We start from the raw sequence: 144,179 nt of genomic DNA on the forward strand, positions 1-144,179 counted from the left end.
GCGTGCGTGCGTGCGTGCGTGTGTGTGAGAGAGATAATGGTTAGTGTTGTTTATTATAGGTGTTGGTAGCATGTTTTGAGACCTTCAGCACAGGGGTTGGTGGCTCCCACTTGAAACACTGTGGTTCCAGGTAGGGCTGTAGTCAAGTCCACCATTGTCGAGTCCAAGACAAGTCCAAGACCAGGACTAGTCGAGACCGAGTCAAGTCCGAGTCCAAAGAGGTTCGAGTCCAAGTCGAGTCCGAGTCCAAAGAGGTTCGAGTCCAAGTCAAGTCCAAGTCCAGAGAGGTTCGAGTCCAAGTCAAGACCGAGTCCAATTGAGACAGTCAAGACAGAGACAGAAAAAAATCATGACTACAAGACCACATACTTAACTATTGTTCCCTTTCTGTCGGTCTCTCGACGTTGTGTCGAACCGACAGATGGGGTTCGTCCTTGAGAACCAATTGCTTCCGACTTCTCTAGAAAAGGCCAATGAAAATTGGCGAATGAAATTTGCATGCCGGACTCCGCCCCCGGATATCCAGGTATAAAAGGGAGACGGCGTGCCTCATTCATTCACCTTTTGTTCTTCGGAGCCTTCGCTCGTGATCAACAGACTTCGCTACAAGACTGCCGGCTCTATGACGTGGTGCAGCGGACTGTCCCTTCCTGCAGCGACTTCCCCTGGGCGTCTCGGCGGTTCCAGAAGTGTTCGAGTTTTTTCTCTAAAAGAGCAAATTTCTCCAGCGTGGCATGTCCTGCTGTTCTCTTGGGTGCAACACACTCATCGAGGAGGGGGACGGACACGATGTCTGCTTCCAGTACGCTGGGGCAGATGTTGTGGATACGTCCTGCCCGCACTGCGGGCGGCTGACGATTCAGACGTTGCGTCACGGGTGGCTGTGTTCCCACGGGACTCAGCCACCACCTTGTCTGCTTCCCGTTCCGTGACGGCAGGACTACGGCCCTGCCGCCCGCTACGGCGAGCAGCGAGGGTGATATGAGGATTACTGTGAGCGCTAATCCGTCAGCCACTGGCTCGCGGACCGTTCGCACCTCGCCTTGCTCGTCTGACCGTTCCCCATAAGACGGTCCGCCGTCTTATTCCTCAATCACGTATCGGACACGGTACGTGATGATGAGATGTCTGTTGCAGCATCGGAGGGTGACTTACTGGCATCAGACTCCGACGATTCCTTGAAGCTCCCTCCCTCGGGGGGTCGAGATCAGGAAGAAGCGGATGTCGAAATGTCAGCCATGCTTTCCCGGGCCGCCGGCATTGGGTTGCGGTGCACCGCACTGCCTCTCCCAACGCTCGCGGCTGGATACACGGTACATCGGGCTTGAGAGCGGCTCCAAGCCGCACTCGCCCTCAGTGCCGTGTTCCCCCGGAAGTGCATGAGGAACCTAGTACGACCTGGAACGCCCCCTTCGGCGCGTACACGTCAACTAGTTCCATCACCCTTTCTTCCCTCGATGGTGGGGCAGCTAGAGGATACGTCGATGTCCCCCCGGGGCTCGACCTAGACTCCCGTCCAAAGCACGTAGGCTTTTCGGCATCTGAGGTGTCGAGAGCTTACTCTGCTGCGGGCCAAGCTGTCCCCTCTCTCCATGCTATGGCCTTCCTGCAGGCCAATGCGCGGAGAGAGCTCCACGAGGGTAAGACCGACCCAGCGCTTATGCAGGAACTCCGCGGCTTCACCGACCTCGCTCTCAGGCGAACAAGGTGATCGCGCGGGCCCTGGCACAGGTGAGTAACACTGAGAAAGTCCGCTTTCTCGATGCACCCATCTCGCAAGGGGGGGCTGTTTGGTGATACTGTCGAGTTCGACAGTTAGGGAGCAGACAGAGGATATCAAGTATGTCCTCCCCAGCCGCGACTCGACCGCCCTCTGGCCGCCGAGATCCCGTGCACCGTCTGCTTCCCAGCAGCCCTGGTCCTCTTCGAGACATCGAAGAGGAGACCACCACCCCATCAGCAGCCGCGGTGAAAGCCAATGCGGCCCTCATGGGAAGACCCCAGGGAGTTCGAGAATACCTTTCTAAAAGTTTTCTCCCTCTCTGGGCGTTTATACAGCCGCTCTCACCCTCTACACGACGGTGTTCGGCAACTTCGACGTTGCGTCACGGCGAGACCCAATGTCGAGGATAATCAGCAGCCTAAGCACTCTCAATCGACGGTGCTTTGTGCCACATCATCGTCTGGGTATTATCACAGCCGCTCTCACCCTCTGCACGACGGTGTTCGGCAACTCGACGTTGCGGCGAGACCCAATGTCGAGGATAATCATCAGCCCAAGCACTCTCATTCGATGGTGCGTTGTGCTACATCTTCGCCAGACAGGTAAAACTGCAGAGCCGATCTCCTCCCCGGGGGTCCCCCCCACGGCGAGGGATCCGTACTGCCAGCCATCAAACCACCCCCGGGAGGTCGATGAAGCAGAACGTACCCCTAGCCTCCCTGTCGGTCCCTGGGAGCCTGACAAGAGCTTCCCAAACCGTCACGGTGACTACGGGATACGGTCCGTCTCGGCTACGCGATCCACTCCCCGGACGCCCGCCCAAGTTTCGGGGCATCCTCTTAACCTCAGCAGAGGCAGGGATGCCCCGTGCTTCGGGCCGAGGTCGCCACCCCTCTGGTGAGGAAGCGATCGTGCTCGTCCCTCTAGCCGAATGTTCAACGGGTTTTACAACCCGTACTTCATCGTCCCCAAAAGAGCGGGGGTCGCTAGATCTGCGTACCTGAACAGGCACCTACTCAAGCTGCCGTTCAGGATGCTCACGCGAAGCCATCCTGGCATCTGTCAGATGTCAAGATGGATTCATGGCAATCGACCTGAAGGAGCTTACTCTCATGTCTCTTTCTCCCTCGTCATCGCCCGTTCCTACGGTTCGCTTTCGAGGGTCAGGCATATTAGTACAGAGTCCTCCCCTTCGGTCTGTCCCTGTCCCCACGAGTCTTCACGAAGATCGTGGAAGCCGCCCTCACTCCCCTCAGGGAGAGAGGTGTGCGGGTACTAAACTATCTCGACGACTGGCTCATTTGACACACTCGTGAGATCTGTTATGTACACACAGGGACCTAGTGCTTCGGCACCTAGATCGATTGGGACCACAGGTCAACCGAAAAGGAGCAAGCTCTCCTCTGTGCAGAGCATACTCTTTTTTGGTATGGAACTCAACTCTGTCTCCATTACAGCGCGACTGGCTCAGTCAGTGTTGAACTGCCTGGAATTTTTCAAGCAGTCAGCGGTAGGAGGCTCCTGGGTCATGGCATCCTCGACGGTGGTGATACCCCTCAGGTTGATGCACATGAGACCGCTCCAACACTGGCTACAGAGTCGAGTTCCCTGGAGAGCGTGGCACACCGGCAGCAGGCGGATGGTGATTACGCTTTTCTGCCGACGCACCCTAACCCCTTGGTCTTCAATGACTTTTATACGGACGGGGGTCCCTCTCGGGCAGGCGAGACGCGTCAGGGTCGACAGACGCCTCCCTGCAGGGTTGGGGTGCCGTGTGCAACGGGCACGCAGTGTCAGGGCGATGGACGGGCCCCCGCCTGCGCAGGCATTCAATTGCTAGAGTTGTTGGATGTGCTACCCGCACTGAAGGGGTTACAACCTCTGTGCAGAACAAGCACGTGCTGGTCCGGTCGGACTGCACAACTGCCTAGCGTTTTTAACCGCCAGGGTGGCGTTCGCTTATGGCAGCTAACACGACTCGCCCGACGCCTCCTCCTGTGGAGTCCGCAGGGCCACACATATCCCAGGTGACCTGAACCAGACAGCCGATGTGCTCTCTCGTCAGTTACGCCTCGCGGAGAGTGGCGACTCCACCCCCGCGTAGCCAGCTCATTGGGGACAGTCAGGGCGGGCTCAGGTAGACCCCTTCGCCTCCCTGGACACCACCCATTGCCGCTAAGGTACTCCCTGCCTCGGCACGGAGGCTCTAGCGCACAGCTGGCCGTGGACAAGCGGAAGTACGTCTTCCCCCAGTGAGCCTCATTGCACAGACCCTGTGCAAGGTCAGGGAAGAGGAGCATCAAGTGTACTAGTTGCGCCATACTGGCCCAACCGGACTTGGTTCTCGGAGCTAATGCTCTTGACGACAGCTCCCCCCTGGCCGATTCCCTGACGAAGGACCTGCTTTCCCAGGGGAAGGGCACGTTATGGCATCACGGGCTAGACCTCTGGAACCTCCATGTCTGGCCCCTGGACGGAACGAGAGATCCTGAGTGGCCTAACCCCTGCGGCGGTTTAGACCACTACTCAGGCTAGGGCCCTGCCACTAGGTGACGATACGCCTTAGTGGTGCCTCTTCTCATCCTGGTGCTCTTCTCGAAGAGAAGACCCGGGAGTTGCTTGATCAAGTGGTGCGGTCCTTCCAGAGACTCGAGAATAATCTCTCCCCTTCCACACTGAAGTGTATGTAGCCGCTGTTGCCGCTCATCACGACCCAGTTGCTGGTAGTCTCTAGGACAGCACAACCTGATCATTTGGTTCCTAGGGGCGCGGGAAGGACATCACCCGCGTTCCGTACCCTCTTACGACCTTGATGCGGTCCTGGAGCCCCTCGGAGATGCCGCTCTTTCTCACTTCACGATGAAGACGGCTCTCGGGAGGACGCTCAAGAGGGTAGCGGACCTACAAGCATTCTCCGTGTCCACAGATTGCCTAGAACTCGGGCCCGGTTATTCTCACGCTATCCTGAGACCCCGGCCCGGCTACGTGCCCAAAGTTCCCACCACTCCCCCGAGACACCAGGTGGTAACTTACAGGCACTCCCCACCGGGGAGGAAGACCCAACCTCATCCGTGTTGTGTCCAGTACGCGCATTGCGCCTCTGCTTGGACCGCACGCAGAGCCACAGTAGCTCTGAGCAGCTCTTTGTCTGTTTTGGAGATCAGCAGGGAGGGCTGTCTCAAACAGAGATTGACGCACTGGATCATGGGCGTCGTCGATGGCGTACCTGTCCTAAGATCGCCTACGCCCACTGGGTGAGAGCTCTCTCCACACGGAGTACAGCCTCCTCGTGGGCACTGGCTTGAGGCGCCTCTCTGGCAGAAATTTGCAGAGCTGCAGGTTGGGCTACACCCATCACCTTCGCGAGGTCCTACAGCCTCCGTGTAAAACCAGTCAGCTCGAGTCTTGCGGGCATCAGGCAAGACCGGCGACCGGTAGGGCGTACGCCTGTGTCAGTACCTTCCCCCCCCCTTCTCCTAAGGGGGTCAGCGTACTAACTAGCCTCCCTTCTTCCCCCACTAGGTGAAGAACAGGCACTCCATCCATCACTAGTAAGCACCTCCTGTGGGCGGGCTGGGCAGAGCAGCCCTGCCCCTTAGGCCGGGTATCACCTGAGTTATTCACAACATGCTCTAACCGGACCTAGTGCTACCAGACGTTGCAACCCCCCAGCAGGGCGGTTCCGTCTGATGTATCTGATATCTCCTCCCTGAGGAAGTGGTCTCTGTAGCGCATCCCCCACTTGAGGAAGTAGCGCTTACCCAGTGGCCTTACGGTTCCGGGCGGCTTCTCACTGTTAGAGAAACAAGGCCGCCGCCTGTGAGGCCGAAGGTAGGGGCCTTCCCACCTTTCTAGAAAGCTCTGGGACCCCCTACCTACCCACTTGTAGGTTACAATTTCGCGTTAGCGTTCACGGCTGACACGCCCAGGCCAGTCACCGTCGCTTCGTTGAGATTGTGACAGGGCACCGTGTTATGGCGTTTTCCATTGGAACCCCATCTGTCGGTTCGACACAACGTCGAGAGACCGACAGAAAGAGAACGTCTCGGTTACGTTTGTAACCTCGGTTCCCTGATGGAGGTAACGAGACGTTGTGTCCTCTTGCCACAACACATGCTGTCCACTGCAGCAGTCGTGAGAGGTCTCAGGCTCCTCAGAACTAAGGTGAATGAATGAGGCACGCCGTCTCCCTTTTATACCCGGATATCCGGGGGCGGAGTCCGGCATGCAAATTTCATTCGCCAATTTTCATTGGCCTTTTCTAGAGAAGTCGGAAGCGATTGGTTCTCAAGGACGAACCCCATCTGTCGGTTCGACACAACGTCTCGTTCCCTCCATCAGGGAACCGAGGTTACAAACGTAACCGAGACGATAATTTATGTGACGCAAGAGACAGCATATCTTCTATTCTAAGATAATCATTTTCATTATTGTTTGTAATAATCAAAAAGCAGATAAAATAAGGTCATTTTAATTTTACTACCTAACAGCAAGGTTGTGCAGCAATGAACACTTTTGTGCGTGTGTGTGTGCGTGCGTGTGCGCGCCTGCCCGTGCATGTGCGTGTTCGATAGAGGAGCAGCTAGAAAGAGCAGAGGCTCCACGGCTCGTTTATAAGCACGTCGGTGCCCATCCTTAAATAACATGTTCATCACAATTACAATAAAAATACGATCAATCTTATCTTTAAGCCCTACTTTCCAAATTTTCTAAAATACTCAAATGCAATGCTAACTCTGAAACATGGCATTAACTTACCTCTCTTTGTGATGCCTTTGCAGGTGTCTTACGAAATTGGATGTTGTCCCACATGTTTCGGGGAAAGTTTTGGTGCAAAAAGTTTCCTTCTAAGCGCACTGTCGATACATTTATTAAGGTTTGTAAAACCAATCTGTATTATGCCGCTGCTCGCTGACATCGTGCTTGATGAATGATTGATGCTGGTTCGCGCCGCGGACGAATCATTCATTCGAACCGGTTCTTTCTTTTTAGTGAACCGGTCGAACCAGTTCAGCTGAATCGTTCCCGTTTAGCGTCTCCCGTAAACACTTAATATTATCCACAAATTAATTCAGTTATTCACTTTCTGGCGTGCATGACAGTCCCGCGGACTTGAACCAATATACCGGAGTTATTTAATTACAACAACAGCACACACTGAACTGAACTGCTGTGTGAAAAGAGAACTTATGAGCACGCGCAGCTCTCGTTCTAGAGTCGAGAGTCGGCAACAGTTTTCGGATAATTAGTTTTCGGATCACAAGAATATTGCTCTATCAATGTTTTGTTTTGAAGGAGAAAATAAAACATATATCGCTGGACTCGGACGAGACCGACTAGAACATTTGCGAGTCCAAGACAAGTCCGAGACTATTAAAAAACGTCTCGAGACCGGACTCGAGTACTACAGCACTAGTTCCAGGCCAGCCATTTTCACTGTCATGATGGATGACAGAGTTCCATCCAGTGCCAAGCTGTTCCTGGTTTTGGTTTTATTTAGTCCAACCATGGAGAAAACCCTCTCAGCGTCTGCATTTGAATGAGGGAGTACTAACAATAATGCAGCCATTTTAGAAAGCCTCCCAAACTGGCTGCCAACATGCCTGCTTATGTCCCTCACGCCTTGATGGGCACAGGAGTTCTCTTGTCTACAGACTGAGCACCAGTAGAAGGAGCTGGTGGTTCCCATTGTGATGTATGGCCATCGGGTTGACCACTCCTTAAAGAAACACCTATAGGTAGCTGCTCTACTTAATCCTCTCTTTTTCCCTGTTTCCAGTGGGTTCTCCACTGTCTCCTCTATGGTGTCCTCCACAGTCTCTTCCATGGACTCATCCTCTACTGACACCCTAGCTGTCTCCTCCACTGCCTCATCTACTGTCTTCTCCACAGTCTCCTTCTCTGACCTGGCCACCCTTTTAGGGAGCTGATCCTTTAGAGCGAAGCATGAAAGAATGCTCATTTGCCTCTTCCCTGACATCTTTGAAATAGACAAATGTAATATTTAATACTATACACTGTCTGGATAAAATATAATGAAATAGCCTAGGCCAAAGGTTTTCACAATGTGAAATGTGTATAATAGTTTTTTCTTTCCTTTTCTTTCGTTTTTCTTTCCTTCTGAATCAGAACTAATACTAAACAAGTGTCAGAATAGCTGCTGAAATTAGCAGGGATGAACACATGGTGTAGTTGCAGCTAGCAAAGGGATTCACTGTTAAAGCTGACTGTATACTGTTTAAGATATATATTTTCAATTACTGAAAAGTTTTTATGTTAATTAAAATGTCACTATGACAATGTGGACATGTTAAGCTTGACAACATTTAACTACAAACACATTATGTTGAAAACTAGGAAAAATTAGTGCAGATACTTACTGTGTGTGCTGCAGATGTTTTAACCTCTCCACTGAGGAAAGGCAGAATGGGGGATTGGATGTCACTGAGGACATCAGACAATTTCTTAAAGGGGCGTTTACCCCAAAATGACAGGGTAGACAGCAATTACAGGGACGCATGCAAAAAGCTTAATATTATTATGAAAATAGAATATAAATTATCCAAATTATTTGTTTTATTAAATACATTGTTGAGGACAATAAGAACATTCAAAACATATTTTAATTTTGTGCAATGTTTCCACTTTTTACACTCACTGAAGTTATTTTAGCAGTGTGAGGGACATGCCAAAATTACATACATCGAATCAAAGAAAATGGTATAAAATGATAAAACACATTTTAAGAATCTTCTTATTGCAGTTGTATGTATGTAAATAGGACATTTATAATAAAACCTCAAAATGTCATTATTTTACATTATGTTCACGATGGCTCAGTGTTTCTGATGAGGACACCAAAAGGCACTTTATAGTGATAATGATCCATCTGAATTAATGTCGTGTTGAGCGATACTGTGAATCACAGATTGTGTCGTTGGAATCAGAATGTAAACGTTGTTGTTGCGGGAATATCTAAATCTTACCCGGATACAGCAATGCTATTTTCTGATTGGCTGTTCGGTAGCTATTTTTTTATTTGATTAGCTGGTGCGTGGCAGGGCCTTCTGAACTCTATGGGGAACTCACTTGATTCTTCTAATAGCGGCGCAACTTGGTGGGCGTTATCCTGGAAATTTCTCTACGTGAAATACAAGGTGTGGCGTGTGAGCGTGTGAACGGGTTGAAATGCGTGTGTCTCACGCTCAATGCGTGAGACTTAAGAGCCCTGTAACCATTATAGCTCGCAGCCCCCTCTGCTGGTGAAAATATTCACAGTATATGACCTTCCATATATGGTGGTGCGTGACGTCAGACTAATACCAAGAGGCGAAACTCAATAGAATGTTCCATTGCAACACCAGCACCCTGCGATTTCCGCCATTTTGGGGTGAAAGCGACTCGGCTTTTTGCAGTCGTGATGACAATATCAGCTGCTTTGTTAAAAAAACATTAAAGCTGAAATTCAACCTGAATGATGATAATACACGATGGCAAAAAAGCCTTGGCTCGTTAGAAACCATGTCAGTTATAAAGCATTGTCACCCCAAAATGGCGGCCGCGCTTGTTTATCAAACAACACGAGAGTTTCGCCTCTTGGTATCTATACTCTTTCATACCCTCTTCCGGTTCTGATCGGGCAACACTGCATGCTTGTCACTACGCGTGTGTGGACATACAGAAACTGGACTGCAGCACGAGTAAACATGGATTGGAATGACATTCTATATTACATATGACATTACGGTATACATCTTCTCATCATGTTTACATGTAACTTATGTAAAAAAAATGCGAAAATCCCTCCAATGACATGACATATGAACTTTTTTATTTAAACTTGACATTCCATGTAATCATTTTTTTAAATGTCACACAATACGATAAAGTATCATACAATATAAAAATCATTAGAGAAAATGCATGTTCTGTAAAGGGGTGCAAACGACCTTTGGCGCTGTAAACTCACAAATACTTACTGTGTCAAAGGTAGCATTTCGTCATTAGATGTATAAGTTACATTGAGATTTGTTCGGATATCCTGAACTTCTAACGACCATCAAGATATCGCGTTTATATCCGCACACCCTATTAAATATCATAAAGGTAAGCTTTCAATTAGATTTTGGTTATTTAGTATTTTATATTCCCAGTTCGGCCCGTAATAACCATATGGACCAGTTTTACAAATATGATTTTGTTGTTTATTGCTATTAATTCTGGACATTCTACTCTAACAGCATTTATGCCTGCAGCTGAAGCCTGATAAAAATCATCACTAAAGAAACATCTGATCTGATCGGACTTCATCATGTTGATTCCTGCAAGGTATGGTTATTTTATGGGCAAGACTCCCCTACAAAATTACTTTGGTCACCATATAGTTTCCACAAATACTGTATTTTACTGATAAGACAACACTGCAAGTGGTCACCTTCTTCTGGAAATATCTTGCGTGCCCGTCCAATTAAAAGAAGGTTTCACCCAAAAATGAATATTCTCTTATAATTTACTCACCTCATGCATGTAACGTTATTAACATCTTTATTCAGTGGAACAAATTGCCGTCATGTTGTTACTCCAGCGGTACTGAAAATTGATTAAGCTCCAAACAGAACATATTCATCCATCATTAAAGTCCCAGTGAAATTAAAAATGACAATATTTTTTTTCATGAAATATTGCAGCCTTTATAGTAAATAGCTTATCAATGTGGGTCATTTTCTTTTTAAAATTCATGTACCCTAAAATCTGAAAATAACTTCTCATTACGCAAGCCACGCCCACTAATTTTCTCCTTTGAAATTCATTTTCACTCGGAAATGTGTCAGAATATGAAAGTAAAAAACGATCGCAACTTCCGGTTCACAGGGACTTTAAAAGTAATCCAAACCACTCTAGTGGATTAGTAAATGTCTTCTGAAAACGGCTAATATTTAGAGCATATTTAGCTAAATTAAAATGTATAAATAAATAAACGGATCCAAGTGCTAAATTCAAATATGCTGCTGGCACGTCATTGGTTCTCACATGTCTTATTAAAAGTTGTCATATGCGTGTTTTGTCAAAACTAGCTGCAAAGGTGTGTAATGAAGTCTTTAAACGCTGCCTGAGGTCTTTAAACATAGACAGTTATTTTTTTATTAAAAACATGCACAATTATTATAATATATATAGGCCTGTTGTAATTCAATGAAAAAAAAAAAAAAACACGAGACTTCACTCTGCTGCGAGAAACATGTTAGCTTTTTACTTGTGATACTTCATCCTTGTGCAGCGTCAGCCTTCCAATTACAGTTCAACTTTTAAACATGTGACTAAAACAAAGAAGGAAACATATAGCGCCATCTAGTGGTCATTTTACGAAACAGCAACAGAAAATAAAGCCACTGGCTCATTTACACTGACACACAAAGACTATAACAATAATCATTATAGGAAAGAGTGTTTCCTTTTCCTTTACCATCAAGGCCTATATATTTTTTATAAAATGCATATTTTAAGTTTATTGTATAGTCACATATATAGCCTCCAAATAGTTTGAGAATGTAGGGAGACAAACCAAGGACGGCATCAAAACCAAGGATGGCATCAATCATCGCACTGGTTCATAGAAGTTAACAGTCATGTCAGAGCACTTTTGCTCCTGTCTTAATGGCAGCCTTGGTCAAGAGTCTGCACATTGGTGATGTAATGTTGCATAGACTTTCAGGTTAAAGTTTACCGTAAAGTTTACTTTAGTGAAGGTGGAGCGATAGGGTACATTGAAGACTCATAGCAGCAACATAAAATAACAAATCAGGCACTCTTTTATGAACTTCACGGACACATGCAGGCTGTACTCAATGCAAGGCTGCACATCCTGACCCCTCAAAATATAGTTAATAAAACAGTGATAAAAAAGTTCAACGAAATAGTTCACCTGAAACACATAATTAGTCATAAATTTCTCACCTGCATATTGCACTAAACACTTGTGAGGTTTTTCCCCCCTAGAAAAATTGTATGCATCTTCATACAGTTCACCAGTAAAATCATTAGAAAATGTCTAAAAACTTGCTAACACTTTTTTGATCTCTTAATAATAACTATAGGACTGTGAACATTGAGATGGGGAAAAGTCCGTTGCTGTCTGTTCAGCCCAGTCGAGGTCTGGTGGACGAGAGGTTTCAGATTGTCATAGAGAATTTATTGCCAAACCAGGCGGTAACGCTGCACTCTTTACATCAATCTGAGGACAAGGACTTCTGGGAGGCGTTTGGACATTACATCAGTGATGAACATGGAACATTGACAGGTGCATAGTACAATCGGATGAATGACCCACACTAACTGTAAAATAATTTGATATGAGAAGAAGAATACCTTTATTGAAGGTATAAGAAACTTTACAGTATATAAGAATATAAGGTATGAGAAGAATAAGGAACGTTTTTGGTGTTGTGTACAATACAAAGAAATTTAGTGTAAAGCAACGGTAAAAAGTAATCAAAAAGATCTATATTAAGATAAAGTTGAATGAAACTAATGGATAACGACGCATTTTAAAAAAAAGTATAATTCCATAACTTTGAATGCAAACTGCAGTCGCTCATTCTGTTGTGTAACTTTATATAACAGTTAAGAATTTTCCAGACATCTAATGTTAAGTATGAAATTTAGTGGCCCAAGATGAATGTTTGGGGGGGACTTATGAAGGGACAGAGCCGATGGGTTTGCTTTGGAGCATGAGACCTGTACCGGGAAGTCGAAGTGGACTCAGGTAAGACTTCCAAAATGTAAAGTGTGAAGATTCTCACACAGTTCAAATCTATTCCCTTAGAAACATGAACTATAAAACTATAAAGATGAGACCTGATTGTTGTTGCCTGCATTTGTCTTCATTTTTCTCTATCCTTACATAATCTTACTTTGCAATCTCTTTGTTCAAGGTTACGCAAGAGGGATGTACTTTCCCCGATGGTAGTTCAGATTTCAGTATATAGCGGTCATTTGTCTGAAGGCTTCAGCAAGCAAACAGCGTTGGCAACCAGTGTCACAGAGCGCTGGTACATGGCACCAGGTGTGCATAGGGTGGATGTCAAAGAAAAAGGAGTACGAGGAACATTATTCCTTCCTCCAGGTAAAGACACACACATTTGAACTCTATGTACGTCCACACAATGTGTGACCAGGAAACATGAAGTGTTTATTAGCCAAGACCTCGTGTCACAGCATTTGGTAAGGATTTGTTTGAATATTTTATGTATGCACATTGCACAATGTTACATACCGTTTAGGTGTTTTAAGCACTAAAATAAATTTTGGATAATCCCAAAACGAAACAAGCCCAAACTCAATTTAACACAATACAACACGGACATATCATAATTTCAATTAATAAAAACATGACATGAAAGTGTTGCCTAACAACACTGTATGTCTCTAAGGGATTTTACACTTTGCATAGATCTAGAAATAATGCTTACACTAGGGATGCACCGATATGTACATTTTGAACCAAAACATTCAAAGCCGATATCCGATATACAGTACTTAAATAATAACATACATTTTTCTGAGCCTGAAACAAAGCAGGTGCTTTTATTTTAACATTAATTACAGTAAACATGATAACATTTAGTTTAAAATCATTTACCAAGCCTACTTTACACTTTACACAAGATTCTTTAACTTTTAAACTTTTCTGGTATAGTGTAATAAACAAATTATAGATGTTCTTCCAGTGAAACCCAGAAAAGTGTTCTCAATAGCCACAAGTCTAACAGTCTGATTCAAACAAAATCCTTTTGTTCCTATAATTTACACATTCATACATATGTACCTACATCAACAATGTTTTGCTAAATGAATGATCATGACAGAAAGACAGTACTTCACTGTATTTAAACTGTGAGTACTGTGCACCAGAAGTGGTTCAACAAGAGGAAATGATTTATAATTCATCAGATTTAATATGTTGGCCTGATTTTATTATAGGGCCGATTCGGTAACATTAAAAATCACAATTTATCGGCCAAAACCGATATGGGCGATGATATATATAGTGCATCCCTAGCTCACACATGGATCATTTGCCTCTGAGGGTTAACACACAGCTGTTCAGTTTATCTTAAAGGGTCAGTTTGTGCAAAAATGTGACTGTGTCTGTAAAAGCAGGCTAAAAACAAGCTAAAATTGAATCTATTATTTGATGAAAGTCTTGACCCTGTGACTCTGAACTGTGATGTTTACGCAGTTTTAGGAAGTTTGCTTTTAAATAATGTATAAGGGCCAAAATAAATTGATATCAACAACACAAAAGTACAAAAAACACATTTTTGAGTTAAGGTTCCCAAGAACAAAGCTATAGGGGGTGTTAACGGCATGAGAGTGAATAAATACGATTTTTTTTATTTTCGGGTAAACTACTGCGAATTAAATAAATGCATTAGTTGTGTTACAATTCTAGCTGAAACCTAGTTAAACCAAATATATAGATGTCTGTGGAAAAAATGACAGACTGCGTAGGTATTTAACAGGATTAAAAACAAGGGGAAAACCAACACATGAGACGAGTTAACTTCTGGTCTGTGTCTGTAACAATGTTGATTGGTTTGGCTAGTAGCTAATAATATAACTTTATATTCTAATCGAGTTATATTGATATTAATTGACATTCATATTTTATTGTGTAACAATTGTATTAAATATAGGGCTGTCAACGTTAACGCGTTAACGCATGCGATTAATTTTTTCAAATTAACGCGTGAGAAAATATTTATCGCAATTAACGCAGCATCCGTTTGTTTTGACATCCTTTGTCTAGCGTTACATTATGTAATCACGCTCTTATTCGTGTACAGGCTTTTAAACCACTTAAGCGCGATTTGAAACAGTTGCTTTGAGGCGTTCAATGAAGATAGATAGCTTCTAAACTGTGGGACGTGGCAAAACGCAACGAGAGGTCCAGTCTGGTGTAAACAGTCACGGCTGCGTCGGTGAATCTCTGTCAGACAGCGCATCCGTGTTAAGTTCTCTTTCGTGCTTGAATGGATAAAACCACACAAGATTATGTCAGAAAGCCCGTTTTGTCTAGCATTTTCTTAAGCACAGACTTCAAAGTGTAAAATAAAATCTTAAATGAATGCAAAGAGTTGTGAAAATGGGAGTGCGGTGACGGTCAGATGCGTACTAAGACAGCTCTTAAAGGGGCCGCGTTCTTAAACGTGCTGCTGTGACTCCTGTCACTAATGTTAATCAAAGAACAAAATAAAAGAAGAAATCAATGTGATTTTATAGCTTTAATGAGAATTATTCTGCATTTAATTTATAATTTAGCATTAAAGACTGTAAAGTGTCCTTCAGTTTCCTACATGAGCTCTCAAATACTGTTGAATGGCTATAATTAATGTTAAAATAATAAATTTAATAGAGACATCAGTTACAATACTAATATCAAAATGTTAGCTTTCATAAAATGATGCTGTTAAAGAAATATGTTGTTTCTACATCAATTTGAAGATTAAATGTGAAATTATTAAAATGTAAAAGTATATTTTAATATATAATTGTTGTGTGCGATTAATCGTAATTAATCACAGAAAAAATGTGTGATTAATCCGATTAATTTTTTTAATCGATTGACAGCACTAATTAAATACAATTTGTTGAATGGGTCGTTTAACTTTGTCGCATTTAGGTAACAGTTCTTCTACTGGTAACCCAAAATAATACTGGCTAGACATACTATTAACTTGCTAGCTAATGTAATTTACTTGTTACTTCTTTTGCTTGTTATCAGAAATAATCTGCAGGCACTAGGGATGTAAGGATTCACCATGAGCTGGTTGAAAATCGGTTATTCAAGTCGGTTGAGATGTTAAATGAATCGCAATACATGAACAGCAGGGGCCGCTGTGTTTACTGCAAACTTAAACGTGGAAATACTGACCTTTCTTAAATGTAAAAGAAAATCATAGAAAAGCACAGACAAAGTCTTAGTTTGTTTATATAAAAGAGAATTTGTATTATTCCGTTTTTTATTTGATTTGGAATTTGTTTCAAAATTGCAGTTTAGTTTTGTTTATTTGACATAAAATATGCAGCAGCATTTGATAAATAATACGAGGGCAGTTGTTCGTTTCTAATTTCTCAACTCATTTTGTGAGATAAGTGACTCATTATATCCCTATAGCAGGCATTCTCTATTCTTTGCGGATGTGTACCGGAAGTTAAGTTTTTACCACAAAAGCGAGCGCGCACAGTAACGTTTATGTATGTTGTTGCTTTGAAACTGTCTATATACCCTATTTTTTTATTTACCTATTTTTACCCAGTTTAAATAATGCACCATGTGTTCAGATATTTATTTTGTATTTCATTGCAATACGATTTATATGCATGTTATAAATGTATATATAAATGTAATTCTGATTCAAACCAGAATGACCTTGTCATCGTGCTTGTACTATGATCCCTTTTCTTTGCTTGAAACATACTTTTTCATGTCTACCCATATTCATTAGGACCAGGACCTTACCCAGGAGTGCTGGACTTGTGGGGAGGAGGTGGTGGTTTAGTTGAGTATCGCTCAGCTCTGCTTGCATCTCATGGCTTTGCCTCACTGGCACTAGAGTACTTGGCTCCCAACGAGCTGAGCACCGCAGATGTTGACTTCTCATACTTTGAGGTAATTCAGATCTTCGACAGTCTCCCAGCATAGACTTTAGATCTTTGAAGATGTGGCCTTGTTATCATCTGCATTTGTCTTGTGTGATTTTTGTAGAAAGCATATCAAGTCCTGCAGAATCATCCAAAGGTACAAAGAGACCGACTGGCTATGTTTGGACTATCATTTGGAGCTGCAGTCACACTCAGTATGGCGGCCTACTCGAAAATCATCAAGGTTTTTCTTTTTACCGATATAAACATGCATGTATTTATATTTTTGATGCAGCTTTTTGGCAGTCTTGTGTTTTTATTTCTCTTGTAGCCCCAGTGCTGTATATGTATCAGTGGAAGTCATGGGATTCCTGTCGATAAATCTCTGTTTGAAATATTTGAGGAGTTAAAAAAGTAAGATGCTTAATAACTTTATACATATACAGTCAGTCTGAACCACATCTAAAGCAATATTAAAACCTTTTAAACTTAGATTTTCAGAATGTTTTAGGACTATTAAATAACCATATTATTGATTAGGTCTGTACATTGACCTTATTTATAGGTTTTTAAATATCTTTCTATAAACTGTTTGAAAACAGTCTCGGCATTGTGTCATTTGGCCAAATTATTTCCAAAGTACATAAATCCCTTGTATAAAGCCCCACCTTTGAAAAGAATGTGTTTCCAAATAATGAACACTAATGGAAAATATCAATTGCAGGAATGTATTTAAGATACGTGTGAATGAGGATAACCAGGTAATCTACAGAGACTTAATCTTACCGATTCCCTCAGACATGACTCTCAAAGTAGACGTGAGTAGACCGTCAACGTGGGTTTATTAGTCTGTTTTTGTGCTTCAGTGTAAAATGTCCGTTTGTTATAATGTACACAGGTTGGGAGAATAAAGTGTCCACTTCTGTTGGTGAACGCTGGTGATGATCAGAACTGGCCTTCGGTTGAATCTGCTGAAGATGTGAGTCGTAATTATATATTTACAGAATGTATTTATTCTGTTCTTTTTAAATTTTATTTTATTATGTGGACATTTGGAAATTTATTCTGAAAAAATAATGATGCACAAGAACAATATAGAGTGAAACAGTTCTCAATCACAGTGGTGGGAATATTATTAACATTTTATTACTAACATTACAGTAATATCGACTAACATCGCAAAGATGTACATTTGCACAACGTGGCCTTATTTATTAATAACTGTAAATGTTGTGATCTTACCCATGATCTATAAACCAAGATGAAAGAGATGATGACAAAAGCAGGAAATCTTCACTTGTTGGAAGTCCAGACATATCCTGGTGCGGGTCATCTGATTGAACCTCCTTACACACCTCACTTCCGTGCCAGTAACTTCATCTCTCAAGGCACTGAGAAAAGTATGCATGCATGATGTGCTGTCCTGTTTGGTTTTCATATTGTTCATACTGTGTATAGCTGCTAACATCAGTGAATGGGTGTTCTTTAGTGGCATATTATTTTTAGTCTCTGTTTGATTGTGAACAGTGCGTTTACATCTGTTTGTGTTTTTCTTATTGCAGTTGTCATGCTGTGGGGTGGACAGACGAAACCGCATGCAGACGCACAAGAGGATGCATGGAAAAGAATTTTAGCATTTTTGCGTCAACACCTCTATTCCAGCATAAATCATGCAGTTAAAGCCAGACTTTAGTTGTGTCATTAAAACACAAACAGATGTCTCTAAATGAACATATTCATGTTAATTGTGATTTTCAGAACTATGATTTTAAGAAAATATGTTATTATTAGGGCTCTCAAAATCAACACATCAATGCACACGACAAGCACTTATCTTTTACTGCCGTTAATGCATTTTTATATATTTATAGAGGTAATTGGAATTGATTTAAGCATTGTGCACACACACAAAGAATATGTATAGCATATTGCAGGACACATTTCTGAGTAAATAGTAAAAGAAATTTAATGCAGATGGATTATGAAACTTAGACAGTCATTTGCAGTCTTTGCATGATGAAATTGCATTATAATTGAAGCTCAACAAGCAATTTAATATGTTTAAAAAAACATTGGTCAGAAAAAAATGAATGCAGACATACAGTATGAAGGTACATCCATAAACTGTGGTGAAAGGCAGTGTTTACTTTGCATTTCCTGCAGTAAGTGACAGTGTATTGATTTTGTTTGACAAATACAGTGTCTGTCTGTATTTCTGTTTTTACTTCGTAATAATTATGTGTAACTGTGAGTTACAGTAATAACACTAATGAAAGAAGGCTGTGTAAGGTCCCTTGAGGCACAAAATCTGTATGATGCAAAAAATTAAGAAGAGGTATTTTGAAACATAGTGCCAATGTAATAATTAAATCTTATTTGTCACTTTTTACAGCTGTGCAATATTTTTAATGTATTGACGTTGCAGAGTGCCTGAAACCTTTATTGTATATATACAATAACCGAGACCCATTTCATATTTTTTTATTGATAGTAAACTGCCAACTATCTGTAATGTATAAATAGATATGAACGGCATGATATAAACAGAGCCGTTGAAAAAGAGAGTTACGACACTCACGTAGACGTCCATTGGAAGAATGGAATGCGGAAGTAACTCGTGTCATGGAGCGACCAATAGAGGGTATGCACGTGTCGTCACTTTCACACGTGAACGCGCCTGCTTGAGTGGTAAAACACTGGGCAAAATGAATGGTTACAATATCAGGAAACGCAATTCCACGCAACATTTGAGTGTCTAAGAACACCTGATTCCTTTGTAAGTCATAAGGTAGTCGTAAGGATCACCGTCGAGTCCAGCTGCTTGTAGTTTCAGCAAATAATTGCGTGTTTTAGTCCCGGTTTTTGTTCCTCCTATTGAATGCAGCCATTTTGCCTTAGTTTTACCACTCAAGGGAGCGTGGCAAAACACCCAGCAAATTGGCTGAGGAGAATAGGAGAAACAAAGAAACCGGGATTAAAACACGCAATTATTTGCTGAAATAACAAGCAGCTGGACTCGACGGTGATCCTTACGACGTCTCTACGACTTACATAGGAATCCGTTTTTCCTGGACACTGAAATGTTGCGCGGAATTGCATTTCCTGAAATTGTAAGCAGTCATTTTGCAGTGTTTTGCCACCCAGGAGGGAACGCTCTGGCGTGTTCACGTGGTAAAGTGACGACACATACCCTCTATAGTTCCACTCACTGCACTGAAGGTATCTTATGAATGTTTTATGAATATCCGTCAATGTCCCGTTCTATTTAAAGAATTTAATTCTATTATAAAGGCAATTCCTGATGGTTTAATATGTCTGATTAAAGCTGCCCTTACCCATGAGTCATGCTCCAAACAACTTTCACAGTTATGTTTGTGTCAAAGATTGGCAGAAGAACCCAAGCGCAGGCAGGCAGTGAAGGGGTTAACAGATATATTTATTATACAAAAAACAAAAACGGAACAAAAACACCCACAATGGGGGAAAACAGAACTAAGAAATATAAAACAAAAGACTTCCCACGGGGGGGCAAAATGAAAACAAGAACAATAAACTAAACTAAAGGACACGACCAAACGTCTTAAATAATACAAGGCACAAAACTCACAAACCACAAACAGGGCAAGGAACAGGAACACGGGTGAGAGCACGAACATGAACACAAACACAAACACAAACACAAACACAAACACAAACACAATGCAGAACAACGCACGCAGTACACGAACACAGGACAAAGAAACAAGAGGGTATATATAGGGAAGACAAACGAGGGATAACGACATGGGGCAGGTGTGAGACATTAACTAATCAACAAGCAATAACGAGGGAACGAGAGGAATGGGGCCAATGACAAGACACTGGAGAGAACGTATATTATTGTCAAACGGACAACAATATGTTTCTCTCCACACATAACCAAAGACTTTGTCATGGCTCTGCTACAGGACCAAGAAAAACATGACTAAGGAAGCAGAGCCATGACATGTTTGGGAGGCGTTTCGCTTTTAAATAAAGAATGTAATAATAAATTTATTCGTCAACTATCTCAATCTCGAAATTCAATTTCTCCAAGAGGGAATTTTTTTGGGGCTTCTAAAATAGATAACATTCAATGGAGGAAAACATGGCTATTACCATATAAATACTGTATATCCAATAAAGTGAAAGAAGTACATTATAAAATTTTGCATAATATATACCCTTGTAATGCTATTGTTTCGAAATTTTGTGATGTAGCTTATATATGCACCTTCTGTAAAATGGAAAGTGAAGATATTTGTCATTTATTTTTCTCATGTAATGTTTCATCACTTTTCTGGAAAGAGTTGAGTTTCTTTTGTTTTTCTAAAGTTAATATGGACTGTAATTTACACATTAAGGATATTATTTGCTTTTTTGAAAACCAGAACAAATCTTTAGAATCTACAGTTAACTTTCTTATCCTTGTGGCAAAATTCTATTTTCACAAACAAAGGTTTCTTAAAAAAATACCTACGTTTATAGACTTCTTATGTGAAGTAGAACATTTAATTAAATCACTAAGAGTAATTAATAACAAAAAAGTGTGTTTCTTTTTTGAAGAGATATGACGAGATCTTTCATGTACTATGATTAATACTTGTTTTTTTATTTTATTTAGATATTTTACTTTATTATTTGTTTTCTCTTTTTCTTCTTCGTTATCTTTGCTTCTATGTGTTCAGATGACTTTGAATGTATTGTTGGTATATTTTATGTAGTGTATGCAAAGCTGTATTTCATTATTGTTATCTCCGAATTGGTTAAATAAAAAATAAAAAAACACTGCACTGAAGGCGGCCCATTCATTTCAATGTCTCCCAAACGCATTTGCTGTACAGTTGGTGAAATAACGGCATGTTTATATATTTTAACGAGTTGGCGGGTATATAGAACTTATATTCATAGATAAATTCCTCCCCAGACAAAATGCTGCTATAAATGTAGTCAACGTAGTATTCAGTGTACACCATGTGCTAATACATTTAGCAAAAATTATGCAAATATAGTTGCTGTTATCTGTCTGCTAAAATCCATTTAAATAGGTTGGCAGCACGGATTTGTTTGGAACTATTGAGGGCTCCAGGAACCACGTGACTGACCACACGGCTGTGCGATAGAGTGTCGAGCATATTCAACGGCTCTGGATATAACTAATAATGTTTTTCAGGATAAACCTTTTGTGAAATAGGCTATCAGGTGCTTGATTTTGCCATGTCCCCACACAATTTTGGATAATTAACATCCCAGCTAACACAGTACGTTCTGACGACATCGCCAGTTCGTCTTCATTTGGTCACCGTGACATTACTTTGTGACCACGTTCTGAGGACGTCTTGGCAACGTTCTATTTCTTAGAATTTTTGCTTACGTTCCAGAAACGTCCTAGCCGATAATTCGATACCACAATTACAACTATTTATGATATGTGCGTGCGCGTCTCCAGCACGCACGCGCCTTCTTTGTTCTGCAGAGCCGCGCGCTCTCATCATTTAAACGTTAACGGTCATTTCTCTTGACCTCACTGCCTGATTGTATTTAGCGGTTTATTAATATTCTTTCTTTACTTTATACCTTACAGATGTGAGAGTAAACACATATTTTAGTGATTTTCGATCGATTTGGCGCATTTAAATGAACGGACCCTGATGTTTGTGAGTGTGACTAAAGAAGCTTTTGATTATTCTAAAAACGGACAACCTGCTAAAGTTACGTGGTAAGACAAGAATATGTTAAGCCTAAACATAATGTTTATTCATCTCCGTCAATAATCCGTCTCTAATCAAAATATCTGCTTTAAATCCTCTATATTGTGTTTAAGTCTTTGATATTTATGTCATGTACTACAGTGTCACGGTCCTGCCCTCTTGTTTCTGAATTTCTAGTCGTGTGGCAGGATCGGGACAGAGCCCTTAGGTTTTATGTGAGAAAGCCATGAGTTGTTTACGTTTTTACATCTCATGTGCTTTCTCGTGTCTTGTCATTGGCCCCGCCCCTCTCGTTTCCTGTATTACTTCCATGCCCTGTCTTATGTTTCTCACCTGCCCCTCGTCCTTTGTTTGTTCCCCTATAAATGCCCTCATGTTTCATTGTCCTGTGCTCGTTCGTTGTCACTGGTGTGTGTTTTGTGCTATCGCCACATTCAAGTACGTGTCTGGTTTACAGGCTACCCTGTCTTGTTATAGTTATTTACCGTGTTGGAGTTTTGCCTTGTTTGGATGTCGTGTCATAGTTTAGTCTTGTCTTTATCTTTTGATTTATAAGTCTAGTTATTCTCTTTTCTTGTTTTGCCCCATCGTGGGAAGTCTTTTGTTTCATGTTTATATTTTATTACGTTCCAGTCTTTTTCCCCATCGTGGGTTTTTAGTTTTGCATTTAAATAAAGCTGTTCTCTGTTAATCCCTTCAATCCCGCTGCCTGCACTTGGGTTCTTCCGTCACTGAGCCGTGACACTACAGTATAAATAAAATATCTGATTGTGATGTACAGTGCTGTGTTGAGTTTTATAATCGTTATACTGTGCTTTATACATATTTGAATAGAAAATGACTCCAATTATGCATAACATGTCATCTTTAACAGATTAAATCACAAACTATTGTGCTCATCACGTCCCAGAAACGTTATTTGGTACGTCGCTGCGACGAATATGCTACGTCCCAGGTATGTCTTCAGGAGGTAATCACCATGTCCCAACAACGTCCAATGTTACGTCGTCAGGACGAATATGGGAATCACAAAGTTACTCGCTGGAACGTTTTTATGGTACGTCGTGGCAACGAATATGGTCCGGTCCAGGTACGTCGTCACAACGTAACTGTGTTAGCTGGGATCTCACATCAACCCATCTGATTACCAGTAGATTAAATTAATTGCATAAAATAAAAAAAGCATGCAAGGAATTTGTGGAATATTAAGATTAAACCTCTACGAAACCCTTGAACTAAAAGTAACAGTTTTTAGTTGAGGGGCGTTCTGAAATTCAAGACTAACGGGAAAACGCTTTTAAAAGTTATAATTAATAAAAAGTGAGCATGCTGTGACTAAAAACTAGGACACAAAAGACGTCACTGGCTCTTGTTTTCTCTTTTTTAGAAATGAACCCATTCGTCATAATTTAGACGCAGCAAGGGGTCCTCGGACTAATCAGTTCTCATCCACTCTCCAGCTGTTTCTCACGCAAGTTCTCGTCTTTGATGCTCAGACATACTTTCTAGGTAGGCTTAGTTTTGAGACACGCCCATAATGTTTGCGTGAGTTTGGAGCAGCACTACAGTGCATGCGTACATCAGTGTTGTTTAATATTCTGGGCGGGAGCTCTGCTTCTCCCACACACAGTATTCCAGCTCTGGAAAACACTGCTGGAAAAACAGAGCAATAATGTGGACATTCAGGATTGCAGCTCTGACCACATGTAAGTTGTTTATGAATATTTTTGTACTCAAACTTCTTAGTTGCTCTAGTGTTTGTCATATCTATATGTTTTAAACACTGCTCAATGCATTGAAAAAATGTTTGTGTTTATAATTAATAAGATATGTTATAGCGTTTATTTTCTGCTCAAAACTGTTTTTAGCATTTTAGAGTTGTAATATGCTTTTTGTGTTATTGGCTGTTGCTGGAATGTTGCTAAAAGAATATAGGCAGGCCTATGTTTACTGTTCATAGTTAAAATAAAATACTGTACAGAATGTGATGCAAAACCAGCATCCATGTGGTGGTTCATATATTCATTTGGTGTTATAGTGAAAATAACAGTTTTCCAGATGTTGATAAGTGTTCCCATGTGATATTCCTTTCATTAATTGACAACAGACTCTACTGTAAGCAGAAGCCAAATCATTTAAGCACATAGCTCACACATTGTATAAATTATAACAGTTTACAGAAGTAAACAATGTGCTGTAGGCCTATTGTGCGAGTTACATATCTTTGAATTTGTAGAAACAATTGTAGAACTTGAAGAAACATGCAGCTAATGTAAATCTAATAAATCGTCAATCTAATAAAATATGACAATTGGCCCCAGCTTGTTTTTACATTTTAGTCCAGCACCTTATATTGTGTCTCACAGTTATTGGTTTGCACGCCCTGGCACAATTTCCCAATCACAATGATAAGTGTACTGAGGGGAGCTGTTACCCCGCTACGGGTGATCTGCTGATCGGGAGAGCACATCTACTTACAGCCTCATCCACCTGTGGACTGAATGAGCCAGAGACATTCTGCATCGTGAGCCATTTGCAGGTAATGCGACTTGAGGTGATACTTCACCTTCGAATTGTTCCAAATTTGTATGCAATTTCTTTGTTCTGATGAACACAGAGAAAGATATTTGGAAGAATGCTTATAACCAAATAGACCTTGCCCCCCATTGACTCCCATAGTAGGAAAAATTACTTTTTTTTTCTGTTGAACACAAAAGACATTTTGAAACATGTAGGACAGCAAACAGTTCCGGGGCACTTTTGACTACCATTGTTTTTTTCCTACTATGGGAGTCAATGGGGGGCAAAATCTGTCTGGTTATATGCATTCTTTCAAATATCTTTCTCTGTGTTCATCAGAACAAAGACATTCATACAGATTTGGAACAGGTCGAAGGTGAGTACATGATGACAGAATTTTCATTTTTGGCTGAAGTATCCCTTAAACAACAGTCTTGTAAACTGTTTTTTATTCCATTAAGAATGACTATCAAATATATCCAAGATGCAGCGAGTCTAATGGTGATATTTTGTCACCTCTATTATTAATGTGTAGAGTGTTAAAGGTTTAATAAAGAACACCAAAAATCTGACATGCTGACTTAAAATGAAGGGATGAATGATCTAGGGTCGACATGATGAAAAATGTATGTTCGAAATGGCAGAAATCTAACCATAAATACCAATATATGCATTATATAAGGCAAGGCAGAGAATTGATAAAGAGATTAGAATAGAAATACATTATACAGTTAAAAAATTACAAGTATGTATTTTACTACCAGGAATGCTGAAATATTCCCTGATAATCATACCATTTGTAATGTCTTTCCTTTGATTGTGGTGTGAAATGTAACTCAGACATGATCTGTGATTCGGTTTTGATTTAAAAGTACTACAGTATAGCAATAGATATAAAATATGTTTTGTAGTTATTTTTCTCACCTCTTGTATATAATGCACGCAAACTAAAGACAGTGATTTGATCATATTCCTTGTTGGATGGGAAAAACAATGTTCTCTTTTTACACCCACATTCATGGTCACTGTCTAAAAACAATCATATGTCTGTGTGGAGAACATGTGGTGGGAGGAGGACGGATGAAGGCCCCTCAGGCCACTGTTTTGCCCTTTACTGTCTGAGTTGCCCATCCTTTCATTTTTTTCTGAAAGAGAATCTGCCTGGGATCTATCTCTATGTTGCCCTAACACATTAACACATCCAAGCTAATCTACTTTTTTCCAATGTGTAAATATGAGATGCTATCAAAATTGGACCACAAAACATGTTTTGAAGAATGTTGGATGACAGCTTTGGCAGTTTGAACAGAGCTTGTTTGAGTTTCGAAGGGTATTTTTTCTTAATCTTCTCATATATTGGCTAGTTTAGTTTCTTTTTTATTTATTTTAAAGTTGCCATACAGTTCATTTGTGAGTTTTAATGTTTGTTTATGTTAGTAAGAAAACCAGTGTGAGAAAAACAGGTGCATATCCAGAACATCTGGCATCCTGCTGCATGAATGTACTTTGCCAATCCCCAAAAGATTGTGCATTTCTCACAGACTCGTCTAACATGGGCATCCTTCTCTTTCTGTCTATCATCAGGACGATAAGAAATGTTTCGAATGCGATTCTCGACAGATGTACAATGAGTTCACCAATCCCAACAGCCACACTATTGAGAAAGTGGTTACAGGGTTTGCTCCTAACCGTCTTAAAACCTGGTGGCAGTCCCAGAACGGTATGTGAAACCCAGCAATACACATGCAAAACACATGTCCAGAGCAAAGAATAATTACAAATAAGCTCTCTTTAAGAAATTTTCGAAGTAAATTGATATTGAATTTCAATGAAAGTTTAAATGAGTCTATACCTATAGATGAGAAACCGATGAATGTTTACCTAGGCTGCCACATTCGTTATAAATCATTTTACAATTATGAAAACGGATTAAATACAATTTACTGTCTCCAAAAATGCACATTAATTCTCATGTCATCAGTTTCCATTGGACAAACACTGGAATCTTGTATTTGAGAGAAATAGGGAGAGAGATACTAGTAATTTATGAGACGAGCTAACAGGAAGTATTGGGAACAAGTGAGAGTGGAGATGAGTACAGCAGCTGGGCGTGGGAAACAGCTGGCCCGCTCTCTCCCTAGTGACCAGTCTCTGTAGTAGTCATGCTAATGGTCTGAATGCAGGAGTGTGCCATACCATCACCACATCTGGGAATTTCTGACTTGGATGCTTTGTTTGGCATTGTGTCAAACTCCAATTGCATGCTTTTCCTTAGTAAATATGTAACAAAATGTGCAATTTTAACATATTTTTAAAAGACACGTATATTTACACCAACAAAAATCATTAGGATATTAAGTAAAGATCATGTTCCATGAACATATTTTGTTAATTTCCTACCGTAAATATATCAAAACTATTTATGTGAGTGGACGCAGCAAAATCCCAAACAAAAATGGCCGGAAACACGCCTACAAACATTGCTCGCTGCTGCCCGCTTTTTGGGAATTACCCACTCAAGTTTGGAATCTATGTTAAGCTTTCGGGTTCATCTCCATAATGCCATTATAGCGGTGAGTCAATAGAGAGTGTTATAACAAACCTGTTTCTTCTTAGCAGCGGCCTGCTCCTCTGATGGACAACTTCACAGGCGATTTTCTCAATATTTTTATTTTGCACACCCTCAGATTAAAGAGTTTTAAATAGTTGTATCTCATCTTCAGATGATGTACAATTCTCAATTTCGATTTGTAATTTTGGTTTTGTTGTCCTGGGTCACATTTACGTTTAGCATAAAGCCAAATTCTCATCAGACTTGTTAAATTCACATATAACCTTCCTATTATTTCTTTTTTAATACTATAATGTAAATACTAAAAAGTAACAATCCTATTCCTAACACTTATATTTAGAGAGTTACATGGTTAAAATACAAGCTATTAGTAACTGTTTTTTATTTAAAAAAATATTTTTATGTTACCAAATTCTTGCAGAGAATCTCCACAATAACTCTCCCATCCATGAATTTCCAACATAATCTCATGGGAATTCGTAACTATTTCACGAGGTGGCTAATTTGCACACTACAACAATAATGTGGACAAATCACAGTTCATAAATCCCAAGGTTTTAGAATAAGCCAGTTTTGCCAATTGAAAGAAAATGTTTTGGTACTTGGGAGAAAGTTTAGATTAATAAAAGTCAAAGTATATTTACAAAGTACATTGAAATCTTTCATTTCGAAAGATCGAGGAACATTTGATTTCCCATGATATGACTTCAATATATCTGGGTTGGGAAACTGTCCATGCCAGATATTTCTAGTAAACAAATATGAACACATTTTAACACATGATTAAATGTTTAACCCCCGCCCATAATGCACATTTTCTATAAAAGAAAAATAGTTTGTTATAGCTACTAAATTTAAGTTCAGTAAATCTTATCCCTGTTTTCTTGTCTCTCTGTCTCTCTCTATCAGGAGTTGAAAATGTGACCATTCAGCTGGATTTGGTGGCCGAATTCCACTTCACACACATCATCATGACCTTTAAGGTGAGACAGACACATTAAACATGAAAACAGAACATTCTCTTGTGGAATGTCGAACATACGTGTTGCCATGATTGAAGTGCTTCTTTTTAAGTCCAGCATCTTTCAGAATCTGAACCTGATGTGTCAAAAATCAATAAACGAAGCATCAGTTGTAAATAATATGAAGCATTTTTTTTTACTTTGGGGTGTTTTTATAAATAATTTACTTTGTCTATTTATATTGTTTGTCAGACCTTTCGGCCTGCCGCTATGGTGATTGAGCGTTCGGCAGATTTTGGCGTGAGCTGGCAGGTATACCGGTACTATGCATACGACTGCGCGGACTCATTTCCGCACATCCCTCAGGCGCCAATCAGAAAAGTGGATGATGTCATTTGTGACAGCCGTTACTCTGACATTGAGCCGTCGACGGAAGGAGAGGTGACAAGACTTTATACAGTACTTGATAGCGTGAATTTCCATTTATTTGAAAATACATATTTAAGTAAATATAAAAATGTCTGTTACCGTTTGTATGCGCTTGTGTGTAGGTTATTTTCAGGGCACTTGATCCTGCATTTGTGATTCCCGACCCTTATAGCCCACATATCCAGAGTAAGTTATTATCATAACTTTGACAACGCTTCTGTCTTCTTTGTTTAATTTAATTTCTTCTTTGTTTAATTTAATCTTTTGTTTGACATTGTGCATTGTTGCAAACCATCTTTACAGTAAACACATATAAATACAAGCAGAAGAGACATGCACTAAAATGTGTACCTTTCGTTACACGTTACAAAATCAAATGTATTAAATATTGACATCGTGGAACACAAATGGCAAAGCAAATTAACCGATATGCATAATGCATTTTACTGGACCATTATTATGGCCCTTGCTAGAATCTGCGAGAATTTTTATTAGGTTACTTATTGTGTTTTTTGTGTTTTTGTTAAATGTAGATCTATTAAAGATCACAAACCTGCGCATACGGATGACAAAGTTACACACTCTTGGTGATAATCTGTTCGATGATCGAGAGGAGGTGCGAGAGAAATATTATTATGCTATCTACGACATGGTCGTCCGTGGCAACTGTTTCTGTTACGGTCATGCCTCTGAGTGTGCGCCAGTTGGCAATGAGGCAGGAGTCGAGGGTATGGTGAGTAAACACAATGGCAATGTCCGTCAGCCAGGTTCTCCTTCACTGTTAACGCCCCGTTCAGACCGCCAGCGACACCCAGTGACAAAGCGAGGCAATGTCATTCATTTCAATGGAGGGCCGGCAACACGAGCGACAGTGATCGATGGCGACAGGAAGTGGGCGTGTCTAACGATGCGACAAAATATATTTGCTTGACTTTATGCAAGTGATGAGCGACTTTCAGGAGCGACTACCTACCAATAGGAGTAAAGCAGCGGAGCTTACGTCATCCGTCTCTCGTCAGTTACGGCAGCAACCAAAGCTTGGAACGCCTTATAACAACCTCGTAGCAAGAGACTAGCGACACACAGCGACACAGTCGCTGGCGGTCTGAACGTACCTTTACTGTGTGTGTGTGTGTGTGTGTGTGTGTGCGTGTGTGTGTGTGTGCGTGTGTGTGTGTGCGTGCGTGCGTGCGTGCGTGCGTGCGTGTGTGTGTGTGTGCGTGTGTGTACTTGGTTTTTATATGTTAGTGGGGACCTAAACCTGAATGCACACCAACTCATGGGGACCCGTGTCACTGTGTCTGTGTGTATGTGTAAGAGTCTTAAACCCTACAATGTGGAGACCAAATGTCCCCACAAACATAGTAATACTGGTCATTTTTACTATGACATTTTTTGGTCCTAGTGAGGAAAACAGAGAGAAATCAAACTAAATTATGTTTATTTGAAAATGTAAAATTCAGAAAAGTTTGTGTGAGGGTTTGGTTTAGGGGTAGGGTTAGGAGATATAAAATACAATTTGTGTAGTATACAAATTATTTTGTCTATGGAAAGTCCCCAAAAAACATGAAAACCCAAAATGTGTGTGTGTTTTTGTGTGCAGGTTCATGGTAATTGTGTGTGTAAACACCACACTTCTGGACTGAACTGTGAGGAGTGTGAGGACTTTTATCAAGATCTGCCCTGGAGACCAGCAGTGGGCCGCAAAACAAACGCATGCAAGAGTATGACACACACAGATGCAACTTTATTAGTAAAATAGTTGAAATTATATTATATTATTATCATTTTTATTTCAAAAGGAGTTTATTATTTGTTTTTAATTATTATTTATTTTTGATTACTTTTTATTTGTATTTTTCTAATAATGTATATATAATAATTAATTATTATCATTTTTATTTAAAAAACGGTTTTATTATTTATTTATTATTTATTTATTTTTGATTACTTTTTATAGACATTATTTTCAATAATGTTTGACAAACACGCTTACATCGTTAAAAATAAATAAACATTTCATTTTCAATACCTCTCACACATCTTTTCCATTGATGACATTTGTCAAACAAATAGATTCATTTAAATCCCACTCTTCATTTCCCACTGAAAATAGTTTCTGTCAGATATTCTTGACATTAATCCTGCTTTATGTTGTATGTAGAGCCATTGTAATACTGTATATCTGGCCTCTTTCTCTCCCTCTCTCTCTCTCTCTCTCTCTGACAGAATGTGAGTGTAACCATCACTCGTATTCCTGTCACTTTGACATGGCAGTGTATCATTCATCTGGTAACATAAGTGGAGGTGTGTGTGATGATTGTCAACACAACACAGAAGGCCAATGGTGTCAGACCTGCAAACCATTCTATTTCCAGCACCCTGACAGAGACATCAGAGACCCCAACATCTGTAAACGTAAGTCTGTTTGTGTATTACAGTAGTTGTATTTGACCATACAGAAGCGTTCTATTGATCTGTATAACTTGTGAATTTTAAACATTAAAATAAAGCTCTACTGGCAGCATCTGCTGACATTACAAAATATTTTAGACTCATCTCTCAGTCTGAGAGTCCGAGAACAAATGAAACTTTTTTCTTCAGCAGAACACAAAAGAAGATACATGGAATTATGTTGGTAACCGAACTATGGCGATATGCATTGACTTGCATTGGATTTTGTGTCCATAGAATAAAAGTGAATAGATACTGCGATTGTTTGGTTACCAGCATTTTTCAAAATATCTTCTTCTGTGTTCTGCTGAAGAAAGAAAGTCATACAGGTTTGAAACGATAAGAGGGTGACTATGACAGAATTTTCATTTTTGGGTGAACCGTCCCTTTAATGTTTGTGTTTAGCTTGTGACTGTGACCCCAGGGGCTCTCTAAACGGAGGCATATGTGACAGCGCTACAGATGTACTGGAAGATATGATTGCTGGACAGTGTCACTGCAAACCTAATGTTGAAGGAGAACGCTGTGACCACTGTAAAAAGGGACATTACGGCCTCAGTGATGACCCACTGGGATGTCTGCGTCAGTAAACATACACACATCTGATTTATCTGAACAGTCTCTCAGAACTTTAAAACACTTCCTGTTAGTTAATTTTTTTTCTTTCATTTTTGTGTTTATGGCCACAGCGTGCAGCTGTAATCCTCTGGGCACACTCTCAGCAGGAGGTCCCTGTGATACAGAGACAGGAAGCTGTTATTGCAAACGTCTTGTCACCGGACGAAACTGTGACCAGTGTTTGGTAAGAGAGCATTAGTCAATAGCCTGGGATCATACTGGGAATAAATCATTCCCAGTATTTTTGGTACATTTAGTAGTTCACTAGTCCATTTATGTATAAAATTACAATATATGACTATATAAGGTATACATGTTGTATAGTACAGAAATAAGAAGAATGCGGAAGAATATCCAAATACAGCCTTTGTGTTTGAGAGTAACTCTATTTTCGCTTTCAGCCTCAGCACTGGGGTCTCAGTAACGATATGGATGGCTGCAGACCATGTGACTGTGATGTGGGCGGGGCTTTGAATAATAAGTAAGAATCAGCTTTTACAGTTTTTCTCGATTGCTAAAACACTAAAACCCATTGGCTGAACAAAGTTCTCAGTTGCCTGAACTCATTTAGCTAATTGTGCAGTCTGTTGTCAATAACTTACACCATTTCACATGGCAAAACACAATTTGCAGATCTCACTTAGACTTTTCAGCAAAACTCAAAACACATTCTCATTCTCAAAACACATTCTGCACTCTAATGCACATGTCATCCATGCTGGTAAACACAAGTGGCAACAATCAAATACAAATAGAGAACACGTGTCATTGATAGAACACATCCACTCAAAATTGATTTAACCCGTTTCAAATGATGTGACGCAACCAATATAAGCCAGTTCAGAGAGCAAACAGGTTGTTGAAGGTGGGAAGGAGAAAGTCTGAGAATCGATAGAAGAAACAATGTGAGAAGGTGGGGTGGGCGACGAGGAGGAGGAGGGCAAGAAAGAGGAAGAGGAGGACGAAGAGGAAGAGGAAGACAAAGAGTGGAAATATCTGATGAAATTCGAGCAACAGTCATAGACCATGTTCTTGTCCATGGACTGACAATGAGGGAAGCAGGACATAGAGTGCATCCCAATTTGAGCCGATTTTCTGTGTCCACAATAGTAAGGACATTCAGAGAAGAGAACAGGTACAGTGTACTACTGTATTTTTGTAATTGCAAATTTATTTACTGTACTACACTATATGCAGCTGTTTCAATAGACATTTGTAAAGTTTATCACTGCATGTATAGTACTGCATGAATATTTTTTGTAACTGCACATCCACTTTTTGTAGAATTGCAAGGCTGCCACATGCAGGTGGAAGGACAGCTATATTCACTCGGGAGCAAGAGGCCGTTATAGTGGGCATGGTCCTTCAAGATAATGTAATACGACTCAGAGGAATCCAGGAACGAGTGATACAAGACAACACACACTTCCAGGGAATCGACAGTGTGAGCATTTCCACAATTGACCCGTGTCCTCCATCGTAACAGGATGCGAATGAAACAAGTATACAGAGTACCTTTTGAGCGCAACTTGCCCAGGGTGAAAAAACTGCGAGCTCAGTATGTGCAAGTAAGTGTACATTCAGAAACATTTACTGTAATCCAGATTGTCTACAGTACTAACACATACTATGTGAATGACATTACTCTTCAGTACATACGATGTATGCGAATCAGAAGTGCATACGGTAGGCCTAATTGTACTCTACAGTATAGCACTGTCTCTGTACGACTTACAAAATTCTAAATACAGTATATTGTATTTCTACACAGACAATATTTGACTTGGAATCCTTGGACAGACCCCATGACTTCATCTTTGTCGATGATCAATCTAACAAAGAGGAGAAGGAGAGGCCGAAACATGATTGGACATTTGTTAACATTACTGACTGCTCAATAGATTTTGACTGGTTGGAGGTTCATATCAACAAAGAACAAGAATTACAGTATCACAGAGACAAAGGACAAGTTTGTGAGATGCAGGGTACAGTATTGTAAAAATAGGGTTACAAGGAGGAGGAAGAACAACATTTTTTTGCAAAGAGCGAAGCAGAGTAGTCATTTCTGATCAATTTTGAGCTACTATGATAGAACATGTTTTCGTTCATCAAAAGACAATGACGAAAAAATATGGAATTTGTTTTGAGATTAAAAATTTACTTCTCCCAGAAAGCTATATGTTTTGAACAAAGCGTTTTCTATTTTTTTGGTGTATTGTTTACTGACGGCTTGATAGTGTATATCATTTTGATCACTTTGTTTATGATTTGAGAGCAGTGTTTGATTTTGAACACAGGTAAAACTGTTTTGAGGCGAACAGAGGTCAGAGGTTTTGTAAATAGTGCTTGAAGATGAGGTTTTGTGTTTAATGTTTTCATAAAATGGAGCAAGTTTTCAGAAATTGTGTTTTAGCAATCGAGAAAAACTGTAAACCAAATAATGTTTTATATATATATATATATAATGTAATAATTAGAGCACATTTCTACCATTTCTAGTTGTTTTCCAGAGACAGGACAGTGCGTATGTAAGGAACACATGTTTGGCAGGCGTTGTGACCAGGTGCACTCTGGGTACTATTTCGCAGGACTGGACCACTACACTTTTGAAGCTGAGGATGCATCTTTCGGACCGGTATTTGAGTTCTACACACTATATTAGCCCAAGTCAATACATTATAATGTATTAAACCAGTAACTTCATTAACACAGCAACAGGCGCACATTAGTTTATATAAGAATGTGTTTATTGCACACAGGGCGTGAGATTGGTTGAAAGACCTTTACCTGTGGATCGTAAGCCCACCTGGACAGGTCCAGGATTTGTAAAAGTACCAGAGGGCGAAACGCTGAGGTTCAACATTTACAATTTGCCACAGTCTATGGAATACAATTTCATGATCCGCTATGAACCACAGGTAATACACAAACGCAATATTCAACATATAACTTAATTATCTACTTATCTACTATAGAGTACATACATTGACACAAACATGACAAGCAAGTTTGGTTTCTCCGTTGTAGTTGCCTGATGAATGGGAGCAAGTATTGATGATGGTGGAGCGGCCCGACGCTGGTTACCCATCAGCTCTCTGCACTTCTACTTACAGTGATAAGCAAAGCATTTCACTGCATCCTGGATCCAGGTGAGATGGTATTTAGTGTATAGGGATGTACAAATATAAGTATTTGCAAAATTCACTTGGTGGGTTGCCTTAGTAAACTAGCTTTAAAGCAACACTTAGTTTTTTGTAGTTTTTTCGACCTTAAAATAATGTCTCTAAAATTATTTCAGTGGTAGAACAACTCTTAACCGGACGAATTATACTCCTGCTGCTATCTGAGCAGCCTCATAGTGGCTGCAACCACACTCTGTAAGTTCTGTGTTCGGGTCGGTAAACACAGCCCTGCCCATCCATGTTACTTTAAAGACTCCATGAAATCAGAATGAGTTTTGTGGCTTTTAGTTCATATGTGTTAGCTTTAAGGTCAGCTTTAAACTAGTGAACTCTCAAACGTTGAAGCATTTTACATTTTCATTATTTTTTGGGCGGGGGAAAACAGACTCAAAATATTGTCCAATCATTTTAATTCAGATGCTCTCTTAAATAAAAACGCCCCTTCCTCTACTACGAGTCGTATCAATTAGCAAGTAGCAAATCAGGTTAAACGTAAAAGCCGGTTGGCTATTAAAAAAAGGTGGACTAAGCATTACCTAGGCTGTGTCCAAATACCCCCATATCCTAATATGGGCCACTATTTGAGGGGACGGCCATTTTTAAACTCATAGTGGACATTAGTGCACTTACTCATTCCCATGATGCATAACAAAAACAAGTGTGCCACCATGTATAGAGGGTATGCATGTGACATCACATTCCCATGTGAACACGCCAAAACACGCTCCTTTGAGTGGCAAAACACTCCGCAAAATGGCAGCTTACAATATCAGGAAACGCAAAATTCCGTGAAACACATCAGTGTCCAAGGACACCTGGTTCCTTTGGAAGTCGTAAGGCTCACCGTCGAATCCAACTGCTTTTAATTTCAGCAAATAATTGCGTGTTTCAGTCCCGGGTTTCTTTGTTTCTCCTGTATTGAAAGCAGACATTTTGCTGCGTGTTTTACCACTCAAGGAAACGTGACCTTGTACTCAAGGGGGTGTGTCCCGGAGTGTTCACGTGGGAAAGTGATGTCAATGCATACCCACCCAATGCAAATTCACCCACTCGTTTTCATTTACTCTTTCAAGTATACTGTGAAGATATGTAGAGATAGTGAACGGGGTTTAGAAACAGCCCTCAACTTCATGTTTTAAAAGAAAATACTGTTTTTGGAATACGTTGACTATAAACAACCAGTGTGACTCATTTGTAATTGATAGTGCTTTTGTGTGTTGTGTTTATGTTCCAGATATGCGGTTCTTTCTAGTCCAGTGTGTTTGGAGAAGGGTCAGAACTACACTGTGAAATTTAACTTTCCACAGTACTCATCATACAGTTATCACTCCTCTCCTCACACACTTATTGATTCAGTAAGTACTGTACATATAATGATACACATTAACTAAACCTACCAGGGGCTCCCAAACCTTCATTCCAGGTATAATCTATCTCAAGACCCACAAAAATAGGAATCTATTAATAGAGACCTCATGGTACACCTACAATGTCAAAAACATTGCCAGTCTTTCATTGGACTCAAGTGTTTAGTGTTATTCCCTGCAACAGCCTTTACTGTACAGGAAACCCAATCCTAGGAAAATTCTTGAAATTATTGTAGAATTAAAAACAGTTTTTGATTTATTTATGAATTGAATTCATTTTCCCCCTTAAAACACTTCTAAATGCCATTGAAGCAGTTTTTTTAGATTTAAATTACTTTTGTAACTTTTTGTCTCTACAAGGTCTATTTGTCATGTTATGGTTTCCATATGATGACTTTCTTGAAAATATCTGCCCTGTAAGTTAGCAAAACTACTTATATACACATGATGAATCTTGACTCACAACACAACGGTGTGACCTCTGACCTCTATAGATAGTGCTGCTGCCAGTGGTGCAAGATCTGGATCTGTTTTCTGGAGGAGTCCAGCAGCAAGAGAACTGGGAAATGTTTCAGAAGTACCGATGTTTGGAACGCAGCCAAAGTGTTGTTCAAATCCCCATGACGGATATTTGTAGAGACTACATCTACAGCATATCTGCGCTAATGCACAATAAAGCTCTGGGTAAGACCATCAGATGAAGAATCAAAATCAAGTTCTATTTATTTAGTCTAGGCAAAAAAGCCTTTTTTTAATTCATCAATTATTATTTTTAGAAATTTTTAATTTAGAAAATACTTTTTTATTAGGAAAATCTTTTTCCATTATAAGTGGGAAAATGTAAATGATAAAAGTAGATTTGGTCTAATCTGTTTCTTTCCATCTCCTCTCATATATCCATTTATCTGCCAACAATTTATAATTTTTTGGTAAGTATGTGTGACCTGTGTGGTTCTCCACAGTTTTTCCTCTGGTCTTAGTGTGTCTTGTTAAGCAGCTCCACCTCTGGGCTCAGTGACCCCATGATGCAGCTCAGTTTCTGGGAAAATTACATTAAAATTCTATGGGGCAAATTCATTTCAGTAAAAAATGAACACAGTGGAGCACTGTTTTTTGGTTTCCCTTCCTCTCAATCCTTTTTCATTTTACTGGCAGAATGTAAATGTGACCCACGTGGTTCTCTGAGCTCTGTTTGCGACCCCAGCAGTGGCCAGTGCCAGTGTCGACCCAATGTTTCAGGCAGGAACTGTGACACCTGTGCTCCTGCGACCTTCTTGTTTGGACCTTCAGGATGCAGACGTTAGTGAACTCCACACATACACAAAAATATATGACTGAAATTTTTTTCATGAAAATCGTTTGATCTGAAGGCATATCTGAAAGTAACTGAAACTAGTTATGTGGAGAAAATATACTGTCCCATCATTTGTTTCTTTACAAAACAAAAAATAAATAAATAAATAAAAATGTTTAAATGAATGACTTGAACCAAATGACAATGTAACAAATTTGTTAAAAAGTTGCGTTTCGCTTAAATTTTTACTATTTCTTTATGAAGTTTAACCACGCTGAATACAAAAATCACGTAACTTTTTTTACCATCGACTGTACTCACAAAAAAACCCGAAAAAATATTTTCACACAAAAGTCTTTTATGACTAATACTGTACTCATGAACCAAGTTCCAGACGTTGTCACCTATCATCGCTTCATCCCACCTTCCCTGTGCAACACACATATCTAGACATTTTTGACAGTGACAATTGGAAAATATATTTTTTAAATGTGTGAAAATTTGTACAGCTCTTGTTTATTTGCAATATACTGATATATCGTAATTAATGATATAAGCTCAAAATTTACTTGCGCTAAATATACACTGAAATATTGATGCTACATGAAAATGAATATTACCACAATAATTAGCACCACGGAATTGTACAAGAACTATTGAAAGATCAGGCGAAATTTTTTACACTGTAAATAAAAAGCCCAGAATAGATGGAGACTATGTTTGAAAGACATCTCAGGCCTTGATGGTAACAAGAACTTGGTTGATAAAATGCCAGTAAGGGACTACACTGAACATGCAAAAATATAACATTGTTTTGATTTCTTTTGGTTTTTAGTCTAAACATAATTTCCAGTCAGATTATCACTGAACCACAGTTAATAGGTGTCTTTCCAATCCTTCCTCTGCAGCATGTGAATGTGACCCGCTGGGTTCTCAGAACCCATTCTGCCACCCCACCACTGGGCAGTGTTTGTGTGTGCCAGGGGCATATGGGCGCCAGTGTGCCAACTGTAAACCCAACCACTGGGGTTTCCCTCAGTGCCAACCCTGCTTCTGTAACGGGCACAGCGAGCAGTGCCACCCGCGTACAGGCGAGTGTCTGGACTGTAGGGGCTACACCACTGGCATTCATTGTGAGAGGTGAGAAAGGATAGCACAATGTTGACTTAAGAACCACTATCGCATGTCTCATCCATTTAAAGGCACAATATGTAATATTTTTGCAAAATATACAATCCAAGTCCCGTCAGGTTGATTTTCATTGGCAGTGGAATACAACTCCCATCATTTCACGTTCCTTCACAGCATCATCAAGCTACGCCTAAGTTTATTGTTTTGCGACCTCTAGTAGCGAAAAATACATATTGTGCCAATAAAGCACAATAAATACATAAAATTGTCTCCTTACCTTACCATGATTTCCACTTATAATAATCTATAAGGACTCGTTTTTTCATAAAATGTAAGTTTGACATGATTTGATTTTAACTCATGTAAAGATAAGAATGTAAAGTAACCTGCAATTTAAGATTCAAACAGAGGGGGCGATAGAGAGGCAGCAGTGACCATTTGCAGCTTTAAATAACTATACAACTCAAACACAACATGTCATTTACTTCCCAAAACCCTTTCCTCCAGATGTGCGAGTGGTTACCACGGCAGTGCTTTGCTTGGCTCATCTGAGCCATGTCGGCCCTGTTTGTGCCCTGACGGACCAGGCAGTGGCAGGCAGTTTGCTGAGAGCTGTTACCAAAATCGCAACTCTCTTCAAATGATCTGTGTATGTAGCTCAGGCTACAAAGGTAAATGCTTCTTCTGGGCAAATCAACAATGTGAACATACTATAATTCATGTAAAACAAATCCCACTTTTGCTCCTGGTCATTAGGGTCTAGGTGTGACGAATGCGCTCCTGGTTACTATGGTAACCCTCAGGTGCCAGGTGGCCAGTGCAGTCCATGTGAATGTAACAGTAATATTAACATGGAGGACCCAGAATCTTGTGATGCCCGCACTGGTGTCTGTCTCAAATGCCTGTTTCACACTGACGGTGATGTGTGCCAGTATTGTAGTCATGGTTACTATGGAGACGCCCATACACAGAACTGCAGAAGTGAGTGGCGTGTTTTTTGTTTGTGAGATTTTAAGCCTCTGTCTGTTTTTTAACCAGTTTTTTTTTTGGTATAATCTTGAATTTAGAGTGTATGTGCAACCCCATGGGCACTTCGAGACATAGCTGTGCCGACGGTCTGTGCGATTGTGACAGGATCAACGGGCAGTGCCAGTGCTTACCTGGCGTAGAGGGTCAGCAGTGTGACCGCTGTGTACCAGACACATGGAACATCAACAGTGGAAAAGGATGCCAACCCTGCCAGTGCCACCCCGAACACTCCTATAGTACATCCTGTGACCTGGTGTGAACACGCTTGCATAAAACTCCATGTACACCCGTTTTAAACATTTTAACATGTCAGATGCCATTCTGAGGCATGTAATGTAATTGTTTATGTGCCCCGAGACAGATCAACCACCAGTTGGCTCTACAAACTTTACAAATCATTACAAACTTAACACTATTTTCTATGTTTGTCTCTTCTCGTAAGCTGTCTGGTCGGTGTTCGTGTAAGCCCGGTTTTGGAGGCAGGACATGTGATGAGTGTAGAGACCTATTTTGGGGCGATCCTGAGGTCAAATGCTACGGTAAGTCTAGAATACACAAATAAACAGCACACTTCCATAGGGAAATGTCTTAAAACATGATGACATTGTTTGGGAATATTCTGTGAAGACTTGGTTGTTCTTGGACCTCTTTATGGATATTTACAGGAGGCCTTGGTTAGCTTATGACTGCTTTTGTTGCCCGTTTTAGCCATTTGCTTGCATTTTGTGTAAGAAATTCTTAGCATTACTGTAAACTGAGAGCAAAGGTTTGGTTGGAGGATTTTATAACTGTATATCATCTGGGGAAGACCCCACTCGGAGACCCCTCTTTTAATGACCCAAAACAGAGGGCAAACAGACTCTATATCAAGCCAAGAATCAACCATGAACGTCCCAAAACATGGAGAATATATACACATGTGTGAATGAGGGCACTAAATGAGACACAGGTGGTAATAATCAGTAACTATGGAAACCAATGAGAACACAATCTGTAACCAAGGCAACTCAATGAAATTAAATTACATTAACACTAAACATGACCATTTCTCTGCCTTTCCCTGCATACATTTTTTGTCTTGAAGTCCTGTCCACTCACAATTTCTACTCAATAAAATATTCTAGAGCTTGGCATAAATAAATCTGTTTAGATATGTGTGCTCCTTTTAACTCAACTTGTGTTGTCCCTTCTCTTTACTCACTTCTATTTACTTACTTTCCACGTAATTTACACAAAATGACACATAGTGTATATATATAAATATATTTTTGTTAAACACATACCCACTGGATGAGAAACACTGACGTAGAATGATCACATTCAAACAGTACTGTAAAAATACTTCAATATTATCCAGATAACCTTTTTTGTGGTGATGCGAATGTTTCCCGTGTGAAACTGGGCTGGTACAAACACACATGGGCCCGGTTTCACAGACAAGGCTTAAGGCTAGTCCCAGACTAAAATGAATGTGTGACCTGTCTTAACTGAATATGACTTGCCCAGAAATAACTTATAATATATCAGTGCCATTGTTTTGTCTCAAGATGCACACCAGTAATGCATTCTTCTAAGGCATTTTTATTAAAGCGACATAAATATCTTAATTCAACTAAGGTATAGTCCTGGCTTAAGCTAAACTGTGTCTGTGAAACCGGGCCATGGTCACAGTAAATAAACTCTTAGAAATGTTAATGTGTAAATGTTTGATGCAGTTTATTTAGTCTGTTGTAACTTTAAGCATAAATGTGCATTAGTGTTCAATTCAATTCAATTTTATTTATATAGCGCTTTTCACAATGTGCATTGTTCCAAAGCAGCTTTACAGGAGAAAATAAGAAAAAACTGAAAAACACAAAAAAGGTTAAACACAGCACAGTGCATGGTGTTTATAGAACAATAAAGATTATTCTAGTAAATATAATATCTAATAAATGCAGTCTCACGGTGGTTTATGTGAATGCTTGGCTGAAAAGATGTGTCTTTAATCTAGATTTAAATTGGGAGAGTGTGTCTGACCCTCGAATAGTATCGGGAAGGCTATTCTGGAGTTTAGGTGCTACGTATGAGAAAGCTCTGCCCCCTTTGGTGGATTTAGTTATTCTAGGTGTTATCAAAAGTCTGGAGTTTTGAGATCTTAGAGAGCGTGATGGGTTGTAGTGTGGTATAAGCTCTGTTATGTAGGTAGGGGCTAAACCGTTTAAGGCTTTATAAGTAATTAAAAGAACTTTAAAGTCAATACGATACTTAATGGGTAACCAGTGAAGGGTTGATAACATTGGGGTTATGTGATCGTATTTTCTGGACCTGGTTAGAACTCTGGCAGCTGCATTCTGAACTAACTAGTTTATTTATTGATGATGCAGGACAACCACTAAGCAGTGCATTACAGTAGTCAAGTCTTGAGGTTACAAATGCATGAATAAACTTCTCTGCATCAGCAACACATAGAATATTTCGTAATTTGGCAACATTTCTAAGGTGGAAGAAGGTTGTTTTTGTGACATTTGAGATGTGATTTTTAAATGACAGGTTGCTGTCTAATATAAAGCCTAGGTCTTTAACTGTATTTGTTTTAGTAACAGTGCAGCCTTGAATTTGCAGGTTATAATCTGAAATATTCTGATTACGTGTCTTTGGTCGGATAAGTAATATTTCTGTTTTATTAGAATTTAAAAAAAGGAAATTACAAGTCATCTAATGTTTTATATCTTCGATTCACTCTGCCAATTTGGATAGCTGGAAGGAATCATCTGGTCTTGATGAGATATATAGCTGAGTATCATCTGCATAACAGTGGAAGCTAATTCCATGTTTTCTAATAATGTTTCCAAGGGGCAGCATGTAAATGGAGAATAGCAAGGGTCCCTGAGGTAATCCATAATTTACTTGCGTTAGATTTGATGATTCCCCAATTAAATGGACAAATTGATGTCTGTCCGATAAGTAAGATCTGAACCATTGTAGTGCCTGTCCCTGAATACCGGTATAATTGTGTAAGCGATCTAGAAGTATTTTATGGTCTACAGCAGTGGTCACCAACCCTGCTCCTGGAGATCGACCGTCCTGCAGACAGCAGCTCCAACCCCGCTTCAGCACACCTGTCTGTAATTATCAAGCAAACCTGAACACCTTGATTAGATAGATCAGGTGTGTTTGATTGGGGTTAGAGCTGAAATCTTCAGGACGGTCGATCTCCAGGAGCAAGGTTGGTGACCACTGGTCTACAGTATCGAACGCAACACTAAGGTCAAGCAGGACTAGGAGTGAGATGTTACCTTTACCTGATGCTATAAGCAGGTCGTTTGTAATTTTAACGAGCGCAGTTTCAGTACTATGATGCGGTCTAAAGCCTGACTGAATTTTTTCGTGTATGTCATTATTTTGTAAGAAAGAGCACAACTGAGTGGACACTACTTTTTCTAGTATTTTAGACAGGTAAGGGAAATTTGAAATCGGTCTATAGTTTCCTAGTTCATTGGGGTCTAAGTTTGGTTTCTTGATAAGAGGCTTAATGACGGCCAGTTTAAAGGGTCCTGGGACATGGCCTAGATTAATTGACGAGTTGATAATGTTATAAATGGGCTCAATTGCAACGGGTAATAACTCTTTTAATAATTTAGTTGGTATGGGGTCTAATAAGCAAGTTGTAGGTTTAGATGTTGCAATAAGTTTAATTAAATCTTCCTGTTTTATAGGTGAAAAACACTGTAGGCTTTCTTTTGGGGCGATGGTTGGTACTAATTCATAGGACAGACTTGGAGGTTGAGTTTTTACTATTTTGTCTCGTATGTTTCCGATTTTCTCTAAAAACATTCATGAATTCTTTGCTACCAAGGTGCGGCGGAATACCCAGGTCAGGTGATGTCTGTTTATTTGTTAGTTTAGCAACTGTATTAAATATAAACCTTGGATTGTTTTTGTTAGTTTCTATGAGGTTACGGAGGTGCTCAGCTTTTGCTGCTTTTAGTGCCTTTTTATAACAGTTTGCACTCTCTTTACACGTAATTTTAAAGACCTCTAATTGGGTTTGTTTCCATTTGCGCTCCAGTTTACTTGTTTCTCTTTTAAGGGCGCGAGTGGTGCTATTGTACCATGGTGCTACGTTTTTCTCATTAATCTTTTTTGACTTCATAGGTGCGACAGCTTCTAATGTATTAGAGAAAAAAGTGCCCAATTTGCTGGTCATGTCATCGAGTGATTCTGTATTTATTGGTATGGTTATTAAAGGAGTCAGATCTGGCAAGCTCTTTGCGAAACTATCTTTAGTAGCCGAGGTAATTGTTCTACCCTGTCGATAACGAGTTAAACGGCTGATTTCTGCAGTGCGCAGTGTACATGTTATAAGATAGTGATCAGTGGCATCGTCACTTTGAGGTATAATATCTATATTGTTAGATCGGCTCCGTGAGATATAATCAAGTCTAGTGTATGATTAAATCGATGAGTGGGTCCAGTGATGTGTTGTGTTACTCCAAAAGAGTGTAGTAGCTCTGTAAACGCCACTGCTAATGCATCGTTAGCACTATCTACGTGGATATTAAAATCTCCGACAATTAGTACTTTATCAACATTAACCAATAGGTCTGATAAGAAGTCCGCGAACTCTTTCAGAAAATCAGTGTAGGGGGGTCTATACACAGTAGCCAATGTTGGTGTTCTAGTTGAATACAACCAAACACACAATGTCTTTTTCTCATTTCCTGTCTTATCTTTCTGGCAGAAACGCACTAATGCACATAACAGTATTGCAAAACATCTTATATTTAATGTGCTTGATTTAGTCAAGCAGTGGCATAGCGTCTGGGTATGCAGGGTATGAAGGTGCATATGGGCCCAGGGGATTGGGGGCCCGCAAGTTTTATTCATGCCGTTTAATATTGTAGAAAATTACTAGATGACTGATCTCAGATCTGGTCTACCCATGGGCACATGTGAGTGCGTCCTCCCCCAGAAAAAAATGTTGAATGTAAAAACGAAGTTTCTTCATGAAAAGCTTTAGTGGCGTAGTGAGTAAGACGCGTGACCAGAAGTTCTGACGCTAAATATTAACGAAAGATCGAATCCGCCTTTAGCCGAACTACATTTTTATATCACATATCAGATCATACAGGCATTTCTTTTCAACAAAATGAAAATATTTGAAATTGGCTAACAGGTGTTTAATAATAAATTACATGGTAAGGTTAGGGGTAGTAGAAAGGTCTTTATTGTCCCAATTAGTTGGAATCTATTTAATACATATAATCATTAACACTATTATTATTGTATAATGTACAACATTACTTTGTTTACCTTGCTGGGTCGAAACAGAATGAAGTTTAATTTATATAGACTCTGAATGAGTTCGTCAATGTCAATCTGGGGTGCGTTTCCTGAACAACCACATAACTCGCTGGTTAACCACCATAGTACAATGCATACTAGCTACTCACGACAACATCTGTCATTTGAACAACGTTGGTTCAACAACATAGTTGATGACGTCACATAGGTGGCGGAGAAATACTGTCTTCTAATTAATCCATTTAGATCGATTTAATCTTATATTATTGCTGTAAATAATGTACACTGCATCTGAAAACTATTTTTGTGATCGTATTTTTGCTCTCTGTTGTTTTATTTCACAATATTTAACTCATTCATAAGTTTCCTCCTACGTACTCCACCCAGGGATTTCTCAGGGTCCTAGAGCACATAGGTCCAGGTGCATGCACACTTTAAAAAAACAACGCTTCTATTTTCTTGACAAACTAAAAGATTTAAAATTGAATTTGTATATTTAGAATGATGGATATAGAATGCACTGCATGTTGCTTGCTTACCTTGCTCAAAAGCATGATGCCTGTAGTTCCAACCACGCAACTTTGCGATGATGCTTGCGATTGATTGTTGGAAGTATTTCAGGAAATGCTTGAATCGTTGAACTATGCTGAAACGACGGAACTTGCGACCATAGTTGGCTAACTATGCTTTTGGGAAACGCACCCCTGATTGAGTTGGCCAAACATATGAAGGAAGGCGAGGATTACTGTCCAATCAAATGAAAGAAGGCGGGATTTTCTATAGTGTCAGAAGCCGAGGTTGGAAGAGTGAAATAGCCAGATGTAAGTAGCTAAATGTTTAATGTTTGACAACTGTATAATCATATAAATGTTAGGGCCGTTCACATGTCGCGTGTAAAAACATGTGCAAAACGCTGGCTGCATCGCTTTTTCCCTCTTTTTGGCACTTGGGAGTTTGCGTTCCCTTGGGGTCTGCCGTTACGTAACATTTAAATAACATTTTAAGTAAGTAAACAACCGATGTCCAGTATTGCGCAACGCAGTCGTGAACAGACGGAGGGGGCCCGTTAAAAGTTTTTGCATATGGTCCCAGGCCTGACTTGCTACGCCACTGTAGTCAAGTAAACAACTTAAAGCGTTTTCTCTCAGGAGAAAGACCTGACGTCTCTCTGCACTCTGGGCCACCAAAACCTCCTCTGGACCAGTTCGCAGGTTCTAGTAGCCCCTGGGTGTCCTGACGAGGGGTTAAGCATGTGCCCACTGTAACACCTTGGGACGCATACGCTCGGGAACAAAGAGGCATCCCCTAGGGCCATTACCTGGGTCAGGCTGGTGCAGTTGGGCTTAGATCCCGGCCGTTATATTAAGGGGTTCCTGAAGGTTTTCCGACGGGATAGCTAAGACTGGGCCATCTTAAAATCCATGAAGCATCCGGAAGCTCCAGAGTCCACAAAAACCTGAACATGAAAGTCTCGTTTATCTAGGGTGATGGTGGCTTGGATCGTTAGACCAGAGGCCGTCGTGCAGGACGTAACTCCGATTCTCGCCCTGGTGTCCCTGCTCCAGGATGAGAGTTGGCTTTTCCCGACAGTTCGGGACAGGCTGTGCGAAAGTGGCCTGCTTTGCCACAGTAAAGACAACACCTCTCTCTGAATCTTCGGCTGCGTTCGACCTGGGATATCGGGTACCTCCCAGCTGCATGGGTTCATGCATGAGTCATTATGGGTAGAAGAGAAATTGTCCAGAGCAGCTTGAGCTTGACTGTTCTCTCGGGACCGTTCCAGCTGGTGTTCTGTGAGGCGATGGTCTACCCGGATAGCCATGTCAATGATGGACTCGAGATTGGGCACCGGGTCTCGGAAGGCCAACTTGTCCTTAAGCTTGGGTGACAGGGCATGGTGGAAGATCGCCTTAAGGGCGGGTTGATCCCAGCCACTCTCTGCTGCCAGTGTGCGAAACTCGATGGCGAGTTCAGCTGCGCTTCGTGTCCCTTGAGAAAGGCTTAACAGGCGACGATCAACGTCACGACTACTGCTTGGATGAAGAAACACTCTTCTCATTTCCTTGATGAAGAGCTGGCTATTAATGGTCAATGGGGACTTCTGATCCCACAATGCCGAAGCCCAGTCAAGCGCCTTGCCAGTGAGAAGGGTAATTATGTAAGCCACCTTGCTTGCTGATCTCAGTAGAGAAGCTGTTTGGTTGGAGCTCGAAAGTCAAGGTACACTGGGTGAGAAATCCTCTGCATCTCTCGGGGTTGCCATCATACCGTTCTGGTGCTGGTAATCTGGGCTCAGAAGATGTCCGAATGGGTCTGGATTGAGGTCCAGGAGGTTGCTGAAGCTCCTGAGGTGATGTGCCTTGAGACTGCAGGTGAAGGAGCAGGAGAATCTCAGGGAGAGCCTGATCGTGTCGTTGGATGGTCGTAGCTTGCTCAGAGAGTGCTGAGAGAATGTTTTCGATGCCTGGTGCTTGTTGGGATGCTTCTGCTGGGTTGGTTTCCATGGTTCAGTCTTGCTGTAACGGGTTGTGTGTAGTGAGTTTCGACCCGGGTCTCTGGTGTACTAAATGTGAGAGATAACACAGTGAGCTATTTTCAAAGGGAAGTAAACCCAATTGCAGAAGCTCAGAGATACAGGAGACTTGAGTTATCCAGCATGAATCTTTACTTAAAGTTAACACAAAATACAAAACAATATGGAAAGCCATGCTTCCAAAAACAGTGTAACAAAGAGTAGACACGAGGGTCTAAAAAACCATAACAAACTAGACTTAGCTTGAGAAGACCAACAGCTTGGATCACAGGAGTAATGGCTCAAGACTGAACACAGAGTCCACGAACAAACAGAGTAATAAAGGGTGTGACACAGGTGTGGGCGATCAGCACGTAATCAGGTGAAGAGATGTGACAGCAGCGACCCCTGCAGTCACGGAGCGACCAGAACTGAAATGAGTGTCCCTTTGGTGATGCCTGATAGGAGGCTCCCGAAGGTACCCCCTGCTGTAAGACAAAAGTCCTGGGCAGAAACAGGATCGTTATAATATTTGGCTGTACATGCTGTTATGGTATACCAGTACCACTGTTGTTTTATTGCAAAATAAAAAACGAATAGAACACGGTGCTTTAAGTTATCACAAAATTTTGCATTATATTACTATCTAAATTAAAGCATACACCCTTTTACCACCATTAAAATGTATATAATATAAATATTATACTATATTGTATAGTAATACTGTCAGGAACGTTCACGGAGAGAACTCAAATGCAGGCAGCGGTACACAAATAAACGAAAACTTTATTATACAAAAACAAAAGCCCACGATGAGGAGAAAAACGAGAACATGACAAATATAAACTGAAACAAAAGACACCCCAAGAGGCGGCAAAAAAACAAAACTAAAACTTACTTTTTTCAAACGACAGGACTAGGTAAATAACAGGCATCAAGACACAAGGTAAGCATATGGACATGGCAAGTTACGAAGCACAACGAAACAAAACCCCACAGGACAGCAAACACAAGGACATTAAATATGGGAACTAACAAGAGATAATTACACTAGGCAGGTGTGGGTAATGAAAACACTGGTGGAAACCAAAACGAGGGGGCGGGGTCAAGGGACGAGACAGGAGAATGCATGGCCATCATATACAAACAATTACCATGTGTCTCCACACAAAACACGTGGCTAGAATAGCTAGAATATCAAGACAAGAAGAGGCAGGATCATGACAAATATTGTATTTTATTTTATTTTAATTGTAATTTTCTAAAATGTATATTGTATTATATATAGTGTATTTTAATTGTTTTAGAATATTGTGAAATATATATAATTTTTTTAATTAATCATACCGTGTCTACACCAGATGCGACCGGCGTGACACGGCTTGTTCTAATGGGATTGTCGCCTCGCACCGCGTCGCATCCAGTGTGGACAAAATGTAAAATGAAAAGGTTCTAATGTGTTCTTTTGTCGCATTGCGCTGCATCCGGTGTAGACACGGTGTCAGCATTAATAAAGGCAGTAGCCCCATGATGTACAAAAACCATTCAAATTATATACTATTTGCTTTATGGATAATCTCCATAGTATAATTTCTTTTGATAACTGTGGCATGAAATATGTTCTTGACAGTCATAATCACCCAGATACATATTATTCCCTGTTCTAATATATTATGCATGTTAAAAAACAGATGTGCTCTCACACATTTGAGCAAGTTCTCTCTCTTTCACACACACACACACACACACACACATAGGAATTCACTCTTCCTTCCAGTACATTCAGGTTCCCATCCAAGACTTTAAATCATTTAAACGATTTTGACATTTTTATTTGTTATTTACGTGAGCATATGTTTGCGTTCCAGTATGTGACTGTGACCCACGAGGCATTGCCACTCAACAGTGTGATAAGATGTCTGGAGAATGCGTGTGCATAGAGGGAGTGTCCGGGCGAATGTGTGACTCCTGTGGGCGTGGCTACGTGGGGACCTTCCCTCAGTGTGAGCCGTGTCACAAGTGTTTTCGTGACTGGGACACTAACGTGGGAGAACTGACCAATCAAACACAGAGGCTGATGGACTCGGTAGAGGAGCTGAAAGACACGGGCTTGACGTCGCCTTATAAAGATACAATATCAAGTCTGGATGATGGGATAAAACAGCTCAGACAGATACTGGACGATGATAAGATTCATCAAACTCTGAAACACACGCAGAGTCTACGTCAGCAAGCTAAGTATGTATGAAACATCCACACACAACACAAACTTCTACTGTCCCCACTCACTGTTACATTAGATTTCACTTTATTTTACAGTATGTGCACATATGGCTTCTCTTACAAGATTTGTTTTTACTCCTTATGTCAGTGAGATGGCACCACTTTTGCGAGGATCCATGGACCGATCCGTATTAGATCTGGAGCAGATATCTGCCAATCAACAGAAGGCCATGGAGAATCTGAACAGTCTTACTGAGGAGGCCCAGAACCTACAGGAGACCTCCAGAGACAAAGAGCAGCAGGTTCTGAACATAAAACATTCAGACCCCAGAGGTGAACAGGGCACTCATACATACAGATGAAACCCACACGCAAATACACATTTACAGCTACAGGAAATCTTGAACACATTGTTAATTTTGTCTGCAGGTGCGATGGACAGCATCAGAGAATATTACAGGGAATCTTCAGGGGCGAATTTTATTGCCAGTCAAGCTGCATCTGATCCAGACAGTATAGTGCAACAGTCTGCTCAGCTACGGGGTGCCGCAAATGCAAGACTGGATGCAACCAAGAAAGAGTTTAACCTGAAACATCAGCTGCATGTACAGAGGATGGACAAAATAACATCTGATCTGGACTCCAAAGATCTTTCAGAACTCAGCCAGCAGGTAAGTCAATATGATTTTTTACAGTTGATGTTTTTGAGTACTATATAAGTCTCTAAATTTACACTGTAAAAAAAACTGACGTTTTCTGACAGCTGGGGCCCCAGAAATAAACCGTAAACTTTTTTTCCCTGTAAAATTACATGGTCTCGCCGTTTATTTGCAATCTTTTTATTTTTATCTTTCAAAAATTCCCTAAAATTACAGTTTTTTGACATTATGGTTTAAAAAAGGACAGAAAATGTATGTGAAATTACCCCTAAATCTATTAACTTTTTTAAACAAAGTAAAAAATAGGCCTGAATTTGTGGAAAAACTTAAATGAAAATCATAAATGTTAGCAATAAACTGGAAGAAGGCTAAACCAGAAATTAAATAAAAATTAGTTAAGCATATAGAACATGGCAAAATAAAAATAAATAATGAAATGAGAAAGACAAATAGCAAAATTGCTAAAACTAAGAATATAATTTAAAAAATCTACTTCAAAATATAAATAAAACAACAACAAAACTATAACTCAAAGGTGTAGGTTCCTGTTTAAAAGCTTGCGCTGCATGTTCATGCAGTTTATAAACAGTTTAAGAAATATTTAGGAAGAAAATATTTAGTATTTTTAGTATTTTCTAAAAATATTTAGTATTTTCTTCTTTTTAATTTGTACATTTTTGCAGTTGTTTTTTCCTGTTAGTTTAGTGGCAGTGGTTATTCGTTTCTGTTTAGTTTTATTGTTGATTAAACAGCGTTACATTTCTTAGGTCCATCTTGAAATATTGCTTTTTCCAGTGTATTGAAAAAGGATTGAAACATTTCCCATTTTTATTCTTGTATCAAAATCTAAAATTAATTTGTAATTCATTTTTATTGCTTTTAGTTAGTTTTGAAGGAAACATTTAAATTCAGTTTTTTTCATGCTAACTTTTTTATTTCTTTCTCAATTCAATGTTTTCATCTGATTTTCAAGTTCATATTATGTATGTGTTTTTTTAGGTGTGCGGAGGTCCACCAGGTCCGGACGGTTGCGCTGACTGTGGTGGTCTGGGGTGTGTTAACGAGGAAGGTGCGTCCCAGTGTGGGGGGACAGAATGTGAGACATTAGTGACCCAATCCCAAGAGGCCTTGAAAAGAGTCAAAAACCTTGACCAAGAGATCCTTCACAATTTAAGAGAAGTAGACAAGCTAAACAAGAAGGTAGGAATTCAAATTTACTCAAGGTTTCATTCATTTCTCATGCTTTGCTTTCCTTTGCTTGATTGAAAAATAGCATTAAAGATAATGTTTATACATTTAAAGATATAATTTCTAAAGAAAATAGCATGTGTGAGAATTTATGTAAGCACATACAGTATATGCATGTTTTTTAGGTGTCAGATGCTCGAGGTCGTGCGGATGAGGCCAAAATCAGCTCTCAGAATGTGTCACTGAGAGCCAATCAGAGTAAAGCACGAGTGGAACAGACTAATAATGAGCTCAGAGACCTCATTCAGCAAATTCGAGACTTCCTTACAAGTACGATTTGTTACATAAAACACACTGTGGAGTAACCCAAACCTGTTCAGCCTTATCATGTTTATTTAGCATTCATTTCTCACACATTTCTCTCATTTATAATGTTTGCTGCACCCCTGACTATTGACTATGACTATTATAACCTGAGATGTATCACAAATTCATTGGAAACTCTGCATGTGTGTGTAGAGACAACAGATCTGAAGCGTATAGAGGAAGTAGTTGATGAAGTGATGAAACTGAGTTTGCCGGTGTCATCCGGAGCACTGAAAGATCTGACCACAGAGATCCGTGACCATGTGGCCAGACTGACCCAGGTGGATGATATCCTGACCGAGACTGCAGAACACGCCCGCACTGCTGAGACTCTCCTGAAACAAGCACAGGCTGCCAAGTGAGCAAAACATACAGACATACAATATTTGGGTGCCCACAAGGCACTTTATATATTACATTTTTTTAAATCATTTCCAGCAAACAATATGTGATCATTTAAGAAATGATGGAAATTACATTTGTTTTCATTTCTAAATATCAGAGTGCTTTGTCTTGATAAAGCGAATTGCATTGTAATTTATAATAATAACATCATGTTTCACACACACACATTACAGCTTGATTAGAAATCATTATAAATTACTATTATATTATTTATAGTATATAAATTCATTAATAAATTATCATATTTATTACAAATAAAAAAACACATTTTGGTCACAAGCGATACTTTCCACATCACGTCTCATATCAAGTTTTTTAAGTTCACAATTGTGGCTCGTACAGTTTAAAGTATACCGTAAAAGTTAGTAAAATAGAACATTATAATATAGTTAAGATAGTTTAAGATTGCACGTCTGGGACAAGGATCAAACTAAGTGTTCATAAACATAAAAGCCATTTGTATACTTTAGATACATACAAATAAATTGAAATTAAAAATAAAATAAAAAAATCTGATATAATTAAATATGCTCTTGTCATATATACCAATATGCTGCATTTATAAACATTTAAATGTGTGTTGTGTTGTATATCACAGTGAGACAACCACAGCTCTGAAACAGGCCGCTGATGAAATAAAGGAAACTCTAGATGATACTGCACATGCACAGTTGGCAGCCAATGAAAGAATGAAGGAAGTTGAGAGCGATATGAACGTCACAAGACATCAAATCAATGCTGTAAGTGTGTATATGATGCATTTAAGTGAAGCCTTATTTTGATCACGCAGGTATACAGGCTCAAATGCTCATAGCTATAAAATTTCGCATGGCACTGTTATAAAATGAACATTCATAAAATTCATAAAAACATCACTATTTTTTAATTCCTAAGTTGACAAGTGGGGCAAACTTCTACAGCCTTTTTCTACGGGTATATCGTTTTTCTTCCCTTCAGTTAAACTACAGTCGTGGCTTTTAACTACTGTAAACACTTTTAGGATCATTTAGGTAAAGTTTTGGCTTATAAACAGTTAGTAACCTGATGTATGGCACATGCAGTTTGAGGTATTCATACCTGTCTCTGCGTAGCCTACATACCGTAAAGACTATTGATTATTACATGAACATTTAAAAAAATAGATAAATGCCAAAACATCACATAATGTCTGTGAAAGACATGTAAAAGGAATTCAATGTGTGGGTCTCAAGTGAATATTTCTTGTTTTAAGCATGTTTAGAAAAAGGCAACAAAAAATACCTTGTTTTCTTCAATGCAGTTTTAGTATCTTGTTATATTATACCCATAATCAGCTTGCGTTTCTGTGATATCTTACCTTGACCTGTGCATTTGCAGGTACAATCTATAACTGAAACGAGCGAGTTCAAATTGAGCACCAGCACACAAAGATTCTTGGATCTTGAAAGAGGAGTGGCTGAACTTCGAAAGAAAACTCAAGAGACGTCCAACAACGCAGAGCACATCCAGAAACAGGCTGAAGACATCAGCGAAGACGTTGAGAGAACTGAACGGGTAATAAAGTCTACATCTTCCTTTTAAAGGAATGGTTCACCCAGACTACTCGTGTAAATTTCCCATGAATGGATTTGGTATCACTATATCTGAAAATAAGCCTGTATATTTGTTTTGCATCATTTTTAGGACTTTGACTCACTTGTTCAACCTAAGTATGCACTGGTGAGTGGTCTGATCGAGCAGAACGGTGCGGTTGTGTATGATGCACGTCAGAGGTCTGAGAAACTCAGACAGGAGGCACAAGATTTACTAATAGATGCCACCAACAAACTACAGAGACTAAGAGGTAAATGCAGCTCACACATACACTTCTTTTATTCATGAAGTGGCTTAAATGATGACTGATTTGCTTTCACATGTTTCTATGACTCACTGTGATCTAGAGCTGGAGAGATCATTCGAAGGAAACCAGCAAACCCTCGTGATAAAAGCAGAGGAACTCGACAGACTGGAGAGTGAAGCCAGAAATGTTCTTCAGGAACTCAATCAGAAGGTTGCCATCTTTAGCACCTGCGCCTAAGAATCACTACAAAGACCTCGGCTGTGTCTCAATCAGCTCCCTTGTTCAGTAGTCAGGGCACTATTTTAAGGGCTATCTCATTCGTTCCAGTGCACTGAAACGTTCGTTCCCTAAAAATTCCCACAATGCACCGCAAAAACCAGGGAGCATCGACGCTCCCTATGTTCCCTTACCGGAAATCACGTGACAAGTTTTGAAGACGTTTAACCGAAATCGCACGAGTCAACTCGATGAACTTCATGAAACGCGAACTTTTGAAAAGACAAACGCTTATTTTATGTCATGTATAAACAAACGTTGCTAGACAGGCAGGCAACACAATCTACTAAACAGTTAAATCTAATAATCGACCAAATTTGTGCACTGATATGTTACAGAATAATGAAAGTGTTTCACATATGCACTTCAACAAGTATTTAAAAAATAAAGTCAGAGAGATGTCGGTTTTGCCGGTTGTTGATTAATACCCACTGTGAAGTATCACAACGCGCTTAAGCAGTCACGTTACAGGAAAATAAGTGAACAGTGTCCCAATGTGAAGTGAGCCAGGGTCCTTACCAGTGCCCCCATGTACAGTACACGATATACTGATTCAGGACCTAGGAACAAGAAGTAGCTGTGTTAACCACCACGCAAATGCGTAGGGCCCCGCTAGCTTGGGGGCCCCTCAGTGGCCAAAAGCGGTTAAATCATTTGATTCTTTTGACACCTGATCGGCCTGCGTGCGCTGCACCGAATAAGTCAAACGCACCTAATAACAGGCAGGTCTGACTCGGTGGAAAAACCAATCAAAACTTCTAATACAGCTAGGAGGTGGGATACCTGCGCTTTCTTTTTTTTTGTCTGAAGTAGAGTAAAGTAACACAGCAAAATATAATTCACAATATCAGACAGGAGTAATTTTAAGACGTCTTAAAAATCACATGTTGACATTCCGTTGTTATTAGATGCGTCTGCTAAAATTGTATGATAATTAGACCCTGGCTCCATATAGCGTTAAAAGCAAACTGCATATAGTATGTTTTTATACAAATGAGCAGATTTGAGACCAGTGCCTTGAACTCTGATTTCCCTGGAAACAGACAGGTTGCCTGTAGGGTTAGTTTTAAAACCATCTAGCAATGAATGTCAATCTGTTTACATTTGCCTGTTTCTAAAGCAGATCAATAACTTGTAGATATGTGTTTTGCTTGAAATTACATTAATAGGACTAATGCAATTGTTGTAATTGCCTAGTTGAAGTCGGTTTTTAGTTAGTTAGATCACAGCATCCATCATATATTTTTTTAGGGAGGAAAAGATATTTGATACACTTAAATATGTCTTTTGTATTCTTAAATATCTCCAGCAATAAAATTTTTAAGTGGGTTCACCATAGTCTAGAAAGCAAGCACTGTAATCTTTAGGGTTCTTAACTATTTAATAAAAATAATTTCAGTAATATTTGTGTTCATGCTACTGCATTTAGTTTAAATTATTATTGACGGCTCAAATTTTATAACATTTTTAAAGTATCAAAATTTGCCCCACAATTTTTGGAGTAGTGGTGCCCCTGGCATAGAAACACAATCATGAAGCACACATATCAAATATTTGATTCCAAAACAAAGAAGGTTTATTTTTTACCAAACTGTAAACAATTTTGTGTACTGTTATGCTGTTCAAAGTAAAATAAATCCAGCTTATATATATATATATATTTCATACAATTCCATATAGGCTTGCTCAATATTACTGTTTATATACACTGCATGTGTGGGGGGCCTCAGGTCTTGACTTTGTTTAGGGCCCCTGAAATGATAAAACACCCCTGGGAACAAGGGAGCTGATCGAGACACAGGGCTCATCCTGTGGTCAACTGCAAGTTTGATGCAATTGTGTATCGTTTAAAATAAGCTACTAAATGCCCTTGTGCCATTTATTTACTGCATATTTTACTCAATGTATTTTTGAATTAATGTATGAATTGTGAAAAATGTTCTGTATCACTGCAATAATTACATCTTTGAAGTTGACAAAGACACCCAGTATTATGATTAAAATGATAACTATTAAAGGCCAATTTCATCAACCTCACCATGAAAGTTTTTTATCAAAGGCTTTCAATATACTGGTGGCTCAGATGTAAACATTTGGTGGTTTAACTATATTTAATACCTCTCTTAGTTTTTAAAGGATTTTTTGTTTTCTATAATCATGCACTCTTTTCAGAATTGTCACATCCATAAGAGTCAACGTTCCTCATAAAGGGGCACATGAAAATTAAAATGTAACCATTTTATGTATATGAAGTGTGATTTCTTCTCCATTTGTTGGGTATTATTGCTTCTGTGAATTTTAATTCACAGAATTCCTACAAAGTATTTAGTCTTTCAAAAACATGTGTCCTCACATCCATAACACATGTTTCTATCCTACATCCAAAATAGAAAACGTGTTTAGCATGATTGATGTTTTTCTGACGTCTGAACTCTATTAACAGGGATTTGGCTATATAAACAGATAATTCAATATATTGTTAATAAATACATTCGCTAAAAGTTTCGGCTACACAAGTTATACGTTTTGACTGCAAGGTCACATTTATGTCTGAAATTTCCCAAAATAAAAAACAAACAAATTAAAACAAGCTCAGAATAAAATCAGGCACAGACAAAAACCAACGTGGCGGGGGGACCCCGCCTTTTGGTCTCACAATTTTGTGAGACCAAAAGTATAACAAAATTGATTACTAGGCTTAAATTACACCAAACTCGGCAGTACCAACGACAAATAACCAGCTCGTAGTAGCAAACACAAGGGCATTACATAGGAAAAGAACTGAGGTGAGTAATGATGGAAACAGGTGCAGGACATATACTGATAATTGATCTAATTGGCTATTTATCAAGAAAACAAGGGGTTTGATTATGACAGGTAAGCAACATTGTGTAGCTACGCACAAAATGGGCATTGCTATGTTTTATAAGCACTGCTTAACCTTTAATTATGACTGATGCATTTAGTATTTAAAATAAAAAATATATATTTTAGCAATAAAAACAGAATTGTTAGGTATTCGATGAGAATGAGTTAATTCACAGGCATAAATTAAACACTTAACCACAAGAGGGCGACAAACATCTAACGTCACTAAACAACGTTAATAGCCTGTGAACAAAATGTGGTAAATACCAGCTATAGTAAAACAGGACAAATACACAATATAACAAGCACATAAATTAAGACCACCCATTGTCCGACCCCGCTTGTTCTCTGCAGTGTTACAAAAGGGCTGGGGTCTATTCCAGCATCTCGGGTCATAAACAGGAAACACCCTGGAGAGATAGGGCTAGTGTGGAAATATTTTTCAATTAAAAGTATGATTTAATTATCAATATAATCAATAAGTGTTTTCTTTCATTAAATCATTAAGCTGTGTGCTTTTATCATGTGCTTGCTATTTTACTCAGTGAAAAGTTACTGTGGCGGGCGGAGTGAGACAGGATAAGTGGGGGTTGGAACCATAAATTTAACTAAGTCAACACACACACACACACACACACACACACACAAAGAGTCACACAGAAAAGAAATGTTATGAATCAATCCACTGCATTTGTTTTAAGTATAATCATGAGTTGTGATGTGTTTTAATGAATCATAGGATTAAGAAACAACGCTACATAATTAAAAGCATTAGATGATTGAGTGTTGACAACCCAAAGCTTTGTTACCTTTTTACATCTGATAATAAACTTCTGTTAAATTTTGGAGAACGTCTCCGTGCAAATTTTTGAGCATGCAGGACTGCCTTTTAAGTCCAACACTAGTTACGTAAAAACAAAATATACTGTATATAAATTTAGAGAAAGGAAGCTTTACCATAAAAGACCAAAGTTCTGTTAAACGCCACACGCATGAAATGTTCGAAAAAAACAATGAACAACTAGAGAAAAATCAGGCAATTTATTTCTCAGTTCAGAGAATGTCAGAGTTTCCTATTAGATAAACAATGGAGCATGTCTATAAAAAAATGTCCTGTTGTTAGATCATAACATTCAGACAGTATTCACAGAAAATTGCCGAGATAATAACAGTCTTTCTGTCAGTCAAACATGGGCATAAAAAGGTATTTTAAAATAATTTCTAAACAAAGCAGTAGTTCAAGGACATGGGTGAATTCAGATTTTGTGGCTTATGCAATTTTCAGTCAAACCACAGGCAGGCAAACACTCAAAACTGTCAGCGGTAATATAAGTGTAAGACTTTGCATTGTGGGAGTCGCTGAAGCATAGATTAAACAAAGCCATTCAACACAAATTGTCATTCTAACTAAAACAGAACACAGTCCAAATGGTGTCGCATATACTTAAACATGAAACAGGAGCGTTTGTTTTTGTTTCAATGAAGGCATTTCTATTATAAAACAAAAAATTAAATGATCAGCACAACTTCTCAAACTACAGAAAACGTCAACCACATTTAAATATTTCACAAATTTGGGCCCTGCGTGTAAAGTGCCGGTAAAAGGAACTTCAGGCCATCTGAACAGTACAAATAATGCTTTACGTTAGTAAACAGAAGAATCCCACAGTCATGTATCAATACCAAAATGAAAAGGACAAAAAAGCATATATTAATCGTGATTACTGTATTTAATTGTGATTACTAAAACCTTTTTTTTCATGACAATTACACATGAACTACACATAATAATGTAGGGGTGCTGTTCAATTGTTATAAATATAAAGTAGCATAGCAAAAAAAGTCAAAATAAATAAAAACAACACTTTAAAAATGTTCCTTACAAATTTTGTATTGTTTTTATTTTTATTTTGGAATAAAATATGACAGAGATTCAACTAAACAATTATCACCTACCTACTATAAAATTCTAAAATAAACCTGTTAAAAAGTCAATCTTAGCTTTTAAGACAGAAGACAAATGGAAACGTGTTAATTTAATACAATACAGTCACAAAGATGGACCCGTTTCTGCTACAGTACATCATGAACACTCTCTCACAGTCTTAATGCCATCGTCCTGGGCCAGTCACATTGAGAAGGGAGCACTTTATCCAACGAGAACATCCCTCATCTGGGCACCAGCATTCGCTCTACGGCACACGTCAAATGCTCCCAGTTACTCCAGCCGAACGCCAGTAGACACACACATAAGAAAGTCCCGAACACGTGTAGACGACTCCGCATCAGCGGTGCAGAAAATTTGGCGGCCGTGGAGACGCACACCAAGATGACGGTGACAATGGCCAGCATGATGTTGATGCATTTTCCCAGCAACACTTTGGCATCAGTGCCTTCCAACTGCAAGGCCTGCTGCTGCTGTTGCTGTAACTCTAACTTGCCCATTCGCGTCTGACAGGCCTCCAGCGCTTCCTGCAGAAAGACAGAATGCAGAATTATATTACAGAATCATACCCGAGTCATCCAACCAGATGAAAGAATATAAAAGATGTTTGCACTGGATATAAGATAAGGAAATTTTATAAAAGCTCAGCACATACAAAGAACCAAAAGTACATCAACGTCACTGTTCCTGTTCCTCTGGTAGAGCGTTGCATCAGAAGCACAAAAGTCATGTGTTCAATTCCAGGGAACACATGATAAAAAACCTTTATGAATACCTTACATGCACTGCAAATTTCTTTGGATAAAAGTTTCCACCAAAGGCATGAATGTAACTTTAATCTCTGATCTTGTTTTTGCTAAATAAAGTGGAATTTTGGACCAATGGGATTTTACGAGGGGCAGGTGAACATGACACGGGAGAGATAAAAACAGTGCTTTAGGGTAAAACTATGACTGACAAGAGATGTTCTTGTTTCTTTATCATGCCGAGTCTGGTTGAGACAAGAGTTTAACAAAATGTAATTTGCAAGCAAGTGTTTTTTTAAGTTGCCAGGTGCGTGTCAGCATCTTCGATCGTAATTCCCCAATCTTTCATAGTCCCTAAAGTATTTTGTTGTATGAATATGTCAATATTTAATATATCAAAAGAAAGAACAGAGCGTTTGCTTTAAAAAAATAATAATTCCAGCTTCATTATTTTTTATCCACACTTAAATGTGTTTTTTGGTTAAAAATGATTTTTTTTACAGAACATTTGTTGTTTATCCAATTCAAAACCATGATCAAAACAGATTTTCGCCCATTTCTGAAGTTGTAGATCAGAGGTTCTCAAAGTGGGGTCCGCAGTCCATAGCTAGGAGGTCCGTGGAATAATTTGTGACCTGTGCTAGCATAATGAAAGTTGGGGGGGAAGAGTCAAATGTTTAAACTAGGGTTCACTCTTGTCTGCAGTGGTTTTTCATCTACTTAAAGCCCACATAATTCCTAATGAAATAAATATTTAAATATATATATATATATATATATACTGTATATATTTGAAAATGTTTTTCAAAAAATAGAAACTAAACAAAATCCTATAATTTGCTATTCCAAATAAAAATACAATATTTTTGAAAACGTTTTTTAGAAAACAGAAACAAAACAAAATCCTAAGATTTGCATCATGCTTGATTAGACCAAAAAGAAAATAATTCTTCTAAAAGCAACAATATTGAGATACACTGTGTATCTTCAAAATCTGAAAAGATCTTAGGATTTATCCCCCAGCCCTATATGTACCTGTATATCTCGTGCTCTGTCATAAACCTGATAGGTCATCTTCTCCTCGATGCTGGCTAGCTCCTGTTTGAGGTTAGCCGTTTCATTCTGATGGAGCTCAGTGAGATCATTCAGCTGGTCCTCCAACTGTTCACACCTTACATAGGAAACATTCAGTGTTAGTGTGTCACAGAGAGATTATAGATAGCAAATGTGTCTCCCAAGACCACCATGATGTGTTTGGGATGTTAGTGTTGCCACACATCACAACTGATAATGAGATATCAACTGAAAGAGATCCGAGCACTACAATACAAGCATGAGCAGATTTTCTAAAAATGAAAAAGTTTATAAACTGTATATTAACCTGTACCGCTCTTCCTGTAGTGTTTGTGTTATACTCTCAAAGTCACATTTAAACTGGGTCTTCAAGGACTCGATGTCTTCGGCTAACAGATTTTGAGCCTCCCTCAACTCCCTGATCTCCTCCCAGGCCTCCGCCAGGCGACTGTTGTCCTCTTGGCCCCCTTCCTTCCCAAACCCGCTGTTGTGTCCCATAACACCCGATCCAGACACATGACCATTACTCTCTACCGATAATGAAGTCTCCGTGGAGCATTCATCATCGCTGGGGTATTTGTGTTTGGAGGTTAGCGTGGCGCTGCCGCTCAGAACTCGGCCTCCTCCTTCCGCCTGCAGACCGCCACCCGTCTCCATGGAGCTCTTGAGATGGGCGATGTTATCCGCACTGCCGAACTTGTTCCGAATGAGGTTGGCTATCTCGCGGGACTTGCTAAAGAAGAACGGCGGTGACAGCGAGACACCTGGGCCTATGGTTTTGACTTTGTCCAAATGCGGGTGCCGCCCGCTTCCCGTGACCACGGTTTCCTTGAGGTTGTCTTTGGGAAACTCGTGGAGGTCTTTGGAGGGTGGGGGCGTGTGTTTGGTCCCGTTCAAGACGTCGCACTCTTTCATCTTCCACTGATACTGCTCGAGCTTCTTTTGAAGTTGAACGATGTTGTGCGCCGTTTTCTGGTTCTTTTTCTCGAACACTTGTTTGATGCGGCTGCTCTGCTGCTTGTCGGCGCTGCCGATGAGTTTGAGGTACTCGGCCACGTTTTCATCCTGTAGATTTTGCTCGATTCGCAGCTGCTCCTTGACCTTCAGTATTTTCTGTTGCAAGCTGTCCAGTGCAGGATGCGATCGTGAGACGTCTCGTCCCGCCAGGTCTGTCGTGTCCAGGTCTAAACAGTTCTCTGAGCCACCTCTACGCATGACCGTCGGCACGCTGAGGGTGTTCCCGTCGCCGAACCTCTCCGCCTGAAAAAACATTAAATATATACAATTAATAATCAAATACAGATAACACCCCATTTTTTTAAGATGTGGAGACAAAACATGCATAATTTTTGTAGTGATAACTACTATGTTACGTAAACTATTATCTAACATAAGATTAATGCAGCATGAAATTCCAAGGTTGTTTTAAATGCACCAATTCTTGATCAAGTTTGTAATCCTGTTACCCTACCCTTCATGGCATAGTTTGTAAATATCATTATAATTATTTATATAAGAAACTAAATTATTTGAATTTGTCCCTTTTCAAAGTGCCACACAGTGACTATCAATAAATCAATAAAATAAATGAATAAAAAAAATTAAACCTGGCCTCACTAAGAACTACATCAGTACCTCAGCATGTACAAACACACTAACAAAAGATGGATGGAGGATGCAATTTTGTCATTTTCATCATTATTAGTCAACCACCACTACGACTAAGCAAAGCACTTTTCACAGAACACCTATTGTTATCTATTCTTAGGCTTGTATTATGCGTCTATGAAACTTTCAAATGTCAGAAATTTGCGTTGATATCAAGTTCGGCTGTTACTATGGCAACCTGCCATCAAGCAGTAACAGGTCTTCGGAGATCAGGGACAACGGCTTTTATGACTCAACTGGAGAGAAGATGCAGACCACAGGGAGAGAGTACACAGCCAACTGATTCACATCGTTCATGAATCTGAACAAATATGGTGAAATCCATATAATCGTTTGGAATCGATCAGATGTTTTTCTTAACACATTTTAACACACAAGTTTTAGAAGCTTTACTGATTTATGTTAAAGTCCCCGTGAACAGGAAGTTGCAATCGTTTTTACTTCCGTATTCTGACGCATTTCCGAGTGAAAAGGAATTTCAAAGTAGAAAATTAGTGGGCGTGGCTTGCATTTTTCACTGTGAATTGATTGGATGTATAAAAACAGGTGTTGCCTTTTGAAATGGAACTGGCAGCAGACTGACAGTTGAAGGGGAGGAGTTAACGGATGCCCCGCCCAAGCCATCTAATTTAGATCATTTAAGATGGATCGTCATTTCAGGGCAGAAGTGCATTTTCAGATTTTAACTGAAGATTATGAGGGTACTTGAATTTTAAAAAGAAAATGACACACATTGATAAGCCATTTACAATAAACGCTGCAATGTTTCATGAAAAAATAACAATTGCAATTTTTAATTTCACTGGGACTTTAAAGGAAATTTACTTAAAGATATTTCGAATTTGAACAATTTATTTTAAAAAACGCTGAAATTAACATTGTATTTTATTCAATATTTACTTAAAATTAGGGCTGTCAAACAGTAAATCGGAAATAATCGCATCCAGAATAAAGGTTTGTGTTTACATAATATAAGTTTATAAAACGTAATAAACAGTTATATATAATTTTAATTATAGATACATGTAAATATATACATGTAAATATTTCCTAAATATGTATACATGTATGTGTATGTGTTTATAAATACAAAATGAATATGCACAGTGCACAGACATATATTATGTAACCACAAACTTTTATTTTGGATGCGATTAATAGTGATTAATCGTTTGACAGCCCTACTTAAAACTAAACACAAACACCAGACTATCATTAAACTGAAAGATGGGTGGGTGCTGTCCGAAATAAAGTTACTATATGCTAAATGTAGTGAGTATAATATTCATTTTCAAGTGCATTTCCCACTGGCCTGTGAATTGAGTTTAATGATTAAAGCTTCTAATGATGTGTGCTTATCTGTCATTGAAGCACATTTGACCAGACCCTATTGATGTCTTAAGGGCAGAAATAGTCCTGTGGAGAACTAGGTCAAGCGAATCAAACATGTAAGAGTCTGTCGCGTCTAACCTTTCTTACTTTCCCCTTCCTGTGACATCCACACATCTGGTGTCTGACATGCATGACCAGATATATATATGTGTCGTGTATATATTTAAATGATAAGGTTTTATACATCAGTGGTTTTTCTTGTACTGCCCTAATCTGATCATTGTATCATCTTTATAACAGCACTTGTGTAGTTGCATAATATACACACACTATGTAACTGTTTGCTCATAACAGTACAGTACAATCCATTCCAGAATCCAGGCCTCACAATGACTGTGGTTTTAAACCCACTACAAATTGAACAGAAAAACGTGTGTACTGAGATTATAATCTGGACCAGGATTATTACTCAACAATGAAAGGGAAAAACAAAAGATTAGAGTTTGCATGTGGTCAGGGGAAGTGACCTCACAGCGGGCCGGTCATGTGAAGAACATTCCTTAACACACACACTGAACTCATAAAACCCTTCTCTGTGTGTGTGTGTGTGTGTGTGTGTGTGTGTGTGTGTGTGTGTGTGTGTGAGACTCATTGTTGTCCATGTGCTTTACTTAACGCTGAGGGCTGCAAACAACAGCCATTTATTTTTCCCTATGTGCACAGTAAACACACACACAGGCAAGCAGACCATATAAAGCACAATGCAAGCACAGTCTGCATTCAAATGTGAAGTGTGTATGTGCCAGATGTGGAGAATGAGGAAATGAAAGGCGACAGAAGAAACAGACTAAAGAACAAGTAGCTGAGATAGCAGTTTTTAACACAACTACTTTAGAATAGATGCCGTTCTTCACACTTCACACACACACACACACACACACGCACACACACACACGCACACACACGCACACACACACACGCACACACACACACACGCACGCACACAAGCACACACGCACACAAGCACACAAGCACACACGCACACACACACACACACACACACAGGGTAGATTTAAAGAACCAAAACACATCCTAGCAAAATTGCTGATCCAAGATCAGTTTTTTTCATGTTCTCTTACAAAAGAGTTAATCTGAACTCAAATCTACTCCTGAAATCAAGGGCTCTGTCATAATGAAACAGGTTTTTCTGCTGGCACCTTAAAACGATTTAACAGGTTAAACTGCACACACAACTCATGACTATGCATACTTGACAGGATTTCCAACAGAATTCAGTTTATTCCATCCCCCAGTACACATTAAACAAAATAATACCATTTCTAATGTATTTTAGCAAAAACTCTTTGATTGAAAATAACCCAAAAACTGTAGTCGAGTCACACACTCTTAAAAAGTTTAACTGTGATTTACTCCGCTTTTATTGGTGAAACAATTTACACTAAAAAAATCTGTACATTTTAAAACTGTGAAATCAATTAAATATACTGTTTAAATTGAGTAAATGCAAGTAAAAAAAATTGGTAAATCTGAGTGTCTCGGATATTTCTGTTAGAATTCATAAATACTTCAAGAGTATATAAAAAGTATAATTTCTTAATGTAATACTTATTTCTTTTAATTACATAAACTCAAATTTTAGAAAAAATGAATAGGGCCCTATGAAATCCATTTAATTTTTTCCCAAATTCCATTTTGTTTTTTCACAAATTCAGTTTTTACGGTTTTTATTTTTTTGGATTCCATGTTTTCCATCTTTTACTGTACAATAGTAAGTAATATCAACGCCAAGGTCATGGGTTCGATCCCAGGGGATTGCACATACTCAGATACAATGTATAGTATAATGCAATGTAAGACGCTTCGGAAACAAGAGTCTGCCAAAATGCGTACATGTAAATGTAATATATTTGCCCACATAAAAAATGAACTATAGTATTCACTTATAAACTATATTAAAAACCTACAATGGATACTTTTAACCATAAAGGGGAAAAATCTGAAATAAATTGGGTATAATGTTAACTATATTAATAAACCATCTAACCAGTACATTTTCTTTTTTCTTTTGTTTTCAGGTCTACTTAAATTTAAGTACTATTTTTAATGTAGTAATATTTTAAAAAAGTACTATTTTTATAAATTTTACTAGCAAATTAACTTCCATTTATTAAAGTAAATAATATTCTCAGTGGTCGAATTGTAAAAAAATTCAAGAGGGATGGTGTGGTAAAATGTGGGTGTGTTATAACTTATTCAAGTAAACCGGACTTTTATTTTAATGGGTCACCGCAAAGGGTGTTTGACAATAGCTTCAATGCATCTGAAAGCGCCACACAAGCATTACGCGTGCAGTACATGCAACCGAACCACTTTTAATACAGACACTTAAAACAAGCTGATTACTTTAACATAAATAATTATAATGTTATTTATAGCACAATTTGCACTTCCTGGTTAAGAAGTATTACATTTGCCAGATTCCGTGTTATATAGCAAATTTCGTCTTTATGTCTGGATTCCCCGATTCCGTATGCGTTTTTTGCATCACAGAAATCATAGGGCCCTAAATTAACTATTGGATTTTTAATAAATTTTTATATGTCCCACTCAAAAAAAATCACAAATGATTTTAAAAGATTTTATTAAACTAATATAGCTATTTATTTTTTTGTGAAATTTACTGAGCCAGTGGATTCTTTTTTACAGTGTATGTGCGATTTTGTGGGAAATGTCAGTTTGAGGTCATTTGACTTTAGTATGTAAATTGAAGTATGTAAATTAAACCTGCCATTTAATGTTTCAAACAGAGATGGTGATATTGAAGCAAGTACTTCAGCTTTAAATGTCAAAAAGTAAAAGGGCATCTGGGGATGTAACGATTCACCATGAGCCTGTTGAATCATCAATTAGAATCGATTTTCAAGTCCGTTGAGATGTTAAATGAATCGCAATACATGTTTTGAACAGCAGGGGCCGCTGTGCTTACAGCAAACTTGGTAAACGTAAATATGCTGAAATTTCTTTTTAAAAAATTATAATAAAGTTAGGAAAAGCACAGACAGTCTTTGCTTACATTAAAGAGTCTTTTGTATTACTCATTTTTTATTTGATTTAGATTTTTTAAATTGCAAGTTAGTTTTGTTATTTGACATCAAATATTTTTATTTTACAAAGAAATGTGCACCTAATGAACACTTGTGGTCTGTTGTAGCCAGCAAATACAACATGATAGAAAGAAACATTTTGTTCATAGTTTCACAGTACCTAGTCTTTTTATGTCATCACAGACTGCAACCTCACAATTTGGCACCATGTATTTAGTAATACAGGAAACATACAGTACTGTACATCTGCAGTACCCGTAGCTAAACTGCATTGTGCTAACAAGATTATTCATTCGAAATTCTTAAACATACACTGTCGCTTTGGATAGAAGTGTCCACCAAACAAATAAGCATAAGATGAATAAACATGACATAATCAAGCAGACTGACATAAGATGGTTGTGTGTTGGCAGCAGTGTATTTATGCATGTTTGTCAGCTAAAGCCTAATCCAGTCAAAAAAAGCCTCGTCTCAGAGGTAAGTGAATAAAGCAACACCAAACCCGCACAGACAAACAACTTAAATCCTATTTAAAAGGCCAAAACCTTATTATATATGCTTCTGCTTGTATTAAAGTATTACAAAGTGTCAAACACAAACAGTTTCCAAATGAAATGTTTGACTGTATGGCTGACTGCATATCTTAGCTTCTCCTGTCTTAAAGCAGCGTGTCTGCAATGAACCGCAGGAAACTGTTATGCTGTAATGAGGAAACTACAAAATAACAATGCTGTTCTTTAGAAGATCACTTGGTAAACAACTGATCTCATTTTTTTTATTATATATTATATCACAGTTGACATGCAGTAGAGCTCAAGTACAATTATTTAAAAGGGTCATTTGATTTTCTTTTTCACTGTAATGACCTAGAATTCATTTCCAATTTCTCACTGTTAGAATAAAACGGGACAAAATGTGTGCCTTTAAAGGAATAGTTCACCCAAAAATGAACATTTTGTCATCATTTACTCACCCTCAGATTGTTCCAACCAACCCTGTATAAATTTCTTTGTTCTGCTGAAAAAAGGAAGAAATTTGGAAGAAAACAAATCCGAGTGCGCGCTTATCTGTCATTACGGTAATAGAGAAGCTGCGCCATAAAAGCTTTTCATCAAGTTGCCTAGCATTTCAGGCTTTCAGGTTATTTTAAACTGTTTATAGGTGAGAATACTGTGTTGGTATGTTTATCAATTGTATCTTTCTTTAAAGTCTGTAGATGTCAGGCAAAAAAATCTTTCTAATGGCCATTATGAATTATGAATTTGTTATATACACAAGTTACTTGAATGCATTAATATTATTTAGGAAGTTTAACTTTTGCATTTGATGTAAAACTTAACAAAACAAATAAACCACTATAATTTACCTATGGTATTAGTTGTAAAAATGTCTCACTATAGTATAGGTTAACCATGAAATCTGTAATAATTTTAAAATAAAAATCCTAAATATTACCTTACCTAAATTAACTTTTTTTTGTCAGAACCTCTAGTAATGGATGTATTACTTTTAGTCGTCATTCAGAATCGTAAAAGAATCGCAATCTCTATTTGAAACAAAAGAATTGTGATTCTAAATTTAACCAGAAACGTGCAGCTCTAACGGACATTCTTCCAAATATATTCCTTTTGTGTTCAGCAGAAGAAAGAAATTTATACATGTTTGGAACAAATCTAAATGATGAAACAATATTCATTTTGGGGTGAACTATCCCTTTAAATCTTCTATTGAAGCCTCAAGTATTCTTATTGGCAAAACACTTTGTCTGGGAAAGAAGTAAAAAAGTGCTAACTCGGAGTTTAGTGTCAAAACAGTATAGTCTGGCAAAGCCACAGAATCAAAAATAATTTGTGCTAAATGAAGTCAGGAAAAAGTTCAGACACTCAGTTTTTTTGAACAATGTAAGCAGGGAACAGCCCTATGTTCGATAACCTTTTTCCATATCCCACCCTTAATGGTTATATGCCAACAGCAACAATTTCTAGGAATTTACTTAGTTCCTCATTACAAGTCCCCTGTGACTCGACAGGCTAAGTTTCTAAACAAAAAAAAACAAACATCAGTGACGCGTAAACGTGTTAAGTTTCTTTTTCCGGAATCCAACAATTTCAGAACAAGTCGCCTTCGCTTTCATTAAACAGTCATTTTGGACACAAGGTTTTCGGGTCTGAAATGTACAAAATGTTTTAGTAGTACAACTCAACCTAAACAAAAAAAACATTGCTTTGTAACTAGTTGTGACAGCAGTACATAATGAAACTGTTTCACTTTATAAAAAATAAAAGCTGTTTCCTACACTCGTGCTTGGCTACATACAGTACATGACATGAAATGTCTAATGCACTATACAGTATGAAGCCCTCTCGTCTATATTATTTTAAATATTCACAGTGTGGCCTGTTTATCTCATTAAAATCAGGTGCCAATACCACAGACAAACAAGAGAACTACATCCTCATTTGATAGAGATCATTTTACCCGCGTCAAACTATGTCTGCAGTCACCAAGTAAAAAAAGAGCCACATGACAAACTGGATGAACTGTAAATACACGCCACTAAGGTATTCTGGGACAACTGTGCTCACTGTCATTCTTCCTGTAAACAAAACCACGTCATGAGAAATCCGTTATCACACTGTTGTTACTTCAGAAACTGTATCTGCAGACACAAGACTCGGGTGTGTCCAGCTGGTGGGTCATGCATAAACTTGCCCGTCTTGCAAGTCATGTGACTAAGTTCAGAGAAACACTGCAGGGAAAGGCATATAATGTAGATGTTGTGTGTGAATTACAAAGGCCATTGTTGATGTTTAATCACGCTCAACAATCTCTGAAACATGCATTCAAATGCATTATGCTGCTGACCAATGACTGTATCAGCATTCGTACAGACATCAGAGATGATGGTGATGAGAACAGATCGACTTCCTGTACTTTATCTGTGCCCAATGAAGGACTGAAACCTGTCTATACATGCACAGCATGTAACAAAGCAGTTGTTACATGCCGTGCAAATTTTTGTTATTACGTCAATAGAATTAAAGGACAGTTCTGAGTTTAACACGCGCGGTATGCAGTCAATTACAACATTTAGACTTAAAGGTACAGTTCACTCAAAAATGAAAATTCTGTCATCATTTACTCACCCTCAAGTTGTTCCAAATCTGTATACATTTCTTTGTTCTGATGAACACAGAGAAAGATATTTGGAAGAATGCTTGTAACCAAACCGTTCTTGGCCACCATAGTAGGAAAAAATGCTTTATACATTTTTTTGTTCTGTTACACACAAAAGAAGATGTTTTGAAGAATGCAGGAACGCAAACAGTTCTGGGGCACTTTTAACTACAATTGTAATTTTTCCTACTATGGTAGTCAATAGTGGCCAAGAACTGTTTGGTTTTAAGCATTCTTCCAAATATCTTTCTCTGTGTTCATCAGAACAAAGAAATTTATATGAAAAAATGATGACAGAATTTTTATTTTTGGGTGAACTGTTCCTTTAAATTTAGAAATTTAAGTTTGTCCAAAATGTTAACAGAAGTATTTTACAGTGATGCACTTAGGGCTGGGCGATGTGTTACATTTTTTTTATCGATAATCGACTTAATATAATATCGGATGTGTTTGACTTCATGCAATGTTGCGCAGATGATCAATCTGAGGATACGGACCGGGAGGGAATTCGTTCCGGACCTGCCAAGTGCCAAACAAACACGCACACAGGGACGCGTGCACACACACACACACGCAGGCGCGCCACGCGCACAAACCAGTGTTGCAGTGACTTCTTTCATCAGGTAAAGCGCGTAGAAAAATGTTGCAGATCTCCTGAAATTTCATCCTACCCGTCAGATTGTCCTACCAGGCATGCGCACATCAATGTTACGTCATTTTTTTGCACTATAAAATCATCCTACCTGTTTATTTGATACTGTTACGGAATATGATCGTGTATTTTCGTTGTTAAATCATTCTACATATTATTTAATACCTGTAGTACAATTTGATTGGGTGTTGCATTGTAAATTAATCCTACATGTTTATTTTAAGATGGTCTATCTGACAGGGTATTTTGCATTGTAAAGTCATCCTACCTGTTTATTTTGTCGATGTGGTTTAGATTATATTAAGTTTTGCCCTGCGGTAGGAAAACCTGACAGGGTAGGACAATTCGAACACCGGTACAGCCCCGCGAGCGTGAGGTTTTGCTTTGCCGACGCAGCTCGTCCTTCTCTTGGTCTATCTGTGCAGCGACCGGCAGAAAACAACAGCACATTCAACACATTACCGAATAAAACAGCGTTTCCAAAATTCTGTCACTGTTACGGACTGCCTGGGCATATGAACAGTAACGTTCACACTAAAGCCTACATCGCATGATAATGTTATAACGCATATTTTCCATTATTATCAATTATCGTCTGGTATCTGTCTGTTGTAATCGACATCAGGATATTTGCGAGACATCGGCGATATACGATAACATCGCCCAGCCCTAATGCACTTACAACGGAAGTGTGGAAACTATTGTTCGCATTAAATGTGCATAGTAACTCTTCTTTTCTCTACAAAAAAACAATGCGTTTGTGGAGGGATTACTTTTCCAAGCAGAAGAACATCGGATTTCTAAAGTAATACATTGATACGTTAATTTTTCTTCATGTAAGCAGTCCGTTAAGGATAGCTTATGCTAATGAGGGAGGAGTCGAAATAAATGTAAAACATGTCAAAAATGAATTTGATAAAGCTTCACCTGTATTAAATCCAAATATTTCTCTCATTTGCATTCCAGAACACATAAGACCATTACCAAACTCATCCACAAGCTTTCTGTTGTTGAATATTCTGGGGCCTAGTCAGTTCCACAATCTTATTTATCACACACTAACTATAAGTTATGTTCACACAGGACACAATGTCACCACAGGAACCGAAACGCTAATAATTCATCGCAAGGAAGAGATTAAACGTGTCCTGCTCCCCCAGTGCACAACATGTAGACACCAAAAATGTTGACCATATCAAGAGTACACAGGTTATCCTCAACAAGAGAAATGCTACACCATTGTCTTAAGGAGAACTTAAGACAATAACTACTGTATAACTTGAAAACTTATATTGTATAAGCAGTAGGGCTGCACAATACATCAGAATTATCGAAATATTGAAAATGTGCATATCGCAATGGTTTGCAATAACTAAATAATTTAAAAAATACCAAAAGTTATGTTTAATTAAAGTTTCAAGCTGATGCAGATAGCAGAGCAACTGTGCCAAATTTTATCATTATTATTAGAAAAATGTGAAACATTTAGTTGTATAGTTTTAAGATTTAAAATATATTTTAATATAGTTTAAATTGATTTTACAGACTCAAAGCATTCTTGTAATGTGTATCCCGTATTGCTTTATATAGCAACTTATCATATATGGCATTTTTCTTCAATATCACACAGCCCTAATAAACAGCTATAAAGTTGGTTTAGAAATTATAAATATAACTAAAATGATAAATAACTACAAAAATAATGTGCAAGAAACTGTAAAACTATTTGCGCTACAAACCGGTATGTTTATAATTATAACAATACATAAAAAATAATATGGTAAGATCCTTGAAGTCTGCAACTTCAAGGAGCACAAAAAACTTTTTTTACAGCTGAAAATACTTAAAGTGGATGACACCAGAAGCCAGACGCATTAATGAAAAAAATGCCTGGCCCACTGTTAGTTAAAAATTAGGTGTATATTGTGTTTTGGGTGGTTTCTTAGTGCTCCAAAGTCCAACATCATGTCTTAAAGGAATAGTTCGCCTTCCAAATGAAAATTCTGTCATCATTTACTCACCCTGTTGTCATTTTAAACCTGTCTTACTTCCTTTCTTCTGCAGAACACAAAGGAAGATATTTTGAAAAATGTCGGTAACCAAAAACCAACTTTTTTCTATTTACCAACACTTTTCTAAACATCTTCTTTTGTGTTCTGCAGAAGAAAGAAAGTCATACAGGTTTGAAATGACAAGAGGGTGTGTAAATAATGACAGAATTCATTTTGAAGTTGAACTACTCCTTTAATGATAATCTTGTCCATTCATATGGCTTGGGTCTCCTGCCCAGTTTATTTTTTTATTGCCCAAGACAAAACCCGTAAATCTGATCACTTGAAAAAGTAACAGCACAGCACACCTCTCCTTGCTAAAGCCATGCGATTTACCGTATTATACAAATATATTTCTAGCACAAACAATGCGGGGCAAACGACATGCCAATGTTATGAATACCTAACCAAAGGTATGAGCAGTTATGCTGATGTTTGCCTTGGCAAACACAACTAATTATCTTTCTTTTAAAACAACAGTAGATATATTAAACGTGTAAACGTGTGCATGTGATCAGTTATCTATATACATGAAAGGATTATCAGACACTCACATGCTTGCTCTTTATAATTTTACAGTATAGTATATAGAGTACATTCTCCATCGCTTCACCAATGTAGTCATCTATACAGACAGACACAACGTGTTTATAAAACATCAAGCTGTACACGAAAAGCAATGCTACAATGGAGCTTTCTCTCCATTAACTCCTGAATTAATAATGCATGAATTGCTGGACACATTAACACATTCAATTAAGCTCTCAATTTACTCAAAGTGCAAATGTGTTTGACAGCCTCTGTTAATACACTCACTCAGTTTAAAAAGACACGCTTTCTGAGATCTTTAAAACAGTGATGATGTGGGTGCAGGAGGAGAGTGGCACACACGCAGTCTCAGTGCCAGGGGTCGAGGGCACATACACAACACACTGGAGCATTTGTTCGGCTTGCAACAGCCCGTCTCAAGACCCGAGCACATGTCCCAGCACGCCACCCATCACCCCGGTGTTATCAATGCATTTAGGCGTGTGTGAAACAGATACTTGGAATAGGGATTTTCATGACTGTTAACTATCTCATATGGGGAAACACCAGTGTAACCGGTCCAACTAGAACCAAGTATCACCATTGTCCGATCTGATTGCCTTTGAAAATGCTCTGTTGTGCAACACCGTTAGTAAACACTTTCACAGTAATTTGAGTTGTAGTGAACTAGTAGGTTTTTTTCTGATGTTTTCTGTTGTTTATACTATAGTCATAAAATCCTAATTGAATGGAATGGAATTAGGAAAGAAATTTAGAATGCTGTCAAAAAGACTTTTCTGTATATACCGACAATGAAACAATAAACTGTAATATAATTATAGCATAATTTTAATGTTACTGATAAAGACATTACTAGATCATTTTTAGTTGGACGTTTTTGGGGTTGATTTAATTTAGAAAAGTGTAATATCTAACCGAGTCAAACTTTATATAGTATATATATGGTAATACTTTAAAATACGGTGGCATTTTACATTAGTTAACATGAATAGACAATGAACAAAACTCATTCATCTTAATATTATGGACACTCGTAACACTATGCACAACAAAAATAAACAGATGCATTTGTATAACTTAACATTACCATTAACAAAGACTAATAAAAGATGTAAATAAAATATGTAGCTCATTGTTGTAATTGTAGTAAAACCAATACAAGCAGGAAAAGTGTAGTAACAAAGTCATGATAGCAGTACCGTGGTACCATGTCATACGTGAACTATAGCACCAAAACCACGGTTTTCAACGCAAAATATGGTGACTCAAGTATCAATGAAGTAAAACAATGGTCATTTTTCGCAAGCTAAGCACGATATTCGTAAACAGAAGCGGACGCAGATCAATTATTAACCATACAGAGCACAAAAACATTTGACATGCATCTCGAGCGCATAGGCTTAGACAGAAAACATACTGCACGGATTAAAACAGACTCGAACGTAATTTACCATGTCGCCGTGTAAGAAGGAGTTCCTCTCGAGTTCGGCTGAGGTTCGGTCGGCGCTGGGCATAGTTCACTTCAGTCCGGTCCGGTGAAACTGGACTTTCGTGTCGTTACGGCGGCGATTCGCTACATTGCGTAGCGTAGCAGTACAATGTGCCTCGCGCGCTCACTGTGTAGGTTCCTCTTTGTAATCTGCACGAGAGACTACCGTAAACGTACAGCCGAGAGAGAGAGAGAGAGAGAGAGAGAGAGAGAGAGAGAGAGAGAGAGAGAGAGAGAGAGACGCGACAGAGGGGCGGGGCTCTATCCCGTTATGGCGTGACAGTCATTTAGGGCAGTGGTTCTCACACTTTTTTGTTGTAAGGCCCACTTTGTGTTATGGTGCATCACTCTGCGCATCCCCAAAGAAAGACTTATAATCTAAAATTTACAATTTAAATTAAAGCTAAACATATTCGGTTATACAAAGCTGCAACATCAAGTCTTTTGGTTGGTGGTCTTATTTGGTCTTGTTTGATTGCATAAAATTCATGATAAATTTCTATACTTTATAAAATGACACAAAATCTGTGGCCCCCCTGGATCCATCTTGGGGCCCCCCGAGGGGACCAAGACCCCCAGTTTGAGAACCACTGATTTAGGGGGATGTACTACAGGTGGCAAAAAAACCCTACAGTAAAACCAGTAACATAATATAAGATTTTTTTTTCTGTAACTGCTGCTGACACAATGATGGAAACTAGTTAAAAACTACAGAAATACTAATACATAACGTTTGTTCGGCAAACGAGGATAAAAAAGACGCATGTTTCAGTGGCTTTAATGTTGGTACATTTACATTTGGCAGACGCTTTTATCCAATGCGACTTACATTGCATTATATTATACATTTGTATCCAAGTATGTGAAATCCCTGGGATCGAACCCATGACATTGGCGTTGCTACCACCATGCTCTAACCACTGAGCCAGGAAAGCATAGTAAGTAATCGATCTGACCTGGAAATTATGTCACAAGATAGTCCCTCACCATAAATAACCTTTATACGTAACAGCATAAATCTTTTATTCAAATGAGTGCTGAATATTTAAACATCTGCTGGTCTGAAAGAGTTATGTGTCAAGGCCAAACTGATTTAGGGTGTGTCAAGCTTTACAAACCTCTCTCTCTCTCTTTTGCATACACACATACTCAGTGTTATAGAGGTGAGAGGTCAGAATCACAAGGTCAGAACTCTACTCACTGTGATGGCATGATCACAGCTGACCTAAATTTGTTTACGATATCACATTTACATTTATTCATTTCACATACAAGTAGGAGAGCATTTAACATTTTGTCAACACGCTAAACAGTACTGTTAGTTTACAAGGCCACGCTTCTTGGAGGATCAAAGCTGGAGTAATGAACAACAAGATTTTTTTTTTGATTGGACACATTTATTGGTTAGTCAAATAAATGCGGGACAGGTATGTTTTGAGCTGTTTTTTGAAAGTTGTGAAGGATGCTGCCGTTCGTGTGGAGGCTGGCAGTTCATTCCACCACAGGGGAACCGAATGAGTGAAGGTTTTTGCAAGCGTTTTGGTGCCTCGCTGTGATGGAACAACCAGGCGTCGCTCATTTGCAGACCGAAGATGACTGGAGGGGATGGAGACCTGGAGCAGTGAGTTAAGGTAAAGGGGTGAAATTGCTGTTACCGTTCTGAAGGCCAGTGTCCGAGCTTTAAACTCGATGCGGGCGGCAACTGGCAGCCAGAGAAGTGAAATCAGGAGGGGTGTTACATGGGTTATTTTAGGCTGATTGAAAACTAGACGTGCAGCTGCATTATGGACTTAATGGCAAAAATGAACCAATAAAACAAATTCTTTCATCATTTACTCACCCACCCTCATGATTATGCATACCTTTCTTCTTATCTCTCATTTTAAAGAACGCTAACCAAACAACATTGGCCCCCACTGACTTCCATTGTATGGACACAAAACCACTGAGACATTTCCCAAAATATATATATATTTTGTTTCACAGAAGAAAGAGTCACATACAGGTTTTGAACAATATGATAGTGAATAAATGAGATTTTAACAAGTCATTTATTTTAGTCTTTTAATATTTGGGAGCTAATGTGTTGTGAATGGTTTAGTTCACACCAGGTCAAGAGGGACCACCCCTGAGGCTAGGATATTCAGACCAAATGATCTGAAAAAATTACAGCAGTCCTCTTTTCAATATGCTGCCTGATTTAAAGTATCATTAGCCCAAATTGTGTATAAAGGTGTGTTTAAACCCCTATTCCTATGTACGAGCAATGGGAATAGTGATGACTGCTTTAGTAAGCACCAACAGTTGTGGTTTAGTGATGCAATTCCATGGTAAAGTGTTATTCTCATTAATCCTGCTGTTAAATAAAATCATTTTCATATGAACAAATCCCTGACTGTGAATTGTCATATTTAATAAAATCCTACTGCAGGGTCGACACAGGAGGTGATTAGAACCAAAAATGAGTTATCGTAAGTAATAAAAGAATTCAAACAAAAATGAAATATTGTTGGGGTGGAATTCTGTATTTATGACTATGCGTTATGCTTTTGATGTACTAAAACATGAAATATACTTAACATGGCATAATTAGCCTAAATTTCTCCTACACTTTCAATGACATAAACATGACCGATTGCCAGATCAACACTATTCACGTTAAGCTTGTTCTTCCTTCTTATAAAAAAATGATATGGCTTAATGTATTAAAATTATGTCTGAGAAACATAGGAAACATACAAAATGATATAAAATGTATACTTTGTGGATAAAGTGCATAAAGCGACCAAGTGCATAAATAACTGATAAGCACAGAATCTCTTATTTTCATATTTCATAAATCTTAATTACATTAAAAAAAAAAAATTATGCATTTGGGGGACAAATTTATCCAAAGTCACTTAGAGTGCATTACAAGTAAGTAAAAGTTAATGTACATGTTCCCTGGGGATCAAACCCAAGACCTTTGCGTTGCATTGCGTTGTAATGCTTTACATTAGCACGAAACATATTTATGCAAGTATGTAGGCCTAATGTTATAGGCCAGCTCAAACTCTATACCTTTTTATAGCTTTTTCCTTTTAGAATAAATTTAAGGCAATCTTTTCACCAAAGTCTATATGTGACCTTGGACAACAAAACCAGTCTTATGGGTCAATTTTTCGAAATTGAGATTTTTACATAATCTGAAAGCTGAATAAATAAGATTTCTATTGATGTATGAGTTGATAGAATAGGGCAATAACTGGCTGAGATACAACCATTTAAAACTCTGGAATCTGAGAGCGCAAAAAAATCAAAATATTGAGAAAATTGCCTTTGAAGTTGTTAATCAGGGGCACTGTGGCAGACCATCCACTCACAAAAATAAAGTTTTTATATATTTAAGGTAGGAAATTTACAAAATATCTTCATAGAACATGATCTTTACTTAATATCCTAATGATTTTTGGCATAAAAGAAAAATCGATCATTTTGACCCACACAATGTATTTTTGTCTTTTACTAAAAATGTTCCCGTGCTACTTAAGACTGGTTTTGTGATCCAGGGTCACATATGTAATACTAGCATCCCTATCCTGTTTTTTCTGGTTGAAGTCATTTTAGATCTACAATGCTTCAGCATCTTGCTTAACTACCACCAGTTCTGGTACCTCTAATCTCCTGCTGTCTTCAAAACAAGTTTAGAACATCAAATATTCACCAGCTGTAAATATACTGTTCTCGAGGGCCTACTTTATTTCAAGTGTGTGAAATAGCCCTGCCAGCAATACCAAAGGCACATATACACACAATGAGGCTGATGCACCATTTAGCATGACGTGCATGAACAGACAGTTCAATGAGATCTCACTTACAGTGACTGAAACACACAAACACACACACTTTCATACTCTCCAAACACAAGCATCTTACACAATCATAGCAGCACTTGTTCTACCTGTGAGAGCTTGCAGATACATTCAGATCAGAGAAGATCACGTCTCTGGTTTTGACTCATCCCATCCAAAATTCCAAATTGTGTGTGTGTTCCACTGTTCCAAAACAGTTATTTGGCATCGTTGTGAGTGTTATGCTTTTAGATCCATTAAAAAGTTCAATAGAAGTTCATTGAACCCGACAAAGTGAACAGCCGTGACCCCGAACCACTGACACTCCAAGCAAGCAAGTCAACAGCAATTTAATGAATGTTATTTGAATGCTGTCCAATGTCAGAAAATGGTTACAGGTTCAACATTAGATATTCGCCATGTTATCGGTTTAGAAGTGTTTCAAACTTTGGCACTCTCTTGACCAATGATACTGTAATATAGGTGCATTAGAACCCCACAGCAACATTACGGTCACATTTTGACAACATTTAAAAAACCTAGTTATTTTGAATTCCCAGCTGACCTCAATGATCTGACCACCTTTTTTCCTCAGAATGTCTTCATCAATATGAAGCTGTCTAACAGCTGTGTCCCTAAAGCAGTGCTGCATTTTAATATCGTGACCTCAATCTCTCATACAGACAGATGGTAATGAATCCGTTTCAGTGACCCACAGACTGTAGCTGCCAAACATAATTAAATGAATGAATCATCACATCTGCTCCTACAGGAACACACAACTGCCTCCAAGTTTGTAGATGTTGCAGAAATGGATTTTATTTACAGCACCGGTAAAAAGTGAACCACATTTGATGAAAATATAGACACAATTTGACTTACACTTTCCTGCACATTATCTACACAGACTTCTATTGTTATTATATAAAGGTATTTATAGTGAATCTTAGTCCCTAAAATATTTTCAGAATAGAAAAAGAACAGAATTTTAGAATAGAAACAATATTAGGTGAGATCATTTTTTTACATTATCACTGTTTATTTATTACTTAGCATTTCCCATGACCATACGTTGGATCAGCATAGAGAATGGATGGATATCTCTACATAAACACAATTTCATGTGCATTACTAGTTAAAAAGGATTTTTTTCTCAAACCAACATACACACACAAATGCACACAGCTGTCAAAGTGTAAGAATAGGTGTTGTAAAGGACATGTCTTCTATATTTTTAACAATTAGTGAAAAGTCTAATGCCTACTGGTTGTTATGTAACTGAAAAAAGCCTAAACAAAGCCTAAATATTGACCAGTACTGTTAACTCACAAAATTCCCAGAAATATGGGTAAAATGAGACGTTGGAACAAGCTAAAATGGAAAAGGCAGGGAAATGTTTGATTTTTCACTAAAAAGCTATAAAAGTTAAAGTAGCTGCATTGTTCTGGAACAAAAGCAAATAAAGCAAAAAATATGTAGTTCCAAATCCTTCCGTGTCAACTTTCCATGATTAACCGTTTTATCAAAAAATAAAAATGCTGATCCAAACCTATGATTTCGTTTCATTCTTCTTGTACCTAAAGCTATACAATCTCAGCTGCATTTCTCAAATCTATCTGTGCATTTTTATCCATTCTATACCAATATGTAGGGTTGCAAAAAGTGTGCTGAAATTTAACCCCAGACTATCTCCATCCAAATGTAGAAAAACACCCCAAACAGGTGGCCAGTCTAAAGGGCTAATACAGACAAACATTCACATTCTCACACCCATAGGCAATTTAGATTCCAGCAATTCAACCTGCTGATGATGGAGAAACCGGAGTACCGAACACAGAGACAACCAGGGTCTCACCATGCTACCCATTCAGCCATTATTTGTACATATGCATATTTATTTTTGGTGTATCATGTTTGGTTAGACACATGAGAACCATTGTTGGTTATAGGAACCATTGACATCAAACCTGAGGTGATGGCAGGTCCTGATATGGCTATGTTTAAATGCTAATGTGAATAAGATATGAGATCTTAAACAGAAAGGAACATTTTAAGTGTCTTTGTTAATCTGTTTCTCACACAAATGTTATGATTTAAGAAGAGCTGGAATATATAATGCTTCCTGTAAGTCCTATATGGACTATTGTTATTAATAAGCTTTTTTTAGTCATCAAAACATTTTCTTTTGTGTTTCACAAGAGTATTTCGGTTATACCTACACAAAAGTAATTCAATGATAATGAAATTGTACTTTTTGCTTGCGCTATCCCTTTAACAACGAGTCAAACAGGATAAACACAAGTTTGCAAGCTTGTTATTTGCCCTTTGGCCCTTTAAAAATAACACTGTTATCTTTTATCATTCAGGTCGCTCCATTACTCACTTTCTCTATTCACTGCCCGTTCATTAGTTTCTTACACACCCACTTTCCGTTGTCTTCTCAGTAAATTAGCGCTGTGAACAACAAAAGGGAGAGAGCTAAAGAGAGACTAACAGATAAATCACTAAAAGATAAAAGATAGAAAAATGACTTTTGGTCTTTCAGGTCAGTCATCCCTCCTGGAGGACATGACATCATCTCACTTAGATTTAATCTTCTGAAGTGAGAGATGAAAAGGTATACGTGCACACAGAAATGCATTGGCTGGTCTTCCTTTTATCTCAGCCTTGGCTGGTATTTCTTTCATGACACACACCAGAAGTGCAGGTATACAGGACCGATTTTACTGTCTACAGTCAAAAATCTGAAAAGCCCCTCTGTTTATCAAGAACAGTGTGCAACAGTGACCATCAGTTTGAATAGAACTACTTTAAAAAGTGAAAATTCTGGCATTATTGGCATTACTGTATATACCATTATGATTACGATTTTGTCTTCATGATTATGGGTTGCATCATTTTCGCAGAGAATTTGACTAAACTTTATTTGTCTAAATCATGCTGACTGATGGTTTCTGATGCATGATTCTTGCATTCTATGGTCTGTATTAAAAGGTGTACTAATTCAGAAAAGCTGACAGTATCATAGCCTACTGTTGTCTTGAGGATCAAGAGAACTGAAATACAACTGACATGTCACACACCATGCAGCATTTACATCACACATAGTCTCTGAAGGAAATTTGGTTGGCAGTCTTGCTGTTACATTATTAATGATTCATCTTCCTGTCATTCACAAGTAAATTATTGATGAATACAGTACATGAAATGACCAAAGACTTGAGTCTAAATATAGCCCCTTTTCATCTAAGAAATCAAATCTTCCAGGTCTGTGGACTGTGAACACTGGACAAGCACATTAGCTATTATATGTACAATGCCAACATATGTTCAATATAACAAAAGCTGCAATAGGTAATCTTATTGAAAACAAATAAAAACAGTTATTGAGCGACTACAAATAAATGTGTGCTTAAAATGGTCTCCTAGCAATACCCTAATTTACAACAATAAGCTTATATGAATGATTTTTAAGTAGAACTGTCAGGTCAGATTTCATGGAGAAAAAATCTATTTGAAGTCATTTGACTACAAGTCACCTAAATGATGTAAAGTATTAGCAATTTTATGTTTCAAACAGAGGCGATAGAGAATCTTTAAAGCATTTGTTTAGTTTTGTGATTTATAATCTGTACAAAACACAACAGGAAGGGCCCACCTATGTTGTCCTGAAACAATCCCATCACAGTGTGAGTCTGTCTCACCAAAGCTTACGCACACAATAGTCAAAGTGGAGAAACCTGTGTATAAACACCAATGCCATCTGTGATCAACTGGAATTTCTTTCACAATAAAGATATTTTAAAAATAAATGTAACTTATACAAACTAACTTAACCTGCTTACTATGTTAATGTAACATTCTGGGTTCAAAACAGCTTAAGATGATGTTGTTGATGACTATGGAGCATTTTTACTCATCATTTTTTGGTTCAAGGGGTGGTTCAACATGCATTTTTACTTCTTTACAATGTTAAACGTGCTGGCTTCCCATGCTTGATTTGGACGTATGACGTATATTTCTGTGCTCAATACACTCTCCCAGCGTTCGTATTGGTTTCGGAAAGTTTTTTTCCAAACATGAAATTCCGTCATGTAACAACTTTTCTTAGTCCCATACTGGACAATTCTCCCGTAAAAGCATGCCCACGCATCAACCAGCGAGAGCGAGAGCGAGAGAAATAGCATGCGCACACCTCAACCTATTAGAGTCAGAGATAGGGCACGCCCATCAATATGCTAAGTTCAGCTGTGTTTGTTTGTTCACTGCATTTCGGTGAGGTATGTTACTGTACATAGAGCGTTTCATCGGACGCACGTGCGCCTGACCCACACTTAACTTCCGGTTTGTGTTTGGCTAGGTTCTAATATATAACTATCTATAATTTATGTTCATATTAATTTGTATTATTATTTTACTGTATAATGATTGTATTAGATAAACGATTTGTTGAATTTTGTTGTATGTTCATTATATTAAATAAACAATTTGTTGAATGGGTCCTGTAGTTCGGTCGCATTTAAAGAAACAGTATGGTACATTTACATCTAGTGGTTGAGCTTGGTATTGCAGTCTAAATTCAAAATATTGGAGAGGCAAGTTTAGCCAAGTAACAGTTCTTCTCAGTTTCTTTTGATTGTTATCAGAAATAATCTACAGGCACTCTATTGCTTGTGAATGTGTACCGGAAGGTCAGTTGGGGTCAAAAGTGCGCATTTGCAGTAACGTTTGTTTATGTTGTTAAGATGAAACAGTCTAGAAAGGGTGAACCTAACGCTGGATTTGGAGATCATTTGAAACTGATAGATGGAGCGGTCCCAGAGCTAAAAGATGCCGGACATGAACCGCACGCGGTAAGTGAACCTGAATCATATGTCTGTGTTTTGTGAGCAACAGGTTCGTACGTGCATAATGTAAACAACACAAACTTATAGTGAATCAACAGGGATAATGCAATGATGTAATGTGTGCTCATGCTTTAGTTCCGCCCCCCTGCACGCATTCAGGAGGTCAACTATTTTCAGAAATAATCATACAGCTGTATCTGTCTTTTATAAATATGATCAAACTAAATACTCTTCGAAGATACGAAGTATGCAATACTACTCTATAGGTACTCAAGATTACTATGAGATTGGCAGAAATTTAGTGTTACATCAAGTTTGTTTACAGTAATGCACTTGCCATAGAAGTCTATGGGACAAAACATTTCTAAAGGTTTATAAGCAGATTTTTTTGTATATATTATTCTGTATACACTGTAAAAAAATTAGACAGAATTTTAGAAAGAAATAAAATAAAAGTTTTTCCCTGTAAAATTACGTTTCCCCATTTTCTTGTAAATTGGCAATTTTACGTTTTTTTTACCATAATTTCCAAACTAAACTGTAAAAAAAACTGGGGCCTCACAAATAAACCATAAAATAACAGTTTTCCCTGTAAAATTACATGTTTTCCTCATTTTATTTGTAAAACAAATTTGTCATTTAAATTATTTTAAATGTATCATATTTTAAAAATTACATGAAAATTCTGTACAGTAAAATTCCATAAAATTACATTTTTTTAGACATTATACGTGATTAAAAACTGTAAGAAACAATAACAGAAAATGTATGTAAAATGTCGTTTTTTACAGTGTATTTGTATGTATGTGTTTTCTGAGCTGTTAAATGATCCAAATGGCACTTTTAGTAGTGGGACTACTTTCTAGGCAGATTAACTCTGTGCTTTAAGCAGTGCTTTGTGGATATCTACGTAATGTATCTTAATGTGTGCTCATTACTGGATCTACATGATCATAAGTTCAAATACTGGATATAATGTCACACACACAAGTTAAGTAATCGATAACACACCTCACATAACCTCATGTCAACTTGCATAGTGTATAATTTCTATGGACTATAGCTTTAAAACAGTGTGTATCTGAATTTGGTTAGCTGGGTTAACACTATTCCATGCTATCCAGAGAGCTTAACTTTAAATCTGGAACGTTGATTTAAGTACATTATGTTTAAATGGGTGGGATTGTGTGGCCTCTAAGCAATTGCAATATTTAGTAAACTGCATCAATCTCAAATCAGATCTTTTTATTCAACACACACAATCAATATAGATAGCAATAGTGTACTACTACATCAGTTGACTATAAAACTATATATTTTTCTAATGTCTGAAGCGTGTGGTGTCCATTCACAGGGAGTGGTCATACTGGAAACGGTTTGTTTTTACCCCTTCCTGTTGATAATACTTTTTCCTACAAGCGTTGTCTTCCTCTCTATGCATTCTATACAGTAAGAGCAGAAAAAGTGGGAAGGCAAGTGCAGAGATCCAACTATCTGGGCCAGAGCTAAATTTACTGCATTAAGTGCCACAAAATAAGGTCATACTGTGAAAACATAATCTGACAAGAACTAAGATTCACAACATATGTAACTTTTAAAGTCATATATTAAACAGTTGTAATGGGAATTGTATTGGTTTAAATGGAAACTATAATGGTCTTTGGGGTCTCTTCTGGTAATTGTGTTGGGTTTTATTGATGGGATGTTATCTGGCAGATGAAAACCGATAAAACATCATTAAATCAGAATGGAAAAAGGCCCAAAACACACTACATAAAGGAATTTTGAATGGAAACCATTCATGTTTCTATTTTAAACATCATTAAACCATTGCTGCATTTACAACCTGGCCCAGCAAACTTTAAAAGCTTGAACACCTAACTTAAATAATAACTACACTTTTTTACACATTTCATTTAAAAATATGAGCGGAGGTTTGTAAGTGCTTGTCACGGCATAATAATGTCATTATAATGTCTTTAAGTATTTTGGGTTTCTACCATAGTTCTGCCTTATCAAATACTACTATTGTAGTAAAAGGTTGTGGGAAGTTAAAAACACAGTGACTATTTAAGTAACATGAAAAGCATAAGGGATTGTACCTGAGAAGTGTGACGTTTATCTGACATAAGAGTGCAAAATAATAGACACAGTGACAAAAGAGGTGTGAAAATTTAAACCACTCGGTGGTGTGAAATGACACTATGCTAATATATAATTGATCGGCTCAAACCATTTTGCACTGTGTGTGTGCGTGTGTGTGCGTGTGGCAGCATTGAATAACAAAACATTGCAGTGTAGCAGTCTCACTGGTTGATACAGATGAGTTACAAGCAACTCTAACCTGTTAGAAGCCATTTACACTAAGCCGTTTTCAACTGAAAACAGAACTTTTTATGCGTTTTATGCGTTCATTTACATGACAACTGCATTTGGGGGACTGAAAACAAACCCTTGAAAACGGTCTCAAAGTACAAGTTTTTGAAAACGACTGCGTTGTCGTCTCCGTGTAAACTGCAAGACGCAACTTTCTGAAAACGCTGACGTCACGCGCATACTTTATCATATGATAATATCATAGTGCAGTGACATGGTGCTAAATTATCACAATAAGTACAAACAATAAGTTTGGATCTCTGAAGAGTTCATTTCTTGTTCACATTAGACAATTAAATTAGGCAATTTGCATGTGTTTTGGCACATGTGTGCAAAAGATAATGCACAATTCTCAACAATATGCACAATAACTAAAACCATATACCTTGTTGCTCAAAACCGATTAGCTGATTCTCAGTGAAACTGTCAATCTCTTCAAAACTTCTGAACATTCTTTCATCGTGTGAACCATCACATTCAAAATCATCCATTCGGTTATCAAAATATTTCAGGCATGCATGTATATTCTGTGAATATTTATGACATCGGAGGTTTGTAATGTGTGCTAAATTGGCAAATAGTCTGCCAATTCCAGTAAACACTAAACACACTCAACCAACCAATCAAGCAGATATGGAAGCATATATGGAATTTGCCCTACCATAGATGCCATGAATGCTGCTTGTGAGGAAATTATACAGTTATAGTAATCGCTATAGGAGATGGGTGAGCCACTCAAGGAGATTTTTTCCGCATTGCAAGAAAACCACCAGATGTGATGTGGATAAAAACCTTTGGCCAGAACAACAAGAGCGATTGCATGTGGTTTTTCATGGATGTCATTTTGTGTAACATGTATACGTAATACATTTACAGTAAAAATCAAGATGGATAAATCTTTTTCTGGGTACTACAGTACTGGTTATTTCAAGTAAACTTTTACTTACTGTAAGCTTTGTAACATTTTTGTATAGTACAGTAAACAGTCAATGTCATAAAGTAGTGCTTACAGTAAATAATATTTGTATATAACAATAATTTTCAAATAACTGCCACTGTGAAAAACAATTTAAACATTTTGATTAGTACGATTCACCCGATGCAAAAACACTTTCTATTTTGGTGGCACTGGCCAATTGTCTAACAAAATAGCAAGCTTTTGAAGCAAGAATTAAATGTTTTGAATCAGTTACATTTTGCATACATGCAATAGAGTTCTGATGTTCCAGCAAACAGTTTTGACGATTGAATTTAGAGTTTAGAGATTGTTAGCTCTCATTTGAGAAATGAGCCAAAGCGATTGAGAAAAACTGCAATGTATGGGGTATTTGCGCAAATGTATGCGGGTTACTCAAATACATTAGGGAAAATACCATGTTAAAAACAAGGTATAACAATAATATGTGATAATATCGCGGAAAACGAGATTGACGCGTGTTCGCGATTGACCCCCAACTGAACTTCCGGTACATTTCAAAGGCACTGTCTCCCTCTGTTGGCCAATATGTGTGTTACACTAAAAATCAACTATTTTATTAGAGAGAAAACAACCGGTCACTGGAAAGAAATAAGGGATATAATATAGCCTTTTTATGTTTTAATAAAATGTAACAAAATGTAAACACACTGCTCACAGTCCTGTGAAATACTGCAGCTGATCTGTTCAACAACAGGAAATAAAGCAAGTTGTGCATGAGGCCACACTGAGCTCCATTTGAATGAACTTGTTAATATAATCAAGATAATCCCTTTACTCAATAACATATAATTCACTTTAAGCACCAGGAACTAGGGCTGTCACGATTATGAAATTTGGCTGACGATTAATTGTCTAATAAATCATTGCGATTATGACGATTAATTGTCTGTTTTAGAGCTTTGACTTTGAATTCTTACATTTTTAATTCAGCTTTGAAACGACAATATTGTTCTGAATATAAAGACTATGTTCTTTTTCTTGGAAATACATAGGAAAAAAATTGGGTCATCATACTTAAGGTTTAGGCTTTTACCTGTCAATAATACAACCGCCAAATTCTTGTAAATTAAGTAAATTGATCAGGAGTGAATTGAAGCCACCATTAAAATGCTATCAGTCATAGGAAAGCTTCTAGTCTGTTTTTTTCTCACTTGCAAAACTACAATAAAAGTTTACTTCTATGTTAATGAGATTTTGGTAGACTGGTTTTCACACCGAAATAATATTAAATTGTACTGCAGGTTATTTTTATGGTATATGCTTCAGTTTTTTTTTAAGTGATTGTGTTGTGGTGGTACATTTTACAAGTATTACCATGCTTTAGTTACAATATATACAATAAAATATGCAATATGCAGATGCACTACAGCTCTCCCTAGTGTCTTCTATAGAGATGTGCAATAATTGCGATGATCTGAAACCATCGCGATGAGACGATTATTTAATAATCGTGACAGCCCTACGAGGAACCATTGGGGTATGTAAAAGCCATTTTTAATACAATCGCATCCAGTCAAGTCATATGCTACATTTGCAGAATATATATCTTATCTTAAAAAACTTTCTTTTACCTGCTTAGTTCAATATCAAAAATGAACTACAACACACAGTGTCAACAGTCACACTGAGACAAAGATTGTTTTTATGTTAATTTATTTAATTATAAATTTCAGTTACAATTTACAGAACGTCCCTGACAGGAGAATAAAGGTGGGATAGAATTACTGTGGGGAATTATTTCTCCCCAACTTTTGGCGGTACCCATTCATGGATCTTCCTGCGGGTGGTGGAATAAGGAACATAGCAGTTCAGTGTGCCACTGAGGTTAATCTGATGAACTTTAGCCAGGAACTTCTTAGGCTCTGGAGGGTGAGTGGTGGGGGGGTCATCAGTTATACAGTGCAGCCAACGATGCCTGAGAAAACCATTGAGGTACATCAGTTATAATTATTATAACCTGGCAAATAAGGCCAGCGTTGGGCTAATTAGGATGTAAAGTACTCCAGACAATGAGTGAACCAAGAGATCTTACATCCCTGTATTCAGACATTTGTTGTACTCAGTCATAATAGCAGTAAATATAAGCATGAATTATTTTAAGTGATCACATGCCCATGAATTCAGTAAAAATAATTAAATAAAGATTAAGAACCTTAAAGTGAATGTTCACCCAAAAATGAAAATTCTGCCATTCTGAAAATTCTGAAAAAACTCACCCTCTTGTCATTTCAAACCTGTACGACCTACTTTGAAATGATAGTTTTTATTTTTGGGTGAACTATCACTTTAACACTAACAAGAACCGTATAAAAAAATCTTACAAAACAAATTGCCTATTGCAAGGTTAAAGGTGGAACTAAGTTATAAAGTACATGCCAAACCCAGGGTTTTAGTATCTGTATATTACCATTCAGCAGGAACCATGCTGCCATCAACATCCCATACTGTCCTCTTGCCGTTCATCTCTGTGGTGTAAATGACCCATCTGTGACGGCCTGTAGGCAATAAATTAAACCAAACATAATCAGATGAAATAACAACACAGAAACAAATAAAGGCAATTAATTTTTTTATTACAATGAATTTTTTTAAAAGCAAATAAAGTCATACCAAAGAAGTATTTGTTGTCCTCGAAGTATTTGTTGCCATATTTGTCAATTCCCACCAAAGCTCCTGTCTTGATGTCATTCACCCTAAGAAACAAAAATTACTTCTTGGTTAAAATATTGTAAACATAAATTACTTTAAAAAGACAAGCATACAAAAAACAGAGAATGATTATTCAACGTTCTATCATATATGAAACAAATAAATTCTGGAAGGATCACATAAAAATCAAAATACTAAAATGAAATACCAATATTTGTATTTTAAGAACGTTGGTTTATGTAGGAGGGTTTTGGCAATATTCAACAAGCCGAACTTTGTTTTAAAATTAATTATGATAATTGCTCTATCATAGAAATTATTTGGACAGTATGATTCCATGCAACTAACGTACGTTTGTATTTTATATAATCTACTATGTTGTCTTATTTGTTTTAACTCAAACGTTACGTTGAGTCAATCTTATTTGCAATTGTGTTCAATTAATACAGAGTTTATACAAATAAATGATTTAGCCTGTAAAAAACACCGTTTCACATTCAGCTGTTCAGAGAGGTCATCGCTGTGAATTCAGCTGTCAACCGCTCTTAACTCTATCTTTTAAATAAAATTGTCTCTAAGGTACTTTGAGACATTGTTCTTTTAAATCACCTGAAAAGCTGAACGAAAAAACCTTTGATTCCGCCGTGACCGGTGAGCTGACCCACGGCCCGCCGCACTAGATTCGCGTAAGCCGCCATCACATCATTGCCGGAATCTAAACACCGACGGACTGTCCCACACTGTCAGTGTTCCGACTAAATTCCACCACTTCTATTCAGTTCCGCCACCACTTGTACAATCACAAGACATTCACAGAACCTTGTTGAGGATATTTTATTTCGGATTATGATTTAATCACCGACGGATTATGATTCTTATAAATGTGTGATTGTTTTATGTAAAATTTGAATTATATTGACATCCCGCTTAATCATTAATATCATAAATAAATGAACTCCAAGGGGCGGTTTCCTGGACCGGGCTTAAAGGGATACTTCACCCAAAAATGAAAATTCTGTCATCATTTACTCACCTTTGAGTTGTTCCAAATGTGTATAAATTTCTTTGTTCTGACGAACACAGAGAAAGATATTTGGAATAATGCTTATAACCAAACAGATCTCAACACCCATTGACTCCCGTGGAAAAACAACAATGGTAGTCAAAAGTGCCCCAGAACTGTTTGCTGTCCTAGATTCTTCAAAATGTCTTCTTTTGTGTTCAACAGAACAAAAAAAACGATAAAGTAATTTTTCCTACAATGGTAGTCAATGGGGGGCAAGATCTGTTTGGTTTTAAGCATTATTCCAAATATCTTTCTCCGTGTTCATCAGAACAAATAAATGTATACACATTTGGAACAACTCGAAGGTGAGTAAATGATGACAGAATTTTCATTTTTGGGTGAAGTATCACTTTAAGCCTAGTCCCACACTAATTTAAATGTTAGAGGTGTCTTAATAGAAAACAACATACACTGACATATCTTAAAATAAATCAGTGCGGTTTTGTTGATTTGTCGTTGATTTGTCTCAAGATGTCCACAAGTAGGCCTAATGTTTTTTTTTGTAAAGTATGTTTTTAAAAACTTATTAACTCCTAATTAACTAAGGCCTAGTCCTGGCTTAAATTTATCCCTGTCCGGGAAACCGCCCCCATATGTCAAGTTCAATAGCAACAGCTACAATGGTGCATGATGTACACTACAGTCCATTTGACTGAAAAAATATACCGTAAATACTTATAAACAACGAGTAAGTGACCCTAAGGGGATTTCTGAATGGTAGTGTATCCATATGGAACACATTAATACACAAAGGTTTACACTTTCATGCAGGGAACGAGAAAAATACACTCTTCAGTGCCAAATGAGTTAGTTTTTTCTCCATCTGCATGATCACAAAATGCATTTATTTAAACTGATGTATAGACAGTTAACAAACTTAATTAAAAAAGAGATTATATATCTCTTATTAATTCTTAACAACAGTAATATATACAGACCATTTACTTTAGAGTAAAAATACTCTATTTTGAATTAATCAGACTTTGAATGAATTCCAATGATTTCTACATGATGCCTAGACATTTTCTCAATATTTCATGCTTTCCAAAACCATGGAAACCCTGTTTGTTACAATGAACTGTTTTAAAAAAATCAGTCTTTATGCAAACAAACACTCAAATACCTGACATTTCCCTTGATTTGACATTTATTATTCCTATATATACAATTCATATACTTACAAGGAAAGTCAGTGCTTGCGTGGGGGGGGGTTGGCAAGTTCCTTGCACTTCTTGCGTCTTACAGACACTTTTCTAAACATAGGTAGCCTACATAATAAAATAAAAGCCAAAACATCCAACGGCAAAAGTAGCTGTTACCCACTTTATCAGTAATACACAAACCCATAAGACACAATCCATACACTGACAAAATAAAAAAGCAATGTCATAAAATTATGCCCGCATTCGTTCTTATGATTATATCATACAGACTGCTGTTTTGGCTCCGAGGGTCTGAGTGAGTAAACGGACATGGTTCTGTTTTTCAGTCAATGACATCTCGACATCAAGAGATGTGTGGCTGTGGGCGGGGCTTCAGTCACTCGATGATGCTGAGTGACTGGCTATTGTAGTCTGTGGACTCCATTTTGAGTATGTAGGGAATGATGCTGTCGATCTGAACATTCCCGATGAGGCCGGTGAAAAAGAGCTCCTCGGTCACAGCTGCGCTCATCAACCGCAGCGCAGGAAGACGCACCAACAGCTTCGACAGACTATAACAAAATATTTACAAATGAATTCTAACTCTAAATATTTATATGCAAGCGTTAATGTACAATATGCTGTGCTATATTGTACATATAGTTGTGGCTAAATTACATTGTTAGGGATGTATATTCATATTACGACCAGTGTTGGGTGTAGCTAGTTACTAAGTAATTAGTTACTGTAATTTAATTACTTTCCCTTGAAAAATTAAAGTAAGGGATCACTCTTATTTTTTCTGTAATTTAATTACAGTTACTTCTGATGTAGTTAAACTAAATACTTTGTGTAATATGTGTGTGTGCAGAAGAGGAATTCACATCAAAATTCAAAGTCTAACTTAAAAATCTGTGCTTTAATGTATAATTCTCACATTTGTAATTAATAATAATACTTTATGTAGTTTTATATTATTTATTTGAATGAATTGAAAGAGCTGTTTCATGTCTATCCTTGAATCACTTAACTCATCAAGGTTGATGTAGGATATAGAAAGTAATTAGTAATAAGTAATTAAATACTTTTTGAAGAGAGTAACTTGTACAGTAATCTAATTACATTATCGAATGTGTAATTAGTAACTAGTAATTAATTACTTTTTCAGAGTAACTTACCCAACACTGATTACGACACAGTCTTGAGTACATAACTGGTTACTGGTTAATAACATGAATGATATGCAAATTAGAGTTATTGAAACAATCAGGTGGCATCCTTAGAATAATCTTCTAAATATCACTAAATATTTCATTCTTTGAGTGGAAAAGTGCAGTCAGAGCTCACCGATATGTGTCCTCCGGGTACATTTTGCTCACGTAGTCCTGCAGTTCCATGTAAGCTTTCTCGTGAAAGCGTTCAATTTGAATAGTGCCATCCACTCCAGAGTGATCTGCGCATGAACACACATTGACATCATAGTTTACTTGAATATGTTTTCAATATAATCTTACACTGGTGTGTCTTACCTGGGCTGAAAAGCACCACGGCTTTGAGGTAAGCATACTCATAGGCGTCAGGGCTCATGCGGTTCATACTGTTACAAAACTCCTGCATACGCCAGATGTGCTCCATAACTTGCTTAGCCCTCTCTTGAGACAGTTTTTCTGTTAAACGCAAGCAGGTTCATTAGGTATCCACATGTCAATAAAGAGATTCAGTTTACCACCAGTTCATACACTATCATACAGAGTCAGCATACCTTCATCCAGACTGGACTGCAAGTGGTTGATTATGGCCGTGAGGATGGTCTCTACATTCATTATATGTGAACACTGAGCCAGACTTAAAGCAAACAATTCATTCCAGCAGGCCTTCATCAGGATAATGCTGTTCTCCGTGCTGAACAACAAAAAGGCAAAGACTGACATGAGAATATGAATCATTCATTGTTGGACCGAGTGTTCGTTGGATTTTTTTACGTACGCTAGGTGTAGGAAACATCACTTACCCAAGGGCCTGGAAAGCAGGAATGGAGCGTGCCCAATGCATTGAGAGGAAAAGCAGTCGAGATGCTGATTCACAGATGTAGTTCAGATTTAAGAAGTCTGGCATGGGCATTGGCATCATTAGCTAGACACAATCATTCAAACACACTGTTAGCAGCACACTGGTAGTCAATGGTGCCCCAGATCTGTTCGGTTACAAACATTTGTGTTCAGCAGAATTTATCATTTCATTTAAATGCTACAGATTTGGAACAACTCGAGTGTGAGTAAATGATGACAGAATTTTCATTTTTGTGTGAACTATCCCTTAAATCTCCAGTCATTTCTAACCTTAAAGGGCACGTGAATATCTGAAAGCAGTGGTCCTTCTAGTTCCAGCAGGGCGGTTGTTTGGTCATCAACTTTAACAGCAACAATCCCGTCGAGGGGCTCTTCCCCACAGCTCTCCTCCGGCTGAAGCACTTTTGTGAGTGTGTCTAATGCTCTAGACGCAAACAAACACAAATACGTAAACAGCCACATACTGTGCTGGTCTTAGTATCAGATTTAGTATCAGTATTTGTCTGTACCGTGTGACGTCATTGTGCTCTTCTCGCTGAACGTCGGTCATGACGCTGTCATCGTTGCTCATGGTCTCCATCCCTGATAGGTCTGTACTGATGTCCATCGCCTCACGACATTTGCTGAGGTGACCGAGAGATGTGACCACGTTGGCCAGGGTACCCAGATCACCCTGACTGCAATCATTCTTAAACATCAGAAAAATTGAACATTTTATGCGTCTTTCACATTGCTGAGGTTTGATTTTGTTCAAATTCAATAGACACTGGACTGGAATTCCCACAATACATGCAGAAATGCTGATAAAAGGCTATCTGCAGCTGTGTGAGTTTCTTACCTGATCGGGTGAAGACGGGATTAAAACAGTATTGTCAAGTTTAGAAAGAGACTGCTGTATGTTCAAGAGCATGTTGGAGTCCAGTAAACTTGTGGGTCTGAGATTAAACAAAGCAAGAGAATTTGAAATGCAAAAAACGTCGGAAATCATTTCTTTCTGATTTTGTCAGCAAACACCCACATACACACCCTACCTGGGGGTCTCTTTGTCGCTAACAAACGTTGGCATGGCGGCGAGAGGGCTGCAGAGGTTTTTGCGGATGTAGATCTTTTCGATGGAGGGCGCGCAGTTGGCTGGCTTCTCTCTTGACACTTCCACTGGCTTTCTCTCACATTGAACAGCTGTTGGGGACATTTCACCATCGTTTGTTTACATGTATGCAAAACAAACCACCCTTCAATAGATAACAGACACTAAGATTTTTGTATAAAATTTTGAGTATTTTTATGCGCATGTGATTTGTGCAATTGTGTTCCTAAAGGACTCACAGTCTTGTTTCATGCCGAGAGCCATGCAGCGCTGCAGTCTGCAGTACTGGCATCGGTTCCGATGATGTTTGTTAATGACACACTCTCCGGACCCCCGACACGTGTACACCAGATTCTTCCTGATGCTGCGCTTGAAGAAACCCTTACAGCCCTCACAGCTCACTGCGCCATAGTGTCGACCTGGACACAGAAACATGCATCTATTACATACATCGCTTTGTATTTGAATGAATCTAAATCACATTTTCTAAGAGCCTTACTGGTTGACATGGAGATGAATTTCCAAAAGTGTACCCATCGACTTAAATTCACCTTCAACTTGAATTTTTATTATATACTGTAATTATATTAGATATTATAGTAAATCAATATAATACAGTCAAACCAAAAAAAAATTCCAACACCAGACATCCATTACATACCTTTCTATCAAAATTATCTGACATTATCGAGATGAATTTGTTTTGACAGTGACTCTGTTTTAAACTGTAATCATGTGAGAAATGTTGAAGGTGTCTGAATACATTTCGGTTTGATTGTATAATAAATGTAATGGTTAAAATTACAAAATGTATAGATAGTATAGTATAGTAAATGGATGCTGCTGATTGGTCAATACAGCATCTCAGATGTATAAAATGCACAAAATAGGACCTAGCATAAACTAATTACTATTTAGTTACTAGTTTAGTAACTATTTACCTTTATCATAGTAAATAGCTAGGAAGATAAACTGTTTACTTCCTGTTCATTACTGCACAAAACACATAGTCAAAATAAGTCCTTGCTAAATGTTTTATCACAAAACCAGTCTTAAGTAGCACAGGAATATTTGTGGCAAAAGCCAAGAAAACGTTGTATAGGTAGATTTTTCTTTTATGCCAAAAACGATTAGGATATTAACTTCATGTTCCATGAAGATATTTAGTAAATTTCCTACCGTAAATATATCAAAACTTTTTTTGTGATTGGAGCAAAATTGCTCTAACAAAGATGGCCAGAAACACGCCTCCAAACATCCCTGCTGCTGCCCGCCCTTTGGGAATTACCCAAGCAAGTTTAGTATCTATGTAAAGCTTAGACATTCCGCTTTTGGGTTCATCTACTCTCCACAACGCCATTACAGCGGTTATCCCAAAGAGAGCGTTAAAACAAACCTGTTTCTTCTTAGCAGCGGCCTGCAACAGTGCCTCTGATGGACAACTTTAAAGGCGATTTTCTCAATATTTGGATTTTTTGCACCCTCAGATTCCAGAGATTTAAATAGTTGGATCGCGGCCAAATATGGTCCTATCCTAACAAACCATACATCAATGGGAAGCTTATTTATGCAGCTTTCACGTGATGCATAAATCTTAATTTCGAAAAATGTACCTATTAACTGGTTTTGTTGTCCTGGGTTACAAATGTTTTAGAAATGCGCTAGTATTGGCCTCCTATAAGTATTTATCGGATGATTTTGGATCCATTTAAAACCATCACATATCAGCTATAGCAAGAAAAAAGGCAACATAACAAACCAATATTTATTATTAGTCTGTTGCGCAATCCAACATGTTTCTTAGGATAAAATAAATAAATAGCTGTCAATGCAAAAACTGTACATAATATCCATTTAATAAATAAAAATAAAAAAATGTACGCATTAAGGTCATACCTTAATGCGTAATTATATGAAGTCACTGGTGAGATAGTAAATATGCTTTTTTTGTTAAATAGCTGATATGGGGATATGTCTTTGTGTGTTGTCTTACCTGAGGCTTTGTCTCCACAAACTACACAATACTCCACTGGAGCCTTTGTGGTGCCATGCTCTGAACCGTCTGTCACAAACTAAAAAAAAAAGATAGGATATTATCCGATAAACCTACATTATTGGGGTATCTACCAGTTGTTTGTATGCCCATTTACCTGAATCTGCTGTCCGGTCAGCTCAGGTGATGTGAAAAGCAGTTGATTGACAGCTGAACCATCTGCAGAGGTTAAGAAGACTTTGGCAGGCGAGTTCTCCTGTTTTATGAAAAGCTTGTCCTGGTTAGGGTAGTCCAGGTTTGCTAATATGAACTGCTGTTTGCCAGCTCCAGCCTGATCAATGGCTGTGAGTATCTGCACTTTTGGAGCCAGCGGCTGGTCTGTCACAATCTAAAACACACATATATTCAAACAGTGACTTTGAAACGAACTTCCATAACATTTGCAGTATCAAAGCTTCTAAAGTGTCTTAAGTGCAACTTACCTGTAGGCCTCCATCTGCAGACACCAGCTGAATTCTGGGACTTTCTCCCTCCATGATGCCAAACTCTCAAAGGCGTGTCTCAGACCCAGTGCCCCATTGGCCACACGTTCACCTGAGAAAATAAACACGCAACTTACAAAACCTGCAAGTTCTTTTAAGAAAGCTTCACTAAAATGAAATGTTTAGTTTGGGTGAAAACTTTAAGGGATACAAATACAAATTCGGTCATTGTTTATTCACCCACTTGTGGTTTAAAACGTGTATGTTTTTTTCTGTGGAATACAAAAGAAGATATTTTGAGAAATGTCTTAGTGGTTTTGTGTCCAACTGTCCATTCAATGGAAGTCAATGGGGCCCAATGCTGTTTGACTACCAACGATCTTAAAAAATATCTTCTATAATGTAAATACTAGTCATATTCAAGCAGAAATTATTTATTATATCATATGTGCTTTGAAATGAAATTATTTTTGTATTAGGCCTACTGTAAATTGGATTTTGTTGATCTATAGAGTATAAAGCGCTACACAAATAAAAGTTGACTAATATAAAGCCAACGAGTTGGCCAGTGAATTGAATAAGGACTCCTAATATTAAATCACCAATATAGTATTAATAAGCTCATGTTACACCTAACCACATGTTTTTTCTTTGTGTAGTCAGCTGTACAGATCGGATAAACTAAGAAAAATACTGAAATCTTATAGTCGTAGCTACGTTAGCATGCTAGCCGGTGTGGTGTGATTTTGTGTTTTTCTAATAATCGGTCATCCGAATGGTGGTAAACAAGTGTGATCCACTATGATTGACAGTTGTAGGGTCAGTAACCCATCAAGGGTGAGTGTGTGATCCGGGAAGATAAAGTTAGATCTGTTCCTGTAGGTTAAAGGTCATGATTGAAGGGTTAAAGATCCAAACGCAACCAATACACAGACGAGTCTTGCAATGCAATAGCTCTATACACATGGAGTAGGACACCGTATATCACCACACACCTACTTCATCGGAGGATCCAATAATCGGTCCGATTAATCTTTATTTGTTATATGATGTGTGTTTTTTAAGGCTCGTAGCAGCGCTGATATCATAGATGTAGAGTTAGCTTGCTAAATCGCAGCGTATCATACTCAAACACAACCATGACGATTGTTAGATATAATATTTAGATATTAGCATTTTAAATAACCATAAAACAACCATCCGGTTAGTTTATTGTCAGAAAATTATTTGTAATAATCTATTTAATCGCAGTTATTCCCTGTGACGCTAACCGATAGCATGCTAACTCGTGTTAGCAGGCCGGCTAACAACAGCGCATGTATTCTACTGAATCATTTATCCTTAACAGTAACCACACATACAGCGGTGGTTGACAACGGTAAACGCAGCAATCCTTACCCCAACAGCGTGTAATATTATCCAAATACTGTGTTGTTTTTATAAATAATCACAATCCGACGGCTCGGTGCTGCTACGGGAGGTCAGAGTTCGCGACCCGCTCAGAGTAGACAGACACGTCTGCGCATGCGCACACGAACTGCAGTAAGCACTGCTGAGTATGGGGAAGACTTGCGTTTGATTTACTTTCTAGTAACTGGTATTATGATTAACTTTAATGGGTGTTACATTTGTTTTTCGGTGTGCAGCAATAAAAGGAAGCCGAAAACGGTATGTACGAGTAATTTAATGCATAAGGTTCATTGGCTCATCACTGAGATGAGATGCACTCCTTTACATGTGAAAATAGACATGAGACTTATAAAGTGATAGGAATAGTAGATGATAGGTTATATCATACATTTTCTAAACATAAAAACCTTCAATTATGATTATTTTGTGACATAGATGGCCTATCCCACACCGCTCCTGTAGATTTCAGTTGATGTAATGTATTATAAAAAAAGCCTTGAAGTCTGCCCAGGCTTTGCCCTGTTACCAAGTTTTCATTTTTTAACTAAATGACTATGCAATGAATAAAAACATTATTAGCATCCTTTGCAGAACCTCTTATTTTCAGTCGCTTTCTTGTTTTTGTAATGTTTGTAAATGGGGCAATCTTAAAACATCTATTAGAATGACATTGTATAGTAAACAATAACTGGAAAGTAAATATTTGCACGTTGACCTTATGGAATAAAACTGAAGCGTATTTATGAACATTTCTTTGTTTGTCTTTGTCTTAATAGGACACCGCATCCATCACAAATTCACAAGTGGCCATGTTCCATTCCTTTACATTGTTTATTAAAAATTATTTGATCTTTACACTTATGTTGGGGCATAGCCTACTCCCTTGAAATCCTCAGATATTAAAAAATTAAATTAGGATGTCATGAATTTTTGGATGTAACAGTAAACAACCAGTGCCATGATAATCAGAAAGATGAGGAATAACAGATTATATTTAAAATGGACTCTTGGTAAACAAGCATCACTCAAATGGACAAAACAGTGCTGTATGATGTTTCCCAAAATCAAAACACTCAATAAACATAATGTAAACAAACATTCCAACACACAAGTGATCCATACGGAAGCTATTAAGGAAAAGAAATAGGGCCAGTAGGTGTGTTGCACTTTAAACGGTGAAAGATCTGTGGTTTGCTCTGCTTGGAGCTGAGAGAGAACCATAGTAAAAAATGTAGAGTATAATCATCTGTTTATTCCTGTTGGTCAAAATGTTAAGAGACATGAAGGTGCATTAAAGATATTAACGTGAAGATCTGTGTTACGACTCCCTGATAACAAAACTATTTTTTCTCTGGATTCACAGCCGGTGTGTTATAACGTGTTATATAGATCATTAAAACAGTGCTTAGTCAACCAGCCTGGCACTGTGTCTTTACTACCCAAAATTCATTGAGGACACTAAACACAACTATTTTAAATACACCTGCATTATATTACCATTTACAGAATATGTACACCTTGTCCAGTTACGTCCAGTATAACGTTTAAAACATCAGTCAAAAGGCCTACTTTGTACAAAATAGTTTTTTTTTTAAGTTTAAGATTATTGAAACATTTTATAAAGCCTAACTGAAGAACGTCATAAAATCAATGGGCCACATTCATTCAACATGAACAGACAGAACTTCTGTATATAGTATCAATCCTTCATAAAACCAATTGCATGTAAATTGTTGCATGCAACGGTTCACGTAAGAATGGTTTCGTGCAATATTAACACAGAAATGTATCTGCTTGTGTTTCATGAACAAGGTCCAAATATTTTTAAGCCTCCTTTTCCCCAGCTTTCACAGTTGAATCCAAAATCTCCCATAATGCACCATGCCAGACCGGACGGCTGGTTTCACGTGACAGTGCCAAAGGTGCGACCTGGCTTCAGACATTCCTTGTGTCATACTTCCTCATACACATTCAGACTTGACTATGAATCACGCTTAACCAAATCATTTCAACCTTCATCTGGTGACAAATGATACTGAATATACTGTGGATTCAAACCTTAACCTTAACAGATCATAATGGAGTGTTTTAATAAACTATCTAGTGTTCTAACAGTGGGCAAGAACATGGATTCATAATAAAGTAAACCTAACGGTCTATGAAAACATCAATATCTAGACCCTGTGACTGGTATTGTTACAACACCCGTCTGTTTCTAAGCTTGACACCCTGAATGTTTTGTGGGCTGGTTTCGTGAGAACGTGAAGCACCAAAAGAGAGCACAGCGAGGCAGTGTTTCCTACGAATTCCATTAAAAACAAAATCCTGGAGTTTAATAACTCACAATCATCTAGTCTGGTTGCTTATGATAGATTAATACATGAACTACATCTACCAGCATCCTTTGCTTCAAACTGGGTTCTGATTTGTGCATCCTCAGCATTCTGCTCATGTCCATAATGGAAGGCCAGAGGAACACCCAGATGAGCATTTTTCGATCATGTTGAATCGAATCCGGACTGGTCAAAGTATCATGGCCTCTTGAAATGCCTCGATCCATCTGGAAAAAAAACACATCATTTGTTAACCTCTATTAGGTGCCAGTATGCTTGTTAGACCCAAAAATAATGAATGCAGACAATTCTGCAATATATTTCTACTCTATTCGGACAGTCGAAAAAGCATTTCACTGCATGTCGTACTATGTATGGTTTTGTGTGTGACAAATAAACTTTGAACTGAACTTCTCATGCAATTTTTTATGCAAGCAAGTGCTGAATTCTCAGTGGTGCCACAAGGGGCGCTATATCAGAGCTCTGCCAATAGGGAGTGGCAGCGATGACGTATTTTTGTATGCAAAGTCAAACCCCAGAAGCAAGTTAGCATTTTTAGGACTTCCGGTTCCATCGCCCCAAATCTATGTTTTTTTTTTATGGGTTTTTGGTAAATCGGCTGAAATAAGCTCTGTGGTTAACAAAACCTCTAAATATTTTAGCGTTTTATTCTATGACGTAGTGATTTTTTAAAGCCTTATTGTGTCTTAAACGGCAGTTGCTACAAGTTACTAAAAGCGACTTCTTCCTTTGGTGCGGACGTTAGACGTCATCGCGCATATAAAGCTCACAAATAACGCAACATGGACACAAATCTCTAAAAACGTAGATGCGGATTCATTCACGGAGAAATGACCAGGGAACACATTTTTAATAAAGTCTGAAAGAGTTGTTGGTGGCTTGGTGGTGGTGACGTTGATATCGAGCGACCTTAAGTGTAGTCTGTTTATAGCATCATGTTAGCTTTTTACTTCTGCCGATTGTATTTCGGCTTCAAAAATAACAAAAGTTGTGTTCATTTGTGAAAATTATCTTGATAGACAAAACGTGTAAACATCATAAACCTTTGTTAATCACAGAGCTTAATTTTTTGCGATCTTCCAAAAGTCTATGGGAAAAATGCATATGCTTTCGGTCGAGGGAACCACTGCACCGTTAACTTCCGGGTTGGCCTACAAAAACACGTCATCTCTGCGGCTCCCGATAGAATCTTAAATTGAGTCAAATACTTTTTTTGTTATATTTTTGTTACAATTCAATCTTACTCAATGGACCTTTTTCACGTTTCCGGGTTTCTTAGCAGCAGAAGTCATCATAGTTGGATAAACTTCTATAGAAGTGAATAGGAGACTACCACAAATATATTTTTTGCATTCTCATTTGCTCAAATAGCAAAAGAAACCTCAACGGTAGTGTTCTCAACACTTTCAACAAAATTAACAAAATAGAGAGTCTGATAACGGCAGTCAAAAAAGAGAATGATGTCAAATTTACTGTGACTTCCATAGACGCTGTATAAGAAACACCCTCGCATTAGCGTTTAAAAATTTTTTTGTAAATTGATGCAAAGATAATATAATACAAAGTATAGAGTTACAAACACACATACATTAAAATAAAAAATGAAAATATAAAAAAACTTTGGAGGAGTTACGATGCTGATGACCTTTAAACGCGTCATCACAGTCTTGTGAAAAAGGTCCATACATTTCAATAAGTGAATTTATTGTATATGAATTTATGAATTTTTTTCATTGCACAATAATATAAAGGTAAAGTTTTCACATCAATGTATGTTTTTGGTCTTAATGTGCTTGTGTACCTCTGAGCGGTGGGGATATCCTCTGCTCTGAAGATGTAGTAAAGTGTATTTTTATGGTAGAGTTTGAACTGCAGTTTTTGAGCTGGTCCTGTCTTCTCCTCTCTGAGAAAAAAGCCAAGCAATGGCTGACTCTCCAACGCTGCAACATCCTGCCAACACAAGCAATCATCATCACGTGACTTTTATTACATCATATACACTTCTTACTCCTATGACATGATAACCAAATACAAAAGAGGGCAAATTTAGTGTTGGGAATCATAGTAAAGCTAGAACCATGGTTTAAGTCAAACAACTAAAATAGTTTTATTAGTTCAATTTTCGTTTTATTCGGGTTTACATCCTCATTTTGGTCCATGTATAGATGTCATTGTGCACCATTTTATGGCTCTGTGAGATTTGGTTTACAGCAATCTGTAACTTTGGGTAAAAATAAACAAAAATCAGTTGTTGAACAAATATATAAAAAAGTTGGTTTTCTTACCCTCCCTGATTTACAACAAAAAATGATTATGATTTATATTTTGAGCTGCCGGGTACAATTGTGTGAAAAATGTCAGTTTGACATATACTTCAACCAACTTTAAGGTCACCATGAAGCCAAAATGTACTTTTTTATGGTTTCATGTAATATTGAAGTGTTTATTATAAGTGGAGCTGTCAACGTTAACGCATGCTAATATGACTCCTGTCATTCATGTTAATCAAAGAATAAAAGAAAAGAGGAATTCATTTATTTGTAGCTTTAATTCTGTATTTAATGTAGAATTTAGGATTAAAGACTGTGAAGTGTTTGAGAACTTATTTCAATTTCTGTATATTTCCTACCCGTTAGACATGAGAGCTCTCAATTATACTGTAGGCTACTTTAATGTTAAACGGCTATAAATGATGTTAAAATAAAGAAAAAATAATCAATTTAATGGAGACATCAGTTGCAGTACTAATATCAGAATGTTAGCTTTCATTCATAAAATGAAATCTGTTGTTTCTACATTAATTTGGAGATCAAATGTGAAATTATTAGAATGTAAAAGTATATTTAAAAACATTCATGTTATGTGTGATTAATTGTGATTAATCACAGAAAAATTGTGTGATTAATCAGATTAATTTTTTAATCGATTGACAGCACTAATTATAGGTGATTTATTTGTGTGGGTCATTATTTTGTTTTTCTTTAAAGGGACAATTCACCCAAAAATAAAAATCCTGTCATCATTTACTCACCTCCGTGTTGTTTCAAATCTGTATCAATTTCTTTGTTCTGATGAACACAGAGAAAGATATTTGGAAGAATGCTTATAACTAAACAGTTCTTGGACCCCATTGACTCCCATAGTAGAAAAATTACTTGATAATTTTTGTGTTCAACAGAACACAAAAAAATTATTTTGAAGAATGCAGAACAGCAAACAGTTCTAGGGAGCTTTTGACTACCATTGTAATTTTTCCTACTATGGTAGTCAATGGGATCCAAGAACTGTTTGGTTACAAGCATTCGTATAAATATCTTTCTCTGTGTTCAACCAAAGACATTTATACAGGTTTGGAACAACTCCAGTCCAGAGTGGGTAAGACAGACTTTTTTGGGACTTTTTTGACAGACTATCTCTTTAATTAAAGTCCGAAATTTCTCTTCTGCATGATGTACGTCTTGGACTACTGAAAAAAAAACACCATCGCAACTTCTGTTTCATGCCGACTTTAAGAAAAAGTACGTTAAGTAACTTGCAGTTTTATGTTTCAAACAGTGATGGCAACAAAGAGGCAAAAGTATGTTTATCTAAATTTAACTATGACAAGGGCCCCCACAAAGGTTTGCTTAGGGCCCCCAGACTTCTAGGATCGGCACTGGTGCCCCCTAAGAAATTCTTCTTGTGAGTAGCTCACAGAGATGATAACTATTTTTTTGAAAGGGCAACTTGATTGTAGTTTAACTATGTTTGATAAAAGTAGCTTATTATACAAGTATAGGTAGCATACTTCACTAGCGGCGTAGGTGTAGAGGACTTTGTTCTTAATGACAAACCACAGCCTCTTCCAAGGTTTCTTTTGACCTTTGGATCTTTGCAGGTATCCACTCATGGAGGAATTTTCAGTGTTGGCAGACACCTGAGAGAGAGAGATGTCATTTTAATAGTAACATATTAATATGACAGCAGTGTTGTTATAAATACAATCCTTCCTAGAGCAACTTAATAATGCTAAAGTGCCATTTAACCTGGAAAGCTTGAATTTTTATAATTTTCTATTGGAAATTTTATGGTTAATGAAACAATTACTTAACTTTTAAACATATTTTTTTATTTAAAGGGGTCATATGGCGCAAATACGTGTTTTTCTGTTTCTTTTCTATTTAAAAGCGAATGCTCACCCAGACCTGCCTGAAACGCCTCGTGTAACCACACCCCCACAAATCTACGTCAGTTTGTGGTATGATTTGACTAAGACCGCCCACATGTATACGCAAGTAAGGTGGGCGTACCTGTCAGTACAATTGCTCTGGAACCTGATGTTCCAAATATGGTAAGAGGCGTTACATTTCCATCACAAGCTTGCAGTATTCGACCAATCACTACGCAATGGTTAACTGGCCAATCATAGCTCACCTCGCTTTTCAGAGCGATGAGCTTTGTAAAAAATCTGCGCGTCTCAGAGAGGCGGGGCAAAGAGGAGATAAAAACATGCACGGTATGTGGAAAATACAGTGTTTTTGAACCTTAAATCGTGTATACACATTGCATTACATCTAAAACAAATTATACTATTCGTTGTAGCCCTGTCCTATCACCCCTTTAAAAAAAGTTTCTACATTTGATAACAACAAAACTGGCAAATATTTTGTGTGACATCATGTGATGTTTGTTATAAATCATACACGTTTTCTTTCTTGATATGGCAACTTCTAAGCAAAAGTCTGTGACTGAACTGCAGCTAAGTTAAATACAAGGTTGCATTGTAGCTGTATTATGAGAAATGCGGTACGGCTAGATCACCTCTTTGAGAGCTGAAGGAATCTTCTTCTGTTTTCTAGAAAAAGCAAATGTTGAACTCCGCCCACTAGGGGAAACAGTCACATTGGATTGGTCACCTAAAAGACAAAATCAAAACCAGCTGGGTAAAACAGCAGCTTATGAGTCTGGAAATGAAATTAAGTATCTACCTAAAAGGTAGGCAGCGAAGGACAGGTGGGATGACAGCAGACATCTCGTACCTTTGTGCTGTAGTTTAATGTAGCAGTGATCGCACACTCGTGCTAACTGATTCTTCAGGTATTCCAGGTAATATTTATTAGACGAACAAGCCTGGCACACCACCTGTTACCAAAACACAGTCAATCAGACCTATTTCTGCATTCAACAACAATACATCACAGAACAAACTTGAGCTCTGATGTCTGACCCTTCCACAGGCACGGCAATGGTGACGTCTCCAGGTGAGTGTGAACTCGCACGTGCAGATCATACACATGGTGGTCCGTAAGTCTGGAATCCAGATAGGAGCTTTCGAACCCAGTGGTGGACCGTCATCCGAGAATCCCTCCAACTTCAGAGAAAACCACAGACACAGGAGACGAAGAGTTACACATCTATTTACACCAAATGAATAAGTCAATAAAATTTTGTTTATTGACATATTGATAAATCAATAAATAAAAGTATTTAAAATTTCACATAGAAACATTACATTATTAGTGTACATTTCTATGAACTCTTTGATGCAAAGATCTATTTTTTATTTGTTTTATTTGGGTGTATTTTTATTTTTAAATAGTTTGAATGCCAGACAATTCACTTATCTTTTTTCTGTACCGCTTGTCAGTTTTGTTGACATAGTGTTGTATACTTTTTATGTAATTTACATACTTTAGTCTACTTATATTGTTAAAGGCTAGGTTGGCTGTTGAATAGCAAAAGTATATTATTGATGAATTGTTTGTGAATATTTTATGCCCACCCACATAAAAATACTGTAGTATACTCTAGTAACATTCCTAGATACTACAGTGTTAAACTTCACTACAGTAAATATTATACTACTGTTTTTACTCCAGCTTATCTATTTATTATAGTATCGAATATAGTAAATATACTATTTACACAATTTACTACAATTCTATATTAAATACTATAGTATATTTCATGTAGGTATGTTGTTGAGCCACATGAATGTATGAACAGGCCTTAAAACATTACAAGGATTGTCACACAAACACACACGACTCAGATAAAACACCAAATACACGTGTACAGAAAATAAAAACTAAAATCAGCACCCTTCGACACGCACCTCTTGGCTTCGACTTGAGAAGAAGGAAATCTTCTTTCTGGTGTAGTCATCTATTGCTTTAGCGATGGCTTCCAGCCACTCATCTCTCTCTGTGGCTGAACTGCAAACCAGTTATTAACAAACAGTATTTATTTCAGTTAGATTTACCAGAGCTTATTTCAGACCCAGTGATTGGAGAACTATTATCATTTATACTGACTCATTCCACTACCATAAATAATTACTTAAACAACTACACTTTTAAGCAGAATTTTTCTCAAATTAAAATCTAAAGACATCAATGATATTTGAATTCATATGCAAGCATGTGTTTCTTACTTGGCAGACAGTATGAAGGAACGTTCCACACTCTCGATGTTTAATTCATTCTGATAGGCCTCTTGACTGGGCTTGCTCACCTATTAATAGTTCATTTTCATAAAAATAATAATACTTTTTTTTATTTTCTTCTGTGTGTGTGTGTGTTTAGAAAGTGATGGATATCTGACCTTCATTCCCGCCAAAGAGAGCATGCTGTTGACTTTATACTGGCCAGACTGGACTGGTGTCGTGTATAGCAGAATGTCATTAAACTGTTGAGAGAAAGGTGAAATTTACTGACTGTCCACAGCAAACTGCAACACCACCCACAGTTTCCTGTCATATGCAGTAATATCCTGTATTGTAAATGACCAGGTTAGGCAAAAAACAGAACTTTTGCCTCTTTTTCAATACATGAATGTAAATTTGAGGGGGACCCAGCACACAGAGGTGTGGTTTCCCGAACAAGGTTTAAGCCTTGTCCAAGACTAAAATTTATGTTTGAGCTGTCTTAACTGGCATAGTTTAAAATACATCAGTGCATACAAGAAGCATACCAGTAATGTGTTTTTTTGTAAAGCATGTTTATAAAAACTACTTAAATGTCCTAATTTAACTATGGCCTAGTCCTGGCTTAATTCTAATCCGTGTCCTACTCCAAAAAGTTTAATGAAGACATTTTAATAGACAGAAATGTAACGTTTGTGGTATGCGTCACTCACGCTGAATAATAAAACGTTTGAACTTACCCCAGTTACATACATTTAATTCTAATTTAATTATATTTCCTTATGTTTACAAACGAGTTACAATTCAGCATCTTGTTTGTTTGCTAAAGTTCAGTTTAACATCAGGAGATATTTTGGAATACTCTGTACTAATTCATAAGGTCTTTAAACATTATAATTACTTTATTTTATAATCAGACAGTAGTAAAAAACACAAACCTCAAGCAACAGAAATATAATAAATACATGAATGTATGATCATTTATTTATTATTATTATTAACACTGTAACATATCTGACCACTCCCAAAATTGGTTTCTTACCAGAAAGAACATTCTGGGCTGCATAACTTTTCTGGATAGTTTCATCAGGGTGCCCTCCTTTAAGAAAACCTGCATATAAAACACAAAAACCCAACAAAATTTAGTTTACCAACACAGAACCTGCAAGCTCAGAAGCACTGAATCATGGGTAATGTGGTCTTCCTTACCCTGCCAGGCTGAACTATTTCATGATGGCCGTTGAGACTGTACTGAACCTGCATCAGCTTCTCAAAATTATCCTGAATAAATAAGATGTGTGTTAAAAGTCATTCATATTCATTATAGCCTATAGGTGTGACTGTGTATTGGTTATACCCCTTGTTTCATTATGTCGTTTGCGTGATTTGCCACTTCCTTCACCACACTGAGAGCAGCTGGGTAAATCAAAACAAAGGTAAAGACATTAAAATATTCCAAAGTTTGAGCTTTTCTCATCATCATTTTTGTCCTGAACAGAGCCCCATAGAAGCGACTCTGACTATACTAAGAAATCCCAACATCAATGCTTAAAACGGCAACATTTTACGACTCACTATGATTTATGGTGTATTGACCTAGCAGTAACGTGATCTAAAGTATCAACACAACATTGTGAGAAACAGAAATTAAAAATATAGATATGTGATTGATTCACGTTCAGGCAAAATAATGCGTTCTCACTTTGTGTATCTTTGTAATCGGACGAATCCTCAGGGAGGTTCTTCAAATAATCTGAAACAAGAATTTTAGAATTAGAAAAACAACAAGAGATTGTATTTTCTGAATTATATTGACTGTTGGTTTTCTGGATTGTTTAAATCAACCCATACCACATAGCAAGCCAGTATAGCTCAAAAACACACATATCAACATAAGCGATTATACAAACCGATAACTCAGTCACTTTACCGCCTTTGACTCTTAAAGGGACAGTGATGAAAATTCGGTCATCATTTACTCACCATCTTGTCATTTCAAACCTGTATGACTTTCTTTCTTCTGCAGAACACAAAAGAAGATATTTTGAAGAATGTCGGTAACCGAACAATGGCGCTACCCATTCACTTCTATTGTATGGACACAAAACCAATGAATGAACAACATTCCAGTTAACAACATTCTTCAAAATATCTTCTTTTATGTTCTGCCGAAGAAACAAAGTAGGTGACAAGAGGGTGAGTAAATGATGACAGAATTTTTATTTTTGGGTGAACTATCCCTTTAAGCATGTTCCTAAACTGAATTTTTGTTAACAACTCTAAAAGGGCTTTGTGTGTTGTATTGTCATTTAAGCTAAAACCAAGTGTAATGAAAACTAAAATGTGTCATCATCTGTTGTGTGATGTGTGTGTACCTGTGAGCAGGAGCTGGTATTGAGGTATCCGCTGCACTGGCTTCAACAGGTAATGCTTCAAAGCTAGATGGGCACAGCGAGGGCTCATCTAAGAAAGAAGGGGTGAAAATAAAATCACATCCACTGCTTACTGTAATTATTTACAAAATTACAAAATCAGCTTCCACTTCCGAAGCATGTACACTCAGTTACACTCAGTAACGCTTTTGATCCATACTAACGTTGATACATTTATTTTTATAGTAAGACTTTACAATATGGTTTTTTTTGTAAACATTAGTTATAGCATTTATTGATCGTTTTAATATTAGTTAAAAATCTAACCGTTCACTGTTCATTCGTGTTAGTTGTGCATTAAATAATGTTAACAGATACAATGTTTTAAACATGTAAATTGTTAAGTTAATGTTAATTTTTTAAGTAAAAAAAGGGGGCAGTTGTGGCCTAATGGTTAGAGAGTCGGACTCGTGACCAGAAGGTTGCCGGTTGGATTCTCAGGGCCGGTGGGTAATGACTGAGGTGCCCTTGAGCAAGGCACCTTACCCCTACTTGCTCCCCGGGTGCTGCAGTGATAGCTGCCCACTGCTCCGGGTGTACGTGTGTTCACAAATGCTGTGCGTGTGTTCACTACTCTCTGGATGGGTTAAATGCAGAGGTCACATTTCGGGTATGGGTCACCATACCTGACAAATAGGTCACTTTCACTTTCATATGCTGGTTTGTTCTGAAACCTTGTATCTCCAGATTTAGTCATTTTTACTTTTTTGGCATAAATCATTATTATTAGTCATTCTTTATGTTTGTCACTGGGGTTTGCAAGTATGTAACCAATAAAAAGTATTATAAAGTGCTTTGACCACACAGTGTTTAATCATTTACAAAGTGCTGTGTTTTTCCATTTCTTGAAAAACTGTGAATTTGGACATCCAAGGTTTTGGAAGGACAGCAACGAAATGACATTGACACTATTGTTCATTGTTCATTCATACTAACTAGTTCACTAATGCTAACAAATGGAGCCTTAATGTAAAGTGTCACCACTTAACTGTCACCACCACTTTACTGTTGTGAACTATTTCTGTTGAATTTCTCTCACACACACACACCTCAAACTGACGCACAATGCTGGCAAAAGGAGGGTTTTTGCGACACTGTTCATCCAACAGAGCCACGTTCCGGTCAAACTCTCGTATGTAAGTGGAGTACATCTTTAGGTATGGACCCTTCTGAACAAAAATATCAGCCAATCTCTGATGATCCGACCTGCAGGAGTCACCAGAAGAGAGTTCAGTACTGAGCATTTAATGTAGATGCACATGCATACGTTTGTTTGTATATGTAAGTGTATGTGGTACCAGTGGGCTACTCTCTCCTCCAGCTCCTTCAGTAGATCTTTATTCAGCTCATAAAGTTGGGGAAGATAGTACAAGATCTGATTCAACACTTTCTCCTCCACAAGGGGCTTCCCGCTCGCACGAGTCGCTTTGGCAACCGCATCCCGAAAATCCTGATACAATAAAAGTCCAGTGTACAGCAGCAATATAAAGTCAGTGAAAAACCACACGCTGAACTACCATCTCCAAATTATAACATAAGTCATGTGAAAAAACAATATATAACACTAAGATATTGATTCTACGTTACACAGTGAAAAGATACAAGAAACATGAAATACACACAAACAGTGCCAGTAATAGTAATACATTTTGTCTCTTTATGGCAATAATTTAATGACTTTTAAGCAAGTGCTATTAAAGGGATAGTTTACTGCCATAGAAGGGAAAATAAGTACTATGGAAGTCAATGGGGGATGAGATCTGACATTCTTCCAAATATCTTCCCGTGTGTTCAGCAGAACAAAGAAATGTATACAGGTTTGGAATAATCTGAGGGCGAGTAATTGATGACAGAATTGTCGTTTTTGGTATAAAGTATCCCTTTAAACTATACTAATACTGCTAAGCTACACGCCAAGAACCAACACTCAACAAAATATTTCCAAAAACAGACAACTGAAGCACACAGTGACAGCACAGTCCATCAACAGATTTAACAGGAAGTAGAGAACATTCTCACACAAAACACGTGTTCAGGACAGCTGTTCGAGGTCACGGCCAAACCAGTGGGTTATAGGGGGCGGGTGCAATTTTTTTTCCAAAAACTCTCTCCGTCCACCGATCTTCCTTCTTTTACCGCAGTCTCTCCGGATACTGTCTTCCTCTCGTTCTTGCTCCGTCATCTCTTTCCTCCCTGTTTATTTTCACCTCTCTGTACTTAATCTGTATGTCTCCCTGTTCTTGATTTGTTATGTATGGATAAGTTCATTAGTTGTATTACAACCTAGTTGCCTAGTAATGTTAAAGGGATAGTTCAACATGACAACTTCTGTCATTATTTACACGCAGTCTTGTCATTTGAATCCTGTATGACTTTCTTCTGCAGAAAGCAAAAGGAGATACTTAAAAAAAAAAAAGTTGTTGGTCCCCATTGACTTGCATTGGCTTTGTGTCCATACAATAGAAGTCAATGGGACCAACGGTTTTTGGTCACCGTTTTTCAAAATATCGTCTTTTGTGTTTTTCAGGAGAAAGTAAATTGCACAGGTTTAAAATGACAACAGGGTGAGTAAATGACGAAAGAATTTTCATTTTGATGTGTATTGCCATCTGACATTCTACATGGACGGCCAAAATAAAAATACAGTATCTAAGCGCATTCATGAGAAATCAAAACACAGAAACCGCTCAATGTAAACAAACACTGAAGTCAGTGTAAACAGTAACTTACGATGTGAAGTAACTTTAGAACATCCACAAATCTGCAAAGACACACACACACAATTACTACATCTAAACACATTAAAACAGCACAAATAAACCAATATTATAGTAAAAAACAATAAACACAACAATCACTTATGTCACATTCTGAACTTACACTTTCTCTGAGCTCATGATCTCCATTGCGATGTGGACCACCTTGTTCCTCTTTGATCTCTCTATCTCCTACAGAAACCACACATTAAAATGAGTTTATTTTACTTTATATAACTAATGGTTTTATAAAGTGCAAATAACTTACACAGTTGTTGCATCCAACCATGATTATTGACAACAACAGCTCATATCAAAATTAAACGCTCTCTCTCTTCCATGGCTTGTGTGTGTGTTGGTTGTTTTAGGTTTGTGAGAGGCTGCTGTCTTTATTTGGATCAGGGGTCTGTCTCAACACAAGGACGAAGTTTGAGTGAAAGGACCCCCTGTTCCTAAACTTGGGGTGTTGCTGGGGGTCTCTCAGGATTATCTCGAGATAAAGCGTCTGCTCCAATCTGATACGTCCATAAGTGCCCAGAGACATGGTTTCAAAATGAACACGCGGATGTGATCATGGGTAAAATCAACAAAAAGCCAGACCTTTATTTAAAAATCAATAACTATGGGTTGCTCTTTTGAGTTTTCCTCTTCTTTCTTTAGGTTATTTTATACCCTTTAAAATGTCTTAAACACGTTTGATTGGTTTTCTCACAACTTTCTTTTAACATTTATTACGGAGTTCTATTTATTACTGCTTATTACACGGCTCGTTGGAATGCTTGATTCTGATTGGCCAATCGCGACATTTGCTGGTTCGTTATTCCCAGATAACAACCTCTCAAAACACACGGTAACCCAGATGCGGCAAATCATTTTGACAGGTTTTTTTTGACAAATTAAATATAAATATGTCTTTAATTACATATATCAAATTATATTTACAAACGATTAAATCAAATTGCCTGTTCGTGACATCTGAACGACGTTTCTTACCTTAAAACGGCTTTTCCTCACGGAAGGTCAACATTCGGTAAACATGAGCTAATAAAATATTTCAAATTCACATTTCATGTACAGCTTTTTTTCATGTGGCAAGTAGCCGTGCAATAAGCGGGATAATGTACTGTACAAGCAGCCGGCTGTTATCGCGAAATAAGCCCCTTCAGTGTGATACAAGACCCTCACTTTTGCGTATTTCTGAAGTAACAACCGGCTGCCTGTACACTATCCCTAACTAATCTGTAGCTCAGCGGTTAGAGCATGGCGCTAGCAACGCCAAGGTCATGGGTTCAATCCCACGCAGATTGCACACACTCTGATATAAATGTATAGTATAATGCAATGTAAGTCGCTTTGGATAGAAGCATCTGCCAAATGCGTAAATGTTGTATTGTTTTATCTGTGCATCTGTGTAAAAATACTTTACCTCTTTGTCTTTTGATTGGCTCAGGTCTTCTTTGCTGGAGTTGGAGCTGTTATCATCTTCATCATTAGAGCTCAATCCATCCTCTGAGAGATCACCGCTTAATCTTTAAAACAATTAGTCACACTTTTATGCAATCAAATGTATTTTCTTGGAACTGCATAATCATCGGAAAAGACGTTACAAACCTTTCAGACTCTTATTACAGGTCTCTTTGGAATACTTGATTCTGATTGGTCTGCCACAAAATTTACAAGTATGTTATTCCCAGATAACAACCGCCTAAAACTAATAATACATTACTGCGAGTCATTGTGGCCTTTGGCACACAAAGAAATGTAATATACATTGTCGCCTTTGCGAATTATTAGGTTCTATCTTACATTTTTGTCAAAATTGTCCAAAAAAAAAATTTCACATTCTTATTCTGCGACAACTTATTTACATTATGCAATGTTTTTTCTTTGGGTATATTTTTCTTTTTCTAGAAAACAATATTAAGGAAACCTATTAAGAATACCATTTAATATGTTTAATAAGATTACTATTTTATATTACTTACGCATACTATTTGCATGTTTTGTTGATTCCATTGCCACTATACAGTATACAGTTCATTGTAAAAGTCACCAATTCACGCTTACTAGCTACAATTTTGTTTTCTTGTGCAAATTTAACCTTACATTTCTAAAAATGAAGCTGTCCTCTAGTTATAACTGGCATGGGATGCCTCTGAAATGCTAAGATATAAAACATAAAAAGGGTTTATGTGGCAACAACTGTACAATGTCGTTATAGACGCTTTCAAAGCAACAACATAAGCAAACGTTACTGCGCATGCGCGTGTCCGTGGACTGCCCTTAACTTCCTGTACACATTCGCAAATAATAGAGTACCTGTCCTGTAGATTATTTCTGATAACAAGCAAAAGAAACCGAGAAGATCTGTTACTTGGCTATACTTGCCTCTCCAATATCTTGAATTTAGACTGCAATACCAAGCTCAACCGCTAGATGTCAATGTCCCATACGGTTACTGTAACACCGCGTCTACACCGGACTCGCGCCATGTCCGGTGTGGACAAATTTTAAAATTATAATGGGTTCTAATTCGTTCTATTGTCTCTTGTCACGTCGCATTGCGCCGCATCCGGCGTAGACACGGTGTTATTGCGACAAAACTACAGAACCCATTAAAAAAAATGTATTTAATAAAATGAACATACAACAAAATTAAACAAATCTTCATTTAATACAATTATTAAACTATAAAATAATAATATAAATGAATATTAACATAAATTAAATTAAATATAAATTGATATATTATTAGACACTAGCCAAACACAAACCGGAAGTTAACTGCAGTCCAGGTGCGCGCGTCCGATGAAACGGTCTATAGAGCTGCATTTAAGATGAAGAATATTTGCATTTGATGCTTCAGTTATCATATTTTGTTTTTAAAAAACCTAAAAAATAATGTACAAGTCACATTTGTATGGTGTTTCTAGCCTTTTGATGTTAGAGAGCCCCTGGGTACTGTAAACTGCAAAAAGAGCAGCACAAACTTTTATAAACTTTCTACTTTTCCGTTCTACAGAAACAAAATCATACAGGTTTGGACCAACATGAGCGTTAGTATTTTTGTGAACCATTCCTTTAACACACAGTAGCAAACAACACAAAGTTGTCCGTTCTGAATGAGTGAAAAGCAAGCTCTCATGCAGACTCATGCATACACACTCTTGCTGCCCTCTACTCTGGTTCCCTCGCTCTCATTCTTTCTCCGGCAGCAGGAGGACAGAGCTGCTCTTGTTTACAGCTTATATAAACTCACTCTGCAGAGAGACGCCACACACACGCATCCATACACAAACCCATGAGAGCCTCTCTTACACACAGATATGCAGACAAGAGTTTTGAGTGTCTATCATTCCACAAGATTAATTTAAGTGTTATTTAAAAAATGGATTGAACTTTATCACACTATTTACAGCACTCAAGTTTAAAGGCTGGCAGATAAATGACTGATTTAGCCTTGATATTGTATATAATTATTATGACAACTCTAAGCCAAATTAAATATTTGACATTACAATAAAATTTGGCATTCGGTATTTTTAAGTCTATATATTTTTTTGCTCTATTCAAAAATATTTTTAAAAATTTATGAAATCCAAAAATATCCCTAAATAGATTTTGTCAGATGTGTTAAGGACACACACACTAGTTGGTTTCATTCCAAGTGCTTGTGTCTGACTCCCATTAACCAATAGAGCACAGCAACCAACCCTATTTAAATCACATTTAAAGAGACAGTGCCTGTGTTTAGAATGAAATACCAGCATACAGCTTATCTCTCAATTTCTCATGATTTTTTTTACATAAATCACGACAACCTTCATGTTTGTCTTTGGGTTTTGAAAATATTTAAAGTGACAGTTCACCCAATAATGAAACTTCTGTCATCATTTATTCACCCTCTTTCCATTTCAAACCTGTATGACTGTCTTATTTTGAAGAATGGTGGTAACCGAACAACAGCGGCACCCATTGACTTCTATTGTACGGTCACAAAACCAACGCAAGTCAATGGGTACCACCGTTGTTCGGTTACCACCATTCGTCAAAATATCTTCTTTTGTGTTCTGCAGACGAAAGAAAGTCATACAGGTTTGAAATGACAAGAGGGTGAGTAAACGATGACATCATTTTTATTTTGGGGTGATCTATCCCTTTAACCAATGAAAAATATTGAAAAGCTCTTGTCAACTTTGACAACACAGTATTTACTTAATGAAATTGAATTTAGTGTTTTTTTTTCATTTCCTGTAAGGTTTTTGAGATACGAGCTCACTATAGAGATCACTATATTTTTATGCATTAGGCAGACTTTTTTCCACAATTTTTCCAAAATATTGTCAAATACTGTTCACACATGATGACTGTATTATCTTTTGTCACATGACCACATTATAGACGTGTTTTATTCAGAGAGTGGTGTCATAAATCTGCCAAATAAAAACAGCTATTCTGCTTTTTTAAACCAATTACAATAAGTGTCTAAACTCTTGGCAATCAGATCACATAATAAGTCACGAAAGAGATGAAAGAGAAGGTAACTACTTTAATTTCATTCGTCACTATGGGAATAGTGGGAATGGACCACATTGCATTGTGGGACACTGTATGTCAAGCATCCAGTTTTATCCTGCACATTTTGTCCAATGTCATAACGGCATCCCATGTATCCATACAGAAATTGTACGGTAGTGTGTCAATTCCAAAAACAGCCAGTCCCATTGAGTCACATAGAACTGTTTAACAGTCATTAATAATAAATTAATAATGAGTTCAAAAAATGAGATCAAAGACAATACATCAGCTATGCTTGTTGGTAACAAGTCCCTGAAAACTCACACACTTGATTCAACAGCTTGCACATCTGGGTCCCAACTACAAATTCGGCAAAATGCTGTTACTTTTAACCAAGCATTAAAGGGATAGTTCACCCAAAAATGAAAATTCTGTCATCATTTACTCACCCTCATGTATGGAAGTATTTCAATGCCATTAGTCTTTGAAGCAAAAAAGCATGATGAATTACCACTAATCAAAAATAAATCTGTTGCATTACTATGGAAGTATTTCAATGCCATTAGTCTTTGAAGCAAAAAAGCATGTTGAATTACCACTAATCAAAAATAAATCTGTTGCATTACCAGTGCTTGCATTTTTAGAGTCTGCAATTCAATATGGTTGTATATTTAAGATGTGAATATTTCAAATTGAAACATTTCACGCACAATTTCACCGTTAAAAAGTTCAATAATCAAAATTCGCCTTTTAAATTTCACTTAAAAAATTCAACTTGTTTTAGAATACAACCTTTAATTTTCGACAGACAATTTTCAGTCCATATTATTTCGGTTTAAAAATTTGCTTCCACAAATTCAATGGTTCAAATTCGGCTTGAAATTCAAAGTTTCACATCCGGGAATCCCAGGAGGATCAAATAAATTCACTTAATCGAGCAGATGAGTGGACTGTGCTGCAAACATATAAAAAGTATCTGCATTTCTTGCTTTGGTCTTCGTCAGAAGCGACTTGCACCACCTGCTGGTGAAGCGGTCAGGCAGCAGGTAGAGATCATGCATTGGCGGAATCGACGCTCTATTGCTTCTCCTGGGAATCCCGGATGTGAAACTTTGAATTTCAAGCCGAATTTGAACCACTGAATTTGTGGAAGCGAATTTTTAAACCGAAATAATATGGACTGAAAATTGTCTGTCAAAAATTAAAGCTTGTATTTTATAACAAGTTGAATTTTTTAAATGAAATTTAAAAGGTGAATTTTGATTATTGAATTTTTAAACGGTGAAACTGTGTGTTTCAAATTTTTACATTTGAAAAAATCACAGCTTAAATATGCAACCATGTTGAATTGCAGAACCTTAAAATACGAGCACTGTTAATACAATGCTTTTTTTCAGTAAGTGCTATTCAGCACGTCTTTTTGCTTCAAACACATTTGTCTCTATTTTACTTCCATACTCATGTTATTTCATACCTGTAAAGATTACTTTGTTCTGATGAACACAGAGAAAGATATTTGTAAGAATGTCAGCAATTTTCAGTTTGGGGACATCATTGACTACCATAGTAGGAAAAATGAAATGGTAATCAAAAGTGCCCCGGAACTGTTTGTTTTCCTAAATTCTTCAAAATTCTGTGTTCAAAAGACAAAAAAAACAATACAATATACAAAAACAAATTCTACTAGTCGATGATGTCCCCGAACTGAAAATTGCTAACAATCTTCCAAACAGCTTTCTTTGTGTTCAACAGAACAAAGACATTCATACAGGTTTGAAACAACCTGAGGGTGAGTAAATGATGACAGAATTTTCATTTTCGGGTGAACTATCCCTTTAAGGTCCAATCAATGACCAAACTAATGTGTGCCAGAGGTCAACAATGTGTTTAGCAAAATTCTTGAGTAAAACCCAAATTCATTTATTTTCGGTAAGTGAGACTGGGTAGTAAAAAAATCAAGTGCACAGTACAGACTTGTAACCCCAGTACTTTCTGAAACTATCCCAGGATGCATTTCATAAACCTGGTTGTGAGAATGAGTCCATTCTGTGCTAAGAGTGTTCTGTGCTACACTATAGCAAAAGAAACTGATATGCAGTAGTTGCCAAAATTGATGTCCAAATATATTCATAAAGATGTAATAAAATTGTTTGTTGTGTAAAAAGCAAGGCTTTTTGAGTCAAAGCACAGAAGAATGGCTATAATGTTACAATTAAATATCAACAAACATTAACAAAAAAGATCAAATGTGATAACATTTGTTTATATTACAATAAAACCCACATTCCCCGATAATGCTGTACTTTGCCTTTTGCCAAATAACAATATTACTATTAATAAATATCTTAAAATGTAGTGTTTTGTCCATTTCGTACAAAACACCTTATATTTTTATGATTTAATTTAACCTAAAGAAAATACGGTACAAATGCCCTCCTCAAGACATAACTTTTGGCCACTGTATAAGAGTTAGTTAGCTGGTCACTACATAATTCCTAGTTTAGTTTGTCTCATATCATATTTACAATGATTTTACTTTCATTATAAAATGTGTAGTTTTTTATGTGGCGTGAACAGCAAAGTTAAAACACTTAGACTTAGAGATCTGAACACACTCCAGGGTTAAGTCTGAGCAATAGTGACGCTTGCTTTAGTAAACACTACGAATGATACAATAATGGTCTTTTAGTAGATGTATACATATTGTAGTGTGTTCCCACCAGACGCGAATGAAGCATTGAGCGCGAGTGATTTACATGTTAAGTCAATGCAAAGACGCGATAGACCTCCTTGCGGTGCGATTCGCGCAAAATGAGCGTTTCGGGCGTTTGACGCGTGATTTGCGCGAGTTGAAAAATCTGAACTTTGGCGAAAATGAGCGCCGCGTTAACCAATCAGGAGCTTGCTCTAGTAGTGACGTGCAGCGTCTGTGCACGAAGGCAGCCCAGAGAAACAGATAAGCAGCGCAAATGAAGTCTATTTGAATTATAAACAGAGAGCATCTTTGCAATAACTAATCACATATTTAAAAACTACAATACTAATTTCTCGCTAGAAATGCAATCAGAAGTTGTTGAAAGTGAAAATGAAACTTGCATTTATACAAAACTATGCTCCAACGGGCGTTTCGGCCGCCATTTTATTTTTTCGAGCTTGCGTCTGTTGTGAATTTCACGCGCGAATGAAGCGAGTAAACTCAAAATGTTCAAGCGTCCAACTACGCGCGAATAGCGCGATTTATTCGCGCAAACCGCGTCTGGTGTGAACACCCAGTTAGGCAATATGGTTGCTATAATGGAATCCACATGCTAACTGATGATAAAAATGAAACATCATGAGCTGTGATGTTTCATAATGATGTTTTACAGGATATTTACATCAGAATCATGTTTTACTGTCATGACAAAAAATTTGCTAGTGTGTTGTAAATATTATAATGACAAAGTATGACTGTGAGGCAGAAGATCTGAGATTATAATTCTGAGAATGAGAAAAGTGTGTGGGAGAGAGAGAGGTTATTTTCCAGTGGCTCAGCTCTCTTCTCGTCAGACATTTCCGGCTCTGGCCACTGAAAATAACCCACAAGAAAACATCCCAACCTGGACTCAAAGAGTAGACTGTAACCCTCACGCACACACATACTTACACGACCACACACACCAAACTACCAAAACTACTCTACTAGTAAAAAAAACATTTGCTGCTCAGCAGGTTTAAATGTTGACGTTTGTTCCCACGCATTGGCACCTGATGTGGTAATCTGCTGTGTTTGTCATTTTTAATAGTGATGTGTTAATAAATCACGAGTGCTGATAATGATGAACAGATGCAAAGTTGGCAACAATGCAGCATGTTATGTGATCTTGGGGTTTTGGAATGTAATGTTTTAAGTTTGTATTGCAATGATGTGTTGTGAAGTAATCATAGAAAGCATAGAGAGAATATAGACCACTATGGAAGACATCACCAACACTGGAAGATGTAATAAAACAAAATGTTAAACAAATATCTTGATGTCATTATATATGTAAGCAAAAAAATAATATTAAATAAAAAACTGAAACTGGACCAGTGTTTACATGTCAGTAAATTCAAATCTCATTGTTCTTCACTTGTCCTGTGATTAGATGTAATGCATTTAGTCACAAAACACATACGAACCAATGAGATTTGAAGTTATCGATGTGTAGCGCTTGTTTTGGTTTAAATGTCTTTAAATAAGGTGAAAAAACAATTAATCAAATCATTTTTGGAAACACTAAAAATGGGTCCCAGACCCAAACAAACACCACATAAGGGTTAAACTAAGGGTTAATTACAACCAAATTTTCATTTTTCCGTGAACTATTTTGATAAATTACTCTATTGGTACAATTTGTTTTGCACAACAATTATGCAAAATTCACTAAACGTTTTTGAAAACATAAAATGCTCATTGTTAATTGACAAAAAATGCTGCACAATTCATACAACAAACTTGAAATCATCAAAAATCTTCTGATAACAAGACCAAAATATTGGCTAATGGCTATATACAGTATTCAAGTCTGACCAATATATCAGCATATCACTTAATAAAATAAAAGGCTTTTTGATCAGGCATTATAAACAGCTGCCCCTGTAAGTCTGAGAAGGTTTATGTTTTGATGGCATGAATAGTGGCACGAAACTCGATTGCTAACATGACTCTGAAGACCCAAGATAACACTTTTTGTTACTATACACATGATGCTATCAACAACATCAGGCTAAAAAAACAGTCATAGCATGCATACACAAACTGACCTGTTGATCTCACACGGTTCCTGAACCTCGTACACGCTTGCATCGACGTCCTGGTTGGAATAGACCCAGGGCAAATTCATGTACTCTGGAATCTCTGCATATAATGGGAGATTCTCGTATTCCACCCCACAATCCCCTTCACTATCACCCTGAACAGCTTCCTCATTGCCAGGGGCGACCTGGTTAGTGGGCGTGTCACTATGGTTCTCCGCATCCCTATGGTTCTCCGCATCAGCACGAGTGCAATCCAGGGACTGTCCACTGCGAAGCAATTTCGGAAGCAAGCGTGCACAAACGCGCAGCTCTATAAGTTTTCGCAGGCTACGCCGCCCTTGTTCGGAGCGCACCAACTGTTCGGAAGTGTCTGCCCGCTGAAGATCTGCTGAGGAAAACGATTTTGCCCTTTGTTTGATTGTTGATACAGATTTTACACCTTCAGCCTGTGGTTGGCTGTTACTGCGTGATGGTTGGTTCCTGCTGAAGAGAGGGATGCTAGGCAGGGCGACCCGCCACGACGGTTTCTCCTGAGGAGGCGCGGGAAGTTCTTTGAATACGGGAGGGCTGGAGTTAGGAAGTGGAGGGGGCGTGTCCGTTTGAGAAGGCGTGTTTTGCTTCCGCAACACAGACGATGCGGGAAGGCTGTTTCTCTGGGGTTTTTTGGGCGTGACCTTTGGTGACCTCTCATCTCCGTTAAAAATCTTGGTAATTGCCATCGAAACTTGTTGTCCACAGCTAAGTTTAATCTGTTTAGGAAGACTTCGGGTTATTGGGTATCGGGCAAAATCTCCATATGCTTCATCATCTTCATCGTTGTTCTGCAACTCCTCATCTTCTTCTTTATCCACAGAACCGTGAGAGTCAGAGTGGCAGTGAAAAAGCAGGCTGTCCACTGACGAAGAGGTCTTATATGAGGAATCACCTGTGTGTGGGAGGGATTTCTGTCTAGGGGGAGGGGCTGGAGGCTGTGACTCCTCCTCAGCAGATTTATTGACTAAAGTTAGAGTTGCGCCATTTGTTGGAACAGAATAGTGAACAGAGTTGATTTGAGGAGGCGTGTCTTTAGTCTGTGCAACATGAGAAGAGTGTATTTTGTGCAAAGGATCTGTGCTGCGTGAACACTCAGTGTTTTCTGTGTTCTCTTTAGAGAAATGTGAATTTAGGGGTGGGTCCATGTGGGTGTGACAGGTTGTTGAAGTGCTTTGTGGATTTTCTAAAACCGTGTCCAATTGAATGTGTTCAGAAGTTTCTGTTGGGGTATCTGTTTGAGACTCCACAGGTTCAGTCTCCACAATATTTTGCCTATATAAAGCTCTACGGGAACGTCGTGGGTGGGGTACAGGGAGCGGTTTGCTGGGTGGAGCTGGAACTCCAACACTTTCACTAGTGCAAAAGTCAACAACAAAAATCCCAGTTTGTTTTGACTCTAAAGACTCGTCCTGTTCCTGTAGGGGTTGTGCATGGCTGTGTTTTGGGACCTGAGGTGTTTGTAACTGTGCACACGCCAGATTCTTCACTAGCGTGGGAGTGTGTGTTTCTTCCTGTGTCTCTGTGGAAGTGTGGGAGTCTGTGGGAGCTTGGATTTGTACTTCGGATAGGTCAGCCTGTTCTCGCGTGTCATGACACAGCTGTTCTTTTGGGTTTTCATCCTCTTTGAAAACCCCTAACTCTGGTGTTCCACTTATTTCCTTAGATCCCTCTAATCTGCTGTCGCCTGGGAGATGACCCTGAGGGCAGGGAGGTATAATGTAATGTGACAGGTGTGAGTGGAGTAAAGCGGGACCCCCGTTTTTGGAGACAGGGGGATGCTGTGTCTTGCATGGATCTTGTCTTAGCTGGGGCGGTTTTTGAGGAACCACGGGGTTGACTTTAGGCAAGCATGGTTTGGGAGCAACAGCAGGTTTTCCTCTCTTGAGCAAGGACGGTGAGGGCGAAGGCTGGAGGATCTCAGGTTTTGGGGCAATAGGGGGAGGGGATGGTTTTTGAGGATGACCCAGCTTGGGTTTGGGGGCAACCGGTGGTTTCTTCATTCCTAGATAAATTCACACAGAGAGAAAAGGAATACATGAATTGCATAAATAAACATGGAATATTACATAACATGGTGGTAATGGCAATAAAGCTACTCTGACTGTCTAACTTAGACTGACTTTCATTGACTACTGAACCAAGCAATACTATATATGAACATCATAACCAGTTTTATACGCTTCCCTGACTTTATGATCATGCAAGATCCTTGTGCATCGGACAAAATCCCATTACATGGCACTCCCAGGACATGAGGCAGAAGATGGCATGGCAATGCAAAAATGTATGTTTGTACCAACGCACAATTAATATATTGGAATTAATCTATTAATCGTTTTTAGATGTTATAACTATTTTTGGGTACAGTTTCTGTTTCCTCCATTTTCAGACTGAATGTATTTTTCATTTTACAATGCAATTAAACGCTGAATAGTGATTTGTGAAACTTTAAAGCACAATTTTAGGGGTACAGAGTGAAAAAATCATGTAATATTGAAAACAAATGAAGGAGTAGATTTGTGTTAAGAAGATGCTTTATAATATATCTCAAAAATCAGTGTAAAGTCATGGAAAGATTACTGTAAAATCCATATTACAATTTCAAACCAGATCCCTAATGCCTAGTGAAAATTAACCATGGTTTTACTACAGAACCCAGACAAATAATGGTATTTGTAGTAAAATTATAGTAACTAAACTTTTATCATGGTTTCACTACAGTGACCGTAGTTAAACCATAATATCTGTTTAATATCTAATAGTAATACAAATGCAAATCTACAAAAAAACGCGGTCAATACACTTTTACTGTAATAAAAACATTTGGATGACATAATAATTACCACTGTAGATTTGAGAATAGTTTGGTTATTCTGCAGTGGTAGAATTTTTTTGTTTCTACGTTTGTGTAACAAAAAAACAGGCAGTAAGAGAATTGTATTAAACAAATTTATTTAGAAAATATATTATATAAAACTTCGGCATGGTTGCTGATGCTCCAGAGGAAACGTGGTCTTCCCATTCTAAGGATCGGATTGTTTCTAAGGGAAGCAATCCAAGACTTATCCCGGAGGAGCCCACCACCCGGACCGGACCGAGTTGTTACCCTCTCCTCTGACCCGGATCTCGTGCGGGTCGTTATCACTAAACAGAGCTCACGAACTCTCGCGAACGCGCAGGAATCCTGCGTTTACATGGACACGCGAGACGGAGTCATCAGGCGGATGTGTAGCGAGCAATACAGTTCCTTACAGCCGTGGAAAGAAAATCACGGGACTTTTCTTTATTCCCTCAGCTACCTTCCCTCACAATGTCGAATCTGACCAAAGAGCACGAAGAAAAAAGTAAAGTCGTGCCAAAATGGCTGTTGGTGCGAGTTTAGCGAAAGAACGATACGGAAAATAAAGCAAAGTTTAAACAAAAGGATGAAATCGAAGCAAAACGTCCCGTGCGCTCCATGTAACTAACGTTAGGTGGAAAACCACGAAATTCACGCTGCTGACATTATCCAGATTTGCGTTTCGAGAAGAAAATGTCATGAAACAACGTGAAAAATCTAAACAAACACAACATCTTTCGTTAACTTCTTCATTCATGAATTTCTTGTCGCGCTTGTTGTGAAGAATTCGTCCCGTTAGCACAATATTAGCTTCTAACTAACGTTAACAGAAGAACATTGAGAGGCTGCTGCTGTTGCTAACTTACTTGAATAAAGTTGCAACACTTGGAAAACCGCTTGATTTTGCAACCTTTTACCATAAATGCACTAAACATCTAACGCCCCTATCTGGACGTGTTGTTCAAAGAAGTAGCAAATGTTTATTCATCCAGGAAACTAACCTGTACTCATGATCCCCAAACGACTCACTTTACTCCATGAATGAGCTACATTCAGCACAGTTCCTTTAGATTAGGCTCTTTTCTTCTAGCAAGAGCCATTGCACTCCAGAGAAACAAAGACAACTCGCTGTCTTGGTGCGGTCATCCAAAGTCTTTGTATTTCTACAAATTTAGAATGAGATGCATGCTTTCTGTACTTTTGCCACCGCTTTTGTAAACCTGGAACGGCGAAGTCCACTGAATCCAGATTTTCCCATAAAGTCTACCCAAATCGACCGATAGAGGCGCTCACGCCAGGGAATAACCTCACTGCACTGCCGTTGTAGGGTCCGAATCATTCTACAGAGCGGATTCTTTTATTTAACCAAATAAAATACTGAATACAAAATTCTATATTAAATACTAGGGATGCACCGATACCATTTTTTAAAGTCACCATGAAATCAAACAGGAAAATTCGAAGTGTTTTACACAGTGTTGCAGTGATTCTTATAAATTATTTATCCGTGCACACCATTGTTTTTTTTTTCAATTCATCTGCACAATCAAAAACGTCAAGCTCCTCTCCCCCTCTCGTCAGCAACAAAAAAGAGGTAGTACTAATATACTAACTGTCCAATGGCCAGGCATTTTTAGATACACCTCACGATACGGAAAAGAGGTCAATCGCAATTTCCGTTTCATGGTGACTTTAAAGACAGAGTACGAGTACCGATATTTTTTCTGGTACTCGCCGATACCAATGCCTGTACCGATGCCTGTACCTTTTCACAACATAGTGAGACTAATGAAAATAGAATAGCTTCATAATTACATTCAACTCCACCTTAAACACATTATGAAAAAATAAACAATTTTATGCGCTTTTCACAAACTTTCAAAGCAAATTCCATAACAAATTTCTGTCAGTTATGTCACATGAGGTATCGGTGCATTTGTACGAGTACGACTACATGAGCTTAGTATCGGGCCCGATACCGATAGTGATGTCGGTGCATCCCTATTAAATACTAGAGATGTTCCAACCCTTTTCCCCTTCCCGATTCCGATACCTGGGCTCAGGGTATCGGCCGATACCGAGTACTGATCCGATACCTGGATGTGTATCTTTATACAGCTGTATATACTACTAGCCCTGTATGAACTGATAGAATTGTTTTACGGTGTGCTTCAGACTTATCCCTTAATAAAACATGTACAAATACATAGGCTTCAGTAAACTAGAGTATTATTATATTATATTAGAGTAATATTTATTTTTCTTAATTTGCTGTTTTATTGGCTGGTTGGTCCACTCTCAAATAGTGCCAAACAGCAGACATACTGCTAGCACGTTTTCATTTCTTCGTTGCTCTAAAACAGTGGTTGCTTTTGACGACACAGTACAACTTCCTGTGTTTGCATTCTGAGCAGCGAAGAAGTGATTTCCCATTTGCAGCGTTAAGCAAAGCAGGCGCGCATAACTAGATCCTGTTTAAGAAAATGGTATAGGATCGGTACATGGATTCAAGTACTCGCCGATACCAGAATTTGATGTGGTATTGGTGGCATTTCCGATACTAGTATCGGAACAACCCTATTAAATACACAACTGTCAGCACATTTACAGAGTAGAAAGTATAATACTTGTCTTGAATATACAAGTACCGAAAAAACTCTTCAAAAAATGTATTTTGACTCTCTATTGTGTTTATGTTGCATAATTAATAGTCCCTTCTTCAAGCTCATTTAGTGTATTGCAACGATTGCAACTTACAAATATTTTTGTGATTTACTTCGACCGATTAATTAAAAGGAACCGATTCATATGAACGATTCGTTTGGAGCACCACTACACTACACTACACTACACCCACTTGAATGAAACATTAGACATTAATAATCTGATTTTTGCAGTATAAGGCATACAGAATGTATTCATTTATTATTATTTCTAATTTGTGCACATTGTTTGAGGTGTGGTGATGTATACAGTAAATAAATTAAATATAAAAATAAATATAAAAGAATGGGCTATATTATTATAGCCACTAGCAGACAGATAACCAAACACAGACAGGAAGTAACTTTGGGCCAGGTTAAAAAAAGGTTGTCTGAATTTTTTTGCATTACACCTAAATATTTCTCTATTACAAAACAAACCAATAACGTATTTTTTATATAATTCACATTAAGAATTAAGAAATACAGTTAACCGGTTCAGCACTACAGTAACCTGCATTTGCATTATGTACAAAATTATACGGGCATTGAGACCAAAAGCTCCATAGTTGGCGGTGTTGACACATTTTGAGAACAGCTATCAAATACACGAAGAAGAGCTATGAATCATGGGAAGTGTAGTTCAAACCATAGCGTGTTTCTGCGCATAGAGCCGAAGCTGTAGAGATCCTTCTGTAATTTCTATCGACTACAATCCCAGCATGCGCAACGGATGTAAACATATGGCGGAGAGCTATGACTGAGGATTTTGATGAAGAAGTTGTGTTCGAGGTGAGTTTTCATCCAAACACATGCAGAGACACACAGCAGCTGATCAAGTAACGTTATCTGTCATAGATGGGGTGTTAGCATCCTGCGCTTAGCCACACAACACTCCTCCCTCCCAATGCATCTCTATAAGGACTTAGAACTGCTTGTGAGTTACTCTGCGTTTAATAAAACACAGACATTCTTATAGTATATGTTTATAACTTATTTTGCGTTAAATAAAATGTGTTGTAGGAACATCTGATATGGTTATAGAGCCAGAGGTAGTGTTTCAAACCCACAGTGATCTGCCTGGCTGGACAACACTCTGGGCAGCTGTGTTTTAAGTTACAGTAAGCTGCTATTTAGTAAATTGAAAATCTAGTAAACTGAAAATATGGAGGAGATGCTTTCATTTAAAACTACGTTAAGTGCAAGGAATACACAACAGACTATAAACTGCCAACCAGACAGCATAGAGAGATGCCTACCTAGATCACATTTGGGGCAGTAGTGACTTGCCCTTAAAGGGACAGTTCACCCCCCAAAAAATTCTGTCATCATTTTACTCACTCTCAAGGTTTTCCAAATCTGTATACATTTCTTTGTTCCGATCTACACAGAGAACGATATTTGGAAGAATGCTTATAACCAAACAGTTCTTGGCCACTTGGCCACCGCTGTTACCACTAAATCCTGCTGAAACCGAGCTGGCTGCGATAATGCAAGGTATCGACTATTTTATTGATGCGTAGGTTGTCCGTGAAGCACGGCTCTGGGATCAGTAGGAAATGCTGCTCGATCTAAAAGCAGTGTGAGTTTGAGTCGCTTATAACGTACATTTTAAAAAGCAACACCCGTCAAACATGATCGTTATAAATATACTTTATTATCATGAAAATACCTGAGGAGGCTTGAGTACGAGTGATAAAAACATGTCCTTAGGCATTTCCTAGAACTACGTGTGTTATGGTCTTCTTCTGCAGTGCGTATTTGGAGTTTCTGCACGAGAGCGCCCTCTGGCTTTCGGATGCAGCAGCATTTTACCGTACTTTACAAGTTGTGCATAAATCACGTGATAGATATTTTCGGTTAACCGGGCAGATGTCTACTATTGACTACCATAGTAGGAAAAATATAACAATGGCAGTCAAAAGTTCAAAAGTGCCCTAGAACTGTTTACTTTCCAACATTCTTCAAAATATCATCTTTTGTGTTCAACGGAACCAAGAAATTTATGACGCAATTTTCCTACTATAGTAGTCAATAGATATAGATATTTGGCTTTTGCTGTGGTCTGCTTTATTTTAGTGCTATTTAGTTAGCAGTAGCAGGATTGTGCATTATGGCATGTGTTGCCTTCTGCTTTCACTTTACTCGGACCAAACCAATAAAACCATGTTTCATGTTTATAAAACAATTGTGCATATTTGTGTATGTTTGGAAATAGATTTAAAGGAATATTTAAAGTTCAGACAACATCATCTCTATGGGCAGCGTTGGACTCATGCTGTCAATATAAATAAAAATTGCACATATACGTCTGTGGAGAAAGGGAAACTACAGTTTATTTACAGTTTATTGTAGCTGGCAGTGAATATGGGACATGTGCTTATTCTTGGGCCCATATATTTTTATTTAGTTTAGTGCATTGGTTTTATGGATGCATACAGTTCAGATATCCAAAAAAGCCTAGTCAGATTCGGTATGCTCTCATTTGGTGTCCTGATATCAGGCCTTTCGCCTCAGGCCAGATTGTCTGCTCTTTCGCACCAATTCCTCTAGCTGAGCTTTAGAGCATAAAATCCACAGTTCATGACGTGAGGCAGGTTACCTCAGCGCAGAATTTTCGCTGTAACACAAGTACAAGAATTATAAACCTCTTTAGCAACTCAAATCCAGAGGATACGGTAATCTTGCCGTCTCAGTGGTGGAAATAAGATCATGTATTTGGATCTCTGGTTGGGAACCGGGACCTGCGAGAGCATCTGGTCTATGTCTTCTGTTGAGCGATGAAGAGTTTAAGACTATCTGAGACGGGAGTGAGGGATGGGAGTGAGGTAAGGGAGGAAGAAGACAGGAAATAATGTTTTTACTCTGCTCAGAAAATCCCGCCTTAAACATCCTGTGAGGAATATCTGAATCATGACCTCTTTCTGTTTTTCTCTTCTTTTACATTTACTCTCACTTGTTTGTTCTTCAAATTATATTTGTTTTGTGTGTGTGTTTTTTTTGTTGTTGCACAAGGAGGATTCCAAGGTCAAAGGTCTCTTTATAATATTTAATAGTGGAGATGCAATAAATGTGTATGAAACCACCGGCACATAGCGTGAAAAAGGCACCCTAAAGTCCCCACGAAAGTGAAACATTTGTTGGAATCACGATACCGGTGTCCTGAAATTTGATCCTACCCGTGAGATGTAGATGCATGTAGATGCATGCACACATCAATGTTACGTCAATTTTTTGCTCTGTAAAATCAGCCTACCTGTTTATTTTATACTGCTACGACAATCTGATAGGGTATTTTCATTGTTAAATCAATCTACATATTTATTTAATACTGGTAGGATGATTTGATTGGGTAATTTGCGCTGTAAATTAATCCTACATTATTTCATACTGCCTGGTAGGATAATCTGATGTATTTATGCTGTAAACACATTCTATGTGTTTATTTTAAACTGGTAGGACAATCTGACCTGTTTATTTTGTCGATGTGGTTTAGATTATATTCATTTTTGCGCTGCAGTAGGAAAATCTGAAAGTTAGGACAATTCGACAGAACAGCGGCTCACCATCGTGATGTCTATCAGCCATCGGCGATAGACGCAATAAACGCTGTAATGTTTCATGAAAAAAATTGGAATTAAATGTTTTATTTCACTGGGACTTTAAACAAACAAACCAATATTTTGTGAACTGTGTGAAGGCACTGGATTGTATAATGTTTGTTGCAAGCTAAATTCAAAATATTATCGCAAAAACTTCAAATAAGTGAGCAAGTGACAAATATCAGTAGTGGAATTGGTCAATAGTTGTAGTGTGTTAAAATCAGTATTGGCCAAAACATTGTATATTGGTGCATCCCTAATATCTTTATTTATGACATGGAAAGGTTTGTTTTGCCTTTAGCTGTAAAATGGACATATGGCCAGTCATGATTAAATCTCAAATAGCTTGGCTATATTTTTGATTTTATAAGGTTTGAGAATTTTAGACAGTATATAAGTCATTGCTTCATGTTTATATTTGTGATTTCTCTCGCCCTTGCAGAACTCTCCTCTGTTCCAGTATTTGCAAGATTTAGGACACACAGATTTTGAGGCATGTTCACCGGTTTCTCAGGAGGAGGAGTTAAGCGCTGGTGGAGAGGAGAGGCCATTTCCACAGGATATCCTCTCGTCTCCCAGAGTGAGTGCCAACTTTCCTTGCCTTACCTTTCTAGTACACTAACTGGATGACTACTGTACTACAGTCTCTAAAGACTGACAGCTCAGCAGAGTGAAATGATAGAACTGGGTTTTTAAAAGCTACAAATGTTTGTACACTTGACCTTGTTTAATGGCTCAAGCAAAAAGGAGAGGATTAGATATTATTGAAGTAGTTTCACAACAGGTTTTGAAATACATTGAAAGATCAGATTTAGAAAACAATGGATAGTTACAGAAATACACACATGCCTATACAGTTACAATAACAACGTATTACAACTAGATATTTACATTATCTGAAGAAAATACGATTGGTGGAAAAGTTCCACTGAATGCAAATGGAGCTCATTTCTTTGCCAGAATAAAATATTTTATGGATGCACATAAGAACACTGCTGTCTTAAAGGAACAGTTCACCCAAAAGGAAAATTATGTCATCATTTACTCACCCTCAAGTTGTTCCAAATCTGTATACATTTCTTTGTTCTGATGAACACAGAGAAAGATATTTGGAAGAATGCTTGTAACCAAACAGTTCTTGGCCACCATTGACTACCATAGTAGGAAAAATTGCTTTATAGATTTCTTTATGTTGAACACACTAAGATATTTTAAAGAATGCAGGAAAGCAAACCGTTCTGGGTCACTTTTGACCATAGTCATTTTTCTTACTGTTTTGCTACAAACATTCTTCCAAATATCTTGCTCTGTGTTCATCAGAACCAAGAAATGTATACAGATTTGAAACAATTTGAGGGCGAGTAAAAACAATTTTATTTGCTCTACTGGATGTTGTTCTGTTGTATTTTTTAAAGCTGCAACTTGTAACCTTTTGGTTAAAAATGTATACAAATCAGTTATTGAGTAAGTACCTAAAAGTGTTTAAAATGGTTTTAAAGTGTTAGAAAGCTTATAGACCTCTTCGGAGGACGTAAACAACGATGGTTCTAAGCTGGCCCAGAAACTTTCTGTTTCAGTTCTTTAACACTACACAAACGTTTAAACAAAATACAACAATACAAACGTAATTTAAATACAACAATCAACAATAAAACGGGCAAACAATCTCTCATATTGAAGACCACTTCTTTGTAACCACCTGACAATGACCTATACCAACCACCTCGCAATGCACTATTAATCACTTGCATTGCATTGTGCTGTTGTGGTTGCATTATGGTTGTGGGTTTTGCACCGAGAAACACTACTCACATTTCATAAAATGTACAAATGTAGTTTCTGTTTTACTTTAGTTGACACCTTTGTATGGCGTTATTATAATGACAAATGTCGCGAGCGCATTATTACAAGGCGAGAGCGCATTCTTGTCATACGAGCGCGCGAATCTCTCCGCTCGCACGCATTTCCTTTGCTCGAGCACAAAACTGGACGCGCGCTTTCAGTTATACGCTGCTCTCTTATGAATTTTCTCTCCTCTCGCTCAGTGAGCGTGTGCGCACTCAAAATGCGTGCCGTGCGTCCACAAATCCTTTGGTACTCTTGCTCTCGAGAGGTCCTCCTGTGTGTTCCAGGCATTATAGGCTGTCAAAAGTAGTCAACCAATCAGGGATAGGCTTCCACGGCGGGCCAATGAAAACGCGACCTCTTACATGGCATCTTATTGGTTGAAAGTGACTCGACGTTTTCAACGAAGCAAGATGGATCCACCACGTTCTCAGGTAACAATATTAATATATTTGATGCAACATTATTAGTCAAATGTGTATTAGAAATGAACGGGGCATTAGGATGCTTTGTAGGCTACATATAAACGTCAGTTTAACTACCATGTTATTCAGACAAAACAGGCCAACACCCTCAAGTTCATGTGGTCCTCATGCATGTCCTACACTAAACATAGTATTGTCAAAATAGTACTAAATTGATTACCGAACAATTTAGATTGGTGTCTTAAGTTAGCTTTATTCTAAAATAATATTTACTACAAGTAACGGTACATATCAAAACAATAATAGCACTGGAGCATTTGGAAATATCATATAATATTCTATACCTATTTGGTTATGCATTTAATGCGTTTGCAGACAGACACTGTAAGTGTTCTGCATTCAGTGTTCCAGAAGTTCAGGGCATAAAACTGAACTCTATGCAATATACCAAACGCTCCCTTACCGTTCATTTATAATATACATTTGATTAATAATGTTGCATCAAATATATTAAAATTGTTACCTGAGAACGTGGTGGATCCAGAGGCGTATTAAGACCTCATGGTGCCCCCCATCCACCCACCTACCCACACGCAAGAATCCACTCATTAAAAGATTTATATATTAAAAGATTTTATAAGAATGAAACTCAGCAATTTACAATATACTATTTTACAAGAATTACACATTAACATGACACTTTTGTAGAAAAGAACACGAAAAACAACTCTTCATCAAGCATTTTTAACAATTAGGCCTACTGTAGTTAAGAGGTCGCATTTTCATTGGCCCGCCGTGGAAGCCTATCCCTGATTGGTTGACTACTTTTGACAGCCTATAATGCCTGGAACACCAGGAGGACCTCTCGAGAGCAAGAGTACCGAAGGATTCGTGGACGCACGGAACGCATTTTGAGTGCGCACACGCTCACTGAGCGAGAGGAGAGAAAATTCATAAGAGAGCAGCGTATAGTTGAAAGCGCGCGTCCAGTTTTGTGCACGAGCAAAGGAAATCGGCGTGCGAGCGGAGAGATTCGCGCGCTCGTATGACAAGAATGCGCTCTCGCCTTGTAATAATGCGCTCGCGACATTTGTCATTATAATAACGCCATACTTTCTTGTTAATTCACAGCCACACTGAATCGACTCCGCCCCCCCCACACACACACACTTTCTATTCAATTTCTATTCTTCAGTTGCTGACACAGATTCAAAGCATCTTGAATGTGTGTGTTGAACAGCAGCAGAATACTAATAACATGAAGAAAGAACAGCCAACAAAACCACAGTGTGCAACAAGTTTCTTCAACTTGTTATAAATTGTTTTCTTTTAGAACATTGTTCAGACATATTCTAAGTTGTGTGCCGTGAAATTTTGGTATAAAACTTGAATGATTGACATCCCTTTTATGTTGTTCCAAACCCATATTTTCTTCTGTGGAGCCCAAAATGAAAATTTTAGAAGAATAGTTGTTCTTTTTCACATAAAGAAAGTAAATGTAGACTTGGCCTACATTCCAAGCTCAGACGTCAAAAAAATAAGCTCCCTGGCATGTTCATTAAAGTAATAGAAGTAAAAGCAATGTTATATTCATAACAAATGAATCCGTTTAGTAAGGTCTTTTACATTAATCAATTGATTCTGTTTACAAAACTAGTCTGAATGATTTGTCGACAGATCAAATTTATGTGGTTTTAGATTAATCAATGATCACGGAAGTTAAATTAAATTACATTTCTTTGTGTCAGTGGCCTTATAACAGATTCTATATATCATCAATATTTTGATTGAAATAGTCATATTATGGCAAAAAAAGTTTTTACTTGTTTTTTAAATAAACTTGAAAAGACATTCTTATTTTTTTGTTTATTCATCATAATGCTTTCTATGCGGGTCCCCCAGAACTCTTAAAGCTACGGTAGCATTCTAATGGTCAGATAAAAGGTTGAATACTAGTAATGAAAAACATTACTAAAACATAGAAATCCTGAGTAACATTACAACTGGACTCAAATACCACACTGGACGAGAAGGATGGATGGAGGAACTTGAGCCATATATAGGAACCAAAATAATTAGCAACATGCTAATATTGTTACAAACAAACCAAAGCAATGCCCTGGAAACCACGGACAACATCCTAGCATTGTTGTATAAGTGATGACTTTGGGAAAGCACCACTTACATATTCTTTTAAAAATGTTAAAGCTGTTAAAGGAGTAGTTCACTTTCAAAATACATTTTCATGATCATTTACTCACCCCCATGTCATCCAAGATGTTTATGTATTTTTTCTTTAGTCGAAAAGAAATGAAGGTTTTTGATGAAAACATTCCAGGATTTTTCTCCATATAGTGGACTTCAATGGACTCCAAATGGTTGAAGATCAAAATGACAGTTTCAGTGCAGCTTTAAAGGGCTTTAAATGATACCAGATGAATAAGGGTCTTATCGATGAATAAGGGTCTTATCTAGCGAAACGATCGGTCATTTTCTAAAAAAAATAAAAATGTATATGCTTTATAAACACAAATGCTCGCCTTGCTCTGTTCTGCGATGCGCGTTCATGACTTCACGTAATACGTAATTACGTTGAAAAGATCACGCTTGACGTAGGCAGAAGTACCGAGTCAGTGTTTACAAGTTGAAACTGCAAGTTTTCAACGTAATTACGTACTACGTGAAGTCATGAACATTTTTATTTTTTTTAGAAAATGACCGATCATTTCGCTAGATAAGACCCTTATTCATCGTCTGGTATCGTGTAAAGCCCTTTAAAGCTGCACTGAAACTGTAATTTTGACCTTCAACCGTTTGGAGTCCATTGAAGTCCACTATATGGAGAATAATCCTGGAATGTTTTCATCAAAAACCTTCATTTCTTTTCGACTAAAGAAAAAAATACATAAACATCTTGGATGACATGGGGGTGAGTAAATTATCATGAAAATTTATTTTGAAAGTGAACTACTCCTTTAAGTAATTTTGTTGTGATGTGGGGATGGTATGATGTTATTCTTTGTATGTGATTTTCTAGATTTTCTATTAAGAATTGAGACTATTGTCCAACGCTGCTTTGATGTGATTTGTAACTTGTGAATGACTCTCTCTAATGACGTACGTATGGAACGTGATTATTAATTGATGAACTCTTGAAGTGATTATTAATTGACGAACTCTTGTAGTGATTGGTGTTGTCACTATTTTAATGGGAACTTGTATTCACATGTTTGTATATGCCTGATAAAGGTCATGAGAACGAAACGTTGTTATACTGATTAAATTTACCTGTTTGCAAGCACTGGTAGTGTGCAGGACTTATTTTCTTTTTTGCTTAAAGCTGTTAAATAAGAAATGAATATGTTGTGTGTGTTTGAAGCAGAAGGGTGATGTTTGGAGGCTGGTTGATGCACTGCGCAGCCTTAGTCCACTTCATCGAGACAGCACCACCCAGTGGAAGAAGCAGCAGCTGGTGAGTGTGACACTAAACATGCATCTATCTATTTTTTGTCTTTTCTTAAAGTCCCAGTGAAATAAAAAATTACAATTAATTTTTTTCATGAAATATTGCAGCGTTTATTGTAAATAGTTTATCAATGTGGGTCATTCTCGTCTAATCTTTAGTTAAAATCTGAAAATGCACTTCCTTCCTGTAATGACTTTCCATCTTAAATGACGTGTGTTAGACGGCTTGGGTGGAGCATCCGTTAACTCCTCCCCTTCAACTGTCAGTCTGCTGCCAGTTCCATTCCAGTTCACGGGGACTTTAATAACATCACACAATAAGAGCACAAAGCCTGCCCTTAGTTAGATACAGTGTTTATTACAGTCTATTATAGTGTTCAGTTATCAACGTTACAGTGCATGAGATTTTTGTAACATGTAAAATGCGTATGTAATCAAATAAGAAAAATAATAATAGACAAACATCTGAGTGAGGAGACCTTTTGAATGTAAAATATTTTATCTAAATTGAGTTATTTAACTACATTGCTAAATATATAAAAATGTGTATTGTGTACCAAGTCATTTTACATTTGTAAATTGTCAATTTTATTAGTATTATAGGTCATAAACCCCGCCCTCTCCATGTAAATGAATAGAATCACGGCTTAAAAACTTAAAAAATCCAATTACACTCCCAATACATTTTTGGCAAAAATGGTTTCTTTCATTTAAGTTAATTCTTATCACACTGATGTTTGTTCAAGTGTTTGTTTTTCTAAAAATATATATTTTTAGTATAGTTGTAAAAAGGGGGCATGGCAACACAAATTATTATTTGCGATTAACTCATTGGGAAATATGGGCGGGCCCTTTATACCTCAGCTCCAACTCACACTTACTACTGTGCATACTTTGGCTACGAATGATGTCATCTGCACAATGTCAGGTGCCATATCTGCGAAGTTTTGGCTTTATTTTTCTACAGTGGAAGTAAATGGGGAAGCGCCATCCATCCTTTTAACGGGCTAAAGTTTGCCATCACTTTATTTCAAAAGCTACGAGATGAAACCAAACCGCTGTGCTCCAGCACTGAAATCCAGTATTGCTGCACGGTGCAGTTGATATAGTGGACGGAATGCATTCAGTAGATTAGATGATTAGATTATTGATCCCAACTCCCCAGCCCCAGGGAGATTATATTATATTGTGTTTGTTTCTCTGCAGGATGCTGCTTTCCGCCAGTATTCCCTGCGCTGTCTGTTATCTCAGGATGTGCTGTTACAGGAAGATGTCGAGCTGATTGAGCTGTTGGATCCGAGCGTCCTCTCTCTGGGCTCAACAGATACTGTCTGCCCCAGTGCCAGCATCGCCGTACCAGCACCACGCTACCTCGCACAACCCTCTATATGGTACGTACTGTACACACCTGTCAATGAATGCTATATAAGACATAAATAACATATGCAAATGCATAAATAAGTGTTTTTCTTATTTGTGGGTGAACTTTTTCTTTAATGACAATACGAAATGCAACATCAGGATTGTTTTATTTTTTGACTTTACAGGGAAGTTTCGGTGTTGTTTGGGATGCTAGCCATCCTGCTTGGTGTCTGCTGTTTTTGCCCTGATCATGAGCTTGCCTTGTGGGCGTCTGTTTGCCTGGTTTGTGCGGTGTGTGCGTGTCGTGGTCTGTCTCTGTGTCGCAAGGCAAGTCTACAACGTCACGTCCAATCTCTGGCTATCCAGCTGGAAGGTTTGGTGAATAACAGCCGAGCATTGACCAGCCTGTCCCGCAAGTCACTGCGTCTGATACAGGAAACAGAAGTCATTTCAAGAGGTTTCACCCTGTAAGTGTCCCAACACAAACACACACACCCTCCATCTTTAGTTATGTTATGTGTGTGTATGTGTATAGCATTATGTTTGTCTGTCTTGTCCATGTAATTTATGTTTTGCATGTTAGAGGCTATTTACATTTACTATTTACAAATTACATTTATTACAAATAATTTTTTTGGGGGGAATGGGGAATATTCTTGGCTGAAGACTATTTAGCTGCCTTTTTTATTCTTAAAAAAAATGAAAATAGTTGGAAATACCAGTAATGTTTTTAATATAATATTCCTGTTGTTTGTGTGATCTTGTTTGTGGTGTGCATGTTGTGACATTTTCTTTGATAGAAAAAAAACATGTAATTCACGTGTTTAAGTTGTAATATTTCATCGTAATCATCAATCACGTTTCATTTTTATGTAGTTATTGTTGTATGTGATGTATGTCTGCCCTAACGGTTCTCGGACGTCTGCACAGTAGGATCATGTTTCACTTGTCAAGTTTACTCGACAGGGTGAGTGGTGCCTGTCCCTTTAACAGGGCGGGCCAGCTACGCAGCCAGCAGCTGATTGGTCTACGAAAGGCAGCCTATCAGAGCCTTCGTTGCGCGTTCCGAGCCTCCCGTCTGGCCACGTGCGTCATGCTGAAGTCATATCCTTAGCCAACGGCAACTTGTATTTCACCCCAAAATAAAATATATAATTAGTTTAATAGAAATTATATAAACATTTTTTTTAAAGTGTCTGTTCATTTAGTTTTTTTCAGCATTGTTGCAATATTTTCTTGACTAATTAACACATTTCCCACATGTAACTGTAAAACATTGTTCATTTTGTAAGAATTACAGATTTTCATGCAAATAATTTGCTGGCATTTTTGAACTTGTAACATCTAAGTTGATGAATCTTTGACTATATTTTACATTTCCACTAAACTCAGAGATAGACAACGTCACTAACTATGTGTCCACCGTGCCAATCAGAGAGCTGGGTCTCGGCCTGGGGGTGGAGCATCTTTCAGACGAGCAAGCGCAAGACTTGACCAATGATTACAGTCTACCTGCGCTCAAGGTTAAAAAAATTTATCATTACTCACACTGTTGGTCTGGGCAATATAGCAAAAAATAATTCATTGATACTTTTAAGACTTTTGATTATTTAATATTAATATTTATTAGGGCTGTTAAAGGATTAATCGCATCCAGAGTAAAGGTTTGTGTTTACATAATACTGTATATGTCTGTGCACTGTGCATATTACTTTTGTATTTATAAAGACATACACATTACACACATATTTAGGAAAAATATAAATATCAATACATGTTTATGTACTATTTGAATTACAAATTATTTAAATCTATATATGCAAATATTTCCTAAATGTATACATGTATGCGTTTATAAATACAAAATAAATACGCACAGTACACAGACACATATTATGTAAACACAAATTTTTATTCTTAACAGCCCTAACATTTATTGTGAAATGCTTTTATATTTTTAATCTTTTTCAAACTAGCCATAATTTGGACCAAACAACTATTGTTGCCAAGTAGATTTAGAATATACAGTAAGGCACCGGGAAATAAAATAATGTATTTTTACCAATATGTATATGTACCAATATGTACCAAACATGGAAAAGGGCACTCTGAGACTTTAATGAACGTTTTTTTTAGTGATGACGCAAAAAATGTGCAGTTATACATTTTTTTGTAACAACAATTTTAAGGGAACTGACTCATAGACTTTCCCAGCTGCTCTTGTAGTTGCAAATAGGGGTAGGGTTCATTAGGATTAGAAACTGGCTCCTGGCCCGGCGAATAAAATCCACAATAAAATCATCACAATGTTGCTTATTTAGTTTGTAAAAAAATTGCCCAGCCCATCTGTTGATATCAAACATATCAGTCTTGTAAATACAATCACACTTGTTCTTCACATTGCTTTGCAGATGTTGTTCCAGTTGTGGGTGGGGCAGAGTTCCGAGTTTTTCCGGCGACTAGCTTTGCTGTTATCTCCAGGAAGGCAGGAGCTAGACTCCAGGTCCACCCCCCTTACATATAACAGCGTCCCTTTGATTACCGACTCCCTCCATCGAACCCTGGCCTGTTGCCTTGGCGACCTTCAGCGCAGCTATGACTTCCATCGCTACTTTGAGACCCAGCACCAGACAGTGGGCTCAGGAAAAAATGCCAGTGCCCGACAGAAATGTAGAGAGCTCAATTCTCTGCACACTTCAGTCCGCAGTTTACAACTTCACCTGAAAACACTCTTAAACGAGTATGTACCTCTTCATTATTGCTTTCGCAATAGGCTTGCTGATATATGAAATATAAATGCATTTAATATAGTGCAGTCAAGTCAATTAATCACGATTAATCGATTCCGTAATAATCGATTAATCGATTCCAATATAATTGTTTGTGTAATATGTGTATGGCTAACATTTATTTTGGAAGCGATTAATCACGATTAATCGATTCGACAGCACAAATTTAAATATATCAAATATACAAAATATAACATACACCCATCCGGTGTATCAAATGATTTTGTGACATGGCACATTATCCCGCTGGAAGTGTCATTAGAAAATAGGAACACTGTGGTCATAAAAGGATGGACAATACTTAGGTTGACTGTGATGCTTAAACACTAAATTGGTACTTAAACGCCCAAAGTGAGCCAAGAAAATATATTGCTTGCAAGAAAAATGACACCACCAGCCTGAACTGTCGATGGATCCATGTGTGCTGGTTGTTTTTGCCAAATTCTGACCCTACCTTCTAAACATCACAGCAGGAATTAATACTAATCTAAAATCAAGAAAACTAAGTACATGTATTGCTGGGTACAGAAGCGCCAGAAAATTCATCAATCATGTCAGTTTTTACGTTTACATTTTATATATATGCATTTGGCAGACGCTTTTATCCAAAGCGACTTACATTGCATTATACTATACATTTGTTTCTTAGTATGTGCAATCCCCTGGGATCGAACCCATGACCTTGGCGTTGCTGTTCCTTTTTATGTTCATTGCATAACGTTGGTTGTTTCTTGTAGGGTCATAATCCTGGAGGATGACTTGGAGAAGTTAATGGTTGCTAAGGAAACGGAGGAGATGACGTGTGCAGGATATCAGGAGCTGAGGGAACGTTTACAGCTGTTGCAGCCACACATGCAGGCCAGCACCTGCTGCTGGGATGACACGCTCGCACAGGTCGACCGCATGCTGTGCAGAGTCTCCAGCTGTCCAGGTCAGAGGTCAACCTCTCAACCAATAACAGCGGCATGTTGTTTATAAAGTGGCCTCTAAAAGTATTTACAGTGTTAAGGCCACCAAAGTAGATAACTACAAATAAGAAGTTTTAAAAATAATTTAAGAGAATTATTTTATATTTAATATAGTTATATATAATATTATTGTATTAGTTTTATTTTAAATATTACAGTTTTAAATATAAAATTTGATATATATAATTTATATTTTAATTTTATGTCTTTTATTTTGAATTGTACACTAAATAAACAAGACTAAACAAAAATACATTTAAGACAGTACTATAACTGCAACGATACAGAGGAATAACAACAGGATCACTTTCAGAGCAAGTTTTACCAGCTGATCATCATTGACAGCCAAAATGGAAGATATTTGGAAGAATGTCAGTAACCAAACAGATCTCATCCCCCATTTACTACCATAGTAATACTCAATGGTGGATGAGATCTGTTTGGTAACTGACATTCTTCCAAATATCATCCTTTGTGCTCAGCAGAACAAAGAAATTTATACAGGTTTGGAACAATCTGAATAAATGATCACTGAATTTTCACTTTTGGGTGAACTCTCCCTTTAAGAACAAATTTTTAGTATGTCAGTAATATGATAACCCTGCGTTTTAGCGTGTATGATCTTAATGATGTCATCATTTGGCGCGTCAGTCACTGCGTCTTGAGACTATTTTTAGTTCCTTATTTGACTGATTTCCCTCCCGGTAGTTATTTTAGGAAGCGTAAGGGAAGTAGGAGGGTAAAAAAAGAAAGGGGAGATGTGGTCGGTGCTGTCTTTAGCAGAATTAGGACATAATGAAGTGAAGTCAATAGTCACATGATGTCCACCGTCACTTGATGAATTTCCTCTGCTGGTGGTTTAATGCAACAGGGCAAAAGGTCAGCTGTGCAGTTGTTTGATGGTGCCAGACAACTGCAGCTATTTTAAGACTAGTAACTTCATTACTCTGTGTTTTGAAGTACACAGTATCCACAATATACACTCCAGATCGAGTAAAAATTGGATTTGGGGAGTAACTTGATTTTGTCTGGTGATTTTATTTGGAACTGCAATTTAATACATGGTTAAAATCCATGTGGGAATCATTTTGTGTGTGGGATGTGAGTGGTTGAAAACAAACCATTTACCAAAAGCAAATTGTCATTTTTTAAATAACAATATTTTAAATAGTAAAATTTGCTACTTTTTTCTATAGATTTTACTTCTGTAGAATTACTTATGTCATTATTTTGTGTTAAAAGAAGTCACACACACAGTCATATAGTGATTTTATGTTTCAGAAGGTTCCGAACCGCCGGAGGAAACCGCTTTCCCAGAAGCCCCTCCCACTGCCCCAATTGCACACATACAGGACAGAGACCCCATTCCTGAAGAACAGGTACAGTTTGAGTCTTCACATCATTTCACATAACTCCATATAAACATAATAACATGCTCAAACAAAAAATGCCACAGCAACCTCTTAGCATATCGAAGCAATCTCATATAAACGTGCTAAAACCAATTAGAACACTTTAGCCACTGCTTAGCAACACCCTGGTGACCATTCAGCCATTGCAGAACAGTAAAATAGTTTTGCATAGGCAACCTCAACTCGCACTCTCTTCAGAAAATGTACAAGTACATTCTTTAAAGTGGAAATGAACCATCCAGTCAAGTTGTATTTAATGAACTCGGGGAAGCCAACCAACCCGGTGACGTCACCGTCAGCGGTACTACAAGATGGCGGCGCCCTTGCTACAAAACCTATACAAAGGCATCCTTTTTTCGTTTAAATGGTCACACTAATCTGGTTTACTATATCCTTTTTGATTGAAGTGGAAACCTATTTAATAAATAATGAAAACTTGACTGGATGGTTCATTTCCACTTTAATACAATAATAGCGATTATAATGTCCATGAACATTTCTC

At 38.0% G+C, this 144,179-nt stretch overlaps 7 protein-coding genes across 14 annotated transcripts in view; 3 read left to right on the forward strand and 4 right to left on the reverse strand.

Moving 5' to 3' along the window:
• The first annotated feature begins 9,287 nt into the window (after window positions 1-9,287).
• LOC130548074 (peroxisomal succinyl-coenzyme A thioesterase-like) lies at window positions 9,288-18,755 on the forward strand. Of its 4 annotated transcripts, none has more exons than XM_057324541.1 (13): window positions 9,288-9,469; window positions 9,713-9,829; window positions 9,964-10,051; window positions 11,818-12,020; window positions 12,386-12,485; window positions 12,655-12,845; window positions 16,231-16,394; window positions 16,491-16,610; window positions 16,698-16,780; window positions 17,091-17,184; window positions 17,265-17,345; window positions 17,628-17,766; window positions 17,929-18,755. In XM_057324541.1, exons 3-13 carry the CDS (start codon window positions 10,035-10,037, stop codon window positions 18,057-18,059), a joined length of 1,323 nt encoding a protein of 440 aa, XP_057180524.1. In that variant the 5' UTR covers window positions 9,288-9,469; window positions 9,713-9,829; window positions 9,964-10,034; the 3' UTR covers window positions 18,060-18,755. The 4 variants fall into 4 exon arrangements, with proteins under 4 accessions (XP_057180524.1, XP_057180523.1, XP_057180522.1 ...); XM_057324540.1 differs by having other exon boundaries at window positions 9,717-9,829; XM_057324539.1 differs by lacking the exon at window positions 9,713-9,829.
• Window positions 18,756-23,647: 4,892 nt separating this feature from the next.
• Window positions 23,648-56,072, forward strand: lamb1b (laminin, beta 1b). The gene is made up of 33 exons (XM_057323873.1): window positions 23,648-23,801; window positions 24,462-24,634; window positions 26,200-26,335; window positions 28,097-28,170; window positions 28,402-28,590; window positions 28,701-28,764; window positions 29,112-29,311; window positions 30,182-30,302; window positions 30,808-30,996; window positions 31,438-31,614; window positions 31,722-31,834; window positions 32,052-32,131; window positions 34,150-34,285; window positions 34,410-34,568; window positions 34,678-34,799; window positions 36,067-36,187; window positions 36,694-36,883; window positions 37,355-37,498; window positions 38,402-38,633; window positions 39,132-39,295; window positions 39,381-39,605; window positions 39,692-39,906; window positions 40,096-40,192; window positions 49,320-49,689; window positions 49,823-50,007; window positions 50,104-50,345; window positions 51,333-51,533; window positions 51,707-51,851; window positions 52,041-52,245; window positions 52,891-53,032; window positions 53,649-53,825; window positions 53,955-54,114; window positions 54,212-56,072. The coding sequence occupies exons 1-33, from the start codon at window positions 23,768-23,770 to the stop codon at window positions 54,346-54,348; spliced, it is 5,319 nt and encodes a 1,772-aa protein (XP_057179856.1). The 5' UTR covers window positions 23,648-23,767; the 3' UTR covers window positions 54,349-56,072.
• A 129-nt stretch (window positions 56,073-56,201) lies between these two features.
• Window positions 56,202-75,261, reverse strand: tmcc3 (transmembrane and coiled-coil domain family 3). The gene is made up of 4 exons (XM_057323875.1): window positions 75,026-75,261; window positions 61,328-62,280; window positions 60,982-61,117; window positions 56,202-59,727 (listed from the first exon to the last, which is right to left on the reverse strand). The coding sequence occupies exons 1-4, from the start codon at window positions 75,086-75,088 to the stop codon at window positions 59,425-59,427; spliced, it is 1,455 nt and encodes a 484-aa protein (XP_057179858.1). The 5' UTR covers window positions 75,089-75,261; the 3' UTR covers window positions 56,202-59,424.
• A 13,455-nt stretch (window positions 75,262-88,716) lies between these two features.
• Window positions 88,717-90,487, reverse strand: ndufa12 (NADH:ubiquinone oxidoreductase subunit A12). The gene is made up of 4 exons (XM_057324509.1): window positions 90,354-90,487; window positions 89,706-89,788; window positions 89,503-89,590; window positions 88,717-89,010 (listed from the first exon to the last, which is right to left on the reverse strand). The coding sequence occupies exons 1-4, from the start codon at window positions 90,440-90,442 to the stop codon at window positions 88,830-88,832; spliced, it is 441 nt and encodes a 146-aa protein (XP_057180492.1). The 5' UTR covers window positions 90,443-90,487; the 3' UTR covers window positions 88,717-88,829.
• Window positions 90,488-91,163: 676 nt separating this feature from the next.
• nr2c1 (nuclear receptor subfamily 2, group C, member 1) lies at window positions 91,164-99,663 on the reverse strand. Its single transcript, XM_057324270.1, has 14 exons — window positions 98,982-99,663; window positions 97,584-97,695; window positions 97,259-97,489; window positions 97,102-97,180; window positions 95,348-95,527; window positions 95,053-95,200; window positions 94,860-94,956; window positions 94,531-94,709; window positions 94,292-94,445; window positions 93,964-94,085; window positions 93,715-93,854; window positions 93,482-93,619; window positions 93,300-93,405; window positions 91,164-92,524 (listed from the first exon to the last, which is right to left on the reverse strand). The coding sequence occupies exons 2-14, from the start codon at window positions 97,635-97,637 to the stop codon at window positions 92,350-92,352; spliced, it is 1,803 nt and encodes a 600-aa protein (XP_057180253.1). The 5' UTR covers window positions 97,638-97,695; window positions 98,982-99,663; the 3' UTR covers window positions 91,164-92,349.
• Window positions 99,664-99,792: 129 nt separating this feature from the next.
• The window catches only part of fgd6 (FYVE, RhoGEF and PH domain containing 6), a 49,952-nt gene continuing 5,565 nt past the window's right edge, over window positions 99,793-144,179 (reverse strand). Inside the window, exons 1-21 of one of the 2 annotated variants that reach the window (XM_057324260.1) lie at window positions 126,109-126,356; window positions 122,242-124,270; window positions 114,365-114,467; window positions 113,063-113,130; window positions 112,913-112,943; window positions 111,481-111,632; window positions 111,232-111,388; window positions 110,126-110,213; window positions 109,453-109,503; window positions 109,108-109,166; window positions 108,960-109,031; window positions 108,793-108,861; window positions 107,930-108,013; window positions 107,760-107,839; window positions 107,442-107,541; window positions 106,554-106,697; window positions 106,366-106,468; window positions 106,148-106,242; window positions 105,135-105,263; window positions 103,149-103,297; window positions 99,793-101,553 (exon numbers count right to left, since the gene is read on the reverse strand). In XM_057324260.1, the coding sequence (XP_057180243.1) occupies window positions 101,517-101,553; window positions 103,149-103,297; window positions 105,135-105,263; window positions 106,148-106,242; window positions 106,366-106,468; window positions 106,554-106,697; window positions 107,442-107,541; window positions 107,760-107,839; window positions 107,930-108,013; window positions 108,793-108,861; window positions 108,960-109,031; window positions 109,108-109,166; window positions 109,453-109,503; window positions 110,126-110,213; window positions 111,232-111,388; window positions 111,481-111,632; window positions 112,913-112,943; window positions 113,063-113,130; window positions 114,365-114,467; window positions 122,242-124,270; window positions 126,109-126,118 (3,810 nt within the window). In that variant the 5' untranslated portion in view covers window positions 126,119-126,356 and the 3' untranslated portion in view covers window positions 99,793-101,516. Of the gene's footprint in view, window positions 101,554-103,148; window positions 103,298-105,134; window positions 105,264-106,147; window positions 106,243-106,365; window positions 106,469-106,553; window positions 106,698-107,441; window positions 107,542-107,759; window positions 107,840-107,929; window positions 108,014-108,792; window positions 108,862-108,959; window positions 109,032-109,107; window positions 109,167-109,452; window positions 109,504-110,125; window positions 110,214-111,231; window positions 111,389-111,480; window positions 111,633-112,912; window positions 112,944-113,062; window positions 113,131-114,364; window positions 114,468-122,241; window positions 124,271-126,108; window positions 126,357-144,179 lie in introns of those variants that run through there. The other variant, XM_057324261.1, reaches the window with a different exon arrangement.
• vezt (vezatin, adherens junctions transmembrane protein) overlaps window positions 128,470-144,179 on the forward strand; it is an 18,915-nt gene continuing 3,205 nt past the window's right edge. Inside the window, exons 1-10 of one of the 4 annotated variants that reach the window (XM_057324264.1) lie at window positions 128,470-128,601; window positions 131,854-131,991; window positions 137,061-137,153; window positions 138,353-138,537; window positions 138,694-138,975; window positions 139,463-139,611; window positions 139,883-140,031; window positions 140,920-141,248; window positions 142,035-142,228; window positions 143,550-143,644. In XM_057324264.1, coding sequence (XP_057180247.1) covers window positions 128,566-128,601; window positions 131,854-131,991; window positions 137,061-137,153; window positions 138,353-138,537; window positions 138,694-138,975; window positions 139,463-139,611; window positions 139,883-140,031; window positions 140,920-141,248; window positions 142,035-142,228; window positions 143,550-143,644 — 1,650 coding nt within the window. In that variant the 5' untranslated portion in view covers window positions 128,470-128,565. Of the gene's footprint in view, window positions 128,602-131,853; window positions 131,992-137,060; window positions 137,154-138,352; window positions 138,538-138,693; window positions 138,976-139,462; window positions 139,612-139,882; window positions 140,032-140,919; window positions 141,249-142,034; window positions 142,229-143,546; window positions 143,645-144,179 lie in introns of all 4 variants that reach the window. The other 3 variants (XM_057324262.1, XM_057324267.1, XM_057324263.1) reach the window with 3 other exon arrangements.

This window comes from Triplophysa rosa, linkage group LG24 (assembly GCF_024868665.1).
Source record: "Triplophysa rosa linkage group LG24, Trosa_1v2, whole genome shotgun sequence".
In the NCBI taxonomy this organism is placed as follows: domain Eukaryota; kingdom Metazoa; phylum Chordata; class Actinopteri; order Cypriniformes; family Nemacheilidae; genus Triplophysa; species Triplophysa rosa.

What these genes read in the sequence shown, in the direction of transcription:
- LOC130548074 (XM_057324541.1), top strand. An exon ending in TGAACATGGAACATTGACAG is followed by an intron (nt 12,021 to 12,385) that starts GTGCATAGTACA and finishes TATGAAATTTAG; the next exon opens with TGGCCCAAGATGAATGTTTG. An exon ending in GGAAGTCGAAGTGGACTCAG is followed by an intron (nt 12,486 to 12,654) that starts GTAAGACTTCCA and finishes TCTTTGTTCAAG; the next exon opens with GTTACGCAAGAGGGATGTAC.
- lamb1b (XM_057323873.1), top strand. Translation starts at nt 23,768, where the DNA reads ATGTGGACATTCAGGATTGCAGCTCTGACCACAT. An exon ending in ATGTAGCTCAGGCTACAAAG is followed by an intron (nt 39,296 to 39,380) that starts GTAAATGCTTCT and finishes CCTGGTCATTAG; the next exon opens with GGTCTAGGTGTGACGAATGC. An exon ending in AGTCTACGTCAGCAAGCTAA is followed by an intron (nt 49,690 to 49,822) that starts GTATGTATGAAA and finishes TCCTTATGTCAG; the next exon opens with TGAGATGGCACCACTTTTGC.
- tmcc3 (XM_057323875.1), bottom strand. Translation starts at nt 75,088, where the DNA reads ATGCCCAGCGCCGACCGAACCTCAGCCGAACTCGAGAGGAACTCCTTC. An exon ending in CCTTCTTACACGGCGACATG is followed by an intron (nt 62,281 to 75,025) that starts GTAAATTACGTT and finishes ATGTTTTTTCAG; the next exon opens with GCGGAGAGGTTCGGCGACGG. An exon ending in CTACAGGAAGAGCGGTACAG is followed by an intron (nt 61,118 to 61,327) that starts GTTAATATACAG and finishes TTCCTATGTAAG; the next exon opens with GTGTGAACAGTTGGAGGACC.
- ndufa12 (XM_057324509.1), bottom strand. Translation starts at nt 90,442, where the DNA reads ATGGCGGCTTACGCGAATCTAGTGCGGCGGGCCGTGGGTCAGCTCACC. An exon ending in TTTTTCGTTCAGCTTTTCAG is followed by an intron (nt 89,789 to 90,353) that starts GTGATTTAAAAG and finishes TTTGTTTCTTAG; the next exon opens with GGTGAATGACATCAAGACAG. An exon ending in GGACAACAAATACTTCTTTG is followed by an intron (nt 89,591 to 89,705) that starts GTATGACTTTAT and finishes TATTGCCTACAG; the next exon opens with GCCGTCACAGATGGGTCATT.
- nr2c1 (XM_057324270.1), bottom strand. Translation starts at nt 97,637, where the DNA reads ATGGAGGGAGAAAGTCCCAGAATTCAGCTGGTGTCTGCAGATGGAGGC. An exon ending in CCTGCTTTCCAGGCCCTTGG is followed by an intron (nt 93,855 to 93,963) that starts GTAAGTGATGTT and finishes TTTGTTGTTCAG; the next exon opens with CACGGAGAACAGCATTATCC. An exon ending in TACCCGGAGGACACATATCG is followed by an intron (nt 92,525 to 93,299) that starts GTGAGCTCTGAC and finishes ATTTTGTTATAG; the next exon opens with TCTGTCGAAGCTGTTGGTGC.